At 40.9% G+C, this 113081-nt stretch overlaps 2 protein-coding genes and 1 long non-coding RNA gene across 5 annotated transcripts; 2 read left to right on the forward strand and 1 right to left on the reverse strand.

Annotated features, from left to right (window-relative positions):
• Positions 1 to 7794: 7794 nt before the first annotated feature.
• On the forward strand, positions 7795 to 37273 carry PPP4R3A (protein phosphatase 4 regulatory subunit 3A). The gene is made up of 15 exons (XM_072116662.1): positions 7795 to 8601; positions 12327 to 12382; positions 13727 to 13825; positions 15625 to 16242; positions 18457 to 18534; positions 18621 to 18737; positions 28176 to 28292; positions 29482 to 29613; positions 30263 to 30365; positions 31290 to 31448; positions 32108 to 32277; positions 32392 to 32534; positions 33027 to 33217; positions 35545 to 35771; positions 36361 to 37273. The coding sequence occupies exons 1-15, from the start codon at positions 8460 to 8462 to the stop codon at positions 36475 to 36477; spliced, it is 2469 nt and encodes an 822-aa protein (XP_071972763.1). The 5' UTR covers positions 7795 to 8459; the 3' UTR covers positions 36478 to 37273.
• Positions 37274 to 48966: 11693 nt separating this feature from the next.
• On the forward strand, positions 48967 to 103997 carry CCDC88C (coiled-coil domain containing 88C). Of its 3 annotated transcripts, XM_072116663.1 has the most exons (31): positions 48967 to 49252; positions 54201 to 54301; positions 60151 to 60259; positions 71037 to 71106; positions 71188 to 71246; positions 71721 to 71804; positions 72218 to 72358; positions 73772 to 73956; positions 74437 to 74518; positions 74760 to 74918; positions 75923 to 76069; positions 77372 to 77516; positions 78199 to 78380; positions 78828 to 78965; positions 79048 to 80118; positions 81560 to 81687; positions 82365 to 82506; positions 83283 to 83438; positions 84840 to 85001; positions 85246 to 85523; positions 86582 to 86725; positions 86980 to 87166; positions 89426 to 89571; positions 89744 to 89833; positions 90192 to 90424; positions 95119 to 95301; positions 96028 to 96096; positions 96271 to 96339; positions 97995 to 98269; positions 98837 to 99055; positions 100257 to 103997. In XM_072116663.1, exons 1-31 carry the CDS (start codon positions 49193 to 49195, stop codon positions 101157 to 101159), a joined length of 6117 nt encoding a protein of 2038 aa, XP_071972764.1. In that variant the 5' UTR covers positions 48967 to 49192; the 3' UTR covers positions 101160 to 103997. The 3 variants fall into 3 exon arrangements, with proteins under 3 accessions (XP_071972764.1, XP_071972766.1, XP_071972765.1); XM_072116664.1 differs by lacking the exon at positions 98837 to 99055 and having other exon boundaries at positions 48968 to 49252; XM_072116665.1 differs by lacking the exons at positions 95119 to 95301; positions 96028 to 96096; positions 96271 to 96339; ... (1 more) ...; positions 98837 to 99055; positions 100257 to 103997 and adding an exon at positions 91343 to 91712.
• Positions 90054 to 95340, reverse strand: LOC140070311 (uncharacterized). Its single transcript, XR_011848898.1, has 3 exons — positions 95094 to 95340; positions 93656 to 93845; positions 90054 to 90355 (listed from the first exon to the last, which is right to left on the reverse strand). It is a non-coding gene; the product is annotated as an uncharacterized lncRNA (long non-coding RNA).
• Positions 103998 to 113081: the final 9084 nt, after the last annotated feature.

The following is a 113081-nucleotide window of genomic DNA, read 5'->3' on the forward strand; positions in this document are numbered from 1 at the left end:
GAGCCATCCCCAGTATGGGCCTCATCCCCTGAATCACATACAGGATCAGAAGGGAAACTTTCCTCACTACAAGAGGTGACGTCCTTACAAACATATTTGCAGAACCTCCCCACCAAAGAGGATTTTAAAATGCTTCTCACGGAGGTAAAAGATGCCTTTAAATCTGAGATCACTGAGATAAGGCAAGACTTACAGCACATGGCGGGCCGTATAGAAGTCGTAGAAACAACAACAGATGATAACAGGCGTACCATGTCGCAAGTTCAGATGACAGTAGCATCCCACACTGATGTCCTGAGAGATATGACTAGACACTTGGAAGACTTAGACAATCGGGGCAGACGAAATAATATAAGGGTGCGGGGAATCCCGGAAGTGAGTGGAAAAGAAGATGTGAAAGCCACCCTGACATCTTTGTTCACTACGGTGCTGGAGGATGATGCGATACAGATTAAGTTTGAAAGAGCCCATAGGGCATTACGACCAAAATCGTCATCTGCTTATCCTAGGGATATTATATGCTGTCTGCAGGACTTTGAGCTCAAGGAACGTATAATGTTTGCTGCTAGGAAGCACAGAGAGGTGGGTTTTCAAGGAGCAAAGATACAATTATTTCAAGACCTGTCCTGGATAACTCTACAAAAAAGGAGACACCTGCGCCCTCTACTGGATATTTTGAGACAACACGGCATATTGTACAAGTGGGGCTTTCCATTTGCCCTTACAGCAACAAAGGACGGCAGATCAGCCACCCTACGTTCCTACTATGATTTGGAGTCCTTCTGCAGCACTTGGGACATTCCGATAGCAGACATCAGCGACTGGGAAATCGCCTACCCACCTCCCATTCTGCCGCCGGTCTGGAACACAGTACAGAAAAAGAAAAGGAGAAGGCCCTCAGGGGGCTCACAAAGAAGTCCACCGACCTGAAAGGCATTGTTTACATAGCGGTATCCTTTACAAACTAGTTCAACTGAAGACTGCAGCTACTTAATGGTGCTAATATTACGCACGTTAATGGTGCCAGGGATCAGGGTTTTGTCATGTTTAATACGAATTTTGTTTTGTGACGGAATTGGTGTTAGTATTATAAAACTAATAGAGCGGGGCTGTGGTTGCGTACTCCCCCATACTAAGGGCCATACCTAGGTCTCCCTGATTAACACAGAGAGGCCTGGGCCAGCCGGCTACACTCCCTCGCAGAAGCAGGAGAGGCGGTTGGTACAGGACCCTAACCAGGGGAGGGAAGTTAGTCCCTACCCCTGAGTATAGATACTTGGTTAGTATTGTAGTAAGTGTTAAATTTGTCCTGTGATCCCCCCCCCCCTCCCTATCCCTCCCTTGTTTTTCCTTTCTCTCTCATCCTCTTTTCCAGAAGATTATTTAGGACACCGCAGAGGAAGACTAGACATATCTCTTTCGGCTACACTACAACTACCTAAGGAGGGAGTTATCCAACTCTGCGACCGATTTCACTTCTTCACTCCACGAATAGACAAGGCCAGTCTACGGCTAGAACCGGAATCAGGTAGCATCAGTAGATTTTACACTTGGGACTAGGTTTTAATACTCCCTGCAATATGGTCAACCTTCTCACACTCAATGTAAAGGGCCTGAACTCCCCTGCAAAGCGGAGACTACTGCTCAAGGAACTTAAGGTACATAAAGCAGACGTAGTATTCCTGCAGGAAACCCATTTTGATTCTAAAGGCACATTCGCCTTTGCCAGCCATTTATATCCTGTATCATATGTAGCCTCACACGATAGCAAGAAAGCTGGGGTGGCGATCCTTCTATCCACAACATGCCCGATACAGGGGGTTTCGGCAGTGATAGATCCTATGGGTAGATATATTGTTCTGAGAGGTACGCTTAATGGAAACCCCATCCATCTATGCAATGTGTACGCTCCAAATTCCTCCCAAACTCAATTTCTCAGTAAGGTCCTGAACAAAATTTCTAAACTGCCACCAGCACCTTTACTGATAGGGGGAGACTTCAACCTCATTTTCTCTGAGAACATGGATAGATTAGCGCTAACAAATGCTCCCCCAAGTAGGTCTCAAAAGGGTCTGGCTAATGCATTCCGTAAAGTGATAAGAAGCTTTGCGTTGTATGATTTATGGCGGGTGTGTAGACCTAGGGATAAGGCATACACTTTCTTCTCACCGCCTCATGGCACCCACACCCGCATAGATTACTTCTTCGGGGATACCCAGATTCTACGCTCACTACAGAATGCGGAGGTGGGCCCCATTTCGTGGTCAGACCATGCGCCGGTGACACTGAAACTGAGAGATGACTTTCATCACACACGCACTTGTCATTGGAGACTCAACGAAGCACTACTGAAAGCCCCCCACATTAAGGAAGCCTTGACCTTAGCGCTTACAGAATACTTTCGTTTTAACGTAGACTCGGTGCGTTTACAATCAACCCTGTGGGAAGCTCACAAGGCAGTGATAAGGGGACATTTTATAGAGCAGGGATCTAGGACTAAAAAAGATAGGATGAAACAGGAGTTGGAATTAAGAAAGGACATAGTAGCAGCGGAGGCTGATATGTTTGCAAGGCCCTCTACTAGGAAACTGAGAAGACTGATAGAACTATGGGAGTTGCTTAGGGAAGTCCAACTTAAGCAGGTAGAAAAATTGCTGATTTTTTCCAGGCAGCGATTTTATGAAAGGGGTAATAAAGCTCATACACTCCTAGCACGACAATTACAGGACAGGAGAACTCATCAGACCCCCCATGTCATCCGAAACAGTTCAGGAACCCTCCTACATGACCCAATGGAAATAGCAGGGCAATTTCACAAATTTTTCTCCAACCTGTATTCCCTACCAGACACCCTACCCCAAACTAGTACAGAAAGGGAGGAACTTTTAAATGATTTCCTCGACTCTTGCTCTCTCCCACGATTACCAGCAGAAGCTGTCAAATTACTAAATGCCCCAATCACGACGGAGGAAATTGAGGGGGTAGTGACGGACCTACCCAATGGGAAGGCACCGGGACCAGACGGCCTGACGTACTTTTATTACCAGACATTCTTACAAATCCTACTACCCCATATGTCAAAGGTATTCAACGCCTACATGACAGATGAGACCCCTCCACAATCCGCGACCCATTCATTTATCACTCTCATCCCCAAGCCGGGTAAAGATCCGATGGATTGCGCGAGTTATAGGCCTATTGCTCTCCTTAATGCTGACCTTAAGATTTATACGAAAATTTTAGCCAACAGACTGATCCAGTGGCTCCCACAACTGATCCATAAGGATCAAGTGGGGTTCATACCGGGCCGTCAAGGAGGGGACAACACAAGGAGAGCAATTGACCTCATAGATGCGGTGAATAAGATGGATCAGCAGGCCTTACTACTGAGCTTGGATGCAGAAAAGGCCTTTGACAGGCTTAATTGGTCCTTTATGTCACAGGTCTTAAAACATGTGGGAATACGGGGGTCCTTTCTGCAGGCTATACAAGGACTATACACGAATCCATCGGCATCCATAAAACTACCACACGCCTCGTCCTTACCCATGCAAATTAGGAATGGGACGCGACAGGGTTGCCCCCTATCCCCCCTCCTTTTTGTCTTATGTATAGAGCCGTTAGCTGCTATAATTCGTCAAGATCCAGACATACAGGGCATTCACATTAAAAACAAAGAATTTAAATTGTCACTGTTTGCGGACGATATTCTCCTAACTCTGACAAGGCCATTGATATCCCTACCTAACCTGACAGCCAGACTGCGACACTTCGGTATTCTTTCAGGATACAAGGTAAATCAGTCCAAAACGGAAGCTCTGCCCATCAACATACCCGAGGACACAGTAAAGTTGCTGAAATCCAACTACAAATACTCGTGGAAAACAGCCACGTTAAAATACCTGGGAATAAATCTCACCCCATCCTATAAAACACTGTATGAACAAAATTTCCCGAAGCTGATTCGGGAGATCCGAGAGTTGCTTAACAGGTGGAATAATTTACCTCTATCTCTTTTTGGCAGAATAGCTTCTGTCAAAATGACAATACTACCCAAACTAATGTACCTATTTGAAGTTCTCCCAATCCCAGTACCCATGAGTGTTCTCAAATCGCTACAAGCCTCTCTCATCCGCTTTGTGTGGGCACAGAAGCGACATCGCGTGGCTAAATCTATCCTGCTTTCTCATAAATCTAAGGGAGGACTGTCCATGCCTGACTTGATCAAATATTATTGGGCGGCTCATCTGAGGCGTATCCCAGCATGGTCACAGCTCTGGGCCTACTCAAAGTGGATGGAAATTGAAAAATTATGGTTAGCCCCCCACCACCCTAACTCATTCCTGTGGTCCCAGAAGCTCTCGTCACCCTCCACACCAATGTTGGGCCCTATAGCATTCACGTTTAGCATATGGAATACCTGCAGGGCCAAATTTCCGCTCGTATCACAGGCCTTTGCACTGCAATCCTTCCTCCACACCCCAGCAACCGAAGAGTTTATGACAGGGGCAGCAGTGAAACCGTGGCATGCAAAGGGCCTGTTCCGCTTTGCAGATATAGTGGACCACATGACCCTAAAAATTCTACCTTTTGAAACACTCCGGGAAAAGTATAATATCCCGCAATCCTCCCACTATCATTATCTGCAAATACGCCACTACTTACAAATCGTGAGTAAGTCAGATAGGGTCTCCAAACCCACAGAATTTGAGTATATATGCAAAACATCAACCCATACGGCAGGATTAATATCTGCAATATACTTGCTGTTACTACATCCTGACCCAGCAGTGCCTCCTTCTCACTCATATATGAAAAAATGGGAATTGATAGTGGGAAGCCCAATTTCAGCGGGGACTTGGCGAAGAATCTGGCAATACGCGGCCCAAACATCACTGTGTACAGCCTATAAGGAGAACCAATATAAGCTGCTGCTCCATTGGTACCACACCCCCGCTTTTTTACACCAAATATTCCCAAAGGTTTCAGATAGATGTTGGAGATGTGGGCTAGAAAGGGGAACCCTACAGCACATTTTCTGGACATGCACTCTTATACAGCCATTCTGGGAAGATGTAGGAAAGCTGATTAAGGATGTCCTTGCAATAGAGGTCCCCCTGAATCCGCTGTTTTATTTGCTGAATGTCACTGACTTCCCAGTGGCTAAAGCTACCAGAAAGCTTTGTCTACACATTCTCACCGCTGCTCGCTGCTTGATTGCACAGCACTGGAAAAAACAAAGCCCTCCAACTCATACCAATCTATTAGCAAGGGTGAGAGAAGTCAGAAGTATGGAGAATATGACGGCCTCCATGAATAACCAAGCGGATCTCTTTGTTAAAGTGTGGAGTCCCTGGGACTTGTATTGGGCAACGAACATATAGGAACAATACCTGTGTCCTCGAGCATGGAAGTATTGATAGACTTCTACTATCTGAGACCACTTCCCCTCCCACCCCCTATTCCTCCCCAGATGTGTCTGTCTTGTGCTTGTTATGTTTTATGTCTTATTCTTGGGCAGTAAGCCCCAAAGCAGATGCTTGTAAATTTTTTTATTTTTTTTTTATTTTTCAATGTTTTAAAAAAAAAAATAAGAGGCTAGTTCATTCCTTCCATTGCTCAATTGTCTGTATTGCATTTATTATTGTATTCGAATGTTACAGAATGGAAAAGTCACATAACTTGTAAATGTTTGTATCTTTAATATATTTAAAATAAAAATACAGTTAAAAAAAAAAAAAAGAATAGGGGCCCCCATATAATGTTAATGTGCATACCAGATGGCCATGTCACCCAGAGTATGATAAATTCCCCCCTATGTGTGAGTATAAGTATATAAATGTGTGTATATATGAGCGTATATTTGCAGTTTGAAATAGTTTTGATAAATTTGTGCCAATGTCTGCGACAACAGGACCCTACCGTTTGAACGGTGAGACATGAATTGCATTGACACTAGTGTTATATAATTCTGTGCCATTAAGTGTGCGCCAGTTGTCACCCACAGCGAGTCTTATAGTAAGTTTGGGGAGCGTTCACACGTGGTAGTAACGCATCAGAACAGCTAAGCAGACCTACCTGATTACATAGCAATTAACAAACACATGCATTACTGCCACGTGTGAATGCACCCTTGAGCTGTATAATTTGTGGCTAATTGTGCTGTAACCCTTCGTTGACCACAGATCTTATTACATCAAGAGATCTTTTTACACATTGGGGCACATTTACTAAGGGTCGCAGATCGCACTTTCGTCGGACTGTTCACGTTTTTTTAGGGATTTGGGCAGCTTTGACAGGTATTTAACAGGTGTCTGCACTGGGATTGTGTCGCACGCGATCGGATTTTGGCGGGTCGGCTTTCATGTGACAGAAATTGGGGGGCGTGCCATTGGACCATCTGACTGACTCGGACTGTGCACGGGATTTAACTTTCAAATTGTGTCGCAAGATCAAGCACTTACATGCACCAGGAAGAAGAAGGTGAACTCCAGCGGACCTGAGCAAGGAAGTGGCACATGCAGGATATCGGGTGCACGATCTTCGTGAATCGCAGCACAGAGCATTATCAGCGGACAATGCACTTTCGTGAACTCAATAGGACCGGGTAAGTAAATGTGCCCCATTATTCCAGCCAGACCTGGTATACACAGTACACCCTTTACTACTGTATCAGGTAGTTTGGAAACGCAAGTGATCGGTAACCAGAACCCGCTGTCTTCCATTGTTTTAATGCAAGACACCGGGTTCTGTTTACCAATCACTTGCATTTGGTAAACGCAAGGCCTGCACCCGTACAATAGAGGCATGTTTCACTGCACCTTCAGGGCGCGTTCACACGTTGCGTTTTGACCTGCGTTTTCATTGCGTTTGAAATGCATATACAACAGCTGAGGAGGGGTGATTTGCCTTATTACATCACTGTTAACATTTCCGTTTACAAAACGCATCATAAACGCGATGTTAACACATGCGTTAACACCACGTTAGGGCATGCGTTTTGTTAATGCATGTGTTAACATTGCATTTACAAATGTAAACAGTAATGTAATTAGGCAAATCACCCCTTCTCAGCTGTTGTATATGCGTTTCAAACGCAATGAAAACGCAGGTCAAAACGCAACGTGTGAACGCGCCCTCAGGCAATACTGCTGCTGATTTGCAATTCAAGGGCTGAATACAAGTGCAGCAGAGCTCCCAGTAAGATTCGGATGGAGGCATTGGGGTGACTTATCATATGCTGACACACGTATGATGTATCTGACTGCCGGGGCCTGCCTAGGCGGTGGCATGAAGGGGAAAACTACTGGTGGTTCGCCGGTAGTTTCAATTATTTCAGGGCTTGTATACTTTAAAAATAAATAAATCTCCCCCACTTAATCATACCGTACACCCCTTTTAAAGAGAGTGGCCTGTAGTGGGTGACATGCAAAAAGTCAAATCTCCCAGAATACAGGACATCACTGTGATCCTGTAACTGCCCTGGATAACAGGTTGGCGGTGGTTTTCTTCCAGCTGGTGTCGAAGACCCCCATGATCACACTTTACATCACGATGTGAAACGTATTAATGGGCCCCTACACCACATGTGTGATATTTGGGGACACCACCATCCATTACCTGAAAGGGTCAGGCAGCCAAGCTCTCCTCTGATAACATGAAGTACTACATGGCCTCCGGTATTGGGGGTTTCATATCATTTTGAGGGGACGTCATATCTCTGTATATGTATTGCATATGATGAGACTATTGGGGTGATGTGGGTGCTCCCCTCCTCCTCTTCTCCCGGGGGGAGGGGGTGAGTGAGCGCAGGAGGGAGGGGACGAGGGAATATGGCGGCGGCGTTGTGACGGACACACTGGGCCAGGCACGGCGGGCAGAGAGGGCGGGGACACCGGGAGTGAGCGGAGAGCAGCGGCCGGGACTCTGAAGACAGGCCCGGGCTCCTCCTCTCATCTTCCCGCCATCAGAGCAGAGAGAGCCCCCAGGCTCAGGCCCACCTCACCTCCACCGGGGAACGTGAAGGGTTAAGCACCGCTGAGAGCGGGAAGCCGGCCTGAGGAGGGCAGCGCACGGTGGCGGCGTCTCGTCACGACACACCGGCAACCTGAGGCCTACGGGGCGGAATAGGCGACAATAGCGGTCATATCGTGAGGAAAGCCCGTGGACCGGGCCTGCACTCCGGGCTGAGGAAAACGGTGGAGAAAGGAGCCGCTACGGGTGTCACTAAAGTCCGGGGATTGGGCCTGGCGGGCCGCGTAACGACTGGGAGACGAACCCAAAGACCGGGGACAATACGAACCACTGGCCGGACTGCGGCCTTCAGGAAAACCCGGAGATTAAGGTCCGTTTTCCGGTATACCGTCTCTAGGAAAGCCAGAGGACCGGGCCCTGCTGACCGGAGGACGGGAGTCACGACAGCCCGGGGATCGGGCCTCCCGGAGCTAGGAGCCGCCAGGATGACGGACACCAGGCGGCGGGTGAAGGTCTACACACTGAACGAAGACCGACAATGGGACGACCGGGGCACCGGCCATGTGTCCTCCGGCTATGTGGACCGGCTGAAGGGCATGTCCCTGCTGGTGCGGGCAGAAAGCGACGGTGAGTGCCGGCCAAAGGATGCCCCCGGTAATGGGGTAGTAATGACAAGTCACGTGTCTTATCTATAGGTCAGCTGCAGATTAGCCCACAAGTTCTGCAACTTCTCTATTCAGTGTCATAAGACCCTGACTGCTATTTGTTGACATTCAGACAAACGACCATACAGAGCTGAAGGTCCAGCACAGTGTGGCAGTGTCGACCTGGTTATTACCTCCACTGATAGATGACAGTGACTACCACATGCCATAGCTGCCTGTCACTAGCCCTTGTTTCTATAGACCTCTGGTTGTATAGAGCAGTACAAGAGACTACCTTGGCCCTGTGCATAGGGGATCAATGTCTGAAATGGGAAAACTCCTTAAATATCATGTGCAATGGTACCGTATATCCATCAATTCTGACTTTTTGGTTGTGCAAATGTGAAATTAGGTTTGTAGAAGGAAGCTATTATGTTGCAGAACCATGGCGGGTATCTGTAACACTTGTCAGCCTCTTGGAAAGGAGCTAGTCAGGTGCAGAAATCCTAGGCTCCTGTCTGAATAGTGCATCACTATTCAAGGTGAAAAATATGTTGACAAATGTGACCTAACAAGCGGAAATTTTAGAAAGTTGCAGAGATTTTCATTATGAAAAGTGAGCAACCACATTTAGGCGCGCAATCAAACGGTGCTTTTGGGTTGTGTTTTCATTGCGTTTTGAAACGCATTATCACCTCTTCTCAGCTGTTGTAATGAGTTTCAAAACGCAATGAAAATGCAACCAAAACGCACTGTGTGACCGCGCCCTTAGGCTAAGGACACATGGGTTGAGAAAAATCGTTGCTGCAGCACATCCATTAAATCCAACGTATTTATTCAAAATGTATAAAAAATTGCTGTACAACATCTTGTGGTCACAGGCCTACGCATTTCAAACACTATGGTTCTCGGGGTGTGTTCACATATTGCGTTAATGCGTTGGTGCGTTGGTTTTTTCGAAAAGAATCGCAACAGTTGAAAGGAGATTTGCCCAATTACATTTACAAAACACCTGTGTTAATATTACATTACATAATTTATTTGCCCTTATGCTATGGGAACCTACCCGCAACTTAATTTTTTTCAAACAGCGGTGACAGGTTCCCTTTTATCGTGGTAGAACATTGCATGATATAGCCACAACTTTAAAAACAATCCAAGACCAATGAACGGATGTAACGTCATACATGGTAATTGGTGCTGATTATGGGCCATAGGAGGTACAACACAAGTATATAGGAAACCTCACTACAAAATACATGATTATGTCAACAAAGACTTTCAGCCATGTAAAAATGTGTTACACTATACGTATGAAAGACACACACACAATCGTTTATAATGCATGTTCTAGCATTACATCTTTACAGGATACATGAAAAAATAAACTTGTTGGGAAATCCCGTCAATAATATACTTGTGCATGGAACTAAATGATAAACAAGAGCTAGATAAACTTTTGGATATCCCTGGTGTTTAATAAATATAATTTAATCCTATAATTTAAACCATTAGATATTGCTTGTGTATCTTAAAATCCAGAGCACTTTGCATAGCAAAAGGTTATGATATGGTCCCCAACTGTTTGAGTGTAAAACTTTCTCAATCACAAAAAAGGAAACATAATCTAATCAACCTCAATGTACATTAACAAAATGTTGAGCTGCTCCTGACGCTTGTGAAATCTGTTCTTCAATATGAACCTTCACTTTTCTAGAGGTACAACGTATGTATTATAGGTTGCAATGAGTGCATTGAATACAAACTGACTGTGCTCACCCTAATCTGACTTAAGGCAGCTGGCATCTAACATATGAAGCTTGACTTCAATTTGGTGTAATCTCTAATCTGGTTCCCCATTTCCAACGTTGTGTATGAATCCATGTGCATTTGGAGGGAAAGGCTTGGTGAGCTCACACCTGCAGGCGAAAGGTTCCATTCCTATTTTATGAATAGCTGAAAAAGCAAAGCAACAGTCCATTTATTTTCTAAGGCTGCATTCACACATGGCATAAACACAATACAACAGATGCAGAAAGGATATTTGTCTTGTGTTAACACACGTTAACATTTGCCTTTACAAAATGCAACAGTTAACGGCAACGTAAGTAGGCAAATCTCTCTTCAGCTGTTGTGTTGCGTTTCAAAACGCAGCGTAAACGCACATGTGAATGCAGCCTAATTAAAAGATGCAAAATGGAAGGTCAATTATAGTCTTGCGGAATGGAAGACCTTGCTTTGTCAGTATCCGCAACAGTCTTCTTGCGGATGTGAACTGGGCCTTACTGATTCTATGAACCCTAAAAGGCAAGAAGTGAGCAGCGGCCACTAACCCCCTGTCATTTTAGAGAAAGCCTTTGGAAAATTAAAAGTATCAACCTCTCTAATTTTCTCTAACGCACTTTCATTTCTGGACACTTGTAAACAGCAGCCCTTATTGTTTATGTATGAGAACTCTTTGTGTTCATTTTGATGCAGTTGCATTTCTTTTTAACAAATCCGATGCAGTTTAAAGGGAACCAACCTCTCAGATGAAAATGCAGTCTGATCTGCGGGAGATTCATTATAATTTGTTTATAATCATGCACTTTCAATGCTTTGAGGCTATTCTATGACTATCCTTGACACTATCGGTATATGCATTATACAGGTATAAATGTACTGAACCCACAAAACACAAGAGAAGATTTTTTTGTCTTCGAAAGAATTTGTCATCATTTGCATTGAAAAAAAAAAAACTACCTGCACCACTTTTGTAAAAGCTTTTGGAACAATTTTCTGATACTTTTATAACTTGTATGACAAAAGCATAGCTTAACGGCAAAAAGCATGTGAATCAAAAAAATAGTGGTAACCCAACATCTTCTGGCGTAAAATAAAGCAACTGGTAAGAGATGCAAAGAATGACTAAACGGTCTTATACTGCACCAAACTTATCATCCAGCACCATACACTTACATAAATCTTTTGCATGATAAGACTGTCTAGTCTAACCTTACCACACTCTTCATCTGTCCCTGTACAGGCAGTCCCCTACTTAAGGACACCTGATTTACAGATGACCCCTAGTTACAGACGGACCCCTCTGGCCACTGTGACTGCTGGTGAAGCTCTCTGGATGCTTTACTATAGTCCCAGGCTGCAATGATCAGCTGTAAAGTGTTTGTAAAGAAGCTTTATTGATAATTCTTGGTCCAATTATGGAAAAAATTTTTGAAACTCCAATTGTCACTGGGGCAAAAAAAATCTTGTCTGGATCTACAATTATAAAATAAACCATTTCGACTTGCATGCAAATTCAACTTAAGAACAAATGTTACAGGGTCCCTTTTTAGTCTGGGTCATCTAAGTTTACTTAGTCTTACTACCAGACAGATCTAGTAAATATGTTGTAATATATTAACAGAAAATTTTCATGGTGTGCGATTATTATGAGCAGTTTCCTTTAAGAATTTGGGACCATGTGCCTTTGGAACAATGGTCTTTAGCACTTAGACCAAAAAATTTGTAGAATACAATTGTCACCACCCTTTTTGACCCTAGTGCTTGCAGCATACAAACTGACCAAAATACTATGTCTGAATATAGTGCTGGACTCTTATGCCACAGCGGTTACAGTAAAGGCAGCGGTTTGTACAATAAACCTGTCATTATATTTGCAGATGTACTCGCTGTATTAATAAATATTTTATCTTTCTTTCTTTTTAGGCTCATTACTTTTGGAATCAAAAATTAACCCAAACACTGCTTACCAGAAACAGCAGGTAAATACTGGCTTGTTCGCTTATACTGTAAATAGAAGTTGGTGAATGTTTCTCCCATGCTGTCTGTTGTCCTGTAGCACATGGTTGGAAGTAGCTTGTTCCCCTTTTTTCTCTTGACCTTTAGAGAGATATAGAACCACGCATAGTGGATTTCACAGACTGACAACCGTGCCAGAGGACAGGGACAGGACTCCAAGAATCAGTGACACATGAATTTCCTAGTCCCGTCCTTGATTCATATTCACACATAGGGGCAAATTTATCAAGTGTCTGAAAGTCGGAATATTTCCGGTTGCCCATGGCAACCAATCACAGCTCCCCTTTAAAATATCCATGAGCACTGGTAAAATGAAAGCTGAGCTGTGATTTAGTTGCCATAGGCAACTGGAAATATTATTTGACTTTCAGACATTTGATAAATCTGCTCCATAGTCTCTAAAATGTGTTTTGGCTGTGAGGAACAGGGACTATTACACTGGTGTCCTGTTTTAATTTTTGAATGAAAGAACACCCGACTTACAGACGACCTCTAGTTATAAACGGACCTCTGGATGTAGGTAATTCACTGTACTATAGCCCTAGGCTACAATAAACAGATATAATAGTTAGTAAAGGTGTGTGCAATTAAGCTTTACTTTTAATCCTGGTTCTGATGAAATCCAAAGATTTTAAATGAATGAAAGATTTCAAATCCATTTGTCACAGAGACCAAAAAATATTTGGCTGGGGTTACAGTTACAACTTGGAAATAAATTTAACTTGAGAACAAACCTACAGAACCTATCTTGTACTGCCTGTACTAATTTGACTTTAATCCCACATCATGTCATTAGGCTTTCTGAAAGTTTTGCTTGATGTTAGGGGAGCTGTCTTACAATGTAGCTAAAGGGGGCATTGTTTTCCGGATCCCATCCTGGAAAACATTTTGCATATTTTCCTTTACATTTTGTATACATGGTGTCAACATAATCTATATGTTAACATTTTAAAAGCAACCCAAATGCTGTGTGTGAACACGGCTTTATGCTTCATGCACATGACTGAAAAGTTTGCGGCTTGTCTTGGCCAGGTGGAGGTTGGAGTGGTTTTGTCTTTGAAAACTAGATTAAATTGCTGTAGTAAAATAATACACTTTTTTAAATATAATTAATTGGAAAAACATTGTTTTCAAAGCGAGTGTATGTTGCTTGTAAATATACAAACAGTCCCCTACATAAGGACACCCCACTTACAGATGTCTCATAGTTAAAAAAAAAAAAAAACTGCCTGTAAATACAAATTATTTTGAATTCAAACTATTTTACTGATGTAAAGTTACTGATCATTTATTCCTTTTTCTTGCAGGACACTTTAATAGTTTGGTCAGAGGCTGAAAACTATGACTTGGCTCTTAGTTTTCAGGAAAAAGCTGGATGTGATGAGATTTGGGAGAAAATATGTCAGGTATGTAGTAATTCTACATGAATATTGCACATGAACAGCATCCTTAGGCCGCATTCACACATAGCATTTAAAACCGAATTCAAAAAGGACATGGCTTGGTCCAATTGCTTTTGCGTTTCCACTGAAACTTGTATGCGATTGGGCCAAGCCCCTACCCGTTGATCCGCCACGTATGAAGGTGGCCTCAGGAATTGGATTCTTCTGTTAATGTATTGTGCGCTGTTTACAATTTTACTTGCAAACATCATTTAAAGACCTTGAATAGAGGATGCTCACCTGCTTCCCACATGTTGTGGGAATGTAAGGAATCCTGAGCCTACTACATTAGATTTTCCAAGTGCGTCTTTTGGGATTATTACCTACACAAGGGCAATCTGAACTTGTATTTTTGGGTATACAATGGAAATTATACCAGGAAAGCAATTCTGGTATCAAAAAAGAACCACTTACCATGAGTATAAGAATAAAATGAAGAGAAATCATATGGTCCGAATACAGGGTATAGCTGAAGAAAAATAGTTGTCAATAAATTTTATGCTAGGGTTACTGGCTGAGTTACCAACGGGGCACTGAGTCCAACAGAGTTTAATTTTATTGTCGGAGCTACTTATTAAGCCATTAAAGTTTACAATACAATGGGAAAAGCATGTTCAGCTAAGAATATAACAATGTGATATTAAGACTTTACAGACCTTATTTATGAATATTATTCCCTTTAGACTTTCAAAGGAGGCACTGTACTGGAGGAGTTGTGGGGTTGGTTTTGGGTTCTGAATGTGAATATTGCTGCGTCTGGTCTTTTGTTTCTTTATCTATTGATTAGTCTACCGGAATTTTCTCTGATGAATTGTCTATTGTCTTCGATTTTTGTGTATACCAAGAAAATGTAAAAAGAGAGGGAATTAAGTACTTAAAGGGGTAAGTACCCCTTTTTTTACCTGTGTGAAGATAATTTCTCATAAGTGTATTGATATGGTCCCTTAGAAACAAGGCTGTGTCCTTGGATACTGCCACCTCTGCTGGAGCGATTGCACAAAGAAACAAAAAGTTTTTGTATATGAAATGTCCGGTAGTTACCGCATGTCCCACAGCCGTTCTGTAGTTATTATGTGGTCAGGCAGGACTCAATAGCGCATGACTGGCCACTGCTGCCAGAGTGCGGGGTGGTCGTATCTGAGGAAGCCATCTCATTTCTAAGGGACAACATGGCTACATTTATGAGAAATTATCTTCACACAGGAACATTTTTATTAATAACATCCAATTGAAGAAATACCCCTTTAAATACAACGAAGGTATACCACAAAAATACCACTAGGGGTAAGGGAAATGTTATATAAGTATATATGGGGTAAAAAACAAGAGGGGACCAGTATATTTGCTAGTTCCATCTGAAGAATTGAAGAATGTTATACCCTCCACTACTTGTTTTATGCCTGCATCTTTCCAAATGAAGAAACCTTTCTGTAATTTTTTTTTCTTCTCTACCTTGTTATAGCTATATACTTATTTTATCCCAAATACAATTATTTCTATGTATGCCAGTATAAAGGTCCCCAATTATCAGATCTGTTTTAAACTTACCAACAAATTGCATTTGATGTATAAAATGCTTCCCACAGCCTGTGGCACCCACACCCCAGAGATTTTTTTTTATAGAGGATAAAATAGACGAAAAATAATAGTTGTAAGATGCGGCCACTTCTATGTTCTGCATATTCTTGTTGCAATAGTCATCAACCCAAATGTGTTCACATCTAACATCTAGAAAATAAACATGCGTGTTCTTCTTCTTACAGGTACAAGGAAAAGACCCTTCTGTGGATATCACTCAGGATCTGGTGGATGAATCGGAAGAGGAACGTTTTGAAGACATGTCCTCTCCAGGCTTGGAATTGCCATCCTGTGAACTTAGTCGCTTAGAGGAAATAGCAGAAATTGTGGCGGCTTCTTTGCCTTCTCCGCTTCGTCGTGAAAAATTGGCCCTGTCTTTAGAGAATGAGGGGTACATTAAAAAACTCCTTGAACTTTTCCATGTGTGTGAAGACCTGGAGAACATTGAAGGATTACACCACTTGTATGAAATTATCAAGGGCATCTTCCTTTTAAATCGAACTGCACTCTTTGAAGTCATGTTTTCTGAAGACTGTATCATGGATATCATTGGCTGCCTGGAGTATGATCCCTCCTTATCTGTACAGCGGAAACACAGGGAGTTTCTAACAAAAACTGCCAAGTTTAAAGAGGTGATCCCCATATCGGACCCTGAACTGAAACAGAAAATCCACCAGACATACAGAGTGCAGTACATACAAGATGTGGTATTGCCCACCCCCTCTGTCTTTGAAGAAAACATGTTATCTACTCTCCACTCCTTCATATTTTTTAATAAAGTGGAGATAGTTGGGATGTTACAGGTGAGTATAAAATATCTGCCTCGCTGCTGATCTGGGAACAAGGAGGGTTATTAAGGTTTTGCTTTCCTCCTATATTCAGTTACGCTGTGAATAAGGGCCACAAGAAGTGAATGCACCTTCATGTTGCTATCTTTTAAAGGCTGAATCCAAGCTCTGCAGACTCGCTGACGGCTTAGCTTTGCCATCTACAGTAGCAGCATATTAGAAAAATAAGATGTGAATTGCAAAGTATGCATGTTTTATTTAGTTTCACAATAGATATAATAGTAAGTGTAAAATAGTAAATTACATTCTGTAGATTTCAAAATCTACACTAGATGTATGAGTTTCATTAAATATTATACCCTCTATTGGTACTGTAATCTTGTTTTTTGTTTGTACTTTTGATTACATTTTGATGCTGCTGTTTAGCAGGGAAGCAGGGACTCCTTGTATCATATACCACTATGATGCTTGAAGTCTGTCCTGAGCACTGTTGGTCTGGGAATCATCGGCTTTTACAGTGGCTGGATTTCACTGATTGACCACAGTACTCAGGACAGGACTCCTAGGCTCGTAGTGATATAAGATGCAAGGAATCGGCAGCCAGTTGTAATCATGACAACACATATCAGTTTTAGCACTGAGGTATCTGTCTAGGATTATTTTGTCCTCTGGTTTGTTGTCAAGTTGGGTTCTGAACTGTTCTGCAATTGCCTTCTGTCACAGATAGACAAAGTGTAGGAGTCAAATATTTCATAAATGTCATTAAATTTGTACCGTAAATGGCACTGCAGAAATTTGATGCAGGGTATCTTTAGTTCTGTCATGTCAATGGTTCCTGCAGTCATTGCTTCAAAAATGTTATCCATGGCCATATATGGCAGTCTGGAAGGTGTTATACGAGTAATTCCTTTCACACAACAGCATTTGACCTGGATTTTCCATCTGAAAACCTGGCTCAAAATATTCTGATGGGCTTTCTGACATGGATTTTAACTGAAAAGCCTGAGCAGCTTCTGCCTAGCAGTTAGTGTAAGTTTCTTTGCAATGGGAGAGTGACTTTGCTACATGACTGTAAAATGCAATCCTGTTAACTTGCCACCTCTTGATGCCCATTGTGCATGTGACCACTGCAACCAATCATGCTTGGTATTTCATTACCATAGAACCAAGTGAGAAACTGGTACGGAGCAGCTTACAGCCAAGTATTCCATTTTTTCATTTTATTCCTTGAGATGTAAAAATCTATGAAACTCAAGTTTTATCCTCCAATTGTACTTTTATTGGTTTGATTTTAAAACGCCAAATTGTAACACGCATATTAGGTTTTAAAAAAGGTAATTTGACTGTATATTGGAAAATTGTGAAACGTTTTATTGTACAAACAATAACATTTCTGACATCCATAAGTCTTGTGTATTACCTATAACTTTGTTGATTAAACATAATTGAAAATCAAAATGAGATGTATGGAAACAGTCAGTGGATTTTAGTAGAAGTTGCCTTAGTATAAGGATAGGCTTCCAGTAGAATGTACAGGGTAAGTCTCCTGACCATAAGAGACCACGACATCTAAGGCACATGGTGCCCTGCAGGCCAAACACAGGCGGCACAGACAATCTACAGCACTTTACACATCTTACATATACAGGCAAAATAAGACCTTACAGAGCAGTACCATGGTCAGCTGGAACAATACCAATGAGGGCCCTGTTTATGCATGGAGTTACTAAATGGTATTATTTTTTTTAAAAAAAGTGACTTTCTAGTTTTTTTTTTTTTGTTTTTTTTTTGGAACCTTTGATTTAAAAAAAAAAAACAAAATCTGTCATTAGATTTAACATTATAAATAATATATAAACCCTATAATTCTTACTTGGACCACTAGGGTTATCAATATACTGACACAAATAAAAATTAAAAACAATTTTTTTTTTTTTCTTCACTGAAATGAGTCTTTTTCATGCATACTCCTTACTTGTTCCAAAAAAGTTAAGCATTTGTTTCCATTTTAATGTATGTTATATTGGCCGGGAAAAAAAGTAGCTTGAAAGACATTGTCAAAAAATCATTGACACAAATCTTTAACAGAGTCTCTTAGTAGATGTGAACTGAACCTCTACCTTTGCCCACAAAATCTTCTAATTCCAAGGGGATTTTGTGTTAACCAATTACCAATGAATCCAATTACTTTTCAAGCTACTAATGTTTATTTCTGTGTCTTCCCTTTAGGAGGATGAGAAATTTCTAACAGAATTATTTGCGCACCTCACAGATGAAGCAACAGATGATGAGAAACGTCAGGAGCTGGTTGGTATAGAGCTATATAATATATATTTTACAAAAACTTCTCATTACTTTAAAATGTCTAACTCCCCTTCTTTTCTGCCTTTCAGGTGAACTTCCTGAAAGAGTTTTGTGCTTTCTCCCAAACATTACAACCGCAGAACAGAGATGCTTTCTTCAAAACCTTATCAAATATGGGTATCTTGCCTGCCCTGGAAGTAATTCTCGTAAGTAAAAGGGTTTCTGTGCTATATACATAATGTGTATGTTGTGAATCTCCTGCAGTTTTTACACTATAGAAATGTAATGCTATCTGCTTGTGACAAAACTAGGCTTTTGAGACCTAGTAACAGACATTCACCCATATTTATTAAAGCCTTTGTGCCAGTTTTCTGCTTCCATATGTATTTGTGTCTGTGCCAGTTTTGTCACGGCTGCATTGTGCCAGTGCAGAATCGGACTGTACTCATTATTTATTACCGCGACTGTGTTGCACACTCCATGTTTTTGCTCCAAAAAAGGTTGTTGCACACTTTCAGAGCAGTGCAGGGTGTGCCTATTAATGTAGAATGTGCACCACTTCTCTTGAATCTGGTGCCCTCACCACATTCCACAGATAGGAGGAAAATCAGAGGGGCATAGAAAATCTCCAGTGATGGACAAAAAAATTGCTGGTTATTGTAACTTGTGCACGGTTATGGGCTCCATTCACAAGCTAGGAAATAAACACAAAAGTGTCAATTGTAAGGGATTGTGAACAAAGGCTAAAGACTTAACAGTTAGCCATATAGTCCTTTATGGTCTGCTTGTAAGTAGGTTAAAGTGCCACACACATAAACCTCTAGTGCTGGATGCCCACGTCCACTCCAATCACCCCACACTCCACAGGCAAATTTCATTGATCCTCCACTAGTCAAGGCTTTTTTTCCCCACATATATAAATAGGACCATAAAGAATCATACTAACCTACTATAACTATATTTATTTGAAAGCAGACCTGTATCACATTGTAGACATGGGGACTATTATGCAGTTTTCGTTAAGTTTACTTTTATCTTAATTTTTCCAGGAAAACCTGGCAGGGGAACTGAACTGCTATGTTGTAGAGCATATAGACACTTGGGTGACACCGTTTTAATAAGGTTGATACGGCCCACTACAGAGAGGGGAAATGCTCCCCAAAGTCTAAATAAGGTCTGAAAGTGATCTACCAGAGGAAAAATATGCCAAAGGGGAATTTGCAGTTCCCCTGCAAATTGTTTTGCCAGACGGAAAGCATCATATCATCCTCTATATGGGGTTCATCCAAGGCTAAGCTGAGTTTATCAACCCTGCAGTGGCCTAAAACCCAGATGGGAGCAATTCGCCCAGTTCTGCATCCGTATTATGTTGAAACATATTCGGAACTGGTTGTTGCCTGCTCCTCTGCCTAAAGCCTCATGCACACGACCATCTGGGGGACGTATGTATGTTTTTATCGCACTCTTCCCCCTCCTCCTCTCCTGTAGTACGGCTGGGCGGATGTACGTTTGTGAGCATAAGGCCTAACTCTGAGTACCACCTGGAACACTATCTTGGGCTGGATATGCTATGGCTAAATCTAGAGAGTTCCTGCTCATACGCCAAACTGTTACTACCTGCTCATAGCTTGGCCCTTACCGACTTTGCCAGCCTAAGACTCAATGAAGGATATAATTCTTGAGACTCCTTTGTGGTTAAAAATCCAGGTTGCTGGAATTATTTAACCCCTTTTAGGACTGTTTTGGCTTCTAGGACGCGGCTCCATTTTTCGTATCTGTATGTGGTTATAGCTTAAGAACACTATAAGATATCCAGGAGACTTTGAAATTGTTTTCTCATGACACATTGTACTTAAAATTAGTTTACAAATCTGTATGATATATTTTGTGTTTAGATATTTAAAAAAAAAAAGTCCTAGCACCCAAATTAATGCTTAACTAATGCATGGTTCTCATTTCTCAAATGTCTGCTTTATGTTGGCATGGTTCTTTTAACCCCTTACCAACATTTGACGTAAAAGTACTGCATGGCGGGAGGTGCATTCCTGCATTATGAGGTAATATTGCATCAAGCTTCTGGCGCCGGCTCCTGAATAGAGCTGGCGGCAGAAGCTGTGGGTGTCAGCTGTATACTATAGCCGACATCTGCCTCTAACACGCCACGGTCGCGCTGACCAAGGCGTGCAAGGGCCATTTAACGTGAATCGGTACCCCCACACCCCACACCGGGGGTGGGGTGGAGTCCGCTGCTCCGATTGCAGCCCCAGGACTGCCAGATCCTCTTTTGGGAGCGCGATCCTTCTGACAGGACCCGGCTGTAACCCTGAGCATGCACATTGTATTACACTGTGTAAGGGGAAGAAGAGCTTGAACAAGCGATCAGAGGATCACTTGTTCAAGCCAACCTGTAAAAGTAAATTTAAAAAAAGTTAAAAACATTAAATAAAAGCACATTTTATTAAAAAAGAATTAACAATCTGTATAATAACTCAAAACCATTATTGGACCCGCTCAGTGAACGCTGTAAAAACAAAACACGAAAAACTCTCCAAAAAATTTAATTTTTTTTCCAGAAAATCTCTTCACAAAAATGTTCTAAAGTGATCAAAAAAAAGTTATGTGCGTCAATATGGTACCACTGAAAAGAACAACTCAACATGTAAAAAATAAGCCCCAAACTAGCTCTGTCAACCAAATAATATTGAAGTTGCGTCTCAGAAAAGATGGCAAAGCAAAAACAAATGAGATTTCCTCTATTTTTCTTTTCCAGTAAAATTGTAAAAATAAACTATATAAATGAGGTATCACCGTAATCATAGTGATCTGTAGAATAAAGATAATATAGTATTTTTAGTGTACGGTGTATGACCCCCAAAAGCTACTCAAAGAAAGGAAACCAAAATTGACCTTTTTCTTTAAACCCATACATTCAAGAGTTAAGCTAATGACCCACTAAAATGAAATATTTGTAAAGTGCATCTCATGTCGCAAAATATAAGCCCTTATTTGTCCAAATTGCCAAAAATATAAAGCTTGTATAGCCAATAAAAAGTGACAATGCATAATCTGCTCTGAATGGCGCAGCTTCCCTTCGATGCCCTGGCGTGTGCCCATACAGCAGGTTACCACCACTTATGGGGTATTTTACTTTCAAAATTGCATCCGATTTTTTTTTTTTTTTTTAAACCTCTGTAAAACAATATAAAGGGTTAATAAACTTCATTAACCCCTTAACGCTCTGCGCCGTAGCTCTACGGCGCAGAGGTATAAGGGATGTATGAAGAGGGCTCACGGGCTGAGTCCTCTTCATACAAAGGTGGGGGTTTTTGCAAAATGCATAAAACCCCCACCGCTAATAACCGCGGTCGGTGGTAGCAATGAAAACGTCGCCTCATTTCGCAAAAAATGACCCCTCACACAGCTCCGTGCGCAAAAGTATGAAAAAGTTATTAGCGTCAGAAGATGGCAAAATTTTTTTTTTCTTTTTTGTACACATTCGTTTAATTTTTGAAAATGTATTAAAACACAATAAAACCTATATAAATTTGGTATCACCGCGATCGCACCGAACCAAAGAATAAAGTAGGCGTGTTATTTGGAGCCGAAGAGTGAAAGTCGTAAAGACTGAGCCCACAAGAACGTGACGCACGTGCGTTTTTTTTCAATTTTTCCACATTTGGAATTTTTTTTCAGCTTCACAGTACACGGCATGTTAAAATAAATAACATTACGGGAAAGTAAAATTTGTTACGCACAAAATAAGCCCTCACACAGGTCTGTACACGGAAAAATGAAAAAGTTATGGATTTTTGAAGTTGGAGAGCGAGAAATGAGCCGAAAAACCCTCCGTCCTTAAGGGGTTAAAGTTGTTTTGCGTACATTGAGGGGTGTAGTTTCTATAATAGGGTTTTACTTTTTAGGCCTCTCAAAGTGACTTGAAACCTGAGCAGGTCCCTCAATAGCAGGATTTTGCGCTTTTTATGAAAATGTGAAAAAACGCACCTGACGTTCAAAGCCCCATATCATCCTACAAAAATAAGAGAGTGCATAAAAAAAACATATCCACATAAAGAAGACATTCGGTGAATGTTAGTTATTAGGTGTTTTTGCGGTTATGACTGTGTGGAAGTTCGAAAATCGAGAATTTTTCCAAATTTTCACCAAATATCTGAATTTCTCATAAATAAATGCAAAAAATACCACTAAAATTTTTCAACTAACATGAAGTACAAAGTGTCACGAGAAAACAATTTCAAAAGCACTTTGATATGTTAAAGCGTTTCAAAGTTATAACCATTTATAGTCACACAGGGCAGATTTGAAAAATGGGCCGTGTCAGGAAGGTGAAAAATGGCTTCGGCGTTAAAGAGAACCCGTCAGGCAAAATAACCCCCTAAACTAAATATATTTTCATAAACCGCCATTAGAAAGCATTGCCTCTATCCCTTCATTGTCCCTCGACATGCCTGTAAACCTAAGCAATGAGGTCCTAAAGCTGTATGCAAATGAGCTGTGAAATGTCCAATGAGTCATTAGCATATTCAAGCTGTCCAGCTTATTCATGAGTGGGAGGTACAGCCACACCCCCAGTGCTTGACTGACAGCTGCTCCATGTAATGGCTGCTCCATGTGCTTGCTGGTGGCCACACCCCCTGCAGCCTGTGTGTATGTGTATAGGAGAGATACAACCGCTCCAGGCAGCCATGTTATAGCAGAACATGTCAGGTACTTGTGTAGCTGATGTCTGTGTCTCACATGTGTATTAGGAGGATACAGCATGTCAGCAGATGCAGCACAGATACTAGCAATGCTTTACTATACATTACACACACATGAGCAGGGAGAGGAGAGGGGAGGGGTAACAGGAGTGACATCACTGCCTCTGACCATGTGACCAGCCTCATTTACATAAGATGATTTTATAATGATTAATGTATGAAATAACTAGATAAAAGCTGGGATGGGATCCTTGTGAGCTGCTCCATCAGGTAGACCTGATGACAGGTGTTCTTTAAGGGGTAAGATTCCATGTATTTTTGTTAGAATGTTATGAGTTAGAATTTGGGTGCTGTTTTTAAAAATTTTTAGAAAATCACCAGAAGCTTTTAGTAGTTTTTTTTTTTTTTGAGCATTTTTTAAAAGGATATTAATGAAAAATTATCTTTTTTTACGGCATTCGCTGTGCGAGTCCAGTTAATTATTATTATTATTATTATTATTATTATTATTATTGAGATTAGGATTATTGAGATTAGGATTTTTGTGGAGATAATATTTTAAGCATATAATACAGTAAAATGAATAAAAATGTTTTAGACAAAAAAAAATAAGGCCTCATTCAAAAGAGCTGTGTGACGGCTTGTTTTTTGCGTAACAAATTTCACTTCATATTAAATATTCCATGCCATGTACTCGGAAGCGGGAAAAAAATTCCAAATGCAGTAAAATGGTGAAAAAACGCATTTGTGCCGTTTTCTTGTGGGCTTGGATATTATGTTTTTCACTGAGCGCCCCAAATGACATGTCTACTTTATTCTTTGGGTTGGTACGATTACGGGGATAACAAATTTGTATAAGTTTTATGTTTTCATACATTTACAAAAATTAAAACCTCCTGTACAAAAATGATTTTTGATTTTGCCAACTTCTGGCGCTAATAACTTTTTTTATACTTTGGTGTACGAAGCTGTGGGTGGTGTCATTTTTTTGCGAAATTTGATAATTTTTCAATGATATCATTTTTAGGACTGTAAGATCTTTTATGATCACTTTTTTTATAGATTTTTTTATATTTTTCAAAATGGCAAAAAAGTGCCATTTTCGACTTTGGGCGCTATTTTCTGTTACGGGGTTAAACGCATTGAAAAACCGTTAAAATATTTTGATCGGGCATTTTCAGACGCAGCGATACCTAATGATTTTTACTGTTTATTTATATTAATGTCAGTTCTAGGGAAAGGGGGGTGATTAGAATTTTTAGGGGTTTTTTTATTATAATTTTTCTTTAACTTTTTATTTTTACTATTTTTCAGACTCCCTAGGGTACTTTAACCCTAGGTTGTCTGATCGATCCTACCATATACAGGCGGTCCCCTACTTAAGGACACCCGACTTACAGACAACCCATAGTTACAGACGGACCCCTCTGTCCACTGTGACCTCTGGTGAAGCTCTCTGGGTGCTTTACTATAGTCCCAGACTGCAATGATCAGCTGTAAGGTGTCTGTAATGAAGCTTTATTGATAATCTTTGGTCCCATTACAGCAAAAATTGTGAAACTCCAATTGTCACTGGGCCCAAGAAAAAAATTTGTCTAGAACTTCAATTATAAAATATACAGTTTCGACTTACATACAAATTCAACTTAAGAACAAACCTCCAGACCCTATCCTGTATGTAACCCGGGGACTGCCTGTACTGCCATACTACAGTATGGCAGTATATGGGGATTTTCCTCCTCATTCATTAAAATGTGCTATCAGCACATTGTAATGAAGGGGTTAAAACGAAATAGCCTTGGGTCTTCGGAAGACCCGGGGCTACCATGGAGACAGATTGTCGCTCCCCGATGACTTCACGGGGAGTGGCGATCCTAGGCAAGATGCCGGCGCCCATGCGCCGCCGTCTTTTTGAGGCTGCCGGCAGCGATCGCTGTTATAACACCCGCAATCGGTGCTACATGCAGCAAAGACTTACCAGCTATGGAGAGGGCTCAGCCCGTGAGCCCTCTCCATGCAGCCGGACCCGATCGCCGCCGTGAATACACGGCTGGCGGTCGTGAACCAGTTAAACAACTTCAAACTATTTATGACATCCCTCATTATAAGTTTTACCAGGATCTCCAATTACGACAGCTCTCTCCTCGCACCTTTCAGGTCCTCCTGTGGTGTTTACCAGCTACCCCCTGATAGGTATTCACAGATCCCTGGGTTTAATATGTTAGATTTATTCACAGTTGATCAAAGAAGTGTATGAGGTATAGGCAGGTCAAGAGTCCTCAATGATGGTGTCACCTGCAATAATAAAATGATCCAGTTTTTCTTCACCAATCCTATCTTAATCGGGTGAGATTGCACTGAATGGCACAAATCCCTACTTCAGAGTGCATTCGGTGCAGAGCCCCTTACGCAGATTTCTGGCACATGGTGTGGGCGTGACATCCTTTTTGTCTAGTATAATAGGTATATTCCTCTGACCCTGGATGTATGCTTGTTAGGGATCCTGGCCGAGGAGGCATGGCAGCATCCTACACTGATATTCTTGAGAGAATCCCTTTTTTCGGTAAGAAAAGCTTTGCACAACTTCCACCATGTGGAGGAAACTGGTTAAAGGAAACCTGTTACCATATTTGCACATATACAGCCAGTGACAGATACCTATAGAGTCCTATTAACTGACACCTTTCTTTTAGCTAAAAATTGTTTTCCTTTCATCCACATAAATCGCCTTTTATCTTTCGTTACCTGCCATCAGAGGGGGTGTGTCCTGCTCAGCTGGTCCCTCCCATCTACTCCTCCCCATACCTTATGCCTCCTTACTATTCAGCAGTTCATGTCATGTGACATGGGTGACATCATCTCAGGTCCTTTAGCCTCTTAACAATAGCAAGCTGTACCCATACTGTACTGTATGTGATCACATGAAGTCACAGCAGCCTCCGTGGACTTCTACTCCTCCTCATCTGCCATGCAGGCCACTATGATTTCATGTGATCACATACATAGGGTACAGTTTGCTATTGTTTGAAGGCTGAAAGACATACGATGATGTCACATGTCATGAATGTAACAGAAGGCACTGTGTGCTATAAGTAATTAGTAAATGTCTAATATTCAACTACAGACATATAAAGCTCTAAGTACATGGAGGCAGAGCAGTGATTTGAAGAGACACCGAGCTGTCAGTCAGAATAATGGTGCGTGATTCACTGGCAGCCTGAGAGAGAGAAGTCAGGAAAGTTACTTTTCATATCAGAGAAATGGCTGTAATTAAGCTACAGTGCCCCAGTGGCAGCTAATTTTAGGTGATATGGGGAGGACTTGTATCCCTCTATCAGCAGGCATTGTTAGTCAGGGTGGTAAAATTCTAGTCACAGGTCTTCTTTAACTCCATCATTCCTTTTCAACCACCTTGTTTATAAGGGTATGCGTTGCCCATGATTAAATTTCAAAAGGTGTAGGGAAGGTGTTGTGAATCACCTGCAACATCCCTGACCAGGGCCTAGCCTTTCTTTGGTGGCAGTAGACTGGCTGGGCCCAGAATACTGGAGTGGCTGGCTTCTGCGGCCTTGGGCACGCTATGGTCTTGATATTGGCGGCTAAGGATGGGCCTACAGCCTGGCAGGTCTCCAGTAGGTGGTATGTGCAGGAAAAGTAGAGGGAGAGGCTGATGGAGGTTTCTCCCTGGGGCAAAACCTGAAGAGTTTATGGGACTCCCTGGGTGATTGAGAATGGGAAGCCCTTGAAGGTGAAGCAGCCTGATCCAGGGATCACACTGAGGCACTTACGGGTTCTTTATTGGAGCTTGAACAGCAGGCAACAGCCACAGAATCAGCAGGCTGGAAAGCTGGTAGGAGAAGTTCCGTAGGAAGGATTGCTCACAGCCAGGTAGTAACTTCAGGCTGGGCTGGAAGATGGAGTCCAGACAGTGGACCTCTGCTCTTGGGCTTAGTCTCCTGAGACGCCTCTGCTTCCTGGTAGTGTGTCTGGATGGAAGCTCTACAGGAGCTTCACACTGGACCTGCTTCTTACTCTACTCCTGGAATGTACTAGAAGAACTTCAGACCATGTGCTCCCGCCCACCAGGGTTTTTTATACTCCCCTGGTCAGGTGGCAGCACTCTCCAATCAGCTTCCAGCTTGGTTAATCATTGATATCATTGGTTAATAACATTTCACATGTTAACTCTTACCATACAGCCAGTGACTTACAGCTGTAGTAATTACATAGTTTCCCATGTTACAGACCTACTAGTGAGGTGATCAATCTCACAGAGTAGCTACTGGCATTTAGAAGGGCATTTACGGAACCCCTACTCATCCCAAGTGTTGGCAGGGGTGTTGCATACTTTTGACGCAATACACAGTTGAATACTCTAGGACACTCTTGACCTGCTAAGGGAATAAAGGGAAGGCTATGGGATAATGTATTAAACCAGATATTTGCAGTTTTATTTTTGTTTTGTTTTTTCCTGTGGCACTTCATGCATGTTATTAGATTGTACCACTGTATTACTGTACCTAATATTGGTTGTTTGTTAACTTTGACTACTAACAGTCTGTTTGTGCCCTGACTCTGAACAATGTTAATCCTGCTTTATACTCAATTTTAATAAAAGTTTTTTTAAAAAAAAGTTTTTTACCCTTTCTATGGTGAGCTATGGAAGTAGAGAATATATTTACTGTTAGCTCCCCTTTTCCTTAAGCCATAACTTCTACATTTTTAGGTCCCACAAAACGGAGATCTCTCCAGCACTGATTTTTAAGGCCATTAATAGAGACACACTCCCGTCACATAAGCCCTATGCCCTTGGCAGGGAAAGGCTGTGCATGATTTAGTTTATAGTGACCTAGGTCTGTATAAATGAAATATGTTTAAGAATTTGCATGTTGCATAATGAAGTGTTCTTGTATCCTTTGCGTTCAGGGTATGGACGATACACAAGTTCGCAGTGCAGCCACTGACATATTTTCTTATCTTGTGGAGTACAACCCATCCATGGTGAGGGAGTTTGTAATGCAGGAATCGCAGCAGAACGATGATGTAAGTAGCTTTTCTGCGTTAATGTAGTAATTTTATATACATTTCCTAAAAACCTCACATGCATAGTTCAGTATAAGGGAAGTAGGTGGGAGTGAGCTCTTGTTGCAGCAAATATTTTGAACTGAAGATTCTGCCTCTGTGTAATGTCCATGGCTGGTGCTACACACGGAGGGTGTTGAGGGGATCTTCTCCTCTGAAAGCATTTTGTATATTTCTATAGTCTCCACTGGGAGCTTCATCAGCCATTAGGTTTTCAATGGACTTCTCTGGGTAGTAAACAAGAGGAAGAGGGTTATGGGTATAAACAACAAAATGTCAGCGCAAATTGCATTCCTTTTCTCAGACAGAACCCTGGAGCCATGCTTTCCTGCCTGTTTTATTCTTTCCAACCAAGCCCCCAGAGCGGTTCATCTGTCCCGGAAAAGAGGGAGAAAGCAACCTCCAGTTTTGACCCTCAGTATTACCCGCATCCCATAGCCAACCGCTTGAGGGAACCCCCTTGAGCACATTACTGAACTGGGATTCATGTAGACAAAAATTGCACATAAGAGGCTTGTGGGAACAAAGTTTCTTAGGTATTTAATTTTAAAGGCTACCTTGTCCCAGAAACTGCATTATTGAGTAGCCACATGAATGGATTACACCACTTGTCTACATACTCATGTGGTGCCTGTAGGAGCACAGGTATAATTGTAGGCACATCTCCTCAAAACAAGTTATTGGTAGGTTCCAACTATTTGTTGTGATGGAGTGAGAGTGGAATCATCTGGTCATTATTCCTGATTGAGTGCCCTAGAATTGTTACATTTTGTAATAATAGTGAACTTTTGGTTCTACAGGACCAATAACCCGTAAAACAAAGTGCACAAACAGTGATTCCTTGTGGGGTTTGTTATTTTCCTGCTTGTAGGGAAAATAGTTGAACAGTGGAGGAAGTTCCCTAATCTGATGGATTTGTTAGATGTTTTCTATTTTTGGAGGCAAATACAGATTCAGAATTAGTTAAGTTTATGAATGTGGATTAGGGAGGAGGAAGTTTAGTCTCTAAGGTGGCAAAACAGGCATTCTTCTCTGTTACAAAATGACTTTCCTTTTATTGCTTGTACTATTGAGTTTTGAAATTTGGTAAAAAAAAAAGTTGATCAATGAAGCTGAGGAGATTTTTTTTAAATTTCCCTAATTTTGTTAGGACATCTTGTTGATCAACCTTATCATTGAACATATGATCTGTGACACTGATCCGGAGCTGGGAGGAGCTGTGCAGCTGACGGGACTGCTGAGGACATTAGTAGATCCAGACAACATGATGGCTACTACCAATGTAAGAAAATGCTCTGTGTGTTGTGTGGTGCAGCTTTTACTAGTGTTCATGTTAAGCTTGTGTATTTCTTTTTAGAGCATTCTACAATTCTTGCATGTTATATTCTCATTACTATTACATGTTGTATACTCAATATTTAGTGGCACAGAACAGACAGGACTAAAGAGCAGTCTGCATTTTCTGTGGCTGAAGGGCTACCTGCACACAATTGGTGCATGCACATGACACACACGGGGCTCCCAAGGTCTTTTGTTTGCATCTTGTGTGTCATCTACAGTTAATCTCCATGCTCGTGCATATAACTATTGGAAATGACTGCCCATAAAGCAAAAACGAGCAGGAATAGGACAGATTTTATAATTTGCATCTCTGGCAGTCGTGAAATCCACAGCCGTGTGCATAGAAGTGGATTAGGACTTGTGCTAGCTGTAGAATGAGGAATGAGGACGCCCTCATTCCTTGTTGTGTACACTTTATTTTCTTCTTTAGTTTTTCTGTCCCTTTACTTTTGCATGTATTATTATGTTGTATGTATGGCATTCACTGCTTGTATTAAGAAATGTGAAGTGTGTGCAGAGACCGGTATGGTCATTGTTAAAGTCATTTAAATTGCACATTGGGAACAAGCATTTTTGTTTTGTTTTCCTAGAAAACAGAGAAGACTGAATTCTTAGGCTTCTTCTACAAGCATTGCATGCACGTCCTCACTGCTCCATTACTGGCTAACACTACAGAGGAGAAACCCAGTAAAGGTCAGCAATCCTAAAGGGGGGTATTGTCATATATCTCTTTAGATATATAGTAGCCAGTAGAGAGAATGTTACCAAATGTTTTACTTTACCAAGGAACACACATTCTTACCTAATTTTTCTTAATAATATAAACATAATTCGGATAAAAGGAACCTGTCACCTCCTGAAACCCTGTAAATCCACAAAAAGTACCTTATCTGGCAGCTTTTATGTGTTGTGAAGGTGTTTTTATAAAGGGCAGTAAAAATAACTTATATTCCTCACTTTTCTCCAGTCAAGGAGGTGGGGCACATCAGTAAGTAGTCAAACTGGCTTTTTTGAGGTAATCCTGATGGCCGCTTGGACTGAGCACCCCACCCCTTCCATTTCTTAGCTGCGCCATCCCTGCCTCCTTTTTTCTTTGTGAATTCTCCTGAGGTGCCGGAAACTGAGCATGAGCTGTGCACCTATGAATCTGGCCAGGTATGTGCGGGGCTGGAACAGAGAGCACAGGTGCTTTGCACTTGCGTGAGAAGTCCGGTAAGCCACAGAATCATGTAGGATTTTAGGAGAAAGGAGGCAGGGCACGGTGCCACTAAGACATGGGAGTGGTGTGGTGCTCTATCCAAGCAGCCTTCAGGACTACCTTTTTGAGCCCCCCCTTCCCCGCCTTGACTGGAGGAGAGTTAGGAATATAGATTGATATTACAGGCATGCTGCAGCGTTGGCCTGTTAAAACAACACCTTTACCATACGTTAAAGCTGCCATATAAGGTACTGAGCAGTTTTGGGAGCTAACGGGATGCCTTGCATGTCTAATGTATAACTTCTATTTTGAAATAATACACAAGTTGGTTAGGATGATGGGGAAAATGTGGATTTTGGTTGTTATTTAAAAAAAAAAAATCGAGTTTCTACCATGGTAATTTTTTTATTTCCTTTCAGATGATTTCCAGACAGCTCAGTTGTTGGCACTGATCTTGGAGCTGCTTACGTTTTGTGTTGAACACCACACGTATCACATAAAGAACTACATCATCAACAAGGACATCCTGCGCAGAGTGCTGGTACTTATGTCATCTGTGCACTCTTTCCTGGCCCTATGTGAGTACCTCAGACACTCTTTCATCATGGTCTGATGTCTGGAAGTGCCATGATGCTCACTTGCTTCTATATCACAATATTTGTTAAACTCACTAATACATATGATAGAGGTAGATATTGTGTACACTGCCTTTATTTATATTAGGTTTATCACTAGTCACATTCTATTGAATTGCGAAGTTTAAAAAAGTTTAGTTTTTTGTGTTGTATTTATGGATTGCAGCCAGCAGCCTTATTGCTTTTGAATTTAATTCCTTATATTCTGTTACACCCATGATATGCATTTAAAGGACACCTACCACCAGGATGAACGATGGTAAACCAAGCACACTGACATACTGGTGTGTGCCCCTGCTGGCAGGATCTGCTCTTCTTAAAGCTTCTTATGCCCTTGTTTTTAAGAAAAAAAGGCTTTAAAAATTATGCAAATGACCTGAGGGGCACTGGGCTCTATGGGTGTTAATTGAGCCTGGAGCCCCTTGGGCTTATTTGCATAATTTTTGTAAAGGGAAAAAATAACTAAAAGAAGAGCAGATCCTGCCAGATGGGGCACACTCCAGTATGTCAGTGTGCTTGGTTTACAATCCTTCATCCTGGTGGTAGATGTTCTTTAACTGTTGCAATTATCAACCTCCTTTTTACACAACAATGTTTTACAGGCGCCTTGCGTTTCATGCGGAAAATAGTCGGTCTGAAAGATGAATTTTACAACAGATATATAGTGAAAAGCTTCCTGTTTGAACCCGTGGTTAAAGCATTTCTCAACAATGGTTCTCGGTATAATCTTCTAAACTCTGCTATTATTGAGATTTTTGAATATGTGCGAGTGGTGAGTATTGTGGCGATTTTATCCCTCTAATATATAGAATATATGTGCCCTCTATTTTAGTTATACATTTTGTATATCCAAGTTGTTGACTGACAACATTTTTGTCTCTTAAAGGAGGATATCAAATCATTAACAGCTCATATCATTGAGAATTACTGGAAAGCCTTAGAGGATGTGGACTATGTGCAGACATTTAAAGGACTGAAACTGCGATATGACCAGCAACGTGAAAGACAAGACAACCCCAAGCTTGACAGGTTTGTATCTGGAGGCCAAGTTGAGTATTCTGGCACTATGCCGTGTTGAACAGCTAATCGATGCTAAACTATATAAACCCCCCTCTTTATCTTTGTTTTGAAGTTTATGTGCACACAAACATCCATTTGCCATCGTGAAATGCACACAGCGTTTTATGCAAACACCCAAAATTTCTTATTGTTTGAAAAGGTGGCTTCTTTTTTATAGTGAAAGTTAAAACCAATTTGTGTATTTATATCATAAGAATCACATTCAATATTAAAGGACCTCTACCTTCAGTTTTACTGATGGTAGGTGTGTCTTAATAAGAAGTTCCCACTGGACCTCTTATTATAACGCTATATGCCTTGATTGTGTCAATATAGAGTTATAAAAGTTATGCTAATTAGCCTGGAGCTCTTGGAAATAATTTACAATTACATATTTACAGGGTTAGACCATTTTTAATAAATTTGAGTTACATAATACTACTGCTTTTATTTTCTCTGTAGCATGCGGTCCATCCTCAGGAATCACCGGTACAGGAGAGATGCTCGCTCTATAGAGGACGAGGAAGAGATGTGGTTTAACACCGATGAAGATGATTTGGAGGATGGGGATCCAATGGTGCTACCTTCAGAAAAAATTAAGAATAGTGATGATTTGATGGATCCTATCACCAAGTTCATGGAAAGAAAGAAATGTAAGTCTTTTGGCTTGTAAGGTTTTCTGGGATAAGGCTATTGATGACCCATCCACCGGATAGTTTTACCACCACGTCTCGCTGTGTTTTCTATATATTGGGCAGCACCATGAATTACAGCACATCCCCTATACATCTACTATAAGCTTTTTCTGGTGGATTCAAATTTTTTGATCTCCATATTTATAACCATAATCAGAAGGACAATATGTGTTTAATCCATAGCTCCATGTAGCCCATCATCAGAAAAGGGTATGTGCGTGTGGCCTTAAAACTGTATTCCAAGACAAGATTTTTAAATATACTAAGGATATCAAAATTACATGTTCTCTAATTCATTATTAACAAAATACAGCATTTCACAGATATAATTCCAACCTGTGTCTATCAGTTCTGGTGTACACAATTTTGGTTGCCACTGGATACTACCGTAAATCTTCTGACAATTGTCGGATTCTTCTCTGGAATATCCTCTCCTGTCATGGCTGCATTGCTGTCTTTCTCCTGCCCCTCCCCTTACAAGACCAGAATGTGCAGAGACTTACTCTACTTACTACAGACAGATAAGGTTTTTATAACTGAGCTGTGTGTTTTATTGATTAGGTAAGTGAGCATAGCTGAGAGAGTCATTGTGTTTTCTATCCATCTCATGGATACTAGTGAATGTTCAGAAGATAAATAAGTGTATATAAACCTTGTACCCTGATAATCTTGGCACAGAGGAATCATAATGTGGCTGCTTAGAGAGTCCCGCCCACACTCTGGAATTTTACACTGACCGTCACTGAGTGATAGGAGCTAAAACAGCAATAAAACTGAGTAAAATTGCAAAGTAAGGGGTTAAAAAATTATCTTTATTGTATAAACATCACTTAACCATAAAAAGTTGGCAGTACCACATAGCTGTGTTTCCTAACTGGTGTGAACAATATTAAAGTAGAATTTAACCTTTCTTTTAGTGTCCATCCAGCATGCACTCAGTCTCCTTGCACAAAGTCCTTGGGCAGCATGGTGGCTTGCCATGGTTAGCACTGCACCCTTGCAGCGCTTGGGTCCTGGGTTCAAATCCCATCCAGGTCAAAATCTGCATAGAGTTTGTATGTTCTCTATGTGTTTGCGTGCGTTTCCTCAGCTTTCCTCCCACACTCCAAAAACGTACTGGTAGGTTGATTAGATTGTGAGCCCCTTTGGGGACTGGTTTGGCAAACTCTGTGCAGCGCTGCATAATCTGTGTGCGCTATATAAGTAATGGAAGGAATTAACCACATTTTGGCTGTACTTTGTGATCTACCCATAAAGCCACAGAATGAACTAGAATTCAAAATTTGCATGCAATTATGATATTCATTGTATGTTACCAAACAAAATGTGATTTATAATCGTCCTAGTCCAGGAAGTTGATATAGTATAAAAATTACATCTTTATTTCAATTTACAAATTACAAAACAAATCTGATAAAACCAATCAAAAACACTGAAAAGTGTACATACTAGTTCAGATCAATAATATAATATGGTAATACAATAAATTCTGAACAACCCCTCTCAAAATTGCCACTAGTGTGGCTAAAGAAAAAAGATTTTGCAAATACACAAAAGGGGCTGGATTGCGAATCCTCAAGATCATTCTTAGTATTGTTTGGAGGCTTTGATAGGTCCTACACATTTGTGCCCTGGGTACTATTTGTCCTTTTTGTGTATTTGCATAGATCTTTTTTATTTAGCCACACCAGTTGCAGTTTTGAGAGGGGCTGTTCAGAATTTATTGTATTAACACATTATATTATTAATCTGAACTAGTATATATACTCTTCAGTGTTTTTTTTATTTGGTTTTATCAGATTTGGTGTGTAATTTGTAAATTAAAATAAGGATGCAATTTTTATACCATATCAAATTCCTGGATTGGGCGTTTATACTTAACACTGTTTTTTGGTTGTAAGCATTTCTTTGAGGTGCGTCCTGTGGTGTATGGAGATCCATGGTGCCTGTTCCAACATATAAGGATCTAGAAAGCCAGCCTGACTGTTTTATTATTCATAGTTCTTCACATCATGTAAACTATTAAAAGTACTTGTTTTTCAGTATGAGGGCCATGTTTAATTGTGATCAATAATTGCATAATAAATTATTTATGGCCTATAATAAAGATTCACAAATGCTTATTTCTCCTTTACTTGTATTGGTAGCATTGTATTCATTATAATTTGAGGCATTTCCCCTTCTATGGCCATGTTACTAGGTACCTAATTATCACCTGTATTTATGTGGGTAATGGTATCTGCCAGGCTTTGCCAAGCATTCATACTATCTGCCTTGATTTGTAGTGAAGGAAAGTGAAGAGAAAGAAGTTCTTTTAAAGACCAATCTTGGTGGCCGCCAGAGTTCAAGTTTTAAACTTTCCTTTTCTGGAGGGACGAAAACAAACCTCACCAGCCAGTCCACTGCAAGCAGTTTACCGGGTTCACCTGGTTCTCCTGGATCTCCGGGTTCTCCGGGTTCCCCTGGATCCGTTTCCAAAAGCACAACCCAGACGGCAGCTATTACTACAAAGGTATTTAGTGATGGCGATTCACGATCTACTAGATTAATAATAACTGTCTTCACATTGAACTTCTGACTTTACTAGAGTGGTGGGGTTTTTTTTTTAAGTGGGTCCAGCCATATAGAGAAATAGAAGTCAGGGGATTGTTTTCAATTTTTTAAGCTTTTTACCAAAAAAAAAAAGTTTTCATTTAAGAAAAGATAGTGTGTGTGAAACCAACTTTGATTTATACCCTTTTCACAAGATTGGGAATAACAATCTGATTGTTAGTGTCTGACTGCTGGGACACCCACCGATCATGAGGATGGACAGGAGTCCCAATTTTGCTAATTGACTTAGGTTAAACCTGTGTCCTGACATATTCAATATTACAAAAGTATTGCGAAATCTCATGTACTTGCATTTGCTGTGTGAGAGTGGCAGTGATAACAGTGTTGTGCTGAGGAATTTCCATTGAATAGAATAACATGACACTTGCTTGACCAGTTGCTTCTTTCAATTAGCAGAACGTGACGGGTCCATTCTGGTGCTGCTTTACTTTGAGTAGTTGTATAGTAGACTGGTGCAGTAAAAACTAATGGTGGTATTATTCTCTCAGGGAGGCCTTGTGGGACTGGTAGACTATCCAGATGACGATGAAGAAGACGACGATGAAGAGGAGGAGGAGAAGGAAGAGACTCTACCACTCAGCAAAAAAGCTAGGCTTGGCTCTTAATACCAGCAATTTGTTTGGACAAATCCCATCAAACAACTGATCTCCCACAACAACAGAGAATCCACCTCAGCCGGGCACACCGTGCTGTGAGCGAGTCTGACACAAACCAACATGTAGATATCTGCTAAGTGCCAATTCCCAGGAGCACGAGGGAAGGACGACATGACATTTGCAAAGGACTTGGACGCCTTGTACTCTCCCACAGACCACACATTGCCCTTTTCTCAGGGAAGGAAATAAAGTCAAATTAAAAAAAAGCCAACAGGGCAGGAGTTTCTTGTTGAACTCTCGATTGGCTGGTCATATGCTCCAAAGTTTGAAGCAAGAGGAGGAGAGAGGCTCTGAGAGAGAGAGCAAAGTCTGCAGCTATACATACAATGGATGCCAGCACTTCTGTTTGGGTGGAACATTTCTGCCTACATAGGATTCACACATCCTGAACTTTTTTTTTTTTTGTCATTGCATTTGCCAGAACAGGTTTTAAAAGAAACCCTTGGTGGGGTGAGCCGATTATAACCTTTCTTTTTCCTCCTTTTTTGTTTTGTTTTTTATTTTCTCCATTTTTTTTCCAACTCTCTATCCCCTTATTCCCCCTATGCCCTTAAACTGCAGCTTTCATTTGAAGGTGTAGGGGAAAATCTCAGCCCCATCTTGATTAAAAAAAATTGAGTGGAATTCTAGATGTGGTCACTTCGTGTCATGATTTGTATAATTTTATATTCCCTGTTTCCCACCCAGGGTATATGCTGCGTTGTTGAATCTATATTTGGGACCATTAAATTTTTTTTTCATGTAATATGATTCCTCTTGTATTGGTTATATGCTTTCCACTGCTTGTCTGTAGCCTTGGACTGGAAACACAGAGGCTGCTTTATTTGGATGGCTCCATCACTTTCACAACACAGTTTTGTCCTTTCTTTGTATCCACTAATCATTTGTAACCTTCTGGTAATGTTTGGGGTTTGGTTTTGCACACAATTGTCAACAATTAAGTCTGTAGTGTGATGATGGACATCAATGTACCATAATATAGAGAGTCAAGAGAGAAAAATGTATTAAATGGGGTTTTCCAAAGATAAATTATAATCATTTATGTAAAGGATAGGTGATGTGTGTCTGATCAACATTTTACCTGTGGCCAAAAGTGCAACAACAAAAAAAGTCAGTTTGAAATCTCTGGTGTTGCACATAAGGCACAATCGCTATACCATTGGGCATGTAAGGATACATTTATATGTCATTATCAAGTGTCATATTGATTTTACGTTTAGTATGACAAAAGGGCATGACTCTCAAAAAGGGGGGGGGGGGGGAATTTGCAGGAAAAAGTCCGGGTGCCCAAAAATATCGGTGTGCCTATATTTTGACGCAACTTTCTGAAACAAGACCAACGAATAGAAAGTGCAAAGTATAACTAGAGAATCTTATAGTACAGTGATGGCGAATCTTTTAGGGACCGAGTGCCCAAACTGCAACCCCAAGGCCCCCTCGCGAGGTGCCAACCAAAAATAAAGCAGTAACTTATTGCTCCCTGTTCTTCAACAACGTTCAATCATAATGGCCTCCTGAGGACACCAACATAGTAGAAAAAAAAGATGAAAAATTTGCACCATTGTAGCTTCTTTCCAGTGTTCCTCTGTACACAGAGAATCATGGGGCCAGCAGGAGGTCCTCCAAAGATAATTTGGCACTGACTACACATTCCCCTCTTCCTACAGTGCCATTTACCAAGTATGTATCACTTTAAAATACCACTAAAAGCAGCATCTTTTAAGTTGTTTGGAACTGCAGGAAAATTTTTTGAGTCCTGTCCGGTGTGATGGCCCGGGGGCCCACAGAAAGGGCTTGAAGTGCCGCCTCTGGCACCCGTGCCATAGGTTCGCCACCACTGTTATAGTACATCAGATTTATCATCCAGCATGAGACACTGATAAATCTGATGCAGCACAGGACTGGCTAATCTAACAGTGCACTGTCTTGACTTCTCTTGACAACAGTTTTGATAAATTTGCCTAAATATACTTTGGGGTTTCCGTTGCGGGGTTAAACGCAACGCATGGGCATTTTGGGATGCAGCGATACCGAAAATGATCATGATTTTCGCTGTATATTTATGATTTCTAGGGAAAGTGGGTGATTCGAATTTTTAGGTTTTTAAAATAAATATATATAATATTTAAAAAAATTTCACTTTCACCTAGGCTGTCTGATCCTACCACCGCACATTGTAATGAATAAGTTAAAACCAGACAGCCTCGGGTCTTCGGAAGACCCGACAACCGATTGCCGCCTCCCCATGATGTTCTGGGGAGCGACGATCTTCACCAAGATAGTGGTGCATGGACGGGTTAACGCCCCCAATTGGTGCCATTTCCAGCAGCCCCTGGTCTATACTGCCCCCTTTTCTGTAGCACCTCCTAATAGTGCTGCTTTTTCTGGTGTCTGTCTATGCAAAAAGAAAAGGAGGCACTAAAACGCCCCTTTTTCTATGGCCCCCACCTCTATAATGTCTTCTCCTCTTTGGCCTTTACGCTGTGAGGAAAATTAATTTTCATACAGTAAATACTTGTGTATAAGTTGCGGCTCCTAATTTATATATGCTCTAGGGGGGAAAGAATGCAGCCTTCCCTCATTGATGAAATGTCCACATTAGTGAAATGTCTAAATTAGAGTCCCCTTGAAAAAAAAAAAAGTATACTCTCCTCCTGCCTCTTCTGCTCCTTCTTCTCCTCTTCAGCACGGCCGCAACATCATGGTGTATGCACTCGGGCAGCAAGAGGAGAAGAATCCGGAATTGAGTATACACCTCAAAGGTATGTTGCATTTTCTGTAGATAGCATAGCATACATGCCCTCGGCATTACATTGGGGACTAGGCCATGTGTACAGTGTACATTATGTGAACTCAAAGAGTGAGTAATGTTATTTTTTTTTATTCCTAGAAATCTTGGAAAACCCTTTTTTTTTTTTTTGTTTTTTTTTTTTTTTTTTTTTGTTTTGTTAGTGTTTAGTTACTTATTTCCCCTCTGCACTGGTCTTATCAGATTTTTACCAAAGTCCGGTCACATTATGCAGGCAGGGGCTCCTGTGATGCTGATTGAGCCTCGATGATGCAGCCACATTATTAGCACTTGTATATGTTGCTAGGAGCTGGCAGGGAGCGGTGAACTATGTACATACCACATCTACACAGCGCTTGGCAAACCCTTCCTCCTAAAGTTCACTTTCATTGTTAAATCTTCTTTTCTCGTTTGCACAAGGGAAACAGTAACAGTCTCTTAAAGGGCTCAACAAATTGTACGCAGTTATATATTTCAGTGCAATTTTAATTTACAGTGCAATTACATCTTTTTATATGCTCTGAAATTCTTTGAGGACCTTTCACCACCTCCATCAGCTGTAGCTTTTTGCATCATTTTAAATGGGTGCCATTGGATTGATTAGTTTAGGCATAGTTGGAATTTTCTCTCTACCCCTAATTGTTCCTTAGCAATAAATGTTATTGTTTTCTCATCTCTAATGTCATGCAGAACCAGGCTGTGTGCTCCAGGCCAGGACCATGTGATAGGAGATGGCCTATAGTGTATTAAGTATCATAGTACGTACAGTTGAAAAAAGACACTTGTCCATCAAGTTTAACCAAGGAAGGGAAGGGATTGGATGAGCAAAGGATTTAAGGGAAACATTTCTATATAACATAACCGTCAATGTTATTTAGGTGTAAAAAGGCATCTAGACCCTTCTTGAAACTCTCTGCTGTCCCTGCTGTGACCAGCGCCTGAGGCAGGCTATTCCACAGATTGACAGTTCTCATAGTTAAAAAAAAAGCCCTGCCGCCTCTGGTGGAGATGGAGACAGTGCCCCCTCGTCTTTTGATTTAATCTGAAACAACTTGCCACCATGTTTGTTGTAAGGACCATTCATATATTTATATAAATTAATCATGTTCCCTCGTAGTCAGTAATCTCTTTTTCCAGACAAAAGAAATCTAATTTTTTTTTAATCTTTCCTCATAACTGAGACCCTGCATACCCCTTTTCATTTTTGTGGCTCTACGTTGAACCCTCTCTAGCTCCAGGGCATCTTTTTATGGACTGGTGCCCAGAGCTGGACTGCATATTCCAGGTGAGGCCCAACCAATGCCTTGTACAGTGGTAATATTACATCCCTATCCTGAGAGTCCATACCATTTTTGATACATGGCAAGATCCAACTGGCTTTAGAGGCATACATACTGTTGCATGCTGTTATTCAATTTATGATCTACTAGTACCCCCAGGTCCTTCTCAACAAGATTTACTCCACCAATGACATACATTCACCGGCCACTTTATTAGGTACACCTGTCCAACTGCTAGTTAACACTTAATTTCTAATCAGCCAATCACACGGCGGCAACTCAGTGCATTTAGGTATGTAGACATGGTCAAGACAATCTCCTGCAGTTCAAACCGAGCATCAGTATGGGGAAGAAAGGTGATTTGAGTGCCTTTGAACGTGGCATGGTTGTTGGTGCCAGAAGGGCTGGTCTGAGTATTTCAGAAACTGCTGATCTACTGGGATTTTCACGCACAACCATCTCTAGGGTTTACAGAGAATGGTCCAAAAAAGAAAAAACATCCAGTGAGCGGCAGTTCTGTGGGCGGAAATGCCTTGTTAATGCCAGAGGTCAGAGGAGAATGGGCAGACTGGTTCGAGCTGATAGAAAGACAACAGTGACTCAAATTGCCACCCGTTACAACCAAGGTAGGCAGAAGAGCATCTCTGAACGCACAGTACGTTGAACTTTGAGGCAGATGGGCTACAGCAGCAGAAGACCACACCGGGTGCCACTCCTTTCAGCTAAGAACAGGAAACTGAGGCTACAATTTGCACAAGCTCATCGAAATTGGACAGTAGAAGATTGGAAAAACGTTGCCTGGTCTGATGAGTCTCGATTTCTGCTGCGAAATTCGGATGGTAGGGTCAGAATTTGGCGTCAACAACATGAAAGCATGGATCCATCCTGCCTTGCATCAACGGTTCAGGCTGGTGGTGGTGGTGTCATGGTGTGGGGAATATTTTCTTGGCACTCTTTGGGCCCCTTGGTACCAATTGAGCATCGTTGCAACGTCACAGCCTGAGTATTGTTGCTGACCATGTCCATCCCTTTATGACCACAATGTACCCAACATCTGATGGCTACTTTCAGCAGGATAATGCGCCATGTCATAAAGCTGGAATCATCTCAGACTGGTTTCTTGAACATGACAATGAGGTCACTGTACTCAAATGGCCTCCACAGTCACCAGATCTCAATCCAATAGAGCATCTTTGGGATGTGGTGGAACGGGAGATTCGCATCATGGATGTGCAGCCGACAAATCTGCGGCAACTGTGTGATGCCATCATGTCAATATGGACCAAAATCTCTGAGGAATGCTTCCAGCACCTTGTTGAATCTATGCCACGAAGAATTGAGGCAGTTCTGAAGGCAAAAGGGGGTCCAATCCGTTACTAGCATGGTGTACCTAATAAAGTAGCTGGTGAGTGTATGTTGCCTGTGGATTATTAGTCACCAGGTGCATAACCTTCCATTTATCCACATTGAACCTCATTTGCCAAGTGGATGACCACACACTCAGTTTTTCCAAGTCACCCTACAGCCTATGAACATCCTCCATAGACAGTATTACACTACACAGCTTGTACTACTCCCATCCTCCATAGACAGTATTACACTACACAGCTTGTACTACTCCCGTCCTCCATAGACTATTACACTAAACAGCTTAGTGTCATGGGCAAAAATAGACACAGTGCTATTAATTCCTACCTCTATATCATTAAAAATATAAATTAAATAGTATTGGGCCAAGCACACAACCCTGGGGTACGCCACTTATAACTGGTCACCATTCTGAGTAGGAATCATTGACCACAACTCTCTGGATACAATCCTTCAGCCAGTTCTCAATCCAATTGCAAATAATTCCTGCCAAACCACTAGACCTTATTTTACCCATCAGGCGTCTATGAGGTACAGTGTTAAATGACTTTGCAAAGTCCAAGAACACAATATCCACAGCTGCTCCTCCATCCAGGCATCTGCTCACCTCTTCATAAAAGCAGATCAGGTTAGTCTGACAACTTCTATTCTTAGTAAACCCATGCTGGCTGTCACTTATTATACCATGTCATGTCACATACTTCATTATATAGTCTTATACTAACCCTTCCAATTATCACCTCTGCTCTGCCAACAGCCCACCCCCCTTCCTACTCACTATGCAGCCATTAGCTGACCATGTGACCCAAGCAAATATGTTAGCTCGTCCCACATTTCCTGTAGAAATGCGCTAGCAGAGCACAGAGGAGATGATCATGATGACACAGGGACCCTGATATCCCAGTGACTTGATCCAATTGCTGGCAAGGGGCCAGGTATACTTTTTTTTAATGAGTGGAAGCAGTAATGTTCTAAAAGCAAATTGGGAATTGGTATAAAAGGAATGCTCCAGTCAATGCTAATTCATTGAATAATGTATGGTTCAGGTCCTGAGGGAAGAGTATTTTCATTGTATTCCTACAAGACTCCTAGAGTCTTTCTTCAGGCCCTGCATAAGGTATAATTCAATGAAGCAGCTTTGACTGGCGTGTTCCTTTAAAATGCTATGTGAACCCGTCTATTGGTGAATATATATGATCCTGATGACGGGTTCCCTTTAAGCTCCCTTAAACATTGGGTGCAACACAGAACAGTCACAGGCCTTCTTCATAGCATTCTGCTAGCTAGTTTTAGTTCTATACAATATAAAGGCTGTTGTAGACGGTGCATAGTCCTGTGTCATGGACCACACTGCTGGGGATAAGATTCCTTACAACATGTAGACCCTGCTAAACTGCAGCACCAATTCTGTAGATTGGTTTACCAAGAATTGTGGTCAGCACAAGACTCTGCACAGGCTAATTAATGGTATTGTGAAAAATACCGCCAGAATACATGACTGTATTGCCCACCATTCCGTACCGCACTGTAAGTTAGTCGTATAAAAATATAGAGCATGTCCTATTTTCCAACCTATTTCAGTACTGTACGGCCCATAGAAGTCGATGGGAAGGTATAAAATATGGGCTGCATACGGATGTGCACTGTATGCTGCTGTATATAGGTGCAGTATCCAGAACCAATAGGAGGTGCCCACAGTCAGCCAGCCAATAGTCGCCCATCATCTGCCAGCCCATTGTATTTTATACGGATACGGTGCTATACTGTTGCAATATGTCCCATATTTACAGCCAGAATACAGCCACATATACAGAACAGAAAAGACCGTACGGTCGTGTGCATGAGGCCTTAGACCAAGGTCACATAGTTTTTAAACTATTGTGTTTTATGTTTTGTTTGTTTTTTTCAGTTTTTTTTCTGCAGCCATCTCTCAAGCAAAGCTTTCAGTTATGTTATTTTTTTTCTCTGTAGTAATATCGGTTCCTGATTTTGGATGCAAATACGGTTGTAAAATACCAGTCTGAATACTGCTGTGTGAAAATATATCACCCAAGGTTACTCATCTCTGGTAACACGTAGCTTTTCAGACGCTACAAACTCTCAGATCATCTGAATTGTACACGTTCGTGGCCTTCAAACTATTTGGATATAAACATTTATTACTGAGGAAAAGTTTGCATTGCAAAACCGCACAGGATGGCCATTAGATGGCGCCATTCTACTAATAAATTTGAATAAATATAAATGATCAGGGAGACTATTTTGACATTTTCACTGTTGGGAAAGGGAGAGCTTGTGCCATCTTTCAGAAATGACCTCCCTATAAATCAATGCCTGACTCTTCATACCTTGAGATTGAGTCAAACTTGTCCCATCTGCTGCTAACTGATTTTGGAGTGCTTGCTCCCCATCAGTGCAGAGCATCGGGTTCTTAGTGGAACAAGCATGCTCTATAATTCTGCAAAGGTGGTCTCAAAATGACATTTACTTGGAAGTATGCAAATAAGTTTTCCAGGATGGGAAAAGAAAAAGCAAGATAGCTAGAGTCATTGAAGACAACAGGATAGGGGCTTCATCTCTATGGAGCCATACTTGGCAATCTCCATGGAAATGAATAGGGCAGACCGTGCATGCGTGACCGGCTGCTCTGGTCATCTCGGGGTGTGATGGGGGTACATCACTGAGACCCCCATGATCAACAAGTTAGGCCCTTTTCTGTGGATAGAGCCTAACTGGCCTCATAGGATAACCCCTTTAACATAAGAAAAAATTTTCAACGCAACATTTTGGCCCCTTAAAGGAAACCTACCACTGCCTCCGGCACTTCCTATGAAGGTGCGTACGGCCGCGCGCAGCGCTGAAGCTGCTTCGGGTCTGTTCATCAAAATGTGTTTAAACCGCAATATAGTGGTTTAAAACACTAGCAAAGGTAAGCTCCGGCACCAGCTCACCCTGAGCTGGTGCCCGGTGTTTACAGCTAATATCTACCATTACCAGTGGTAGGTTTCCTTTAAAGGAAACCTACCATCAAAAGTAGATCTGATGGTGGATTCCTCCTGCCTGCCTCTAATCTGCCCTTATCTGTAATTTAATAATCCTGGAATCTAACCTAACTTGTTAAAAAAACGTGATTTTAGTAATATGTAAATTAACTGCAGAGGCTACTGGGGCGTGGAGTAGCCTTAGCTACCAGTGCCTGGTCAGGCTAGTACATGCCCAAATAGCCTCTGCACTTAATTTACATATTACTAAAATAAAGTTATTAAGAAGTTAGGTTATGTTCAAGGACTAAATTATAGATTAGGGCAGAGGCAGACAGGAGGAATCTACCATCACATCTACTTCTGATAGTACATTGCTCATGGTGGGTTGCTTCTGTCAAGCAAAAATAGACAAATGCAGTATTTGAGAGTATATGATTTTCTTTTTCACCTTCAAAAAAAGAAATAGGGAGGGTGGATGCAGAGGGAATTATAGATGTGGCGCTGTAGGAAAAGGGGCATAAAGGGGACCTCTGCTACTGGTACCTGGACTCTCGAAGGGGAACAATGCTCTAGGTGACAAGAAAAAAAAGCTTCTGAAGAGACAGGAGGCACAGACAACAGAGAATGTGTCATTTAACCCTCTCTCTGTGTGTATTTTATTTTCTTATTACTTATTCAGTATTGATCAAGCTTTTGCCAAAATATGAATAAAGTTTTGGAGGAAATAGAGATCAGAAGTAAAACAAGTCCAGGCAAGACACTATAAGTACCTACTGCAGACGAGAACCCTGTAAGGGTGATGCCACACGTCACGTTTTTGGACCGTTATAAAGCATGCGCTTTCAGGCCATTTAAAACGCATGCGTTTTTGAATGTTCACCATGCGTTTCGCTGGTTTTAATCTGTTTCACAGCCGCCTATACTTCTAGAAATGAAGATAAACAGGGTTAAGGCAGCCAAACGCATGGTAAACATACAAAAACGCATGCGTTTTTAAATGGACTGAAAGCGCATGTTTTATAACGGTCCAAAAACATGACATGTGGCATCACCATAATTTCTCATCCAACTTCCTGCAGCTGCTCCAGATGGAGACAAGAATCACAGAATCCCTTGGTTATTGGCGTAACTAGGAGAGGCAGGGCCTAATAGCAAACTTCTGAATGGGCCCCCTTCACGAGGAAAAATAAATATATTACACCCACACAAACATTTACACACTCTTACACACATACGCTCACACACGGAGCATATACGCACACATACAGTGCCATATACAAACATACACACATACAGTATATACACACCATACACCATATACACATCAAAGATACACACACATATACAGCATATATACATTACATATATGTTATATACTTATTACGCTGCACAAGGTATGTAATGGTGCACATCCTACAATCTTTAGTGTCAGGTCGGATGATGGGGTCCGCTGACACTGTGGGCCCCATAGCAGCTGCTATGGCTGCTACCACTGTAGTTACGCCCCTGCCCTGGATCAAGCAGAGATTAAACCTTCTATAATGTCAGACAGCTCTGTGTATACAACACACTGCTTTGAAATAACCTGATGATGGGGAGGGGGTAAAATGCTCAGGGTGTACCCCCTATACCTGAGGTGGCTCATAATGCTTTTCCCATTATCATTATTATAACCAACTAACAAGCATATGCTACCCAGACACTGGGTTCAGTCGCATTAATATCCTATTTATAACAACACTGTTTGTAATTTGGCAAATCACCTCTGTTCAGCTGTTGTAATGCGTTTTAAAACGCAACGTGTGAACGCGCCCTAAGGGAAAAAACGCAAATTGATAATGGGTGCGTGAAAAAAACTGACAGCACTAGGATCATCCTAGAGTGGTCAGTTTTTCCTGCGTGAATTTCCAGGAAGTTGAAGCTGAAGGATGATTTGTGCGATAAAACATACACATTCTTGCATAGCACTCGGACTGAACTCTGAACACAATCTGATCAAACTCAGACAATTTTCAGTAACCAAAGTTTTCAGCACGGCTTGTGGGCAAGAGGCCTCAGAATCATCTTTTCTGGCCATACAGGGTGACCTTTTTCCTTTAGCAAATTCTAGACATTTCCTCTAGGGGTCACTGTGATCACAATGATCAGGAATGACCTAGCACATGTTCTTGCATCTCACTGACATGTAAGATCCATTCACGCCTGCATCATTTACCGCTACAGACGCCACTAATAAATGCATCACTCAACCATTGCAATGCAAAACATATAAGTGATATGCCTTGTGGATAACAATACATATTTATTTTGCCATGTTTACTCATGCATAGAAGATGTCTGCTGTAAATGAATACTGAAAATATGAGTAAATGTCAAGTAGACAGCACCTCAGAGTAAAGCAGGCAGTTTTACAAAAACACCCAAATATTTTCAGTCCCACACTCGTATAAAAGGTCACTAAAAACATTGCATATATAAATTGTAAAATGGCTACAAGAAACTTTGTGATATATCTTATCAGAGGAAAGCGCTTCATCCTTTATTTACTTTGGCTCTTATCATCTCCCATCATCCTCCTTGGATCATCTTTCCAGTATCCTGGGCAACAATCTGATTTCTACTCTGAAATCTGTGCTGTATTTCGTCTTACTAGCAAGAGGGAACATAGACTGACTGAGATGTCAGAAACAGAAATCCTATGAAGAAGGGAGGGGGAACTCGTGAGTCACAGCAGCTAGTTTTCCACTCACCAAGTAAAAAGAGGACTGCAAGTTTTCTGAGACTGAAGAGATGCTGTTCGAAACTGACTCATACAAGTCACATAATAAGCAGAAGCAGTGTTACTTTTCATGTTACTCTACATGTCAGACTACAGAGTTATGCAAAGTTTGCTGGAAGATGAGGTTATGGTTTAAATAACAACGTATTGTTGTTATTTAAGGGATTGTTTATTCGACTATATATTTTATAAGTATATAAAATAAATCAGATACCCTCAGTCTGTGCCAGTCACTGTACTTGTTGCCCATCTCCTTCCGGATACAGTGTAAAATAATCACCCTCATCCACAAAGCTCTGCTGTACCTCCCTTCATCTCCTCTATCATTGCAGTCTATCACCCAACACATGTTTTCTGATCTGCCAGTGATCTTAGATTATTGTCTTCCTTAATTCGAACCTCCCACTTCCACTTTCAGGACTTCTCCTGAGCCGCACCAATTCTCTGGAATGCTCTACCCCGGTATTGGGACTAATACCCAACATCCAAACTTGAAAAATACTCTTAAAACCTATCAATCTGTTTATTAACCTTTCCTGTGTACCCCTCTGTACCACTCCTGGTAGGCTCCAGATACAAAGCTTCAGGCTTGCTTGCAGTTCCATTGATCTTGTATACAGAATTTTTATTATTCAATTATTTTTATTCTGTTCCCTGGCAATATACAAGCTCTTACACGTCTTGTGTTACTCCCTTGCCATCTTGCAAGCATTTCGTATGACTATGTTTTCACTTGGTATTATCTTAGTCAGATTGGAAATTATATTTGTGCCATGACAAATCACAGATAAATTACACAAAATTTTTGGTCCTGCAACATTAATCTCAGACCTGAAGCCATGTAACTGGGGCTTAGATTTTGTATAATTATCACAAGAAATTGGCATCTCATACAAATCTTTTACTTATTTAGATTAGGTCCCAGCACCTTCTCCGTAGTGTAACTCAAATTACACAAAAGTCACTTAAAAATCAGCTGAAGTTATGTAAGTGCAGCAGACGCTGCAATATCTTAGACTAGCACCGGTGATGAATTCTCTAGGACAATATATAGAAGTGACAACACATATGACCCAGGACCTCCTTGTACCAGAATCCAGACCCCAAACCACCAACCAAACCCTTTAAAATAAAGTTTAATTCTCACTGGTCTAGAGAAAGCAATGTCCACCCACTTTGCTATCTGACTGGCTGATGTATGCACAGTTGCTACTGTAGTAGTGTTAGTAGAGTGAGTCCCCATGGACTGTGCTCCCTGGATAGGGGGTTCTGCCTGCACTGAGCACCTGGGAGCAGAGCTGCACTGAGCAGGAGGAGAAGGGGCAGGGCTGAGCTTCTGCCCCCTGCAGAGATGAGACTCTCATTGTTCAGTTGTTAGCATTCAGCTCCCTCCAGGGGCACAGACAGCAGCATGGACTATTCACCTTTACTTTTCTCCTGTTAGGGCTCCAATTCATAGGAAATCATGGATATTACAATCTCTCAGCTCCTGGACCTGTTCCTGGAGAGTCCACTAGTCACATGGGTGAGTGTCCTCCATGTGGGGGGTCAGGTGCAGGGGCTGTGGAGCCCCTTTACATTGTCATGTTGTCACGGACTGTAAATGTTGTAACTGTTGTCTTTTCTCTGATGTGATAGAGTTTACTTGCTTTGTTTCTAGTTTGTTGTTAACATGTAACTTTATAGTTTTTATTGTTGCTGGTATTTCTTTGCTGTGTACTGATGTTTTATACAGCTTGGATCTCCCTGTATGTAAAACTACTAAACCCATGTATAACCACCTGCTGCTGTGTCTTACATGCAGTTAAGTTTTACTCTGCTGCTGATCTTTATTGTATTACTTGGTATTACCCCAGCTGAATACACCAAGCATCCCCTGATCTCCCCCCAGCCCTGCCCCCATCCAGCCTGGCTATAACTGAATGGCAGCATTCCTAGAGATCTAAGGGGGGGTGTCACAAGCAGGTGATAATGTAAGGATAAGAGGGACACTTCCTCCAGACCCAGTATAAAGTTTATAGACCTGTAACAACCAAAAACTGATAACACTGGCTCTGCCCTGGGTATTCTTAACCATTTAAGTTTCAAAATACACAAGCAAGTCCAGCCCCTTAATAAACTTCCTGTCTATTAGATTGTAAGCTCTCTAGAACAAACATCGGTTTTAGAATACATTTTGACATCTGCCTATTCTATTAACAAAACCTTACCCAACGTTACAGAATGGCGTATAACAACCCTACTAGAAGGGTTATGTTGCTCATCACCCACCTTTCCAATAATCATTTATAACTAAAAGCATTATGAAGCGAAATAATGTAAAGCTATAGAATTACTGGCAGCGGAGCTGATTGTGGCAGGAAATGCATCTACATTTACCTAATATCTGTTGTTGGCATCTCGTATGTACGGGTGAGCTCTAACTTGTTGTGACGTTGTTTCTTCTTGTAACCCACAGACTTTTACAGTCCATATTGGGGACAAACAATTCATGGTTCTGCTAATCTGTAGTTGGATTATCATAAGGTCCTTTGGTGATTTTATTCTATTTATCAGAACTGCAATGGATGAGGGTTTATGGATCAGCTATTCGTGAATGTTGACATTCCCGGGGTCTATAACTTGCTATTACTGTACCCATTTTGCATGTCATTTTCTGTGGGGCTATTATATAGTGTATTCTGTGTTCACCCGCCATAAATTACAGTCCTTGAGATCTAACTGCCTGCTGCATCTATATCTGGGTGCGGTAACTCTATGTGAACTGTAATATGAAACACTTCATTACCCACAACAAAAATACTGGATCGTCTTTCACCTTTTTCAGATCTTCAAGTTCTCAAGGATAGCGGGGGGGGGACGGGGGGGGACGGCTTCTTGGAGGCCTCAGGAGCAATAGTCCATAGCTTTTTACCTCCTCCCCCATAGGCCTTAGGTTCTCCTAGTCTTTGGGGCAGAAGAAAAAAATATGCAAAATTTGATTGTCCAAAAATTCAGATAAAATCCTAAATAAAGTTTTTTTGGGTTTAAGAAAAGCTGCAGTATTGTGTATTACGATGACCAGCAACCATTCCTGTTCTAAAGCCATGCCATTTGTCACCAAACATAGGGCCCTTCTATTGCATGGTTTACCAACTGCACCTATACTAGAGAGGGTTTGGTGCCACGACCACACAGGGTGTAGATCTGTCATCACAGGTGCCAGTCTGGGGGGGTTATGTCTATTAAGGGTCAGGTCTGTGCTGTGCTGTCAGACAAGTTGTCGCTGTCATCATGAGACAGGTGCTGTGAGGTTAACGGTTCTCCTGGAAGAGACAGACAGAGACTCCAGTGACTGCTGAGGAGTCTCTTGGGGGAGAAGGGATCTATGGCTGCTGCTTTTGTCTTGTGTGGGTCACATTAACAATAACATCCTTCTCAGTTCCAAGGCTTTTGTTTGGCCGCAGAGCAGTGCTGGGAGTGTTGTGTCCTGACTGCAGAGTGAGGTATACTGTGTTATAGTGAGTGGGCTGCCTCAAGGAGTTGGATGCTTGGCAATGTTATTTTTGCTTGGACTCATGAACCAGCATCTGTAATCACTGATCAACATTGTGCCGTTTTCTTGAATATATAAATCTACATTAAAAGTTAAATAACATCCTGTAGTAATCCATAGTTACAGCTCATTGTTCACAGCCAACATTAAATATCAAGAATTACATCTTATTCATACCACAGGGCTACGCTCACTATTCTGCTTGTGAAGTCACCTGATCCTGAGCTACATCCTGTACTATACCCCAGAGCAGCACTCACTATTCTGCTGGTGGGTTCTGTGTGCATACATTATGTTACTCATACTGTACTTATCCTGAGTTACATCCTGTATTATACTCCAGAGCTGCTTTCGCTATTCTGTTGGTGGAGTCAATGTGTACATACATTACAAAGTTCATGCAATTTAAAATTAAAGTAGACATTCGTAAACTAAATTAATCTTTCAAAATGACGGATTCTGAATGATGAATCTGTCCACTTTTAAATGGTCACTAACTTTTAAACAAATTCTGCTTAAATCAATAATACAAGTGGCCACAAAAAAATTTTTCTTCAAATAAAATGCTTCATTTTAAATTCTTAATGCAATACAATAATACTTTATCCAGTGGGAAATTGCTTTGTGCAACATATTAATCTGTCTCTTATAATCCTCCTCCATACCTGTATAAGACCCAGTTCACATTCCCCTTAGACTTCAGTGTAAAGAAGTTTAAAGGGAACCTGTCATCAGCAATTGGCCTTATAAACCACTAACAGAATATTGTCAAGCAGTGTAACACCTTCTAGTTTTTGTTTCTTTCATAGTCCAGTATGATGGCATTATCAAGAAAATCAACTTTCAGGTGAGATGTAAAATGGTTGTAAGTCAAGGAGGCGGAGAGTTTAACACTGAAGTCAGGGAGGGGAGCATTGAAGACCACTTCCTATGTGATTAAAATCATTCATTGGATTTCAGGAGATCTGGTTAGTGATGTCTTTGGATGCAGGACCACCAATTAGGGTGAAGGGGGCTTTCTAAGTAAGAGATTACGTTGACTTGGTTTACACCAGAAATATATTTTAGGTTTTGCCACAAATTGCAGCAGGCTTTGTTATTAGCAGTTTGTTAAATATGCACCCTTATGAGTCCAGCTAATGCATGAGTGGCAAGTTTTAGGTCTGAAATAGATATTGCAGTTCCCAGCAACAAGCACTGAGAGAGTTTAGCTTTGAAGCAGACAGGGGCGTAACTACACAATGTCAGTAGGACCTGGCATCTGGGGTACTGGGTGTGTATATATGCTATATGTCTGTATATGGTATTGTATTTATGTGTGATGTATATGTTTCTATATGCTGCAGTATGTCTATATGGTATTGTAGGTATGTGTGTATATTCTGTCTGTTTATGTGGTGTGTGTTTATACTGCATGTATGTTTATGCTGTCTGTGAGCATATGGTGCATATATGTTGTATGAATATGCATATATTTATGTGTATAAATGTGTGTGATTGTAACTTGCATATGTGAGTATACAAATATGCATATTTTTTTAAATGGTGAAGGGAGGGCCCCTTTCTGAAGTCTGCTATGGGGTCCTACCTCTCCTAGTTACGTCCCTGCATACAGACTAATGCTGCTCTAAAGCCTTCGGTTAAAGGGAATGTGTCATCAGAAATGTAACTTTTTTTTTTTTTTTTTCCATGTAAGCATTTTATGTTTACTAAAAATAAATGAAATAAAAGATAACTACGGTAAATCTTTATTTCTATAGTGCCATCATATTCTGTAGTACGTAACAGATCATGGGAGACATATTCAAACAAAATATGTCTTAGCATGGTCTAAGAGCTTACAATCTATAAAGATAACGCCTCTAAAGCAAACACCAGTATTGCTCTTGAGCTGTTGGACTGCCATGTTCCTGGGAGCCCTGTCAGTAACCTGATGACTGGCTCCTCTCTTGAACCTGGCACTGTTCGCTCTGTGAATCAGGAAAACCTTCCCACACAGTAGCAGGCCTCAGGAAGCTCTAAGAACGAGTGAGAAGGAATATTACTGGTATACCATTGCATCTAATTGATCTACAACAAGTAAACACAAACCTGGTATATTGTTTAAAAATCTCCCCATATTATTATATGAATACATATAATGGCTTAGGTGATAATCTAAATATCTGTTTGACATACAGTAAGTGTACTCTGTCATGTACTACTTGTGCAAGGCGCATAGGGGTTATAAACCTGTACTTGTGAGCCATTGTGAACCTGTATACAGTTATTTCTTAGAAGAGGCTACTTAAGGAGGACCTGTCAGGGCAATTTGGGACACTAAACCACCCACAGGTCCTTATAGACTGGTGGTTATGTGTCCCAACTCGTCCCTTACCAAGTGCATCCAGGGGCAAATAAAAAACCTTTATACTTACCTAGTGTTACCATCTTACCATCTCTTGTTCTTCCTGCGCCTGCTCAGTATTTCAATGAAGCTGGAGCAGACCATCCAGGCTTCACTGTGCAAGCGCCGTAACCAGGGCGCACGCGCAGTGATGCCTGGGTGTAGTACACCTGCTTCACCGTACAACGGCCCAGGCAAGGGGAGCAATTGAGCAAGGAAAATATAAACTTTTTATAATTTTAATATTGGGCACGTAACAACTTGGTAGAGGGCAATTTGGAACAGTAAACCACCGATCCATAAGGACCTGTGGGTGGTTTAGAATCCCAAATCACCCTGACAGGTTCCCTTTAAGTGTCTAAATGTAGGAGGCTCATGGCAGTGGCTGATACTTCCAAAATGATTAAAGTTTTAGATGTAGGAGTCTGGGCATTACATAACCTGAAAGGAATGTGCAGGGTCTCAGGTCAGGCGGTAATCACATTTTGTTACCTATTGGATTCCTTCTAATCACCTTCTTACAATGCATGTTTTTATTTTTCTTCATAAAAGGTGAAAACCGTTGGGCCATGTGGTTACGAGAATGAGAGTAAATTGGTAATGTACATGGACCTAGTAGATGGCGTCTTCCTGAACAAGATAATGCTACAGATGTGAGTATATTTGGTATCGCTTCTGTATTCTGAATTCCTTCTATAGCAAACACATAACTTGATAACTTGTTAACTGCGTTGTTAGTTTTTGGGTCTGCTTTATGTGTGAATTTCTTATGTGTGATTCTTTTTAATTTTCCTATAGATCATGTACATGACTTCAAGTATTGACCGATAGTTGACTAATTTGTAGACCTACGAAAAGGCTCAGGGACCTTGTACTTTATTAACATATGACTAATCACTATGTAATATAAGCTGCATGCACAGTCTACCGATGAATGTGAATTATCATCAGAAAAGGTGCATGGTGGCTTTGTGACCACTTCCTTTGGAGCTTAGAATAGGTCATGTGTGAAGGAGATTTGCACATGTAACAGATGCACTAGTACAAAATATGTTGTTTAGAAACAGAAAAAGTCAACCTGAGATTTTAGCACGTTGTACCCCAGTACTTCTGTACATATATTTCATCCTACTGTGGAGGCCTTACTGTACTTCTCGTATTCTAAGTCATGGATTAAGAGTCAAGTGTGAGGTGTTATTAGTGCTTAACAGTCTCCCTTGTCTGGTTCCATTCATGTAGGAATATTCAGTCTGTGTTATGAGCATTTTCAATGATCAGAGTACCTGCCTCCCTGTAGGACTACAGACGTGTAGGGTATGACAACAGGGTTGTGGTCTATTTGGGAGGGTGGGACTATTAGAGTCATATATGTTGGGATGGTGGGTGTCCAGGTTCTGGTGCGGTGGCTAGAATGGACAGTTGTCAACATACAATCAGTATATACATCCACATATCCCTACAGGGAATCTTTCACTGCTGAAAGTCCTGACCAATAGACTCCATACTTGTGTTAACTTATGTCATCACATAACCAACATAAATTGTATTAATAAATTACACATTATCCAGAGTCTTATCACGACAGGCAGTCCCTGGGTTACATTAAAGGTAGCTTTTTAAGTATATTTTATAACTTTAGTTCTGGGGGAAAACATTTTTGGCCCTGTGTCAATTAAGATATTCAAATTTTTTTGTGGACAAGGATTATCAATAAAGCTTCATTACAAACTGACGCAGATCATTGCAACCTGGGACTAAAGTAAAGTATCTAGAGAGCTTCACCAAAGGTCACAGTGTGCAGAGAGGATTTCTGTAAGTTCTTTAAGTAGGGGACCGCCTGTATTTAAAGTGCAACTGTAATAAATATAAAAAAAACTTTTGCCTTACTTTGGACTAAGCAAAAATAAGCAATTCTCTAATTTTCCTATCTGCAGCTGTTTATCAGCTAGCAGAGGTTTTATCGTGCCACTCAAGCTAATCTCTTGGCATGATTTCTGATTGATATGGGAAACCGTACAGTACAGCTAGAGACGACAGGAGGCTTGTTGAGAGGGGCTGTAGGGCCTGTAGTGATGTCACAAGCATGTGACTCATCACATGCTTCAGATCGACCAATTACGAACAAGTTATCCTGTTTTGGCTTCATTATGTCACAACCTGGAAGTTCCCACCCACATAGCTGAATCTGAATTTAATATTAAAGGAAACCTGTCAGCAGAAATATACATAATAAACCACCTATAATAATAATAATAATAATAATTCTTTATTTATATAGCGCACACAGATTACGCAGCGCTGCACAAGCACATCAAATTGGTCCCTGTCCCCATGGGGCTCACAATCTAAACAACCTAACAGTATGTTTTGAAGTGTGGGAGTAGACCGGAGTACCCGGAGGAAAGCCACGCAAACATGGAGAGAACATACAAACTCTTTGCAGATGTTGACCTGGGTGGGATTCGAACCCAGGACCCCAGTGCTGCAAGGCAGAAGTGCTACCCACTCAGCCACCGTGCAGCCCCTACACTATGTTATCAAGCAGCTGAACACCCTCCATATTTCTTTAGTGGCATCATCCAGAAAATCAATTTTGAAGTGAGTGTAAATTTGTTGTATAAAAGTCAAGGAGGCGTAGTCTTTAGCACTGAATTCAAGCTTTCCCTGTTTTAGAACACGCCTTCATTGTAACTGATGTTCCAGCACCCAGAGACATGGCTAACCAGATCTCCTAAAGTCTGGTGAATGATGTAAGTCACGGGAGGAGATGTTCAGAGGCAGGGACAGCTTGACTTCACTGTACAACACTCCGCCTCCTTGACTTTAAACTTCCAATTTACATTTCACCTTAAAGTTGATTTTCTGGTTGACGGAACCATGCTGGGCTATGGGAGAAAGGTGTAAAGCTGCTAGACAACATACTGGTAGTAGTTTATTAGGCCAGTTTCCTGATAACAGGTTCCTTTTAAATATACCAGATATATCTCAGGCTAGGAAGTAGGCAGCAGCATGATACAGGTATTGTTGGAATTGTTATCAAAGGCTTTATCCAGCTGTGCTAAAACTATTTGTTGTCAGTAACTTTACAGTTACGCTTTAAAATTATACCCACAGATAGGACTTTTTGTTGTATATGTGTGAGTTTTCTTTTAAAAAGTTGTGGTTGGAATAAGAAGAGACATTAAAATATCAGTTAACCTGTTCTTGATCATTGTGGCATATGGATTTTCACGGTGATCCCAATCAATGCCCAAAAGCAGGGTGGCTCTAAATCTTTTTTTGTGATGTAGATGGATGAATGTGATTGATGGTGAAAAGCATCCCACTGATAATTGAGAAGCAATGGAAACCTGGTCTATGCTTTTCATTTGAGGCCTTTGAAATATTGAGTTTCACATTCCCAGGTATTCCTAGCATGACATATGGTTATGTTCAAATTATATATGCGGAGTACATGACATGTGAATCTTGCTTACTTGTTCCTACAGTGCAACAGACCTATGGGAAAAAAATCTGGATTTTTGGAAGGATTCTCCAGTTTTCAGTAATTCATTGTGGTCACATGACTTTCTTGGACCATGAAGTTGTGCCATATATCTCTTGCTTAAAGAATTTAACTTTCAATGAACTCCTTATACTTCAGTTAATTGAACCATCAAAATCCATAGTGATAAGCCATAATTACTCATAGATCCATGCACTGTGACTGCATTATTCTTCTTATTTGTTTTCCAGGGTCTTCTTCTAAATTCAACTTTTAAAAGTATGCTAATAAGGCCGAAGGGCTCTGGTGTTGTGCTGTGCTGCAGATTCACAGACTGTTACAATGTAGAAGGAGAACTTCTCATCTCCCACCTCGTGCTCTCACCGCATGCTTCCTCTGCTACTTTGAGAATACGTCAGGCATTGGGTGGGGGGGAAGTGAAGAGGGGAGAGCGAGACTGTGTAGCAGCCTGTGAAGATACAGCACGGAGGGGCTCTGCTAACACCCCCCCCCCCCCCCCCCCCACATATATGACTGAAATATTAAAAATTACTACAGCCCTAGTGGAAAGTTTACAGGGCGCAGAGGCTAAAGTCAGACTCTGGCTTTAGTGATCTTGTGGACTCAACAATATCTCTTTCAGATTAAATCATTCTTATAGAAGGAGCAGAGGTAGCATTTATTCCTGCACATGGTAGGTGAGGTTCAGGTTACATCTTTGTTGCTATTAAATTAGTTAGCCCTCCTCCACACGATGAACGCAGTATTACAGGATGCACAGTGGGGCACATTTACTTACATGTCCTGACGCAGTCCCCGAAAGTGCGTTGTCCGACCGGAATGCACTCTGCCGCAATTGACTAAGATCGTGCGCCCGATATCCTGCATGTGTCCCCGCCCCCTCCCCCCATTTCTGTCACATGAAAGCCGGTGCAGCTGCACCACATTCGATCGAGTGTGACACAATCCCCAGTTAAATACCTGTCACAGCTGCAAAGGTAAATAAGCACCAATGTTCCCAGAAAGACTGCCCATGCATGAGCCTGACCCTCAAAAGTAGGTCCTGAATAGCTCTTTGCATGAGCCCATAGAAGTGAATGGGGACATTTGCTAGCTATTGAAACAACAGCTAGTACACCTCCATAATTAACATTCACGGGCCTGAGGATTTAGACTGGGAATCTTAAAGGGAACGTAACACCAGGACCCCTATTTTTTTATTCTCCCCTATAGTCACTTTTAAGCACACTCTCTCCTGATCTTGGTGTACTGAGGACCGGTTTCCCACCCTTGGGAAACTGCCCCATCATAAGCCAGTTTAAAAGGAAAAAAAAAACACTCCCTCCTCCGCCTTGATACGTCTTGTTGAGGACATGTGCAGAACAAGCGGAGCCGGCTGTCCACTTTGATCTGTGCATGCGTCACGCTACCTTAGGGGTTGCCAGGCGTTGAGGCGCTTGCGTAGCTCACTACAATGTTTGCGTCTCACTAGGCGACTGGCGATACCAAGCATGGTGCGGTGTATGCGCAGATCAAAGCGGAGAGAGGGCTGATTGCAACGACGTGTTGAGAAGGGAGATGGGATTTTTTTTTTTTTTAACTGCCTGATGAAGGAGAAGGTTGGGGGAAATCGCTCCTCCATACACATACCCCTCGGGCACTGACATCAGGAGAGAGTGGTAATCTTTGATATATGTTTTCTTTACTACTGAAAAAGGCAGAGTAATTTATGAGGACATGGGGTCCTGGTGACAGGTTCCCTTTAAAGAGAAGGTAGATCGGGTGGTAGGTGGATGTAAGGGACGTGAGGATAGCTCTTTTTAGAGCTAATCCTCACGTCCCCGCTAACTTTTGGTACACTTTATTGAGCTAATATGTAAATTTCGTTATGTGGCTACAGGGGCGTGGAGTAGCCGGCCGAGGCTACACAGCGCGGCTACTCCACGCCCCAGTAGCCACATTACTCCTCCTACCCTGTTGTGTGCGGCGCGCAGCTCCTCGTAGCTGCGCGCCCTTGTCCGACAAGCCGGCTACTGCGCATGCGCAGTAGCTCCGGCCTCGGAGCTGGGACTGCTCAGCCGGCGTTCTGCGCATGCAGGGTAGGAGGAGTAATGTGGCTACTGGGGCGTGGAGTAGCCGCGCTGTGTAGCCTCGTGCCGGCTATTCCACGCCCCAGTAGCCGCATAACGAAATTTACATATTAGCTCAATAAAGTGTACCAAAAGTTAGCGGGGACGTGAGGATTAGCTCTAAAAAGAGCTATCCTCACGTCCCTTACATCCACCTACCACCCGATCTACCTTTATAGGTAGATTCGTGGTGGTAGGTTCCCTTTAAGCTGTGGACAGTCTAAGCCCTCATGCCCACAAATATGAATTTTGGACATGTGCTAACCGTTGTCCATTACTGACCATTGTTTGCATTCTTTGATACTGTGTGAAGGACAGCTTGACCTGAGAACATTGGTGTAAAAAGACATTAGCTGAGATGACGACATGTGTCCCTGGAACATTGTCATTTTACAAGGTACACTGTCAATATTACAGTCTCTGGTGGTTTGTGCCCTTTAACCTCTAGTCTCTGGACAATGCATCTGACTTCTGTGCCCCTGTGATGAAAGGGAATAGTTGACAAAGTAGCTCAGAAATGTGTGGACAGCTGAGTGCTATAGTTACATGTGCCGGACACATGAGAACCTGCCTTCTATAATCAGCTTGTTACAGGATTTACTGTCAGACGCCGAGACATTCACGACTGTGTGGCCCAAGAATTATACAAGTCCATTCATAAACTGGAAATACCGCCGTAGAGGCCGGCAGACGAAGCGTTGTGAATGTAGATTAAGTTGTTACTAGAGCAAAATCATAAACCTGTACAAAATAATTCTGATAACACTGTGCACCCCAATGAATCCTCTAATGTAGGTTTGGACCTAAGGTTTGAGGGTGACTGTATCCCCCATATCATTTCTTGCTGTAATTACCAACATATCTGATGGTCTGATCTCTCTCTGCACAGCGATCCCCGGCCGTCCAACCAGCGGATCAACAAGCATGTCAATGGTGATATCAACCTGCGAATTCAGAATCTCACAATACTGGTGCGACACATCAAGACATACTATCAGGTATAATGATGGCTTCCTGTTTTAGATACAGACAGGAAATTCTCAGTGTTCTTAACCTCTCCTAAGCTGGGATGAGTTGTGTACATCACATTACTGTGTTTTTAACCTTTTATTCTCTGAAATGTGTTTGTCATTAATGATCGCTGTAAATACATCCATTGTATTCTTCTCCTCAGTCCTGGGATGTTTTTACAGACGTGTCTATATAGATGCATGGGTGTCACTACCAAAGTAGCAGCCATAGTCAATGCTTTCAATCCTAAGGTGTCTGGGGGGACATAAACCCACACTAGTCAGCACCCAATATTGATGGGTGATGCGTCTGCAGCGTCATTGTATACAGAGGTAAACATGTGAATTACCACTAGTTGTCAGGCCCCACTTGTACTGGAATTATTTATATACTGGTAGCAGCCTGATAGTAGGAGGTAATTCTTATGTCACTGCCGGCCCACTCTGTGTACAGACACCTATAGGCTACAGACATACAAAGCCCTTGATTATGTGGGAGGGTGTCCACCTACAAATATTTTTTGGGGCTTAGCCTTTCCCAGACCCATTCATTATGCTCCTGGGGGGGAAGGAAAACGTCTCCTTCTATGTAATATGTTCTGAATTAGCTGCCAATAGGAACTTGGGAGAAGATAATTAAGAACTGCTCTTACTAATGTATACATGTCAGAAGTAGTTGTCACTTCTATAGTCCATTCAGTCACAAAAGGGCCACTCAGTGGTAGAACGTAACCTGTACAACCTCAACCTGTAACTTCAAAGTGTACTAAACTTTTTTAGGACTGTGCTATATTTAGACCCTGAAAATCCAATACTGTGCTGTGTCCTGAGATTTAACCCAAATTGGGCAGCTCTTCTGTCCTACTGTGGTGCATAAAATCAGCAGGCAGGTATAATATTGTCAAATCATTGCCATTTTAGAAAGATGCTTCATTGTTTGATTAATATATTTCATCACTGTCATAAAGGGGCCCTTTGCATTTGGACTTTTGAGGGAAGTGGATGTATTACTCTTTTAATACTCCTTGGTTGAATTCCCGGATGAAGATGCTTATCATATATCTCCTTTCTAATTATCTATCTACCATAGTTTGTATATTTCCTATCTACATATCTGTCTATCTAATCATTTATCTATTTTTAGCTTTTTGTCTATCTATCTATATATCTTCTAGTTGCTTGTATATCTCCTCTCCATTGCATATGGTAGTTTAGAGATATCACTGCCATGAGAAATCTGCCTCTGGATCTACTTCATTAATTATATTCCAGACAGATTTCATGCCCTCTATCTCCAGTTCAGTAGCACAGAGAACCACAAGCCTCATGTTATTTCAAAGATAAGACTGTCGTGTTTACAATGACACAAGAATTATGGATATGGCTTCTGTGAGGAGGATAGAAGTGTCTGAAATAATTCTCCTGCCTTTAAAAGTGACAGCTTATTTGCATATGACTTTAGAGGTAATTTTTTTATCAGTAAACAAGCTAAAGTTTAATCATTAAAGAAGTAATTAAGGACATTTCATACCCAGTATAAGTTTAAGCTGCTTAAAGTCACACGCTGCTTCATTGTAAAATATGCAGTTTTATGGAGTGAATTCTGTCTTAAAGTGACATTCTGTAGACAAAAGTAACATATTATGTGTTGACAGTCTATTTTTGTACTGGTTCCATACAAGAGCAGCTGCACTGGCACTGAATGTTTACTTTTGGAATTGAACATTTCCATATTTTTAATAGGTATTTTGTTAGAAAGCAATAACAGGAACATTGTGTGGCGGTGGCTTCCTGCTTCATGTGTATACAGCATTGTACATTTGGGGGCTACCCCTGAGGCGCAGGTTTGTCATTTGGCTATAATATCGCACAATAGAGGCCACTTCTAAACATATTAAACTTTGAATGTTTTTATACCTCGTATGGAGGTTGTGGTATCCTATTGTTTGTTGTGCAACAAGCGTGGTGAGTGGAGGGGGGGGGGGGGTCACACATTTACTTATTTTAGACAGGTTTGGAGTAGGGATATATTTCACTTTTATCAGGTTGATGTGAATTATGTCCTCAATTTAAATTAACCCTTTTATATTATTATTATTTATTATATGTGATGCAAATCATGCAGTGAATTATTATTTTTAACTATAAAAATGATCTTGTTTTATGAACCAACTATTGTTGGATTAGGGAAGAGACTAAACTCTTTATGGTGATTTCTCTTTGAACCTTTACAGGCATACAGGGTCTTAAAGGCATACTCCATTGGGGATTACACTTCTTTTGAATATGACTTATTGTTTTGGCTGTTATCTCGTATCATGTCACTAGGCTTCTCAAATATCAGACATTGATTTAGAAGGAGCTGCCTTATTTACTGTTACACTGATTCTGAAATTCAGCATTATTTAAATATGCTCATAAAGATCCTAAGGCACAATATTACTTATATGACTGTGAAACTTGGTGTAACTTAAACACATATTGACTGCACTAAAATGTTTTGCTTTTAGCACCAAATACAAAAATTTATGTACAACACCACAAGGTAACATACACCTTTTATATATTTGTATTTCGTATTCTACATTTCCATTTTCCTTTTGTAAACATGTGAGACTCTATAGATAAATGTGCTCTGTTACATGGAAGCCTCATGTCATATTTACCTACTGACATTGGGAATTGATGGCGGTTGATGTGTCAATAAATCTATTCAGGGTATGTGAGTGGCAGGGATTATTTGGTAACATTGTGGCTTATAGGTAAACGCTGAGAACAAAGCCACAGTGTGACGTCCTGGTGAGTTGTATTGGTGCAGTCACGCTCAGCTTTTGTGTTGTATCTTGTCTTGCCCTAACTGTTCCCACCTGTGACAGTGATGGCCCTCTCCGCACAGATGTCCCTCTGGAAACTCTAAAATCTATTATTTATGTTACTACAGTAATAAGCTTCTCATTATTATTATTTTATCTGCTGCTTACGTATATTCTAGTGTCTTCAGGGGATACAATCAGATTTAAAGTTACACAAACATGTATTTTACTTGTGCTGATAATTGTTCTCCCCCATAGTTCCAACGATAACGGCACATTAACAACAGAATAAGCAAGATAAAGTGGACCCCCAAGACACAAAGTTAAACTCCTACAAGGTTCATTGGCAGTCAACTAACAGATAAGGGGATCTATCCAGTCTTATGCCTCCTTTATGTAGCTTGGGTCCTGTGCAGCAATATTAAAGGGCTATTTTGAAGTTTTCTTCTTTTCTCACTTTCATTTTCATTGCAGTCCTTTCAATGAAACCTCTATAGTAACTTATGAGAATCTCATCAATTTTCAGTCCAGCCATGCACTGGGGGTTTCTCTCTCCTCCTCTCTTCATTGTAGTAAACACTACAGGGGTCCCCAGAGACACCTTCTCAGCACAGTCTCCAAGGAAGAGGGGGGAGTTAAGCCAGCTCTGAAGCTTCATTATCACAATTAACCCTTCTATCTCAAAAACCAGAAATGGAGTACACTAGCTAATTGTGAGGCTCCTTGTTAGTTATAATATTTTGTGCAAAGATGGCACAGATTTTGTTTATTGCACCAGGAATTGTTTATTGGCTGATTTTGAACACCATGGATATCCTTAAAGGGGGTACCTGTTTTGTGATGTTTTCAAAATGCTGCCTGCAGTTTAAAGATTTTGGTTACCTTCCATGGTTGGGTCTAGAGCCCAAGGATTCCTGGGATATGATGAATGTTTTGAAATTCCTACAATGTTGAGCTAATGAGGAGGGGGCGGGGGTTTGTCCTCTTTGTCTTGACTCTATGGCATTATCTGTCAGGTCACTCAGACAATTGGAGTTTGTCCTATGCTCGTTCACACATGAGTGAGCTCTGAAAGTCTGTGCTTTCTCAACTGGTAGTAGCAGCATATGGTGACACCATGCAGATGTTTTTGTATTCTTATTTAGTTGAATCTTCAGGGTGATTTTTGATTCCCCCCTACATTTCCGGCCACTGTTGATGATCTATGTAACAACAATAAACCCTAATGATAAGAAGATAATGGTTCTGAGTTAGGGCTTTACACCACCTCTTAGCATTTTAATGGGAATATTGTATCTGTACATCTGTCAATCATTGTTCACCACTACTGATCCCACAGGGATCACCATCCATCAGTGATTCCTTATTCTGAAACGTTGCCTTGGAGAAAAAAAAGGAAACTCTGGTATTTCACATACTCTACAAATCCATGGGAATCAACTTAACTCATATTTCCTCTCAGAGAGTTTCATGTGGGGTGACCATAGGTGCAAATTACTTAAATTGCAGCAAAATATTTATGATGATAAATTATCAAATGACCGTAAAAAAAAGAAAGACAAATCCACAAGTTCTCCAATTCTGTTACATCCAATTCTTAATAATATTGGAAGGATTAGAAGGCACTAATAATGGGTCAAAGAATGTTGACCTTTTAATCGCTAATCATAAATGGATGATTTCACTCTAACTGAAATTTAAGGACCAGCCTTCTTCCCATTGATCTTTGATTTGAAATGGAGGAAGCTTGGGTCACAAGGGTTAACACTCAATAATATTATTTCCAGCTGTGTTTGCAGAGAACCCAGACACACAGCGGCCCCTTTGGGCCCATCTATTATTAATATTGATCTACATTTACTGATTACTTCTGTGCTGAAGTCATTAATTAGTCCTAGTGATTACGAATGGATATTTGAGGTTACAGGAGCCTGGGCGGCCGCTCTGCCTGACCGGCATCATGCTTGCTTTACTCTGTCCTGTACACTACATCACCTGTGGTTTTAGCGTCGCTTGTTGCCAGGGACTTCACATACTTGCTCCACTACCTGAGGTGTAATTGCAGCCCTTTACTGCTCCTGTAAACAATTGGTGACTTCATTCCTCTCCATGTTAGTCTAATAATTGTACGTGATAAGCTGAAGTGGGTAGGGCATGTAGCTTAGCCGCCATGTACACAGATTTTTGGCCGAAGGTCCCTATAGAAACTGTGTATTGTACACACTCTGAGTGATGTGTCTTCACATAGGTCTTATTATGTTGTTAAGTCTTGGAGCCAGCATAAATTCTTGATGGATTATTGCATCATAACTGAACCTCATTGCTAATTGCTGATCCTCATCCCAAATTCATGTAAAAGAAACCAACAAAAGATAAAAGACTTTTCATTGGACCAGTCAAAAGCCTCTTACTTTACCAAGGCCATAGATCTTGGAACACCAATCTTTTCCTACAAGATCACTTGTTCACAAACAAACTTTGTTAAAAGTTTCCCCTTCTTTCTTGTGGGGTCTGTTACCCACTGCTGACATTGTATACACTTGACAAGGCTCCTCCCTCTTTGCACTTGAGTGACAGAAGGTCTACACACACAGGTACAACTTGACAGGTAATTTATTGCTTAGTTTTGGCCTTTACATCCTTATACAACCTGTTCATGGTTTCTGCTCAGACACTAATTAAATGTGACCCTGTCACGTATTCACAGTACACAATAGAAGTGGAAATCTTTGTACTTCTATATGTTTTGGACAAATAAATTCATGACAACTGTCCATTTCTTTGTTGCTTCGATTACACTTTGTGCACTCTGCACTTGCTGATCAGAGCACCATAAAAGGGACAAATTAATTAGTTCTTTAAAGGATATCTACCATCAGTTTTACTGTAGAAAATATGGCTAGCACACGTCCTAATTCACTTGTCGTGTGCTTTAGCATTTATATTTATTTTATTTTATTTTGTGACCCTGCCATCTTGAGGTTCTCTACTTTGGGTTAGGTTGCCTATTCTTGTGTATCTGACACATCTAATCCATAAATGAGCAAGTCGCGGCCAAGTTGGCAGTCCACTGGCTGGTAATAGGACATTGGTTCCAGCAATCGCTTTTACCCACTATCTTTGATTCAGAGATGTTAGGACCCATGTGGATATTACACCTACCGTAGTTTTGGGAAATTTCCTCTAAATGGTTTTTTTTTACCTTTTTGGCGGCATTTTTTGGTGGAAAAAGTGACAACCCTTTATGTAGGCATAACATTAGTTAAACCTGTCATGTAACACTCTTAGCAGCAGTCTGAATATTTTACTATTAACTCTGCCTCGTCGGGCTGGTCTGATCAGAGCTGTCATTTCATCATCTCCCTTGGCACTGCTGCCTGGCAGCCTCTCTGCAGCTTTGCATTGAGGGCTGATAATTGCCAGGACAGTGGTAGCTGGTTAATCTTTCATGAATACTGGTAATAGCAACCGTCAGTTCACAGCTGTCTCTGCAACAGATGGTGTAAGAGACAGGCTGATCTGGGGGTGCAGCTGTCATTCCTCATCAGGGGTGCAGGTAACAGGAGGCCTGATAACCAGATGGATTTTGGACTGACTAAACTAGTAAAAGTCTAAAGAGCGCGTCCTTTAAAAAATATAAAAAATAAAAAAATAAAATACCTGCAGTAACTGTTTGATCACATGGAGTACACAGATTGTAAGGTGTTCTTTTTCTTTTGCTTTTTTTATGTTAACATTAATTTTATAGTGACTATTTTAGAGAAATTTACTCATAAAAATTGTAGCGAAGAACTCTATCCATCAGTAACCTATTGACTAAAGTCTGAAATCTCACCATATGTTAAAGACTACAGCGAGCAAAAAATTAACTAGTTGAATATTTGTGATGGCCCTGGATAAATTGCATGCAGATTCTACACAATCTTGATGCAGGGACTTTTCTAAAATGTTCATTGTTAGGCAAGTAATGATAGGTAATTCTTTGCATAGAATTACCTGGAGGATTTACAATGTTGTAATATAAAACAAATGTCATACAGGCCATAGCTTGTCACCTAGAACTGCCCCTTTGTGCTGTCTTGGCATCAAATCCAAGACTAGACTTGTAACAGAGAATTTTCTGTAACTTTTGTGTCTCAGGCTGAACCACACATGAGTCTATTCCTATCTGTCAATAGAATTAAAGGGTTTGTCCCAAATTTTAAAGTTATTATGTGAATAGGGGCAATAACAAGCCTATCGGTGAGTATCTGACTTCTGGGCCCTCGCCAACCACCAGAACAGAACCCCGCGATTCAGAAAACGGAAATCCTGTTCTTGCTAATTGATGCAGAGGCAGGGTAAACATGCGTCCTGATGCTCCGTTCAATACTACGAGAGTACTTGAGTGCCTAGCACAGCACTTGGGTATTTCTGTCACTCCCATACAAATGAATGCAGTTACAGTGCATGCTCATCCTGTCCCTGCATCAATTAGTGAAAACATGATGCCAGTTCTCTGAATCATTGGGGGTCCCAGCAGTCTCTATCGTGGACAACTTCTACACTTGGGACAACCCCTTTTTAAGATATTTTATAATAGCAAAATGGCTGCTTTCTACCAAAAACAGTAGTGCCCCAATCCACAGTGTCCTTTAAGACTTGGGCAACACAACAAGGATGTTATCCAGTTCTTGCAAGAGAAAAGCAGTAAGCATGGAGGAAACGCACAGATGACCTACAGAAGGTTCTTATAACAGTATGTCTGGTCCATAAACATTAAAAGAAATCTACCATCAAAATCCTTTAAGATAAACCATGGACAATGTGGTTTCACATCACAGTTCTTGCCATACGTTGTAAGGACACCTCAGGGGGATTGCAGCGTGCCCTTAATACGTATGGCACATGCGTATCCCACTGTATGCTTATACATCACCCGGGGATGCATCCTGCACCCTGAATGCAGGTAGAGCAATGTATACCAGCAGCAGCTGAATATATGGGGGTGTTTCCTCAGTAATGTCACTATTCGTATATGGACTGCCAACATATTTCCCTTACATTTTGTTATCCATGACCTCCTTTTAAAAAATCTACTTTTAAAATTATGCTAATGAGTCTGGAGGGCTCTGGGGTATTTACCAGAGCCCCTCAGTGCTGTAGCTTCACAAGCTTTTACAATGAGTAGAACAGGTCACGCTTGGCCCCCTGCTCTCTCTCCCTACTCCCTCTGCCTGTGTAATCTAGCAGCTGCAGGAAGTGCAGGGGAGGAGGGAGACCATTCTCTGCTTATTGTAAAAGAGGCTCTGGAAACCCCCACCATAGATTTTGGATAGATATAGGCCATGGATAACAAATATAAAATGATTACCACAGTCACAGTGCATGGATCTATGAGAGCCCCTGGTTCATTATGCTGGATTTAGAAAAATTTTAGGGGAAACTATATTTTGAAGGGGAAACCTGATCAACAAATGCCATTCGCCTGTTAAATTGACACAACTGCACCTAAACCACCTCAAAACTGGTTGCGATGCAGTTTTAACTGCAACATGTGACTGCACCTTCAGTGTTCTAAATGTGGTATTACATGTGGCATTTTGAGCCCGTTTTCGGGCAGTTTTAAGCTGCCCGTTAAAAACAGCATGCATTTTTGAAAACGCATCCGTTTTTGACTGTTTTAAAAACGGCCCAAAAACGGGTTCAAAACACCACGTGTGCCGCCGGCCTTACGCTGCGGTCGTACGTGGCGTTTTGAACCCTTTTTGGCCCGTTTTTTGAAAACGCATCCGTTTTTGACCAATTTTAATTAAGATAATTGGGAAAAACAATCAAAAATGGATGCGTTTTCAAAAAAAGCATGCGTTTTTTAACGGACTGCTTAAAAATCGTCCAAAAACGGATTCAAAACGCCACATGTGACTGCACCTGCTCATCCGCTGCAAATATTGAGTTTTCTAATAAATTCTGAGCTCAAGTTCTCCTATATAGTACACAACTGTATATTTGTTTTGGATTATTGAACTATTGTAGATAACTCTATAAAGTTTGCAGGTGACATTCGAAAATCTGCAGAAAGAGCATAAACAAGTAGCGAAAAGTTGTGATGGCTCTTGCACTGTAAAGTTTTGATTTGTTGTTTGAGTTTTTGAGTGAATTAGCAGAACTGCAACATTGTCTTGTAATGCACCCGATTTTTCTTTTTCTATTATATATATTTAGCCAGGTCAATCAATATGGATTTCACTGCATCTCCCACCTGACATTCACCAATTATTTGTAGAATGAGCAACCAGTGCAATATGATATGTTGTAATTTGTAGACTAGACTACTTTAATTTTTCAGTGCTCTAGGAAAGCTGTGTGGCAGCTGAATGGGTTGGCATAATTGAGGAATGTGTGTTTTTTCTGAAATGTCCCTTTATGGGGATGGACTTTGGGACAGTCGATATCTTATGTTTATTTTAGGGGGATTGGCTTAAAGAAAAAAAAAGTTGCTTAATGTTGTAAAACTGGTTTCCGATGCTATGAATGTGACAAAGGCTCCGCTATGTATCTTGTGACCAGAGAGTATTACACAAGAACACACCATAAATTAAAGACTCTACCTTTACTGTAGAATCGGGGTCATTCAATGATACCTTAGCTCTGCTGCTTCACTGTCAAACAGGTGTCACTTTTATCAATTTCTTTAAACTAGCCTCTGATAGTCCAACATAAATCTGGACTTCTAATTACAACAAGTCTTGAGATGCCCTTTTCCTACAGGGCCAGGCTTACACATTTAGGTTGTATGGGACATTGCTACTTATACTGAGGAATGGGAGCCAATACATTACAGTTGTAATCTAATTCTGCATTTAGAACATTTTCAAATGTTTGACTACAGTAAAAGTCTTTATAGCAGGAATGTTATTTTTGAACAAGAAAACTTAGGATAAGCAAAGCTGTTTTCCTTTCCAAAATTAAAAGTTACTAAACATGTATTGATGGGAGAACAAAGGGAAAAACTAAAAGTACAAAGTTGGGGAATAAATGAAAAAAAAAATATCAGCAGATTGAGTTATTTTATCTATGAAATTAATGTATTTTGTTTACAATTATTACAAGTGGTGGTAAATGGGGTCATTGTATGTAGGAACTTGTGGACTTGTAGATGTTGGGCCTGTGTTGGCTGTGAAAGTGTTAATGTGGCATAGGGAATGAGCTCATGTCGGTTTTGTTCTTTTCAGCGTTTATTTAGCGGTCTCTTTCTCTGCTGCTGCTTTCTTTGTATTGGCCTTTTATATTCGGGTGTCTCCAGCGGCTGTAACTAATTCCTTCAGAGTTTGTGGGGGCCAGAATGTGAGACTCCTCCCTTTCAGTGTTATTTGGGCAGGCACTGTCATTGTGCCTCTAGAAATCAGACCTGGTTTATTAGTACTGGCATAGTTATCTTGTCACATTGATCCCTGTTCTGAGGGTATATGTTAAGGATTGTGATAGGGCCTCACCTTTCGGGCAATGTACATATCCATGAGATATCGATCATATTGGCTCATTTTATATTGATCATATTGGCTCATTTTATCATGCCACCTTTTATCAGTGTTGATATTCTATCATAGTTTTGTTTTTACTTATACGGAGTAGTCCATATCCTGTGGTCACTGATTTGGCTTGCCATATAGTAATGAAAGTGCAGGCTGCTGTATTATAGATCAGGTGTACAGACATAAGTTAAGAGTTGTTGCTTTTTCAGTAAATCCCATTATTTAGCAGGACCGTGATCCACTCACGTGCTGATTACAATAGAAGATGATTGGCCGCAAACTTGGAAATCAAAGCCATGGTCATAAACTCATAGAAAGAAATGTCCCTGACTAGCTTGTGGCCCCATTACATGTTTATGTGCATGAAGTCTTATATATTCTAATATATCAAAATAAAAGAATAAAGGGTTTTTTTTTCTCCGCCCCCCCCCCCCCCAGGAAGTGCTCCAGCAGCTGATTGTGATGCCTTTGCCCAATGTGCTTCTGATCGGTAAAGACCCCCTAACAGGTTTGTGACTAACATTTGTAATCATTTGGAGACAAACCACCGTCTTGTATAGGTCAATGACAATATTGATGCTTCCACCAGGTAGGAGCATGGAGGAGCTGAAGAAGATCCTTTTGCTGATGCTGGGCTGTGCCGTGCAGGTGAGGTCTATTTTACACCTAGATTTTCAGGAGGTGTTGTCATCACCTGCCTGGCATTAGTACGTGCTAATGGTTTGTAGCGTGTGATGATGAGGAGAGATGTTTCAGGATTATAATTGACATGTTCCAGCAGAGCGGTTCTGTAGCCTCCAGCGTAGGGGAAAATCCACACTGTCAAGGTCAATAATTAGCTGAGATCAGCATCAATAGGGGGATTACAATCACTATGGCTGCCTTACCTCACCTCAATCCTGTTTCTTCCTGCCATTTCTGTAAAGTCTACCACCGCTGGCATTATCTCCAGCACTGATCTACATATTCTGAAAATATGTTGCAGGAATAGTTTGGCGGCAACTAACATGGCTTTCCCCTCAAGAAAGTTTGACAAAACTGCTTAGAATATTTTGCTACTCTGGAATCATGAAAAGATGATTTGTATGCCACTAAAATAACTTGTGTTGTTTTTCTCCCTAGTGTGACAGGAAAGAGGAGTACATTGAGAAGATAAAGCAGTTAGATATCGAGACGCAGGAGGGAATCGTATCCCACATCCAGGAGGTAACGCTCACTTTTGGCCATCCATTATTCATTGTAGAGATGCTTGTGTTAACAAGTAGTCCTGGAGACAGGGGTATGATGTACACTGTATAGTGCTATAGGCATAGCAATTGGGGTCACATCACCTGGAAGAACCTGGACACACTTGTCTGTCTGATAATGATATCATACACCATGCTGGTAATGCTGACTGGTGGCACTTGTTGATAACATTTGAAAAAAAAATGTTAGGAAATATCATTTAAATTAATCATTTTAATTAAATTAAATTTATCCTTTATCGAAAAAATTGTTACCATCTTGATCATTCATGACAGGACCTTTTATACAGTTCTGGTGGGGCATATGACTGTAAATGTCTATAAATGGTAGCAGTTGTGGAGATGAAGGCTTTTATTATTCTTGTGTGACAGGTGACCCATAACCAAGAGAATGTGTTTGATCTGCAATGGCTGGACCTACCAGAGGTGGCTCCTGAAGAGCTGGACACTCTGTCCAGGAACATGGCGCTCCACCTCAAAAGATGCCTTGATGAACGAGATGAGTATAAAGAGGTAAGATGGATACCATCTGACACCATCTTTCAGTCCCTCCCCCATCTCACTGCTCAAATCCAGGAATTTTGAAAGCTGATTGATTGCTACGAGCAACAAATGTGTCATAGAAGAGCAAGACCTTTATGTTTGAAGAGCCAGGGATGACTTTTGAACTTTTGGTGTGTGTATGTTTTGAGGGGAGGGGGATTGAGAGCACCAACTATGGACTGATAGTTCAGGTCTAATAACACACTATTTTTCTATGAGCTAAGTGGTCAGACTTCCAGGTAAGGTTGTGTTGAGGGTCACCAGTCTGCATATTTGGGTGTTAATATACAATCATCTATCTGGAGGGGACTGTCTGGCTGCAGTGTGAAGGAAAAAACAACAACTGTGCACATACTGTAGTTTGATTTTTCTTTCCACTCTGTGATTGGAGAGGAAGGGAGCAGCCGTCACCTCTTCCCTGCTGGTGGCAGTGACCTCTAGTGCAGGACGCGACGCTGACTTGAACAGCAGCCAAAATTAATCTGGGCCATGGGTTTGTAGGGGGGTTGTCATTCTCTGCTCCACTGACTGACTTCAGTCTACGTTATCTGACATTGCATTATGATGGAATATTTTGCCACAAGACCGCCCGCTGACTGGGGGTCTGTTTATGGAAATGTCTCTAGGCATCAACTAAAGTCAATTTATAGGGACATTTTCAGTCGAGCCATAAATAATGCATTATCTTTATTCCAAGATAGAAAAATAACATTGTAGGGTAGGGGTATTAAACTTATATTATGTTAATACATTCTCCCTGATGTTAATTTTATTCTGAACTATAATTCTAAGTGTAGAAATGGGGTAGGTTATACCCTAGTCCTAGTTAGTATTGAGAGAGTCCTTTGTAAACCGCAACATACGCTCCAAAAAAAGTTTTTGGAGTACTCACTCCATGAATTTCCTAGCGAGATCTGTGTTTTTACTACAACAACGTGCACAACTTGCCTTTATCTTTTAACGCACATAATAAGTTAAGTTTTGTGCCCAGTTATGGGTAACTATTGACTGTTAGACCGTTTTTTGGTGTTTATATGAAATACCCTACCAAGGCATTTGGCAATTTAGTTTTTGTGTTCAATGTTGGATGTAGACACTTATCTCTTTTGGCTGAATGTTTTAATGAGATGAGCAGGTCACTTCGATTCTGACTTCTTTGGATGTGGCCAGCTTTATTTTGTCAGAACAGTGACAAAATGAACCTTTAAGATAGAAAAAAGCTCAGTGTAGCGGTCAATTCTCCTCAGCCACTTGGAAACTCACGTACAGCACATTACTTATTGTAGGAGACACAGGAAAAGCCTCCCAGAGTGAAGAGAATAGAGTCTCCAATTTGACCCAAAGCTTCAATCATGGGAAATGCAAATTATTATGTTCTTTCAGGTGATTGTAGATCTCACTCAGGAAAGGGATTATCTTCAGTCTTTGAATCCACCCAGTCCGGTCAAGTCTTCAAGTCCAGATGTGTCATCCATTGTGGTCAACCATTTCTCTACAGAGGACAAGCAACATCTTGCTGTTGAGCTAGCAGATAGCAAAGCAAAATTACGACGATTACGGCAAGAATTGTAAGTTATTCCTCTTTGGGCGCCAGTTAAAACAGTCCAGAGATCATAAAATATGTCCGAATTTTATGTAACCTTAGGGTGAGGTTAAACATTAAAATTGGGGTGTGAGATTGCAGTCCCTTGTTTTAAATTTGCAACAAAACAAAGCTATTGTTTAGCAAAAACAACTGTAAGATTTATCTATTGACTGCAATGGCCTTGATTTTCCAATAGACAGTCTGAGAATCAGTGGCACAGACTGTATGGTAAAAAATAGTATAGACTACCTTTTTAAAACTTTGAAGCACTTATTGCCTTCCTTTCCATGGAGGGCATATTTCCTTTTCATGTATGTTGGATTCCATCATCAAACTAGTCAGGAAGGTAAACCTAAAACTAGATGAACATTTTACATCATACAGTAGATGCAATCACATTAGTAACTTTAACCCATAGTTAATTGTCTTCAAATCTGTGCATTTTTTTCTCAACTTATCTCAGGGAAGAGAAATCTGAGATCCTCTTAGACACCAAACATGAAGTTGAAAGACTCAATGTGGAGCTTCAGAGACTTAAGCAAGAGGTAAGAGAGAAATATAAATGCATACATATGTATAGACTGTTCCTTAGCTGTGGCATTGAACCAGTCCCCTCTTGTGTTATAATAGGAGAATTACATTTTTTTTGGTTACCAAAATGCAGCAGTTTTACCACAGCTTTTGAGTGGCCAAATGTCTCAGTGGAGCCACAGTTGTTTTCGGTTGGTAATCTCATCAACTGGCCTCAGTGAAGTCAGAAACAACTTTCCCTCTTATATTTCTCAGAACGGCCAACTAGCAGCTGAGGCTCGCACTGCACGTACATACAGGGATGAGCTGGATTCTGTGAAGGAAGCTGCCAGCAAAGTTGACCGTCTGGAGAGCGAACTCATCCGGTGCAGAGAAAAACTTCATGATGTCGAATTCTACAAAGCCCGGATGGATGTAAGTTACATTGGTCCATTCCACGAAAGCTCACCTTGTGGTCATCACATAATATGTAGGTCTCTTCTTCCTAATGCATCGCCACACCTGACCATGGGTAGTGTGCTATTGCAGCTCAGCTCCATTCATATCTATACAGACATGCTTTGAATAAAGAAGCCATGTTTTTCAACTTCCAAGCAACCCCTATAAGATGAATTAAACATGAATTGTTAATTTGAAGCTTATGGTGCAGGCATTCATTACCTTATGATAGATTTCATCCCATAGAGTTCCTAAAGGGAATTGATATCAGGTTTTCCATACATTGAAATGATAAAACTACAGTTATAAAATGATCCCTCCCCTATTTTTACATAGCAGAACCATTTTTAGGCAGCCTGTGCATGAATTTAGCTGGAATATTCTTGGCTGGGAAAGATTACATTTCTAGTTTCCCTCTGAAGAGAAATTTGATCTCATTAACATTACATGTCAGAGGTGCGGCGAAACTGATCTGGCGTAACAATGCATGCAGGAGTACTGACCCAGGACAACTCCCATTGTATTGTGTGTGTGTGTGTATATATAATATTAATTTATATACTGCATTGATGCAGCTACTTGGTAGTTTTTAAATAAACGTGCATATATTTATATACGTATGCATATTTTGTGTCATAAATCACTAAGAGAAAACTCCTTAAAATGTTTGGCACAAACTATGCAAATTACTAAGTGGTAGAAGAGCAGCCCGTACATCCTGAGCCCCTATTATATCTGGTATAGATTGTTTGTGTAAATGGGGATCCATATCATTTGTGTGTAGCATCCATCTGGTAGTAAGTGAGGTATAGAATTGGTCACAGAATTGGTTCAAGAACAGGACTCTACTGTATATACTGACGCTTAGACAGGCTGAGCATTTCTTGAGTATGAAGATAAATATAAAGTTTTTTATTGCATATATGGTGGCTTTATAGTTGCCACCAGTATCAGATGTATTTGCTATTTATTCATTGTAGGAACTGAGAGAAGATAATCTGATTCTCATTGAAACAAAGACTTTGTTGGAGGAGCAGCTGGAGGCGGCGCGGGCACGGACGGACAAAGTGCATGAGCTGGAGAAGGAGAATCTGCAACTTAAGTCCAAGATCCATGATCTAGAACTGGTGAGAGGGGAAACTCAGAGCTGTCGTAGTAAGCAGTTTTGGTTATCAATGTCCTCATCTGTGGAGGACGCCAGAACTGCATTGAGGAGTGATATATATAACAGAGCACTATGACAATGTGAATATGCTGTATTTAGATCTGTAAATAGTTCAGTAACAACTTCTATGGATACCATAGTGCTGCCACATAGTGGTTGATAAATGTCCGCAATGGATATCCATAAATGACAATCTAATTTGATAGTGGTTTCTATTTCTACCGTATATACTCGTGTATAAGCCGAGTTTTTCAGCACAAAAATGTGCTGAAAAACGTCACCTCGGCTTATACACGACTCAATAAAAATAGCGGCCCTGATGCTCGTCACGGCTCCTCTTCTGTCTTCCCCGCGGCTCCTTTTCTGTCTTCGGTCTTCTGTACAGCAGGCAGGGACACGGCCATGTTATCTCCCTGGCCGGGAAATACTATAATGCGCCCACTGATGACGTCATAGTATGCGCCGGCCGGTAGATAACATGACCGCGTCTGTGCCTGCTGTACAGAAGACTGAAGACAGAAGAGGAGCCGCGGTGGGCATCGGAGCCGCCAGAGTGTGAGTATATAAGTTTTTTGTTTTTTTTTTAAGGGCTGACTGTATACTACAGGGGGGCAGGCTGGGCTGGCTGTATACTACAGAGGGGCAGGGGGGCAGGCTGGGCTGGCTGTATACTACAGGGGGGCAGGCTGGGCTGGCTGTATACTACAGGGGGGAAGGCTGGGCTGGCTGTATACTATAGCGGGGCAGGCTGGGCTGGCTGTATACTACAGGGGGGCAGGCTGGGCTGGCTGTATACTACAGGGGGGCAGGCTGGGCTGGCTGTATACTACAGGGGGGCAGGCTGGGCTGGCTGTATACTACAGAGGGGCAGGGGGGCAGGCTGGGCTGGCTGTATACTACAGGGGGGCAGGCTGGGCTGGCTTTATACTACAGGGGGGCAGGCTGGGCTGGCTTTATACTACAGGGGGGCAGGCTGGGCTGGCTGTATACTACAGAGGGGCAGGGGGGCAGGCTGGGCTGGCTGTATACTACAGAGGGGCAGGGGGGCAGGCTGGGCTGGCTGTATACTATAGCGGGGCAGGCTGGGCTGGCTGTATACTACAGGGGGGCAGGCTGGGCTGGCTGTATACTACAGGGGGGCAGGCTGGGCTGGCTGTATACTACAGGGGTTAGCTTATACTCGGGTCAGCTTAGACTCGAGTATATACGGCAATTGTTCCATCATGGGATTATATCACTGACGCTCTTGTTCTATAATTGTCAGGACCGATTTTCAGACAAGAACCGGATCGAGGAGCTGTTAGAGGAGAACATGGTCCTAGAAATTGCTCACAAGCAAAGTTTGAATGAGTCGGCTCAGCTGGGCTGGGAGCTAGAGCAGGCCTCCAAGAGCACTGACCTGTCAGATGGTAAGTACTTTGTTATATTGTTGCTTTTTATGGTATGTGAAAATATGATTAATTATCAAAATCTCTTTTCTCCCTCACTACATTTACTCTGGTGGCTTTTCAGGTCATATCCGCTTGTTCAGTTTCTGCAGCACCCGGATCGTATTACCTGCACGTTATCTTTTTTTTGTTTACTCAATAAGTCCTCAACGGATTTCTTACAATTGCCAAATCTAGTTAAGTAGCTCTCCCTAGTGGCAAAAGTTTGCCATTACAGCTGAATTATTCTTGTTCTGAATTAAGGGTTTGTATTTTCTGGGCGAGGGGCAGTAGTTTTCCTCCGTTTAATGTTGTTTAAGTCTCAAACCTTTTTGTGGCAGTTAAGGCATAATGGGAGTTATATCTCTCCAACTTCTCCAGTCTGATGGATAGTTCAATGGAAAAGTACATAGTGAACTGATGATGCAAGTATTGGGGCCCATGGCCAGTTTGAACATCATTTAAAGGTTTTAACGAGACCATAAAGCTTAACATACAAGTTGTAACATTCCCTTGAATGCTATTTACTAAACCACACCAATTGTTGTATAGTCTAGTGGTAGATAAGTTGCTCATGAGCTGAAACATGGCCCAAAAGACCTTTACTTATACTTTTTTGATCAACTGTTTATGGATACTAATACTTTAATCCTTCCATTAACAGCTAGAAAATCATTTGTACATGAGATGAATGAATCTGCTTCCAGTCGCATCCTAAAGCTGGAGAAGGACAACCAGAGTCTCCAGCAAGTCATTCAGGAGCTACGAGAAACCTCAGTGAGTTTGGAGGAGAGCAGCCTCAGAAGTCAAGAACTGGAGAAGGAGAACCAGCAGCTCAACAAGAAGGTTGGTACCTGATAAATAGGATGCTAGCCCTGAGGTCTAACATAAATCACGGCACTGCATCTTGGTTAGGAGAATTTCATAGAAGCAATTATTAAAGACCATAGCATGAAGACATTTCATACCATGGTTTGAAAGTGCTGTAGGGCATCTGCCTGACCTTGTTTGTAAACCCAGATTAAGTCTGCTAGTGAGAGGACATCCTCATTGTTTACCAGTATAGGAATGTCTCTGATGTTTGGGTGGCGTCTTATGTGTTGTGAAGCCAGACACCCTGCTCATTTCTCATCTAATTGTCTTCAAGATATTGACATACTGTATTGATAGCTTTTATACAACAAAGGATTGCACCTGACCTTTTTTCTGTACAAATTGTTTTTGGATCTTGTGTTTATAGTCAAGAACATATTCCATTGAACAAATATTTTTTACATTTATTTCTCCTCATAGATTGAAAACCTGCAATCTCAAATTGAGAAGGAGAAACAGAGCAGCGCTGACTTAGAGAGTCTTGGGGAAGATTTACTGAAGGAAAAGGAAACTCTTTCTCGAAATCTGGACAATTTTAAATGTGACAAGGAAAAGCAGGTAACCAGGAGTTAATTTTTTTAACCATTTAATTTAATAATCAAAACAAATTTATTGAGGGTGCAAATATCAACTTTTGCAGATTAAAGAACTGGAACAGGAAAATAAACATTTGTCTCAGGCGATGGCAGCCTTACAACAAAGGGCCCAAGAAAGTGCAGATTCAAGAGTGAAAGAAGTGGAGAAGGAAAATAAAATGCTTCATGAGACCATCACTGACACCAGCAGTAAGCTGAATGAGGTGGAGCATGAGAAGAAGCAGCTGCAGAAGGCCTACGATAAGGTGAAGGACAAGGTGGAACGTGTGGATGAAATGCAAAATGAAGTCCGAAGGCTAGAAAAACATAATGAACAGTTGACCAGGAAGTTGTCCTCCATTAGGATCATAGAAGAGATGGTGGAGGTTTTGGAGAAAGAGAATGGAAAGCTAGAAAGTGAAAACAGAATATTTAAGAAGTCTCTGGACACTCTGCAGAATGTCTCCATCCGGCTGGAAGTTTTGGAAAACGAGAACAAGCAACTCGATGAGGAGAATATGGAGCTCAGGAGAGCAGTGGAAGCCATGAGGTTTTCCTGTGCCAAGATCAACCAGGTTGAGAGAGAAAACAGTGAGCTCCAGAAGGAGAAGGAAGAGCTACAGAAGAATGTTGAAGTTCTGAAGGCTCTTGGGAAGAAGTCAGAGCGCCTGGAAGTCAGCTACCAAGGTTTGAGCGAGGAAAACTGGAGGCTTCAACAGATGATTGCGGCTGGAAATAAGAAAGTGACTGAGCTGGAAGCAGAGCTCAAAGAAACTGAGAAAGAAAATAAAGAACTTCAGAAAACCCTGGAGGAAATGAAGATTTCAAGTAAGAGGTTGGAAAGGATGGAACAAGAAAAAAAGATAATTGAGCAGGAGATGACACAGCTGGAAAAGGACAAGAAAATGTTGGAGAAAGAATCTAAGAGGCTTTGGCAGCAAGTAGAGTTGAAAGACGCTATATTGGATGATAACACTGTCAAGCTAGCTGACTTGGAGAAGGAGAACAAAACACTAGAGAAGGAGGTTTCTAAGCTGAGAGACTTGACTTCTAGAACCCGAGAACTGGAGAAAGAGAGTAAAGATTTGGTGCAACAGCTGACTGTTGATAAGAGGACACTGGCGACACTAAGAGAGGTACATAAATTGGTGTATTTCACAAATGCTAAATGTGATCTTAAGGGGATACTTAAATGAAATCTACATTCAAATTGATAAACCCGGTAAACCCAATAAACTTAATCATAGATCCTTTGATTAATTTTTAAAATTATGCTAATGAGTCTGAAGGGCTTCTGGAGGCCCCAATTGTTGCAGCTTCACAACAAAGCAGGCCCCCCACCCTGCTGTAGCAAGATTACCCAGGTAGAGGGAGGAGGGAGAGAGCAGGGGGTTGGTGAGACATATACTGCTCATGGTGACAGCCTGTGCATCTGCAGGACTGAGGGGCTTTGGTGATTGCCCCAGGCATTAGACTCATTAGCACATTTTTAAAAGTATTTATTAGGAAGTTGACCATGGATCACACATACAAGAAGATTAGCACAGTGCTTTGATTTTATAAGCAAGTGTCCCAGATTTATCATGCTTGATTTTGGTGGTAGATTTTCTTTAAAGGTGTAGTCTAGTTTAGGATGCCCATTTTTATACACTTTGTTAGGAAATTTTGATTTATGGGAGTATTTTTTTATTTAGGATCCTCTTCTTTTGAGTACAAGGAATGTTTTTTGTCTGGAGGACCTGTCCTACACTTCTTGGATACTCAGTTGTTTTTCAGTTTTTTCTGTGATTGGGGTTGAGGAAAAGTAAACACTTAATTATTTCTAGGTGCAGAATAAGGACACTCTTTACAAGTAGTTAGAATATAAAGCAGGAAACCCCCTTTTTATGATATGTTCAAACATCGTAGATCTCTGAAATTCCCTAGAAGCTAAATGAATTTCACCAGGTTTTACCTCACTAAATTACTTTTCAAGGATATGAAATGTCCTGTTTAGAATGATCTTTTATGTAAAATCTCAAGCATATCTCAACTATCAAAAATCTCCTTCAAAGTCATGCAAATAGTGGTTGCAGGAGTAGTGTTACTTCAGAAGACCCTATCTTTTGGTTCTGTAGTATTCTTTTTGGTTCTATAGTATGCTACAGAGGGGGAGATATATTCAGGAACTGAATCTTTTTTCGCAGCTTTAATTTCCGGCTGTGTGTTTAGATTCATGTGTCTCTGGTTCTGCAGCTCATACAGCCCTATAGCTGTTGTGAATACAGTTTCTAGGTAACATAAAACAGATATGGATTTCTGAAGTGACACTACCCCTGCAACTACCAAACTTGACTCCTCTCTTGTGCAAATGAGGTGAGAAGAGTCATATTTGCATGACCGTATCATAACCTGCCTGAGGGACTGGTAGTTTAATCTGGTAAAACTTGGTGACAGGTTCTGTTTAGTTCTGACTGGAGCTTTTGTATTATTATTAAGCGATGCTGGTAAAAGCCTGGGGGGAAAGAAATTTTGGTCTTTTCAGATCCGTTATAATTCTGTAATTTTTATTTCATTCTAACTTTTTTTTCTCTGCAGGACCTGGTCTTGGAAAAGTTGAAAACCCAACAAATGTCGAGTGAGTTGGAGAAACTTAGTCTGGAACTGGAGAAGATCGGTTTAAATAAAGAGTTGATGCTACAAGATGAGAACAGTAATGCTGAAATGTACGTTGAACCTATACAAAATGAAAATCAATTTCGGCTTTTCTCTGTTGGCACGGTGACATACTGGGCCGGATCGAGGTTGGGGGGGGGGGGCTGGGTGCAAAATCTGTTGGGGCCCCTATTGAATGTAGTCCAGACAGGGAACAGCAATCACTATATACTGCTCTCCAGCAATAACTATATATACCTAATCACTATATATAGTGCCTAGTATTCACTGTATACAGCTCCCCCAGCAATCACTGTATACAGCTCCCCCAGCAATCACTGTATACAGCTCCCCCAGCAATCACTATATACAGCTCCCCCAGCAATCACTATATACAGCTCCCTTATAATACCTAACTACATACAGACTACTATTATTAGTATAAACAGTCCTAAGTAAAATAATAAAATTGTACTCTCCTTCCATCTTTCCCCTGATGCGCGCCGACCTCCTTCCCTTCCATCCCGGTGTCAGCATAGTGGATATCGGAGGTGTACCAAAGATGGCCATCTTTGTTTACCTCCGATCGTCTATGGCCGAGCAGGGAACTTATAGTACTTATGTACAATTTAATACAACTTATTTCTCTGTGCTGACACCAGTGATTGATGAGAAGTGTTATACCCTAAAACTATGATGTGCCTACATTTATTCTAAATAATCAGATTGCTAAATCTTTGTTTTAAAGGAAATACAAAATTCTGGAAAGTAAGATAGAATCAACACTAAAGACCACTTTGGCTGTTAAAGAAAGTAAAATTTTAGCACTTGAGGTTCAGGTGGAAGAAGTTCGGAGTGTTAACCAACAGCTGCAGAATGAACTGAATTCGGTAAGAATCAAGGTTTTTTTTAGGTGATGTGTGGTTTGCAGGAAAGTTTCCTGGAAATACTGAAATTATCTCTGTAGCCACTAAGTGTAATTGTAAACTGACGCTAGTTCTAGAAGTGCAGCAATCACATATATTATATCATATACAAGAGAGGGTTGTAATAGAAAATAACACCTTATAGAAATCACTATCATGGTTTCCTTTACTAACACAGTTTAGCTACACCTCTTTATCTACATAGAACTTGCCTAGAAATAAGGCCACTAAATGTAGTTTTTAGGTGGCCACCTATACATGTTTTAGAAATACAGTGATACGTTTCCAGTTTTCTTTATGTCTAAAGCTTTAATTTTGATAAATGGACTGAGAGGTCAGAATGAGAAGAGAACTGGTCAGTAGTCTGATCATGAGAACAATGAGCCACTGAACTACACAGTATTTTGGAAAGTCCCATAACTTATTCCCCTGAGACTGGACAGGCACTTTAATAAAATAAATGCTAATGATGAAAGGGCAATCTGCAATAATCTCTGGCATGTTGAATGCAGACTCCGCTATAGATCTACAGTCTGTACAGGAAACCTAATCAGCACCAGGAAGGGACAGGTCTTCACCAGCTTGGGCAACCAGTGCCCGCAGAGCGTGAGAAAGCCCTACAAACTCTGCATCAAAAGAGGGAAGCCAGATCATATATTTAGATTGCCAGCTCTTGGGGAGCATGTAAGAAAAAGCATGATCTGTAAGCAGATATTTTTCTTCCTCCTTCTATATTTCAGCTAAAGCAAAATGAGAATGTAGATCGGACTGTCCACAATTCTCGCAGTAGGAGTGGTCGTACCATCCACAGCACAGAGACCCTGGAGAATGGACAGCCGGAGAATACACGGGAACTGTGGAAGGTGAAGGACCGAGTCATTGAGCTGGAGCGGGATGTAAGTTTGTTTTAATATTTCACTCCTCACTTATGTGATAATATTACTGTGTATGGTAATATTTTATATAGTGATCAATTCCTTCCTACGGTGAAGTCATTGGGGGCGGCTATCGGTTACGATGGCAGCTTCGGGTCTTACAAAGACCCGAGGCTGTCTTGTTTTGTCCCATCTATTACAATGTGCGATTTGCACATGGTAATATATGATGTGGAAAATACCCATATATATACTGCCATACTGTAGTATGGCAGTATATGTTAGGATCAAACAGACAACCTAGGGTTAAAGTAGCCTAGGGGTTCTGAAAAACAGTACTAAAAAAAAAAATTAAATGAAAAAAAAACTAAAAATTTACCCCCCCCCCCCTTTTCCTAGAACTGATATAAATAAACAGTAAAAATTATAAACATGTTAGGTAACGCCGTGTCCCAAAATGTTCCATTTCTCAAAACATAATGGGGCTTATTTACTAAGGGTCCGCGGATTGCATTTCCGCTGGACTTCCTGACATTTTTGAGGTTTGCTAGGCTGTGACGGCTATTTAGCAGGGGATTGTGTCGAACGCAATCGGATTTTGGTGCAACTGCGCTGGCTTTCATGCGACAGAAATCTGGGGGCGGGCCGACGGACAATCCATGAAGAAGATGGTGAACTCCGGTGGACCTGAGCAGGGAAGTGAATCGCGGCAGAGTGAACTCCGTCGGCAGGGTAAGTAAATGTGCCCCAATGACAATTATTCCCGGCATTTAACCCGGTAACAGAAAATAGCGCCTAAATTCGAAAATGCCACATTTTTGCAAAATATAAAAAATTCAATAAGTGATCAAAAGGCCGTACAGTTTTTAAAATGGTAGCTTTGAAAACATCATCAACATCACAAAAAATGATACCACCCACAGCCCCGCACACTGAAGTATGAAAAAGTTATTAGAGCCAGAAGATGGCAAAATGAAGACATTTTTTCTTTAATTTTGTAAATGTATGAAAACATTTATAACACATATATAAATGTGGTACTTCCATGATCGCAATGACCGAAAGAATATAGTGGACATTTAATTTGGGACACATAGTGAAAGCTGTAAAATCCAAGCCCACAAGAAAATGGGGCAAATGTATTTTTTCACCAATTTCACGGCATTTGGAATTTTTTTCCCGCTTCCCAGTACATGGCATGAAATATTAACTCTAATAATATCACTATGAAGTGCAATTTGTTACACAGAAAACTAGTCCTCTCACAGCTGTTTACATGGAAAAATAAAAGTTAAAGATTTTTAAAGGTTGGGTGTCAAAATGGAAATGCAAAAACAAAAAAGGGCCAGGTCGTTAGGGGTTAATATTTTGTAATTACTATTAAGAGTAATTTTGGTATTTGTTTTCCTATCTTTTATCTAGAATGCTGCTTTGCAAGCAGAGAAAAAGCTGATGAAAGACCAATTGCGGCATCTGGAAACACAGAACCATTCCCTCAATAATCAGATGGGGGCGCTACAGAATCAAATCACTTTCCTGCAGGAAAACAACACTGCTTTGCAGACACAAACTGCAAATTTGCAGGTGAGAAGCTGGATTTTACACATGATAGTGAGGGGTTGTGTTGGGGAGTTGTATCTTGGAAAATGAAGATATTTTTAATCTATCTTCCATTGGTGCATCTTTTATTTGTTTTAAGGTAAAAGTCTGTAATACATGATTCATGAATTATACCATCCACTTCCTACATTTCTGACCTTCTTGCATTGCATTAATTTTGTTGTAAATTTAATCGTTTGGCTACCCATACACAATAATTTATTTTCAGGTTGAAGGCTCAGCTGCTGCTTCCCAAAGCGTTTCCTTAAAATCCCAGATCTCGCAAGTGCAGAACCAGCTCTCCAACCTCGAGGCTGAGAATGAAAAGTTATTACGACAGCGAGAGGACGCTAAGGCCAGCCACGATGCATTGCTCCGAGATCACAATCACCTTGTATCACTCTATGAACGTCAATCTGCAGAGTATGAAGGCCTCATTGGTCAACACAGTGGTCTGAAGACACAGCACAAGAGTCTGGAGCAGACCTACCACAGCCTTGAGGACAGGTAGGTTGGTGCCCTTGCCTATAGTCCATTATCTTTTTGTAATCATGTTTATCTTCTCAATGAAGTAACTGCTGCTAAGGAAACGCTTGCAGATTTAGCAAGTGTGAGCCTATTAGGTTTAGTGTCCAGAGCAAATATTCCAAGATTTATGGGCTTAAAGGGAACCTGTCACCAAGAGACCCATTTTTACCACTCAGCCCTCACATAGCATAGTACATACACTGCCAAAAAGTGTTTTTGCATAAAAAAAATAGGTTCTACAGAAAAAAAGATATGTTATATAGTACATTTCGATGCCATGTGCTGTGTGATTAGGCACTAGGCACCTGGAGTGGCTATAGAGGAGCAGTTCCCCCCCACCCTTGGGAAACCGCTCCTCCATGTGTCCTTTTCAAATAAATGAAAACGCCCATCACTGGTCTTGGTGACGCCCTCTGCTTCTCTATAGCCACTCCCAAGTGATGGGACTTATTCATTTATTTAAAAAGGACACATGGAGGAGCGATTTTACAAGGGAAGGGGGGGGGGGGGGAGAGAAATTGCTCCGCCATAGCCGCTCCCAGGGGACAAATGCCTAGTCACAGATCACATGGCATTGAAAGGTACTTTATAACATAGGTTTTACAGAAAAAAAAAATCTATTTTTATACAAAAACTCTTTTGCAGTGTATGTGCTCTGTAGGGACTGTGGAGTTGATAAAAATGGATCTCCTGGTAACAGGTCCCTTGAAAAAAAACAAGCAGAATTCCCTAAAACATATTAAACAGAATAATTCTTCACTGCGTCAGCATCAGTTCATGAAAAAGTTATAATAAAAATGTTCTTACACTGTTACACACTACAGGTCTATGTCATTGTAGGTCATATTCTGAGTGAATTACAACTGCAACAATAATCAGTCTTAATTCCTGTATTTTATGCTTTTATTCTTGATTACATGGATACATTATAACAATTCCTCTACTGTACAGAAAACGGCACTGAAGCACCCAGTTCTCTCACATTAGGCACAGAATTCTCCTGTATTTGACACTTATAAATTGTTATTGTGTTGCAGCTACAACAACCTGTTGCGCTATAAAGCAGAGCTGGAGGAACGGGACAAAGCATTAAATAGTGAAAATGAAGAATTGCTGCAAGAAAAAAAGAAAAACCTCTTGGCTGTAGGCGAGAACGCAAAAGTACGAGAAGAGCTGGAGAGGTGAGGGCAGCACTTTTTGATGTCATTTTTCCTGGTCTGCCAGTTCTCACTTTGTGACTTTTGACTGCAATATAACAACAGTATTGTTGAAATATTGTCATAGCAGGTGGTGTACACCAGTGAGTGGTCACACAATAGACTAACCTTATTATATAATTTGAATGTAATATAGTCACTCATAAAAAATTGAAGAGTGTTCTAGTAACCTGAGATGTTCCATTTCTTAATTTTTTTTCTGTACGTTTTTGTTTTAGGTTGAAGTTCCTGCATAAAGAACTCCAAGAAGAATATAACAATTTACACAAACATACGAAAGATATGAAGGGCTCCCTCAACAACGCCCAGATGGAGCTGAACCGATGGCAAGCAAAGTTTGATGAGTTAAAGGAGCAGCACCAGACCATGGATATCACTCTCGCCAAACTGGATAATCGCTGTGAGGTAGGACAAAGTCCCTTTAACCTCTCCCTGATGGCACCACAAGAAATACCAGTCTTTGGAACTGATCCCTGTGTTAAAGCTTATTAATGTGAATCTTTTGCTGGCACTTTGCACATTTGCCAAGTAACATAAAAGAAAAAGTGCAGGCATCTAGAAGCCCATACGTACACCTTCATGTGCTTTTAAATATTCATGCCAACAAGAATGTAAATTACAGTAAATGTAAAATAATAAGCCTTATCCATTCATTGTGATGTACAGAGGATGCACCTGAAGGGGAATACATATTTGACATTGTTATTCAAATGAGAATGATAGGATTTTTCATCAGATTATATTATATTTACTAAATATTTTCAGAAAACATAGCATAAAACTGAGGGTTTTTTTTCCATGTTTTCATGGCTACCTGCCAATGAATATGTGCATTCTCTGATCACAAACAACAGGTCTGTGCTCCTCTGTTTGCTGCCTGATTGTCAATGGGAAGTCCATTCATGCTGATTCTGAGACGGCAATTAAAAGAGTTGTCCACCATCATAAAACTTTACCACCATAAATTCAAAACCCTTCTACACTCTACCTACACTCACCGGCCACTTTATTAGGTACACCATGCTAGTAACGGGTTGGACCCCCTTTTGCCTTCAGAACTGCCTCAATTCTTCGTGGCATAGATTCAACAAGGTGCTGGAAGCATTCCTCAGAGATTTTGGTCCATATTGACATGATGGCATCACACAGTTGCCGCAGATTTGTCGGCTGCACATCCATGATGCGAATCTCCCGTTCCACCACATGCCAAAGATGCTCTATTGGATTGAGATCTGGTGACTGTGGAAGCCATTTGAGTACAGTGAACTCATTGTCATGTTCAAGAAACCAGTCTGAGATGATTCCAGCTTTATGACATGGCGCATTATCCTGCTGAAAGTAGCCATCAGATGTTGGGTACATTGTGGTCATAAAGGGATGGACATGGTCAGCAACTATACTCAGATAGGCTGTGGCGTTGCAACGATGCTCAATTGGTACCAAGGGGCCCAAAGAGTGCCAAGAAAATATTCCCCACACCATGACACCACCACCACCAGCCTGAACCGTTGATACAAGGCAGGATGGATCCATGCTTTCATGTTGTGACCCTACCATCCGAACGTTGCAGCAGAAATCGAGACTCATCAGACCAGGCAACGTTTTTCCAATCTTCCACTGTCCAATTTCGAAGAGCTTGTGCAAATTGTAGCCTCCGTTTCCTGTTCTTAGCTGAAAGGAGTGGCACCCGGTGTGGTCTTCTGCTGCTGTAGCCCATCTGCCTCAAAGTTCGACGTACTGTACGTTCAGAGATGCTCTTCTGCCTACCTTGGTTGTAACGGGTGGCGATTTGAGTCACTGTTGCCTTTCTATCAGCTCGAACCAGTCTGCCCATTCTCCTCTGACCTCTGGCATCAACAAGGCATTTCCGCCCACAGAACTGACGCTCACTGGATGTTTTTTCTTTTTCGGACCATTCTCTGTAAACCCTACAGATGGTTGTGCGTGAAAATCCCAGTAGATCAGCAGTTTCTGAAATACTCAGACAAGCCCTTCTGGCACCAACAACCATGCCACGTTCAAAGGCACTCAAATTGCCTTTCTTCCCCATACTGATGCTCGGTTTGAACTGGAGGAGATTGTCTTGACCATGTCTACATGCCTAAATGCACTGAGTTGCTGCCATGTGATTGGCTGATTAGAAATTAAGTGTTAACTAGCAGTTGGACAGGTGTACCTAATAAAGTGGCCGGTGAGTGTATATAGTACTTTCCCTAGTAAAGTTTCTGTCGCTGGTCCTGGTGTCTTTACACTGAATTTTACTGGGCTAGGTACTGTATGAGTGACCCTATTAGGATCTTGTACTTCACCAAGCCAAGCCACATACTAGGGCAGGAATGGGACCAGTGAATTTTGGGTCTTGGGCAGACGGGTCCCACACATATCCATGATAACCATGTTTGTGATTGTGTGGAAATTAATTTGTCTGTTGAATTAAGAAAAATGTTAGTCTTAGAAGACTATACATTCCTACACACAGGACATGGATGTCACGACCCATAGCTGGAGCATTATTGTAGTGCAGTGTAGTGACTCTGGTTTTTGCATGTATGTATATGGGAGTTAAGCGTGATATCCATCAACTGAACCAGAATTTTGCCTAAAGTTAATGGCTAGTTTAAGATCTGGATAAGTTACATCTCCCTCTTGGCCTTGTGTTTGCAGCTTATGAGCCGCCTGAAACGTAATCTTGAGGAGGAGAACCATCACCTTCTCAGCCAGATCCAGATGTTGAATCAGCAGAATCAGATGTTGCTTGAGTCGAGTATGGAGAGTAAAGAACATTATTATGAGGAGCAGAAGCAGTACATGTAGGTGGAAATATATGGCTTCAAAGCTAAATGTGTCAACTCCTTTTGGACCCAAATATCACGTAGTATTATTCATGTGCATGTCTGCTGCACTGATGTGACACGTTCTTTTATGTATTTGGAGAATGGTTGCTTTGTACAATCATCTGATAATTTCTTTATCCTTTTGTAGAGATAAATTAAATGACCTAAGAAGACAGAAGGAAAAGCTGGAGGAGAAAATAATGGACCAGTATAAATTTTATGACCCTGCACCTAAGAAGTAGGTGTAATTTTGAAATTCTTACATAAATACCATGACTATAATGGGGGAGATTTATTATGCTTTTTCCGCCAGTTTTCTGAAGGCACATAAATCTCCCCTTCTCCATTGTATGCAGAGATTATTAAAGCTTAGGTGCACTTTAAAGCTGTGTTCTTACAGAGTAATTCTCTAAGATCTCCTAAAAAATTAAAATTAAAAGGTCAAGTGATGCACAAAGTTTAGAAAAATCATTTAACACATTGCTGGAGTTAAAGTGAATGAACAAGGAAGAAGGTTATCTGTTCAGTTCAAGATTACTTCATCTGTCACCTCCCAGTTTAATGTCCGTTTTCTTACTGGGATCTTGTGTCTCCAGGAAGAATCACTGGTCTGGCGCTCGAGCTCTTGCCAAACTCATCAAACCAAGGAAAGAAAGTTCAAGAGAGAGACCTAAGTCAGTGGGTGACATTACCAACCAGACGATGGAGAACTTGGAAACTTCTGCATCACCATCTTGTACACGTCCCCTGAGAGTACAGCCTGAAAATACAGATACCTATTCAATGGCGTCTGATGAGAGAGACACGGCAAAGACATTCTCCAGTAAAGGTGAGTTGTGTAAATGAACACTTGGAGCAATATCTTGAAAAAAAGTCTCATTGAGCATTGAGTGCATTCTGGCTAGAGAGGATATATCAAATAGGAAATATATGTGTAAACTTTTTCATTAATCCAAACTTCCTCAGCAGTCTCACTGTTTACCCCATCTGGGTTAAATATGTTTGTTTAATCTGGAACAACCGTTGAAAAAACCTACAACTCCTGCATTTTATCAAGGATGTTCATGCATGTGGATTTAAAATATGGATATTTTACCTATGTCTGACAATAGCAGCATAAGAATCTGCCCAAAGGGAGACTCGGCTACTTGCCAAGACATGTGGGAAAATACTTCTCTGTAGGCTGTTGCCACTATTCTGTGTATCTTGGTTATTATCTACAGATCGCCACCTAGAGATGGCTACAAACAGTTGAGATTTTAACCCATGTCTACAGTACAGGCAGTCCCTGGGTTACATACAAGATAGGGTCCAGAGGTTTGTTCTTAGGTTGAATTTGTATGTTAGTCGAAACTGTATATTTTATAATTGAAGTTCTAGGCAATTTTTTTTCTTTTGCCCCACTGACAATGGGAGTTTCAAAATTTTTGCTTTAATTGGGCCAAGGATTATCAATAAAGCTTCATTTCAGACACCTTACAGCTGATCACTGCAGCCTGGGACTATAGTAAAGCATCCAGAGAGCTTCACCAGTGGTCACAGTGGTCTGTAAGTCGGGTGTCCTTAAGTAGGGGACCGCCTGTATGGATAAATTGACAAATGCTTTGTAGAATAGAAACTACCCTCTAAATGGTTTTTGCTGCTGGTTTCTTACAAATCATAATATATATTCTGCATTTAACACTGTTTAATTCATGTAACTCTCACTTCTCTCTTGTCCTGCCTGTCAACCTCCTTATCGATTTAGCCACCCCACGCAAAAAGTTTCCTTTTTTGAAAAACAAGAGTCAAGAGAAGAAGGCGTCACAGAGTCAGCGCCGTTTCTCGGAGCGCCTGCGATTCTGGTCATCTGTAGACATCTCGCCCACTACTCATAAGAGCTCTATGTCTCTCCCGGAGATCAGAGACTTCTGAAGCTCACCATCTGTCATCATCTCTTTTTCTAGAACATACTTCCCTTAATTTATAATTTTTTTATAATATTTATACATTTACCTCACACTTGTCTGTAAGTTGCATATTTACCAAGAAGTAAAAGCGTGAAGATTATTAGACCCCATTCCCTTCTTAAAACTGACACTTTTCCCCATCACCACTGACCAGAAAGAATCTGTCCAGGCAGCGTAAGTCTCACTGTTACCTGCAGCCATGATATATGTGCCTGCGTTGTGCTGCTATGTCACTGTTCGTTATTTGATGTGACAAGGGGAAATATTATTTCATTTCTAGAAGTATTTGTACTGTACTGTGTGGTCCATTATAATCCACTGTAATAATAATGTCAGTAGGAGCCATGTTATGTTTTACACATTATGCTGTTGCATGAGTTATAGCAATAGCAGAAAATATGCAGGGACACGATTGAGTCAGTCCTGTGGTATCGCCTAAAATCAACAGGTCTGGATCTCTATGCTAAGCGTAGTGCTAAACTTCTGCTCACAGCATCAACCACATTATCTATAATAATGATAATAATGTCTTAGCACTGGTAATTCTACATATAGAGAGTTGTCCCTTGGAGATCTGACTCTCAATCTAACTGGTGTTGCAGATGGGCTTCTGCAGCTTCAGCATTTTTTAGTTGGAGAAAGTAGGGGGCTACTGACTTCAGAGATCCCACACTATCCTCCCTAAAGATTGTACAAGATCGTTGCCATCTAACTCTGATTTCAAGGAATGTACTTAGTGCATAGACCTATTTTGGACCGACTCCCAGGAATCGATATTTGGGGGTAGTGACTTTTTGCACTGACTTTTCATAGGAATCCTGTAGGCAGGATGAGAGCCATTAGTCAAGTCCTCACTTGAAAATAAGAAAAACTGCATTGCTCAAGAAGTTGGATCATCTGTTGGGCAATGTGGCTGATTTAATGACTAAAATCCTTCTTGTCGGTTTATAATAGCAGAGAAATATCTATTAATGGTTAACTCTAGGGCAGTGGTCCTCAACCTTTGTAATGCTGTGACCCCGCAATACAGTTACTCATGTTGCGGTGACCCCAAACCATGCAATTTGCAGTAAAAACACAATAAAAGCGTGGCTCCAAAGGCTTTAGGCGACCCCAGTGTTTTGGTCATTCGACCCCTGCTGGGGTCACGACCCGCTGCTCTAGGGTATAAGCTCTTCAAATTTCAGTTTTTTTACATCAGTTATTCTGAGCCAAAACCATCTGAGGAGAATACCCAGTGATGAGGGATAATGAAGAGACTTGCAACTGTTCGGTTTGTTGGGCCACGTCATGCTAGGACTCACAATAACTAATACAAAAAAACTGATGAAGAAAGTGAGGGGTAAGCTCGTCCTGCATCTCTATGTCAATGTTCCACTACATAAAGGTTTAAAGAAATGAAAGAATACTTCTCTTGTCACTCTATGGCTTGGCCAGACATGATTGACCAGACATGACCTTCAACCCCTTTTTTCCAAAAGTTCCCCCAAATGTCCAGTTTCTGCTACCCCCTAACCTGCTTTGCACACTCCCTCTATTAACACAATGTTTAATGTGCGAGTACCTATAATACGTCTAGTTTTCATAGATATACGTTGCATTCTTCAACACATGGAAATGATCATACAGCATGCCCTTCATTTTTCAGAAAGTGATGATTGGATCATTTCTTATCAGGAGACTTTATATTGGGTAGTCTATGCACCCAGCCTTGGCACAATGAAAGAAATATTGTTTTTATTCTTTACTGTGAGATTGAGATCTGTTCATTCAGATTTTGGAAATTGACTGTAGGGACTTTGTAATCTTTATCGGAAACAGGTTAATACTTTTCAGCACCTTCTTACAGTGTGTGGTGTGATAGTAAGAAATCTCACACTCTTATGGTTTTACATTTCTGATACTTAGAAAGTCTTAAAATTTAGGTACACAAATTCAGCTCTACAATATCACACAACAGATTCCATTATTTTCCAAAAACTAGGCCAAAACTAAAAAGGCACTCTGTTGTATAGGGTGTGCTAGGAATTCCCAGATTAATAGAAAACTATATTTGCTTCTCTAACATCATTACAGATGCTTATCCCCCCTGGCAATATGTTTTCACATACCTGAATGCTCCACTCCAAAAAACTGCCAAATTTCTGCTTCTACAGAGGTGGTCACACATTCTGATGATCAATTCATTTGATTAGATTCACCTAGCAGATACTTCTAATTCCTATAGATGGATGCAGTGTGGGTATACTTGGGGGCCAGTTAGATCTTCAGAATTTTCCATCCGTTATTCTGCGCCAAAACCTGTTGAGACCAAACAAATGCAACTCCTTATAAAAGTAAAGTATAATGGAAAGAATACCACCTATTCTATGTGTTCAACCACACTTGGTTTTTGATGAAAAAAATAGAACACCTAACAGAGATGTGAACTGACGCTTAGTTACGCACACTGGGGGAGATTTAATATAGTGTAGGTCTAAAGACCAGTGTCAGACTCCACAGTCTTATTCTGTCTAATTTATCTGTAGTAGAACTTCCTACTTTAGAGCAGCTATTAGTTGGTCTAGTTAACATCAAAATTTTCTGGTGCTCAGATTGCATTTTCTGTCGCCTGGGCTAGGCCATGCCCCTTTTTCTGTAGATCACACGCCATTTCGGAAATGTTTGGAAAACTTCCTGAAAATGGTTTAAAACCCTCAAAATAAATGTGGTGCACAGAAATTATGTCAGAATTCTGGCCTAGACAGGTTGATAAATCTCCCCACTCTTTCTGCATTTTGACCTACTTCTTGATAAACAAGTAAGGAAACATAATAATTTGTTGTTACTCCTGTGAGCTAAATTTACCTAATTTCACAACTGGTCTATTTTTTTTTTAAATTTAGTTTTTTAAATTCTGTAAAACCTCAGAATTAATGGATATCATTTCTTTCACATAAGAAGTTAAACACTTCTTAAATACCTGTGCAAGACGTTTTAGCCTAGAAGAACATGCACAGTACGACAAAAGTGCGTCGCAAAGCCCTTAGTAAATGTGCCCCTATGTCTTGTGCTGAGGGCATAGTCAATAAAATGTGTGTACAAATTTAAGTGACATTAAGTAGACATTTCATTACAGTGTAGGGCTTCTAGCCGCCCCACTAGCTGATGCAATAATTTTCAAGAATGCTTAGGATTTTTATTTTTTTGCCACAAGTCGATGTTTCCCGTGTCCTGTCTCTGACGTTGTTTCCCCAGTGTGAAGTGTATAACGCGCTGCTTGAAATTTTGCATTGCTTAATCCGTACCAAGGCCTGATGCAGCGCATAGAGGATCTGACCAACTAGTGCAATGTGGAAACCAAAGGGGGTTCCATTGAACTGTGATTTGCTGGCTTTCGAATGTAGAAGCAAATGATGGTCCCCATAATAAGATTTAAAAAATGCATGAAAAAATTATTTCCGTTACATAATTTTAAAAATATATTGTTTTTCAATACACTTATCTGTCTGCATCCACTGTGCGCTGTGTCAGGGCTTCTTGTTATCGCTCTATGTACAATCTACTTACTAGAATCTGTGTGCTTTGATTTTAGTCAACGTTGTTCCCAAGCTGAATAGGATGTCTTATCATGGAGGAAGCAGTGAGGAGGTGGAGGGCTCAGAGCGGGCTTCTCGCTTAAGGAGGATAGAACCTGGGTCCAGAGCCTTCTCCACTTCTGCAATTCACCTGAGCCCAGCAGCAAGCCTGAGGTCACAGCAGCCTGGCAGACCGAAAGGTAAGTGTCCATTTGGTAGGAGCAGAGGTTGGAGTTTTCATCTTTATGCAGTAATAAACACAGTGATGTCATGTACAGCGATAATAAATATAGTGATTTCACAGTACAGTGATAGTATACACAGTGATGTTACCGTACAGGGATATTGTACACTGTGATATCATAGTACAGCGAACATAGTATACTCAGTGATGGTACAATACAGGGATATCGATCTCGGTGATTTCACAAAATACTAGTAATACCGATTATACAAAGATATTAAACACAATGTCGCAACAAAAGGGGTTAATAGATACACACAGTTCTGTAATAAAAACCTGGTTGAGCTAAGTAAAAATATTTCTGAGCTGATATGGGCCCCTTTGATTTATGATTCCATTGTTGCTGCTATGCTTTTTACCATGAGTTACACCCATGTCTGTATGTATCTACCAAATGGATGCAATATTGTACACCCAGCACTCTTACACGATGGTTGTGTCCCCTGTTCTTCCTTATCTACTGACCGCCTAGTTTTGGAGAAATTCGTCTTTTAAAGTGGGCTTGTGATACAATACTTCATCCATGCAGTAGATTTCCTTTAATCCTAAATTGTCATCAAATAGTAAAGATATGAGGTTTGTACTTTCCTCATGTGCTTTTTAAGGTGAAACCTGTTACTTATTTTTTTACAGTTTTTTTTTTATAAGACTTTGTATAAAATTTTAAATTTTTGATGTTTAGGTTTCAATTCTGATGATAACATCTATGACCAGTTACCGGATCATGACGCTGACCATGCTGGACTTCGTGGTAATTTTTTTTTTTTTTTTTTTTTTTTTTAAATCTGTGTTTTTTTGTTTTTCTACAAACATCAGGAATGGATCTATTCACTAATCAACATTCCAAATTTATCGGTGCACATGATACACAGACTATACCTGAAGATTTTTTTTCTCCCATTTATTGAAATATATTTCTTTTCAGTCCCTCGGCCCAACAATCTAGAGAACAGCAGAAACCAGTCCACCAGCAGCTCACCACTGACACTAAAAGGTAAGTGAACCCCAATGTATCCGCAAAGCATAATCTAGACAGGAAAAGAAGTATGTGTATCTGCAACAAATTCTTAGCAGTGAAACCTACTAGGTGGTTATATTAAAAATTATATAGAAATTTTGGATTTTTATCAGGGCCGTAACCAGGAAAGGCAGAGCCCCATAGCAGACTTCTGAATGTAGGACCCCTACCCCTTCAGAAAATATACATACTTGTATGTTTATACATTTATACACTTATGTGCACACATTTATGCACTGATAAATTTATACACTAATCATGCATTTATACACTTACATAGATCTGTCCCAGTAGCTGCTGACCACATCAGGGAAGTACAAAGCAGGAATTAAAAATGCGAGATCCCTAGTCCTGTCATTCTGCTGTCCTCTCCTCTCCCCTGACATTTCTTATATGGGCTGCTGATTCATGCTGTGAACTATGGAAGATCTGCACTCTTATATACATATACTATGTACATATTTCTGTACAATGTGCAACATAATATGTGGTGCACATCCTCCATTCTTCAGTGTGTCAGGATGGATAATGGGGCCCCCTGCAAGTACTATTAAAGAGGACCTGTAATCAGGTACAGAATACTGCATGTTTTTCATTTGCCATGTCTACACATTCTAGAGTCTGTTGGGAATTCTGCAGTTAAAAAGGACCAGTCACCAAGGGTTGACAGATTTTAAAGAATGTAATTTAGAATGTTGTACTTGATGACATATCCTTTATATAAAATAATAACTGTGAAACTTTAAATTTGTGAACATGGCCGAGTACACAGTATTTAAACAGTATGTAAATGCCTGAAGAATTAAAGAGAACCCGTCATGCAAAATAACCCCCTTAATCAAAATATATTTTCATAAACTGCCATTAGAGAGCATTACCTCTATCCCTTCATTGTCCCTCTACATGCCTGTAAACTTAAGCAATGAGATCCTAAAGCTGAATGCAAATGACCTGTGAAAAGTCCAATGAGTCATTAGCATATTTGTGCTGTCCAGCTTATTCATGAGTGGGAGGCAAAGACACACCCCCAGTGCTTGACTGACAGCCTGTATAGTGATGCGAGGCTGTATAATGATGCGATGGCTGCTCCATGTGCTTGCTGGTGGCCACTCCCCCTGCAGCCTTTGTGTGCATGTGTGTGTGTATAGGAGAGATACAACAGCTCCAGGATGCAGCCATGTTATAGCAGAACATGTCAGGTACTTGTGTAGCTGATGTCTGTGTCTCTGTGTATTAGGAGGATGCAGCATGTCAGCAGATACACTAGCAATGCTTTACTACACATCACACAGAGACATGAGCAGGGGGAGGAGAGGGGAGGGGTAACAGGGGTGACATCACTGCCTCTGACCATGTGACCAGCCTCATTAACATAATAAAGAATAGATGATTTTATAATGATTAATGTATGAAATGACTAGATGAAGGCTGGGATGGGATCCTTGTGAGCTGCTCCAACAGGTAGTAGTGACAGAACGAGTGACACCGACCTGATGACAGGTGTCCTTTAAGTCTACAAATAAATATGGTATTGTATATGGTATATGACATGACTGAGAATCAACATGTTTATTAGTATTTTATCCTAAAAATTTTTTATTTTTTTTCTATTTTTTGGGGTTTCCCTCCAGGAAGACCAGAGAGTATGAGCAGTGATGATTTCATCCCCACCAAAGAAGCTGCAATGTTACCTAGAGATAGCTTTGTCAGCCGCACCAGCTCTACCCTACCGGGCTCCGGCAATAAACCAGAAGTAGCTTCTAACCGAAATAGCCTGGTGTCCCACAGTGCTGAGAGGAGACCACCAAGCCATGCCCAGCTAAGGCCACGATCAGGGTCTCCGGGCAGTGAGATGGTGACCTTGGAAGAATTTCTGGAAGAAAGTAATAAGATCCCTCCACCCAGTGTAAGTATCTGGATAAGTTACTACTGCCCAGGCAAACTAATAATGAAAGTGCAGCATCTAGGCTCACTCAAAAAGGCAACGCTTCTCCTAAATTTAGCCTCTTACACCTTATTTTTTTTTATAAAAGCATTTTTGTATCGGCAGAACCCCTGGGATTAAAAAGCTTCTGTAGTTGCAAAAGTAAACCACATCGCCACTTGTAATTTGTGTATTGAGGTTAGTTAACTCCTCAAATACTTTGGACTTTACTTCAGCAACATATACATAGCTTCTTTTACAAGATAGCTTGCTCCCCCCAAATGGCCTGATGAAATGCACTGCTGCATGGCACTGTCAAAAATACAGAACTTGGGGTAATAACATCTCCCGCTTGTGCTCTAGGCACATATCAAGAGGGAAGCAGCGTTCTGTTTCTACAGCCTAAGAGTTAAACGAAGAGTAGCAGAATAGCATTTATACATCTTTTCTCTAGATGACCTGTAAACTAAAAATACAGTTTTGGAGTTAATTTTTTTCTGTTTATGGGAGGTTGATGATCTTTGCTCTTCGCCCCAATTTCTCCTTCAGCATCGCCACAGTATAACTGACAGCGAGCTCATCACCCTTCAAGAGTTTCTATTAGAGGCCGATTCCCTCCACCCTTCTTCTCCTTCCCCTTCTCCCACGTTTCACCTCAAAGAACCTCCAGAGTCATCGTCAGGAACGTCTACGCCATCTATAGACTACGCATGGAGGCAACACGCAGATCAGGCCAACAGAAGAGCAACCTCGCTATATATCCCCAGGGTATTCTGCTGCAATTATCTGTCCCCTTAGCCTCTTTATTTCTTCTTTTCACCCCTCCGACTAACAACCACTATGTGATGTTTTGGAGCAGCATTCATTAACCCCCTGGGACATTCACCTGTGGGAGTCTGTTATCTACATGTGCACGTTAATAAAATGGGATGGTACAAGGTGGATATCTAATCTTCACACTGTGCAGGCTCCATTACCTAACTCTCTGATGTATGTTTAAACATTCCTGACATATTTTTGTTGGAAAGGTTTTAAGAATTTATTATAAATCAAGGATATTTATGTTTGATAGAAAGAATTGTGGTAATATACTGACAGGCAGCAGACTGGGTCATCAGTTACCACTTTGCAAGTTAATTTGTTTTTCCTTTATCTACGTTCCTGAGCTGCTAGTCGAGGGACATCTCTTTTGTACAAATGACCAAATGGTTAATCTCTGCCGTCTAGTATGGCCAAGTACAACACACCAGACAATAGTTATTGCCTATACACCTAGTGGTTTGTGCCATGTGGCTAACAATATGTCCAGCAAACACCACAATACAGGTAGAATCTTCGTAGGGCATAAGAAACCGAGATCGAAATCGAAATGGTTTACTTTCAGCAGAGCAGACAGAAGAGAATCAGATTAATTAATTAATTTATCATATTTTACATTCTATGGCTTAAATTGATCTTCAAAGGGAATCAACCATTAGAAAAAAATTAAATAGAAATACTCCCCTCCGCTCCTCCTTTCTTCGCTAGTCTTGACACTTTGGGGTAACCTAGAAAAGAAACTTATAATTGGCAGCCCTGTGCTCCGGGCTGCTAATTATTCACTTCCCCACTGGGAGAGGGAGGTGTGGGGGGCTGCTATTTATAAGTTTGTTTTCTAAGTGATCACAGCTTGTCAAAACTGATGGACTGTACTGGAATCAACATCAAGAGGAGTGGGGGGGAGTACAGTGTTTTTTTCTGTTTGTTTGGGGTTTTTTTAATGGTTGATTTCTTTTAAAGGTCAATTTAAGCCATAGTATGTAAATGATGATAAATTCTTTTGAACATTATGTTTACAGAGCTCTTTTCACACTAAAGCTTTAGTGGAATCAGTATTTTTGAGTTACCGTTGGTGCAGAACTTAGTGCAGTCTGGAGTGTTGAAAAATTACCATAATACTGCGACTGACCAATCTTTTTATAATTTGCAGGATCCATCAAGTGGTAGAGATGATATGTTGGAAGATTATTTCAAGAAGCAAAGTGAATCTTCTCACTTTGGAGGCCCACCTGTCCAGATTGGTTACAGAGATGTACAATCTGCACCACCAAACCATGTTAATCTATCAGCCAAATTATCAGGAGATGTTGGAGATGTCAAATCTGCAAGGCCTGGCCAATATGTCAAGCCAAATCTGCGACCAATAGATTCCACAATTAACCAATCTGCTTCACTTCGACAACCTCAAATTCACCAGCCTGTCCTCACATCTAGGCAAGTTCCTGAGCCTCAGCAACCAGGTAGGAGCACCTCATTGAACAGGGCTTTTAGTCTGGCAACTGCAGATCTTCTCAAAGCTAATGGTCCAGACCAGAACCTTATGGAGAAACCAGATTTGGAAAGCCCTATGTTGAAAGACTTTAGTAGTCACATCCTCAGATCATCTACACCTACTGGCTCCCCTAGAGACAGACCACAATCAGCCAGGATTTCCAACCCATCAAGAAATGATGATTTGCGCACCCGGTCTTTAGATACACGACGCTTGTCACTGGCTGTGTCTAGAGAAGATAAGACACTACAACCAGCCCTGTCTACAATGTCGTTACAACAGCCTTGTACCTCTGCCCAGACTTCTGGTAGAGGCAGGCCCAAACCCATCTCTCGATATGGAGAAGTGGCCATGGTTTCACCAGTAAGACCGATATCCAGCATCCCTGAGGTGGAAAGCCAAACGGCTGCTGTTAATCTTCAAACACCAAACAAATCTGACTGCCATTCCCCACCAACTACTGAAAATGATCCTAACAAAACCTCCCCAAAAAGTACTCCTGCCTCCCCAGACCCTACTGCTGATCCACAGACTGTCTGGTATGAATATGGTTGTGTCTGATTTGCTGAATAAAGATTGGACTTTTGGGGTGTGATATGAAGATGTAAGAATATGTAACTCTTGTATATTTGCTTTTTAGCTGTCTCTGTCAGAATCATTATTGATATCCTCAGCACATGAAACGTGTTGGAAATAATCTAATACCTGTGCGGTGCACAAGTCTTCATATTATATAGACCTTCAATTCCCCTTTCTTCTTTCCCCCTAGTACTTACAGTGTTGTCTAGTATTTGCACAGGATTATATATGCACTGTTATTACTACTGATTCTTACTGCAGTCACTCCCTGCTGCTTAGAAAGTGGAAGCACACAGGTCTTAGCAGGTAGTTAACCTTAAGCTTTAAAGGGATCTCCTCTAATTTAGTCCCTAGTAATTAAAGGACATCTACCACCAGGATGAAGGATTGTAAACCAAGCACACTGACATACTGGTGGGTGCCCCCTCTGTCGGGATCTGCTATACAGTTAGCTTCTTATGCCCTTGTTTTTAAGAAAAAAAGGCTTTGAAAATTATGCAAAGAAAAGTGCGGGCTCCAGACTCCATTAACACCTATGGTGTCAGTGTGCTTGGTTTACAACCCTTGATCCTGGAGGTATATGTCCTTTAAATATATGTAACTTTGTAAATGTGGCCTCCCCTCTGTGCCCTGCTGCTGATAACACTTAAATTGCACTTTTTCCATGCCTCATACAAATGTAAAACCTACAGTCTGTTATAGCGATTAAGATTAATCCATTATATTTATATGTAAATAAAAACTGGATTAATTTATTGAAATGATTCACTACTGAAAATTTGCAATTGAGAGCAAATTGCCTGTGACATAATGGCACATGCTGGGCTGTATACCGGGCCATCCTCTTGTAATAACATAGCCAATATTGGGGGCAGTGGACTTACTGTATACTCCATTGCACATCAGGAATATTTTTTGGCCTTTACTACTGCTGTCTAAATGCATTTCTATCTAATGGTCATACACATATGTATATTGATTATGCTATGAGGGTTATAGCAATGTATTCTTACTACTGAACCAGAAATGGGGTCAAGAACAAATGCCATAGTTTTAACCTATTAAAAATGTAATGGACATTTAACAGAAATGAATGACTTTGCTCTAATGGTCTTACACTGGTCCTAAATGGTCACTAACTTTTCAACTAGACTAGTTTCTTATTTTCACTTGTAATATTGATTCATGCAAAGTGCTTCTCTCTCCACTTACTTTACTCTTATCTCCCACTTTACCTCCTAATTTGCTTTGCTCCTTGAAATGTTAGATTACACTGAGCACTAAGGATTACAGATTCACATACACTAGAGATTAGAGCTGCTGGCAAATGAAGACTACAAGTCATCTAATGACCAGACAGTGAAACTTCTCATGTACAAACCATGGGCTACTGACTTCTGCACAATTTGTTATATTACATTTGCTTTAATTGTTGCACTTCATTTATACTTGATATTCTTCTGCTGTCCTGTACCAAGGCATTTTGGGAGTGCACATAGTAAGATATCAGCTGGTATTAAGATGAAATTACACTCTTTTTCCAATAGTAAATAAGGAGTAATGAGAGAGTGAACTTTGTATCTCTGCTCCAGGCAGATGTTATATATTTCATATTAAAGGCACAGATCTCACTTCCATAAATATAGTTCTTCTGGGCAGAAAATAATTCCAGACTTTCTGGACTATGAAATGCTGCATCACCTTCTCTGCTTTTAAAGTGCTGGCACTGTCTTACAGAGCGCTTGAGGCACATGCGCTGGTTGACAAGCTGGGCATGCTTGGCATTTCTATCAGCTGAGGGTCACAAGTGCAGGGGGGTGGATGAAGGGAGTGGCAGCATTGAGCAAGAATTGAAAGGCAAGAGGCATGCCAGAGCAGTGCTGCAGGAGTAAAGGCTCAATTATGTAATTTTTCATTTTTGGAATGACTGGATTATTATGCATGAATGTTTAGATTTATTCTGTGGGGCCCTGTTTTGGTGTGTGATGATCTTTCTCTGTTGTTTCTGTTGAGAATACTAAATCAAAGTTTTGTCTTCTATTCATGTCTATTGGTGCAGTGCTCCCTTTGGCAGCATTGTACAGGCAGCAGTTAATGAATTTCGGCTGCACTGCTCTATTGTCCACTTTGCTGTGATCCTGCTGTGGCATGTAAGAGTAAAGGGGTTGGCCACCCAGATTATACTTCCTCCTTCGGCTATCACAGAGGGGGAGATGCATAAAGTAATGACTGCATTGCCCCCTCCATCTGCCAGAAGCTAGCAGACTTGGGACGGCACAGAAAGTCCTATTGCACATCATGTGACCCTCTGTTCCCGGGAACAACACTGAAAGTTTGCCATGATAAGTGGCATTGAATACTATATTAGCATCTTAGGCTTACCCTGGTAAAGTTTTTTTCATAAGTGGCCAACCCCTTTTGAGTAGTCCCCTTGTTCTGTACATATGATGTAAATTATTGATTTTGTACATCTTTCTTCTGTAAATATATATTTGTATTTGTAATTATTTCAATGAACCTGCTTGATAACCTGTCACCCAGACATGGCATAATTGGCCAAAACTTAGTGTAACAATGGTGCTACTTACGGCCATATTGTATAACAATGCGCATTGCAGGGGTTTTGTTACAATGTAATGTTCCATTGCACCTCACGATTATAGCCAGTAAATGCTGTTCGCCAACTGATCATTATATGGCAGATTTGGACCTCTCCTGTGATTTTTTTTTTTTCTCCTCATGTATTCAGCATTGTAATTAAAGTATGGAAAACCGCTCAGTGTTTGTACTATGGCAATAAATGTGAGCTTTCTGATACTTGCCTTTTGTATTCATTTACTCAGCCTCTTAGTAAGATTATAGATTTAAAAAAAAATAAAGTTTTATCCCTGTTTATAAAAAGATTACTGCTGCAAATATAAAAAAAAACAGTCATTCCTCAGTCTAGTGTAGATTTCTAGAAACTGATTACTGGTTGGCACCATTTAATATTACACCACCTACTCATTCTTATGGTATTAGTAGTTGCACTAGTAAAAACAGATTCTCACCTGTGTACAAAGACCATTACTAGTACTCCCAATGTCCTTCTGGTCTTTGTATACACTATGCCACAATATTGCCATCTCCCATGACTGAAGTCACCCACTGGGGGACCGTAGGGTGCAGAAGGGGTGTCTGCTGCCAGAATTCTCCAAACACAACCTCCCATTGGCATATGCCGCTATGGTTTTTCTCCTTCACCACCAAAGAGAGGGATCCACCCTTCGACCATGGTAACCCTGAGCCTCCAAGGACTCCTACTCCAGTATACTGATTCCCTAGCGTGGTGAGCGGAAGATGTACCCAAAAAAGTTACATGAAAAACTCACCATAGAGATTGTAGAATGTGCAGTTGTAAATTGCCCTCCTAATTATGAAAAAAGAACTTCTAGTTCATGACACAAATCAGACAGTTAGTTCTTTCTCTTTGCAGGAAGAAATAAGGGGGAAAAATACCCCTGAAAATGCCCATTCCACCAGAGCACTTGCCACCTCTTAGGGCGAATGTAGAAACCTTTCCATTGAACAAATTTGTCAGGCTGCTTCATGGTCTTCTCCTCACAGCTTTTTTGAAGCACTACAGGCTAAATGTGGTGGGTTCTGCTGGTTTCAGAAGGGTCCTCTCTGTTATCCCTTCTTAATTTTTCATTCTCTGTAAATCTCTCTGGTGGTGCCGTCGTGGTAAAGGGGAAAACGGCAAAGTAGTTACTCACCGGCAATGATTTTTTTACTCGAACCACGACGGCACCAGATATTGTCCAACCCTGGTGTACTTATTTTTCTTATCTTGGTGTCTGTGTCACGGATGTCGCAGGAAAAAAAAATTGATGACCTTATAATTAAACATACTAACCAATACGGCTCTTCCAAAGTCTCTGAAAACACTGCTGAGATATAGGAAGAGCTTTTTTTATATGCTGAGGTTTCCTGTCCCTGTGGGGGGGAGATTTCCTGTCCTCTTGTGGTGCTGTCATGGTTGAGGAAACATCATTACCTGTGAGTAACTACTGTTTTTCAAAATTAGATCACAGAGCAACTAAGAGACATTTTTAATCCCTGTCAAAAGGTTAAACTTTTTTATTCTTAGTTTATAGAACTGTAGAACTGGACTTCGTAGTGGCCCCATTTACCAATTTGGTAGCATTGACATAAAAAAACAAAAAAAAATGTTGTCACAGGAATGGTGGTTGTTTTATACAGAAAAATCATATATATGGTACGATAAGTCTTCAGACCCCTTAAACTTTTTCACTTTGTTTCATTCCAGCTAATTAGATCAACAAAGTTGTTTCTTTTACTAACTAATGTACACTCTGCTCCTCATCTTGACAGAAAAAAATGAAATGTAGATATTTTTGCTAACTTACTAAACAAGAAAAACTGAAATATCACATGGTCAGAAGTATTCAGACCCTTTGAGGAGAAGCACAGGGTGGCATGGTGGCTGAGTGGTGAGCATTGCAATCTTGCAGTGCTGGGACCTGGGTTCAAGTCCCACCCAGGTCAACATCTGCAAAGAGTCTTTATTTTCTCTCCATGTTTGCGTGGTTTTCCTCTCTGTCCTCCGGTTTCCTCCCACACTCCAAAACATACTGGTAGGTGGATTAGATTGTGAGCCCCATTGGGGGCAGGGACCAATTTGGCAAGCTCTGTGCAGTGCTGCATAATCTGTGTGCACTAGAAGCAGCTTTTGAGCTAGTACAGCCATGAGTATCTTGGGAATGATCCTCTGCCATTCTTCCTTGCAGATCCTCTCCAGTTCCCTCAGGTTGGATGGTGAATGTTGGTAGACAGCCAACCAGTCGTCCCATCGTTGCAGCTGAAAAGCACCCCCATAGCAACAGTAGCCAAACTGCCAGTGTGGTGGAGGACCCAGGGGCCCAACCTTTACTCTGACCCTTCCTGCAGAGTTAACAGTGGCATAGTGCAGTTGGCTCTGTAATAGAGAAGCCAGCTGACTACACCGTGCTCCACTGCAGTACTCAACTGTTTCTGAGGATGCAGATAGGGTTGATATGGGAGAATGTTACTAGAAAAGCGATACCCCTGTCCCTCCGCAAACCCGGGGGACGTTCGAGCCCAGGCCAAAAGATCTTTTGACATAGCGAAACCCTTGGTGAAGAGTGACCACAATGAACATCTCTGACTTTGGCAGATTCAGAACATTTGCTCTTAACTTTGATGGGATATGTGTATTATTTCATGTAATTAACAAATCCTTTCTGGTTGCTTAGGTGCAGTAGTAGAGAATAAAGGATTATTATTTTTAAAGGACACCTGCTCTGTCTGTTGAATATTTTTTATTGGATATTAAATCTTTTCCATGTCCTTTAAAATGTTCTTCCAAAAATACTCTACTTGGATGACATCAGAAGGACTCAGGATAATTATTGTAAAAAGTTAAATTTATTGTCATCGTCCAGGTTTCAGAATGCAGAATACTTGTACAGATCATTAGAAATTATGTTCTGGGGAAGGTATGATCATCTTCTGTTGGTCTTTCTTCTTCCATCTCTACATCCACATCTTGTGTCCTTAAGTCTCCTCCATATGTCCGCATGCAAGTGCGAGCTTGGTGTGTGTAAAGGATATGTTCAACCCCCCCCCCCCGCCCCCCTTGAAGAGGGTTCACTTTTAAAGTCTACACTCCTATAGAGTTACATTGTAGGTTAAATCCATCCATTCGGCTTGTTCACATCCATATATGGTAACATCCTTGGTGAGAAAGTGATGTTTCTCCTGTTACCCCTCCCCTCTCCTCCCCCTGCTCATGTCTTTGTGTAATGTATAGTAAAGCCTTGCTACTGTCTGTGCTTTACCTGCTGACATGTGTGAGACACAGACGTCAGCTACATAAGTACCTGACATGTTCTGCTATACACATGTGTGAGACACAGACATCAGCTACGCAAGTACATGACATGTTCTGCTATACACATGTTCTGCTATACACATGTGTGAGAAACAGACATCAGCTACACAAGTACCTGACATGTTCTGCTACACACATGTTTGAGACACAGACATCAGCTACACAAGTACCTGACATGTTCTGCTCCTATACACATGTGAGAGACACAGACAACAGCTACACAAGTACCTGACATGTTCTGCTATACATATGTGTGAGACACAGACATCAGCTACATAAGTACCTGGCATGTTCTGCTCCTATACACATGTGAGAGACACAGACAACAGCTACACAAGTACCTGACATGTTCTGCTATACATATGTGTGAGACACAGACATCAGCTACATAAGTACCTGGCATGTTCTGCTATACACATGTGTGAGACACAGACATCAGCTACACAAGTACCTGACATGTTCTGCTATACACATGTTCTGCTATACACATGTGTGAGACACAGACATCAGCTACACAAGTACCTGACATGTTTTGCTCCTATACACATGTGAGAGACATATGACCTATTGTGTCTCCAGAAGGAGATCAAGCCACATTATACATGACTAAATTGATTGTAAAAATTGATAATCTTTATTAATCTTAGTTAAAAACATTAACAAAATATATTTTTTTTAAAAAATTGATTACAGCGGTGGATGGGATACACAGAAAAAAGGCTATGTCCGTACAGTCATGACATGATATTGCACCTATATATACATATATATCGTCTGAAGGCAGAATAAGCCGAAACGCGCGTTGGGGCAGGAGCTATCCGGGTCACGCTGACTGAGACTATCCACATGGGTAAGAAGATAATTGTATACATACTTTAATAAGATACTTCTCAGGTTACAGGCACTTTCTGCTTATGTATATATATATGCAATATCATGTCGTGACTGTACGGACATAGCTTTTTTTCTGTGTATCCCATCCACCGCTGCAATCAATTTTTTAAAAAAATATATTTTGTTAATGTTTTTAACAAAGATTAATAAAGATTATCAATTTTTACAATCAATTTAGTCATGTATAATTTGGCTTGATCTCCTTCTGGAGACACAATAGGTCATATGTATTAGTCTTTTGAGCCAAATTGGTGTATATATACTTCAGGGGTATTTATAATCCATCTGTGCTTCACATGCCACTTGGCAACTAAGACTTAAAGGGATGGTCCCTCACCCCGGACAATAGACTCCATTATATGTCCACATGTGAGAGACATAGACATCAGCTACACAAGTACCTGAAATGTTCTGCTATACACATGTGTGAGACAAAGACATCAGCTACACAACTACCTGACATGTTCTGCTATACACATGTGTGAGACACAGGCATCAGTTGGCAGACATGTTCTGCTATACAGAATGTGCAAAGCCCGAAGGGAGTGGATGGTGCTGCTAAGACTCACTCAAACATCATAAGTAAAATCTGATACGTTTATTGTAAAAGAGGCAACACATTTCAGCTCCAAAACGGAGCCTTCATCAGCCACAACCCACATTTTCTGTTAAACACATGTGTGAGACACAGACATCAGCTACACAAGTGCCTGACATGTTCTGCTATAAACATGTGTGATACACAGACATCAGCTACACAAGTACCTGGCATGTTCTGATATACACATGTGTGATACACAGACATCAGCTACACAAGTACCTGGCATGTTCTGATATACACATGTGTGAGACACAGGCATCAGCTACACAAGTACCTGACATGTTCTGCTACACACATGTGTGAGGCACAGACATCAGCTACACAAGTACCTGACCTGTTCTGCTACACACATGTGTGAGGCACAGACATCAGCTACACAAGTACCTCCCATGTTCTGCTATACACATGTGTGAGGCACAGACATCAGCTACACAAGTACCTCCTATGTTCTGCTACACACATCTTTGAGACACAGACATCAGCTACACAAGTACCTCCTATGTTCTGCTACACACATGTTTGAGACACAGACATCAGCTACACAAGTACCTGACATGTTCTACTAACCCTAAAAATACTGGATGTTTTAAATCTCCATTTACATTCCAAGCTCAATTCCATATTCAAGTAGTTTCCTGTTAACAATGACACTATTTTGCAATAAAGCTGTTTGGTCTCACAACTGACAACAGGATGGGGCTCCAAAGGAAACTGGAAGAATTGTGAAAGCAGCTTTGGCTGTGACTAGAGAACATTGTATAAACAGAAATCTGATATAAAAAGTGAGGTTAAGTTTTTTAAGCCGCCTTCTAGGAGCAAGGAACGTCTACGACATCTGCAGCAATCTGCTATGTGTAGTGTAAACCTCATATAGTTACATCATTGCGTTAGGTCAGCCCTTGTGGATGAGGCAGATGCAGCCAATACTATGGGCTGAGCAGATCTCTCTTGATATCTTGCCCTATGCTGTTTTCAGAAATACTAAATAACCCAGCTGTCAGAAGCACTGCAGACATGGACAACCCAGCTGTCTGCAAGCTCTTATAAATCTCCGAACTCAGAAGCCACAGACATAAAGCAAAGCAAACATAGATTAAAAAACATTATCCATTTAAATTATGATGTTTTTTGGAAAGCTGAGTATCAACAAACATGGCAGCAGTCATTACTTTAAAGGACTTCTAGGCTCTTTTTAGATGAGCAGGTTAGAATAATGCTGTTTGGATCATGATTTTCAGCTGTAATACAGGAGCTGTTATTGGTCTTTGACAGTAATACAATATGTGCTGCTGTAACATGACAGATTCACCATTGAGAAGAATGTCATATTAGCCATATTAGTTTTCATTCAGTTTAGGATTGGATTCATTGAAGAACAACTAAGGGGATTTTCTTTGAATAATTCATGGGCCAGTTGTTGGGCCCAGTTTTACAGAGTTTCTAGTGCATAGTCTGCATAAGTGGGATGCTACGTATGTTATCCAATGTTATCCAAGATGTTATCCAATTATGTGGCTGTATTGTAAACTGGAGTGTGATTGTAGAGTTTATACCACCTGACCAGGGGGAGTATAAAACCAAGGGGAGCACAATGCATCAAAACCATACTTTCATACTCAGACAGTTCCTGTCGTTTTCGGTGCTGAATGACTTGTATGGGCCAGTGGCAGAGCAGGGACCACGTCACCAGGGAAATATCATGAACTGCCCATACAGGGTTGGGCTGGCCCACCAGTGGACTGGGCAATATAGCCCCCCCCCACCTTCTTGTTTTCACAGGTGGTATGGCCCATCTTAGCTGTCCAGACTCAAGCAGAAGAGCTACCGCCCTCCTGCCATTTGCTTAATGTAATTACTTACATATAATTACTGTCGTGGCCCATACATTGTTACCCAGGTGGGTTATATTTATAATAACAGAATGGGTGGCTGTATATATAACATGAAGGGGATTTATATGAAAAGAAAGAAGTGGGCAATATATAAAATGGAAGAAGAGGGGCTCTAAATATAAAATTAAATGAGGAGGGGTGGGCGAGTATATATAAAATGATGGAGTTGGGCTATATATAAAATGGAAGTAGAGGGGCTCTATATATAAAGTAAATAAAAGGGGTGCTGTAATAACCGCTAGTAAACATGCTGGTACATAGATGTGGAACCAGGATATGTAATGTGAAATGTATATATAAACTGTCATCACATTTTGACCAACTAAAGCTTTTAAAAAAAAAAAAAAAGGGGGTGCTGTATATATACAATTATATGAGGAAGGGTGCTGTATATGTAAAAATAAAAGGAGTGGGGTTGAGTATATAAAAAATGGAAGAAATGAGCTGTATTTATAAAATTATATGAGGAGGGGGTCTGTATATATAAAATTAAAAGGAGGGGCATATATATGCATAATAAACAATTATATATAAACAAACATATGCGGTCAGTTTAAGCCCCACCCCCAGAGTGCGGCATTTCTAAACAACATTTCTAAGCAATGTAAACGCTCCATGTGACTGCACCCTAAACATTCAGATAATACTTCTTTCTTTTCTTGAATATATTGTATCAATATCGAGTACGGTGATACTTTTCTGGGTATTGTATCACAATCAAAATTCTGGTATCAGTGCAACCCAACAATGAACACTTAAAATAAATATATATAGTCCCGCAATCTGGGTGATGAGATCCAGTCCAACAATCTCCAAAAATCTATGTATATTTTACCTGGGGCTGTAAAATCTCTAGAGCTAAAGTTTGCACGGATAACACTTCAGGAATGTGTTTCACATAATCAAAAAAATTGATAATTCACAGATTTGATCCTTATCCAGTTAAGGACTTCTGCCCCAGTCATACCACAACCATCATGCCATAATAATCTGGGTTTAGATCAAAATCATGTAGCAAAGACTGCTAAAAGAGTTCATTGCTAAAGCCATTTGCTGTGATACTGCAATGTGATATCACATCAGGGCGGACTGAGACGTTAAAGAGGCCCTGGAAAAGAAAAACCAAAAGTGGCCCCATGTTAACGGCCCAACTGTTCACCAGAACCACATTGGTGGTAGGTAATCGAATGCAAAAAATTATATGGTAAAAAATCATTTTTAAATATACAATGCGGTTCTGCAGTAGATAAGGTATGTATCATGATGTTCTGCAGCACCTGGGGTGTGTATTATTATATTCTGCAGCAGTTGTTGCACTAGTTTGAGGTTTGGCTGCAGTTGAGATGTGTATTATGAGGTTCTGCAGCAGCTGAGGTGTGTATGATGATGTTCTGCAGCAGCTGAGGGGTGTATGATGATGTTTTGCAGCAGCTGAGGTTTGCAGCAGATGAGGTGTGTATTAGGTGGTTCAGCAGTAGCTGAGGTGTATATTAGATGGTTCTACAGCAGCTGAGGTGTGTATTATGGAATAAGGTAGATAGGAGATAGATTGATAGAGAAGATTTACAGATAGAAGATAAATAGAGCTTGATGTGGCTAACAATGAGCCTTTGATTTTATGTTTGACTTTTGTGTTGGAATCGGCAGGAAGCAGTCCCGCACTGCTCTGCTCTTCTTGCTAGTGATGTGTCGTTCATGAATAATGAGAGCCGGCTCCCCTCAGTGAGCCAATCCCTCACTTAACCCCTTCCTGACATTTGACGTAATCATAATACTCCATGGCAGGAGGTGCGTTCCTGCATTTTGCAGTATTATTACATTATGCTTCTGGCACAGGCACCTGAACGGAGCCCTTGTGACCGCGGCGTGCAAGGGTCTCGTGCGCCAAATCGGTAAGCGCCGGGGGGGGAGGGGCGATCCCCCGCTGGCATCTCTGGGGTCTGCCAGCGGCCCGGGGATGCGCGCCTTCTTCCAGATCCTGTGCAGCATGCTCAGTGTGTCACATATTACAGTGTAATACATCTGTATTGCACTGTATTATGTGAAGAAGAGCTTCAACAAGCGATCAGAGGATCGCTTGTTCAAGCCAACCTGTAGAAGTAAAAAAAAAATGTTAAAAACACTTAATATAAACATTTATTAATAAAAAGAATTAATCAAATAAAGTTAAAGTCCCCTAAACACAAACATTCCCTATACATATCTAATTAAAAACCACAAAATCACCAGAAAAAACCCACATATTTGGTATCGCTGTAACAATCTGTACAATAACTCAGTAACATTATTGGACCCGCTTGGGTGAGCGCCTTAAAAACTGAACCCGAAAAACTCGCCAAAAATGTACATTTTTCATTAAATCTCTTCACAAAAATGTTCTAAAAAGTGATCAAAAAAAGTTATGTATGCCAAAATGGTACCACTGGACAACTCAACACGCAAAAAATAAGACCTAAACCAGCTCTGTCAACCAAAAAATTTTAGCGTTATATTTTCTCTGTACTAGTTTTTCTTCAGTAAAATTATAAAACCATATAAATGAGATATCACCATAACCGTAGTGATCCATAGAATAAAGATAATATGGCCCCAAAAAGATACAA

Source organism: Engystomops pustulosus, chromosome 7, assembly GCF_040894005.1.
Source record: "Engystomops pustulosus chromosome 7, aEngPut4.maternal, whole genome shotgun sequence".
NCBI lineage: Eukaryota > Metazoa > Chordata > Amphibia > Anura > Leptodactylidae > Engystomops > Engystomops pustulosus.

Coding starts and splice junctions, on each gene's coding strand:
- CCDC88C (XM_072116663.1), top strand. CDS start 49,193: ATGGATATTACAATCTCTCAGCTCCTGGACCTGTTCCTGGAGAGTCCA. Junction 71,247..71,720: donor TGCTGGGCTGTGCCGTGCAG/GTGAGGTCTATT, acceptor TTTTCTCCCTAG/TGTGACAGGAAAGAGGAGTA. Junction 83,439..84,839: donor TCATTGAGCTGGAGCGGGAT/GTAAGTTTGTTT, acceptor TCTTTTATCTAG/AATGCTGCTTTGCAAGCAGA.
- PPP4R3A (XM_072116662.1), top strand. CDS start 8,460: ATGACGGACACCAGGCGGCGGGTGAAGGTCTACACACTGAACGAAGAC. Junction 32,535..33,026: donor GACAACCCCAAGCTTGACAG/GTTTGTATCTGG, acceptor TTTTCTCTGTAG/CATGCGGTCCATCCTCAGGA. Junction 33,218..35,544: donor GTTCATGGAAAGAAAGAAAT/GTAAGTCTTTTG, acceptor CTTGATTTGTAG/TGAAGGAAAGTGAAGAGAAA.